The 143,044-nt window shown below is 43.0% G+C and overlaps 5 protein-coding genes, 9 non-coding genes and 2 pseudogenes across 18 annotated transcripts; 9 read left to right on the forward strand and 7 right to left on the reverse strand.

Moving 5' to 3' along the window:
• Positions 1-9,509: 9,509 nt before the first annotated feature.
• On the reverse strand, positions 9,510-9,603 carry Trnay-gua (transfer RNA tyrosine (anticodon GUA)). The gene is made up of 2 exons: positions 9,567-9,603; positions 9,510-9,545 (listed from the first exon to the last, which is right to left on the reverse strand). It is a non-coding gene; the product is annotated as a tRNA-Tyr (tRNA).
• Positions 9,604-13,187: 3,584 nt separating this feature from the next.
• Positions 13,188-13,281, reverse strand: Trnay-gua (transfer RNA tyrosine (anticodon GUA)). Its single transcript has 2 exons — positions 13,245-13,281; positions 13,188-13,223 (listed from the first exon to the last, which is right to left on the reverse strand). It is a non-coding gene; the product is annotated as a tRNA-Tyr (tRNA).
• A 3,558-nt stretch (positions 13,282-16,839) lies between these two features.
• Positions 16,840-16,933, reverse strand: Trnay-gua (transfer RNA tyrosine (anticodon GUA)). The gene is made up of 2 exons: positions 16,897-16,933; positions 16,840-16,875 (listed from the first exon to the last, which is right to left on the reverse strand). It is a non-coding gene; the product is annotated as a tRNA-Tyr (tRNA).
• Positions 16,934-20,481: 3,548 nt separating this feature from the next.
• On the reverse strand, positions 20,482-20,575 carry Trnay-gua (transfer RNA tyrosine (anticodon GUA)). The gene is made up of 2 exons: positions 20,539-20,575; positions 20,482-20,517 (listed from the first exon to the last, which is right to left on the reverse strand). It is a non-coding gene; the product is annotated as a tRNA-Tyr (tRNA).
• A 3,623-nt stretch (positions 20,576-24,198) lies between these two features.
• Trnay-gua (transfer RNA tyrosine (anticodon GUA)) lies at positions 24,199-24,292 on the reverse strand. The gene is made up of 2 exons: positions 24,256-24,292; positions 24,199-24,234 (listed from the first exon to the last, which is right to left on the reverse strand). It is a non-coding gene; the product is annotated as a tRNA-Tyr (tRNA).
• Positions 24,293-27,915: 3,623 nt separating this feature from the next.
• On the reverse strand, positions 27,916-28,009 carry Trnay-gua (transfer RNA tyrosine (anticodon GUA)). Its single transcript has 2 exons — positions 27,973-28,009; positions 27,916-27,951 (listed from the first exon to the last, which is right to left on the reverse strand). It is a non-coding gene; the product is annotated as a tRNA-Tyr (tRNA).
• A 26,495-nt stretch (positions 28,010-54,504) lies between these two features.
• Positions 54,505-54,577, forward strand: Trnat-ugu (transfer RNA threonine (anticodon UGU)). Its single transcript has one exon. It is a non-coding gene; the product is annotated as a tRNA-Thr (tRNA).
• Positions 54,578-55,594: 1,017 nt separating this feature from the next.
• On the forward strand, positions 55,595-55,690 carry Trnay-gua (transfer RNA tyrosine (anticodon GUA)). The gene is made up of 2 exons: positions 55,595-55,631; positions 55,655-55,690. It is a non-coding gene; the product is annotated as a tRNA-Tyr (tRNA).
• Positions 55,691-56,595: 905 nt separating this feature from the next.
• Positions 56,596-56,667, forward strand: Trnap-ugg (transfer RNA proline (anticodon UGG)). Its single transcript has one exon. It is a non-coding gene; the product is annotated as a tRNA-Pro (tRNA).
• Positions 56,668-57,097: 430 nt separating this feature from the next.
• LOC114080778 (ribonuclease 4) lies at positions 57,098-74,694 on the forward strand. Of its 3 annotated transcripts, none has more exons than XM_027922396.2 (2): positions 57,098-57,182; positions 73,274-74,694. In XM_027922396.2, exon 2 carries the CDS (start codon positions 73,291-73,293, stop codon positions 73,729-73,731), a length of 441 nt encoding a protein of 146 aa, XP_027778197.1. In that variant the 5' UTR covers positions 57,098-57,182; positions 73,274-73,290; the 3' UTR covers positions 73,732-74,694. The 3 variants fall into 3 exon arrangements, with proteins under 3 accessions (XP_027778197.1, XP_027778198.1, XP_027778196.1); XM_027922397.3 differs by having other exon boundaries at positions 57,148-57,231; XM_027922395.2 differs by lacking the exon at positions 57,098-57,182 and adding an exon at positions 57,365-57,452.
• Positions 57,144-71,310, forward strand: Ang (angiogenin). Of its 3 annotated transcripts, none has more exons than XM_027922394.2 (2): positions 57,144-57,182; positions 70,684-71,310. In XM_027922394.2, exon 2 carries the CDS (start codon positions 70,702-70,704, stop codon positions 71,140-71,142), a length of 441 nt encoding a protein of 146 aa, XP_027778195.2. In that variant the 5' UTR covers positions 57,144-57,182; positions 70,684-70,701; the 3' UTR covers positions 71,143-71,310. The 3 variants fall into 3 exon arrangements, with proteins under 3 accessions (XP_027778195.2, XP_027778193.2, XP_027778194.2); XM_027922392.2 differs by having other exon boundaries at positions 57,152-57,231; XM_027922393.2 differs by lacking the exon at positions 57,144-57,182 and adding an exon at positions 57,432-57,452.
• Positions 74,695-75,166: 472 nt separating the features above from the next.
• On the forward strand, positions 75,167-77,612 carry LOC114080785 (mitochondrial nicotinamide adenine dinucleotide transporter SLC25A51-like; annotated as a pseudogene).
• Positions 77,613-80,630: 3,018 nt separating this feature from the next.
• LOC139704818 (U4 spliceosomal RNA) lies at positions 80,631-80,747 on the forward strand (annotated as a pseudogene).
• Positions 80,748-95,467: 14,720 nt separating this feature from the next.
• On the forward strand, positions 95,468-95,917 carry Eddm3b (epididymal protein 3B). Its single transcript, XM_027922336.1, has one exon. The coding sequence runs from the start codon at positions 95,480-95,482 to the stop codon at positions 95,915-95,917; it is 438 nt and encodes a 145-aa protein (XP_027778137.1). The 5' UTR covers positions 95,468-95,479.
• An 11,857-nt stretch (positions 95,918-107,774) lies between these two features.
• Rnase6 (ribonuclease A family member 6) lies at positions 107,775-109,160 on the forward strand. Its single transcript, XM_027922367.3, has 2 exons — positions 107,775-108,004; positions 108,380-109,160. The coding sequence occupies exon 2, from the start codon at positions 108,385-108,387 to the stop codon at positions 108,844-108,846; it is 462 nt and encodes a 153-aa protein (XP_027778168.1). The 5' UTR covers positions 107,775-108,004; positions 108,380-108,384; the 3' UTR covers positions 108,847-109,160.
• A 12,365-nt stretch (positions 109,161-121,525) lies between these two features.
• LOC114080789 (ribonuclease pancreatic-like) lies at positions 121,526-126,990 on the reverse strand. Its single transcript, XM_027922404.2, has 4 exons — positions 126,929-126,990; positions 124,628-124,679; positions 122,976-123,108; positions 121,526-122,180 (listed from the first exon to the last, which is right to left on the reverse strand). The coding sequence occupies exon 4, from the start codon at positions 122,150-122,152 to the stop codon at positions 121,679-121,681; it is 474 nt and encodes a 157-aa protein (XP_027778205.1). The 5' UTR covers positions 122,153-122,180; positions 122,976-123,108; positions 124,628-124,679; positions 126,929-126,990; the 3' UTR covers positions 121,526-121,678.
• Between the last annotated feature and the right edge of the window lie 16,054 nt (positions 126,991-143,044).

Below are 143,044 nucleotides of genomic sequence, written 5' to 3' on the forward strand. Positions count from 1 at the left end.
TTAAGTTAAATTTGATTAGAAATTAGGTAAAAATTGGGCTGGGGTTGTGGCTCAGTGGTAGAGTGCTTGCCTAGCACACATGAGGCCCTGGGTTCAATCCTCAGCACCACATAAAAATGAGGTAACGGTATTGTGTTCTCCTACAACTAAAAAAATAAATAAATATTAAAAAAAAAGAAATTAGGTCAAAATTGTAGATAAGTAATATGGCATATTATATATATTAAAGTTCAAAGTAAGATCAGAAGAAAGAATGATTTTACAAATTGTTTGAAGAAGTTACCCTAGAATCCTTTATGTTAAAATGATTATTGTTGAGAGCCACAACCAAGTCAAGATGGCGCCTGGCATTTTGCCAGGGGGAGTGGTTGAGGGGTAGCACTGTCGAGCCATTGAGATGGTGATAATTGGGTTAAGCTGTGTATAATTATTGGGATGATGACTGATTGCTGTGGCTGGATGATGCTGGATTGGGGCAGGCTGTGTGTTCAGTTGTGTATATAGACCTCTGCTGTCCGGCAATGGGGCGGCTCCTGCTGCCTCGGGTGCCCGCTGCTCTTGAGTTCTCGCGGAGTTCCCGCTGAGTTCCTGTTGAGTTGAGTTGAGAACCCAATAAAGTAGTTTCTGTTTGAACCTACAAGTGGTTCGTGACCTCCCGGTTATTTGTGCCCAGCCAGACTGCGGCAGATTATACAGATTTTTTATGTTATGCTTTCAAATTTAATTTAACATCAATAATGTAACTGAATTGTTTTACTTCTTTAAGCCCAGGTAGGCATTTGTAAGCTATCTGTTATGCAATAATAATGCTAGCATTTCTCAGAATTTAGCAAAACCTTAAAGAAACATAATAGGTGCTGGGTGTCATGGTGCATGCCTGTAATCCCAGCAGCTCCAGAGGCCGAGGAAGGAGGATCAAGAGTTCAAAGTCAGCCTCAGCAACAGCGAGGCACTAAGCAACTCAGTGAGACCCTGTCTCTAAATAAAATATAAAAAAATAGGGCTGGGGATGTGGCTCAGTGGTCAAGTGTCTCTGAGTTCAAACCCCAGTCTCCCCTCCTCCCCCAAAAAAATAAAGAGAAAAGAAACATAATAGGTATGGGCAGGGGGACTGAGCAGAAATAATTATTGTAGGCAGATAAACCTGGCTTCAGGAACCAGTTTGAGGCTGGAAAAATAAGATGAAAGCAATTTTTAATAAAATAATATGTCTTTCAATATATAACTATTATGCAAACAAACACATTTCAACTGAGAGTGGCTCAAGAGGAAGATTCATCACCTCACTTTCATTGTTTAAATATCCTGGTCAACAGCAATGAGTTGGGTTTGGTTTCTAACCTGCTGGGAAACTTTTATTTTTTCCATCAATTATAGCCCAAGTGAAAATTGGCTGTGACAACACTGTGGTGTGTATGGTCTCCAGTGGAAAACAATTAATTTATGTAATGTTAGGATATTATCAGCTACAACCATACAACTTGGAAAACAAAATGGAAATAGCACCCTGGTACTCTGTTTGTCCAGTCTTTGAATAACCAACTCAGTGATTTACATGCTGCTAGCTAAATGAGTTCTTCATGGCTATTGCATATAATTTTGATAACCAATAGTTAAAAGCCTTTCTAGCCAGTCAGTATTCCAGGCCATGAACATATTTTATAGAAATTCATTTTTGTACTTTGCTTCCTTTTTGTTTGTAATATCTCAATTAAAACATAGTAAATAACACACAGAAATCAACCCTGCTTGGTTGTAAACAAGTTTCAATGGAAAATGTTTGTAGTTCTTTCGTGTGCTACAAATCTTAACAGTTAAGACAAGTGTAAAAGAATGTGCAAAAACAATTGCATCCCAAAGGGAAGTCTACAAAAAAAAAAGGGAAAATGATGGGAACTATAGTGGTACAATAGAAAAAAATTAAGTCTTGTGTATACCAAGGAGTAGCACCTATTTATATATAATTCTGCTTGAAATAGATACAATTTTAAACTATTATTAATTTGTAATACTTGTTTTTTATATTTATTTTTTAGTTGTAGTTGGACACAATACCTTTATTTTATTTATGTTTTATGTGGTGTTGAAGATCAAACCCAGGGCCTCCCACGTGCTAGGCGAGCACTCATACAAAGAGCCACAACCCTAGACCTGTAATACTTGTTTTTAAAAATATTTTTAGATAGATGGACACAATATCTTTGTTTATTTATTTATTTATTTTGTGGTGCTGAGGATCAAATCCAGTGCCTCACATGGTTTAGACGAGCACTCTATCACTGAGCTTCAGCCCCACCCTACATAATACTTATTTTTAACAAAACCTTGTAGCATCGAAAAAAATCATAAATAGATTTCATCCGTAAATTTAAATGTGAATAAATATATTCATAATGTTGGTGATGAACTCAGCTTAACTCCATGTTAAAATTGGGAGCCATCTCGTCACAAAGTCGGTTTTACTATAAAAATACTAAGATTTCTATTTGGCCTTACCATAATTTGATGTTTTAAAAACTTGCTTCGGATTTCTGCCTATGCTTTGAACTCACCAGTGCCCGGTTCTCCTTGACCAGATAACAAGCTTCCCTGAAATCCCGGCTGCTGGAATCTGAGTTTGCTCCCTACCTTGAGATGCTAAGCAATGTAGATCATAAACCTGCTATCTGCCCTTGTATTACACTTGTCTGAACCCTGTCAGCTGTAAGTTCCCAAGACAACCCCCTTACTGTAACTTTTTGTGCTATAAAAACTTCTCTGTAATCAGATCAGTCACTGTTCTCTGGCCCTAATTTTCCAGGTGTGAGAGTCACTGATCAGCTCTCTTGTGTACACCATGTAATCTTGCTTTAATTTGGTTTAAATGGAAGTCAGTGGTCTTTTCTTTGTGTCATGGTTCAAGTTGGTACCTTAACATTGTGCTTTGTTTTCCATTTCTTATTTCATTATGATTGTAGAGACCTGGCTTGTGGCCTTTCCTATGTCTTCTAGGAATGGAGGAAAATCTTTCAAACTTGATTCTCTAGGATAGCAACACGTTTTCATAAACATCCTTAGGTCAGTGTTTAGACAAGAAATTCACTGCTGTGATGGATCCTCCTGTAGCCTGGCTGGAATGGAGCTTGCTTTGTCATTTGTTTGGTACAGATTCTAGAACAGCCTCCTCTGCTTTATACAGCTGGAACATGATGCTAGATTCACAATCCATAGTCCCCGAGGTGACTGGGTGGGTTCCATTCCCAGGCTTTCTCCTTACTGTACAAACGGTGTCTCTCTCATACTTTTTGTTGAAATCTTGACAGGCCAGCTTAGGCTAATTAAAAAAAAAATGTGGCTCTTCAGAAGAGAAACTTCTGCAGGAAGCTGTTGCTGGTGCTCTTAAAGGAAGTCTTTATCTGGCAGTGCTTCCTGAACTTTACTCTGACTCACTCTGAATCATCTGGGGATGCTGCTAAGGTCAGATTTTGATGCTGGGGTTGGGTCTGAGATTCTGAGATTCTAGCAAGCTCCCTGCTGCTGCTGCTGCTGCTAAGGGAACAAGAACTGCAAGGATGTACACACCTGTGCAGAGGCAGGAGATTGCCTTTCAGTGTAGCCAGCGGCTGGCCAGATTATTTGTTTGGGCTGACTTCAAAAGTCATGCTAAACAGTAAAATCTGAACTCACTTTCTCCCACATTGTCCCTTGTGCTGGGAGCCACACAGTGAAAGGAGCAAGCTGTAACTTTTGGACAAAAGACACATTAGCAAAAGAAAGCTCCAGAAGGAGAACCCAAGGCCAGCCTGTTGCCATGACACCAGATTAATGACACTGGGCTGGAAGAGGGATGATCCCTGGAGGAGTTATCAAGTGACACCATCTTATTTACTCATTGAAAAGAGTGCTGCTTCCACCAGAGCTTTATTTCCTGATCAATACCCCTGTCTTGTCAAATATGCTTCCTGGCCATTTATAACTGAACCTTTGATGTACTTGTCCTGAGAAAGAGAATCACCTTCTCAGCCATCTCTACTTATCAGCAGCCCACATCCCACAGGACTCAGAGACATTTCTGTGTGGAGCTATTCTGAGTGGTTGGAAACTCCTCATCACTTGTTGTGTGTCAGGGACTTCGGGCTATGGATTACAGAGGCAGGCATCTCCCCTTGTAGCCCTTGTGTTATGCCCCTGAGGCAGGCCTCTGTTTGAGGGAAGGGAGGGGGTGCTTGTGAGCCCCTCTCTGAGTCATCTTGACCTGGTCTTCCTGTTGTTGCCTGCAGGCCTTGTGACTGGCCATTCCATGATGTGCTGAGAGATGGTCTGGGAGGGCAGAGTGGCCCTCCCTCCCCTCCATGATACCACCTCATTGATTGGAGAGGTTATTGATGAATACAGGGGATTGAATAGTGTCCTTCTAAAGTTTCCGTGTATTCCCTTCCCTGTATGCCTCTGATTAGAGTTAGCCATTCCTTTCTTTTTTTTTTAAACAGGGTTGGTGTTTTTTTATTTTATTTTTTGAACCTTTATTTTGTTTATTTATATGTGGTGTGGAGAATCGAACCCAAGCCTCACACATGCTAGGCAGGTGTTCTTCTACTAAGCCACAACCCCAGCCTTAGGCATTTCCTTTCTATGGATCTTTTGTCTCATCATTGAGGAGGCCTGGAGACTTGGCAGAGTTAGCAGAGAAGTCCCTGTCACAATGCAGTGATGCCAGCTGACACCTTCCTGCTGAAGACCCCTGGACAGAGAAGATATCTTGGTCCTGATGCTTGGCAGTGATCTATAGAAGACCCTCTGTATAGAAGGGAAGTGAACCAGGAACCCAGAACAGCTGGCTTGAGCCTTGAGCACCCCTGTTGGCTGATGCCTTCTTGGGGTTCTCAAAAACTAAAGTGATGGGAATGTGTAGGATCTAGGGTGCCAGGTCCTGCTGCTCCTAATGAAGCCCTAGTTCTTTCAATTGATTCTAATTCCTACCTGTGAGGGTATTGTCTGCACTCAATCATTTCTTCTGCCTAGTTTATCAACTGTGATGTGTTGATGAGTTCACCTGTGGGGTTCCCAGCCTCAGCCCTGGTCAGGAGGTCAAGTGTACTACCAGATGTCAGCAGGGGAGGGGCTCTCTCTGTTGGAAGAGGGCTGCTGGCTTTCCCCACTGGCCTGTGTAGAGCAGTGTGGAGCACACAAACAAAGACCACTGAGTTGCATCTTCAGCCCTACTTTATTCTTTTGACAAAGAACATGTATATAAGGATATTTGAGAATTTTTTAAATGACCAAGCACATCCCAAGATACATATTATTTGAATAGAATTTATTGTCCGTAGAAGTCTTGGAGCTTCAAATTTCATTGAAAGGAAATACTGATGAAGTCTAAATCAATCACAGTAAGACAAAAATGAAGGTAAATTTGTCACATGGAGTCATTAGGATGGTTTCAAACTAGCCCTTTTTTTCCCTGTTTGAAAATGATGTTCAGTTAATCTATACAGCCTTTTACATAGATAAACTAAAACCACATTCTAAAAGCTATACCTTTAGTCATTAGCTATTGAAATCAAACTCTGATAGTTTTTTAAAAATATATTTTTAGTTATACATGGACACAAATTATTTATTTTACTTATTTATTTTTATGTGGTGCTGAGGATTGAACCCTGTGCCTCATATGTGTGAGGCAAGCGCTCTACCACTGAGCCACAACCCCAGCCCTCAAACTCTGCTAGTTTTGATGGTTCACTTCAACAAGCCCTTACTCCACTGGGTTACCATATCCCTCTGTTAGAAAATAAATGCTGTTAAGAAGAAGAAAGAAGGGATGTGACATTTCATGCTGAGAATGACCCCTCCTGTCCATTCACCTGTCCATTTAGAGCACAAGTGACTCCAAAATGTGTCCGAGACCACCTGGATTATTTTTACCTATGATACCCAATTATCAAGAGTCCCATAAAACTGTGTCAGGCTAAACCAAATAAAATAAATAACCAAAGGTGAAAAAAAATGAGAACATTTGGAAAATTATACAAAGAAGTTAATAAAAGGGTAGAGATCACTCACTCATACTTGAATTAAATTCTATAGTCATATAATATGTTAAATAAGAAGTATTGGGTCTCTGATTACCATTATCTAGATCTTTAGGCCAGATATGAGTGCTCAATTGATCTGGCATTGTGCATTGCCAAAATTAAGCCTATGTGAAATGAAAATGTTTCTAACAAATATATCACGGGCTTTGTCTGATTCAGGGAAATTAAAAGGATATGAATAGGAAAAGAAGAACTCACTATACCTGTTTGCTAATGACATGATTCTATATTTGGAGGACCCAAAAAAAATTCCACCAGAAAATTTGTACAACTCATAAAATAATTCAGCAAAGTAAGAAAATATAAAATTAACACCCATAAATAATTGTGTTCCTATACATCAGTGATGAATCCACTAAATGAGAAATTAGGAAAGCTATTCCATTCACAATAGCCTCATAAAAATAAAATAAAATACTTGGGAATCAATCTAATAAAAGAGGTGAAGACCTCTACAATGAAAACCATATAACACTAAAGAAAAAAAAATTGAAGAAGACCTTAGAAGATGGAAAGATCACTCATTCTTGGGTAGGCAGAATTAGTATAGTCAAAATGATCATACTACCAAAAGATTTAATGCAATTCCTATTAAAATCCCAATGAATTCTTCATAGAAGTATAAAAAGCAAACATGAAATTCATTTGGAAAAATAAGGGACCCAGAATAGCCAAGAAGAGTGAAGACCTTAAACTGTACTACAAAACCATAGTAACAAAAACAGCATGGTATTGGCACCGTAACAGACTTGTAGGCCAATCGTACAGAACAGAAGACACAGAAACAAACCCACATGAGCACAGTTATTTCATACTAGACACAGTCACCAAAAATAATTGTGGAGAAAAGATAGTGTCTTCAACAAATTGTGCTGGGAAAACTGGAAATCCATATGTAGCAAAATGAAATTAAATCCCTATGTCTCACCCTGGACGAAGCTCAACTCATTTTTCTGTGGAAGGGCATCTAGGTTGGTTCCATATCTTAGCTATTGTTAAATGAGCTGCTAGGAACATTGAGCCCCATGCACTCTTGGAAGGAACCATTGTCCAGGGGTTTTCCTGTATTTAACCATACTTTTCTCAAAGCATATTTTCCACAGATAATATTCACAGGTGTGACTTAGGAGAACTTGACCATGCTGTAACAAGTTTGAAACAATTTTCTAAATGGAGGCCAACAGAACAATTGAGAATATCATTTACAATACCTTGAAAGATTGACAAAGCATTATCTAATTTCAAAAGACTATAATCCTATGGTCAAAATGTTCAAGATTAAAAGATTTTTTTTATTCCTACTACTTACTGTGTCTCAGCTTTCTGCATCATTAAAGTTCTTTGGGACATTTGAAGTCATTCTTTTGCAGTGGTGAGGGTCCATAGTCCTAGCTTCTTGAGAGGCTGAAGCAGGAAAATTGCTTGAGCCCAGGAGTTCAGGGCCAGCCTGAGCAACACAGTGAGACCTCCATCTCTAAATAAATGAATGAAATATAACATTAAACCACTTAAGCCAAGAAGGGCTGCAGGGAAATTGATTATCAAGGATGGAAACACATGGAGGTCACCATTTTATAGAATTGTTCCCTTTTTCTTGAGTTTCCATCATTCACATCTGCCTGTCTCCAGCAATAGGGGAATGTGGCAAAACGCAATGTTACAGGTCCTCTGCACGGTCCTGACACATAAGAAGCACTGAATGTAATATTTACCATTATTGTTGATTTATTTTATTATTACATTGGGTCGTTAACACATTGTTTTAGGCTTTTTGACTGGTGTGCTTTTAAAAATCCACTGAAAGATTTATACTATAAAAATACAAGAATCTCAGGGAAATCATCTCAAGCCCCTGCTCCCACAACCACAGCCCACCCCCACCCCACAAGGAAAAAAAAAATCTCTGAAACAACAGTTGAGGTATTTTCACTCCCTGGATCCAACAAATGAAAATTTTGAGAGGTGGCATGTCATCTTTCACAAATCCAGCAGGTGGCAGGATTCCCAAATGTAAATACTCTGGGGCTGAGAAACAGGGGTGATGCCCATGAGGGGAGTGCAGTGTGGAATCTGTAGACTTTCAGAAATCTAATACTTCCTTCAAGAAAAGTAAGAAATCAAAACAAATAAACAAATAATATTTTAAGGTCTGGAAAAATTCCTGGTTGTATGTCATCTGCCTGCCCTGGCCTGCTGCAAGATTGTGAAATAAGCAAAGACAATGTCAGGTATTAATTGTCACTATTCTCCTTGCCTTTTGCTCTGGTACTCTGTCTGCTTCCTCCCCGTATCTTCCCACTTCTTTGTTTCCTTCCCCTATGGAAAACTATCTTCGAGAGAATAACCGGAATATAAGTTTTTTTTGTTTTTTTTTTTTTAATTTTTTATTGTTGGCTGTTCAAAACATTACATAGTTCTTGATATATCATATTTCACAACGGAATATAAGTTTTAAGAAATGGATATCCTAGGGCTTTTATTTTATTAGCACCAACACAGTCAAGAGTTCATAACCCACTTGAATCAAAGTGTGAAATATGATATGTCAAGAACTATGTAATGTTTTGAACAACCAACAATAAAATTTTTTTTAAATAAATAAATAAAGAGTGTAAATGGGACATGTATTTTCAGATGTGCTGCCAACATTCATATTAAAAGTGAGACAATAATAGTGGTTTAAAGCAAGCCCATTGCAAGGTCTCACAGTCTCCTTTGTGTTCCTGTCTCAGGAAACTGTGACAGGAAGATTTCTTTGCTATGACAAAATAACTGAGAGATCAATCTAAAGAAGGAAAGATTTCTTTAGGCTCATGGTTTCAGAGGCTTCAGTTTATGTCACTTGTCTTCATCACTTTGGTCCTAGGTGAGGCAGAAGATCCTGGAGGAGGGGTGTGATAGAGAACAAAGCTGATTACCTTGTAGCAGCCAGGAAGCAAAGAAAGAATAAGAGGGAGGAGCAGGGTTATTAAATATCCCTCAAAAAAAAGGGCCCAATGACTGACTTTCTCCTCCTAGGCCCCACCACCGGCCAAGACTACCATCAGCCTTCAAAAAATGGGTTTTGGGAAGACATTTAATATCCATTCCATAACTATACTTTTACTCACTGATTATAGAGGTTGGAATGCTATAAGATTCTTATTATAGGGAAGTGGGTTTCCTAGTCTGATGCCATAGTCTTTGAGGGAGATGATTCCCTCTACAGGCCAGGAAGTTCTACACAGACACACACAGTGTTGGAGGGAGGAGTGCTTACAAACGGAGCAAGGCCATTAAAAGAGCAATAAGCCCTGCAGGCAGCCAGGGAAGAATGGGCCTACCCAGAAGGGGTGCATAGCATTGGCGGGAAACAGCAGCCAGCAGGTAAACCACTTAGGAGAGTTCAGGGGTGTTGGGGGCGAGCCCCTGCTTGGGCCAAAAGCATAGGGCACTTCCTTCCAGCCGGAATCGAACCAACGACCTAAGGATGTCCACAGCTGTCTGTTCAGTTTACAGTCCTCCGCTCTACCAGCTGAGCTATCGAAGGGTGCACACCAGCGGGGCTGGTCCTCTGCCCTTGTGCAGATGGGGGAGGCAAGCTGGCAGGTCCTGTCCCGGGATGGGGTCCCATTACAACTGTCCGCCTTCCATCCCAGGGAGCCCTCCCTGCCCCGCTCTGCCCTGCCCAGACAGGCTCAGTCCTTGCCTTCGGGGCCCAGGACCAACACACACAAAGGAACACACACACACACACACACACACACACACACACCACACTTACATGCGCACACACCCCTTCGGCCTGGGAGCCCCTGGTATCCAGCGGAAGCCTGGCATGCCCTGGGACCTGGTGGGGCCCTTGCCGGGCGGCGACCACCAAGACGCGCATCGCAGGGCGCGCAGGGCTCTCTCCTCTCGTGCTCTTGCCCTCTTGCCCCTATGCCAAACCTCTGCGTCCCGCCTTGGGCCGGGGTCTAGGAGGATGGCACTAAGGCGGCCTGAGAGGGCCAGGAGCCGGGCACCAGGTGGAGACTGACCCAGGGGAAGGTTGCCTTCTCCACACCCCTCCCCGCCCGCCCCGGGGAAGGTAGGGGTGTGGATACCGCACGGGTGCGGGTTGGTACTGGAGGAGAACCAGATGGCGCGCGCGGGGAGGCGGCTGCGCAACTAGCACAGCCACAGTCCCCCGCGGTAGTGTCTGCTGGACACCTGGATCCCATCCGACCCTACCAGCCTGGCCCCTGAAGCCCAGGTCTGGGTTCCAGGTCCCCGTGCCCCAGCGGACTCGCCCTGCCACCCACAGCGCCAGCCCTGCCAGCCGCTCCCTCTTTGGTGCCTTCAGACCTCCTGCACACCACACTTGTGGCATAAAGGACAGAGGGTTAGGGGAAGTGGCAGCCTCGCGTGCCCCGTCCAGGCCTTGCACAAGCACCAGAGATACTTGTGCCAGGGAGCCAGCCCGGCCCCCAGGGCACAGGAGGCCCCGGCTTCCTGCCTGTCCTCACCAAATAACTCCACCTGGTCCCGGGCGCTTCCGGGAAAGGCCAAAGGGACACAACAGAGGCGGCCCAGCTGGGCTGGGCTCCTGACCCCCGGAAGCAAGTCTTCTCCCACCCAGATGGGATCCCAATTCTGGTGTGCCCTAAATCCTGGCCCTAAATCGCCTCCCTCTCCCAGCCACTCAGCCCAGATTCCCCGGGGAGGCGCAGGCAGGCCCCTCCGCAGTGACCCAACCCGCCCAGTTGCTTGGGGCTTAGGGGGCGGAGAGGGCCCGCTCGCCCTGGCACAACCCACAAACCTTCACTCACGCACCAACCCCACACCAAACCTACTCCCACCGGGACAGGGGAAGGGCCCAGCTGCAGGGGCTTCCCAAAACCTAGTGCTGCTGCTCAGCTGCTCAGCTGGCCCGGCTGCAAGAGCAGCCTGCGGGGACCCCCTTTCCTCTACCCAAAGCAACAAATCCAGGTGCCAGGACCCAGGGGACAAAGCCCAGGGGGGATACCCAAAGGGCCATTCCTTCTAATTTGGGACCCCACTGCTGGTCTCTGTACATGGGGTCACTCAAGTTAGGGGGCTCTCTCTGGCCGCACGACTCTTTTATCCTCCCGAAGCCCTGCGGGCGTCACAGTCTCACCCTGGCACTCCTACTCTTGCTGCCACTGGCACTTGATCTCTTTCGCTGAGAGGTACCCACACAGTGTTGGAGGGAGGGGTGCCTGCAAAGGAAGCCGGGCCACTGAGGAGCCCTCCATGGGTAGAGAGGTACAACCCCTTGAGTCCTTCAGTTTTACATACCCCACCCCCGCCATTCCTGCTGGATCCCTCCCTCTGTCCCTCCCTCTCCCTCTCTCTCTCTCTCTCTCTCTCTCTCTCTCTCTCTCTCACACACACACACACACACACACACATACACACACCGAGACATACACAAACACCTGCACTCCATGAAAGCATTCAAGCGCCCAGGGGAATGCAGGTCCCAGGCTGTCCCCTTTCCCTCCCATTTCCAGGCTGCATTGAGCTGCCCTCCCATGCAGGTTCCAGTGACCGTCCAGTCTGTGACTGGATTTCTCCGCACATCAAGCTCTGGACATCTCTTCTCGGGAAAGGCTGAGATCAAGGGACACTCTGGGCTGTTGCTCTGGCAGCCTGCACCCCATCCCCTCCTGATCCTCCAAAGCCCTGCCCATTGCCTCCTGCACACTCTCTGGCTGGTCCTCAGCATCTTCTTGCTAGGTTCCATTTCCAACTGGGCGCTCAAGCCATCAAGCAGCTCACACCCCAGGGGTCTGTGTAAGGGGGGGTGCGATTCCGTGCCCTTTGCCTGCCTTGGAACCGCCAGCTCCCACTCCCTGGTGCAGGGGGCGACCCTGAGTTCCGGCCTGACTCCGCTTTTACTCTCACTCCCCCTCAGCTCCCCCCAGGCAGGACGATAGCAACAGGTAGGTGCTTTGGCCACCTTCCCGAGGTGAAGAGCAGAACCTGGCGTGTGCTGGCTCTTCCAGGAGGACCACTGAGTCCTGCTGCGGCTCCAACCGTATTCCTTTAAGTTCACGAAAGGTGAGGCTGGTGGCATGTGGGGCGGGAAGGGCACATCCCACTCTTCAGCCCCAAGGGAAAACAGAACACAGGCCACCGCCACCGCCACCAGGGCACCATGTCACCTAACCAAGCTGGGATGGACATTTCCCTCCCTTGTCCACCCACGCATTCCTCACCAATAGACAGAGAAAGAGAGGAACAGAGACAGGGGTCAGCGTGGGGGACAGAAATGAAGGCGGGGAGGTGGTGAAAGACAGACACAGAGACAGAGACAGAGGCAGAGGCAGAGATGGATTGCCTGTGGCTGGAGAGATGGAGGAGAGTGAGGGAGGAAAGGAGAGAGGTGGCAGGGCATCATGGAAAGGAAAGAAGACGAAAGAGAGAGGTAGAGGCAGACAGAAAGTGAGAAAGATGGAGAGGGGCAGACGTGGGGTGGGGGCACGTGGCGAGTGGCTCCCGGGCAGGCGGGCCCCCGGCCAGTTGTGGAGAGGGATGGAGCCTGGCGATCTCAGGGAGGGAGGATGCCAGGGTGATCGCTGAGCAACACATCCATGGCTCTGGACATTTCGCTTCTCCCAAGAGCCAAGTCCATGATGATCCAGGTGGGAAGGGCTGGGTGGCAGGGAAGCCTGCCTGTGTGTTGTCAAGAATCTCAGGCGCTGAGGCGCTGGAGGAGTGCCCTGTGGTTGAAAGTGCAGGAGCGGTGGGGGCGTGGCAGGGGCGTGGGCGGCGGCGTTAGGGGCCAGGGATAGGGGTGTGGTATGTGGGGGCAGGAGTGGTGGGTTGCTTGGGTGAGGCGACCTGAGAGCAGGAACCCCTGCGGGCGGCCAGCGAAGAATGGGCCTTCCCAGAACTGGTGCCTGGCGTTGGCGGGCAGCAGCAGGCAGGACAGCAGCAGCAGGCAGGACAGCTCCTGGGGAGCGCGGGGGAGTTGGGGGCGAAGACGCAAGGGTTGGCGGTGGAAGAGATGGGCGGTGTGGAGAGGCTCTGCCTGCTCTGGGCTCAGAAGGCAGGATGAGGCTTGCAGGGGCAGGGCCCCGTCAGGGGGGCGTGTCCGCGTGCGTGTGCGCAAAAGCGTGGGGCACTTCCTTCGAGCCGGAATCGAACCAGCGACCTAAGGATGTCCACAGCTGTCTGTTCAGTCTACAGTCCTCCGCTCTACCAGCTGAGCTATCGAAGGGTGCACACCGGCGGGGCCGGGTCCTCTGCCTTTGTGCAGATGGGGAAGGCGAGCTGGCAGGTCCTGTCCCGGGGTGGGGTCCCATTACAACTGTCCGCCTTCCATCCCAGGGAGCCCTCCCTGCCCCGCCCTGCCCTGCCCAGACAGGCTCAGTCCTTGCCTTCAGGGCCCAGGACCAACACACACGCACGAACACACACACACACACACACACACTTACATGCGCACACACCCCTGGCCTGGGAGCCCCTGGTATCCAGCGGAAGCCTGGCATGCCCCGGGACCTGGTGGGGCCCTGGGCGGGCGGCGACCACCAAGACGCGCATCGCAGGGCGCGCAGGGCTCTCTCCTCTCGTGCTCTTGCCCTCTTGCCCCTATGCCAAACCTCTGCGTCCCGCCTTGGGCCGGGGTCTAGGAGGATGGCACTAAGGCGGCCTGAGAGGGCCAGGAGCCGGGCACCAGGTGGAGACTGACCCAGGGGAAGGTTGCCTTCTCCACACCCCTCCCCGCCCGCCCCGGGGAAGGTAGGGGTGTGGATACCGCACGGGTGCGGGTTGGTACTGGAGGAGAACCAGATGGCGCGCGCGGGGAGGCGGCTGCGCAACTAGCACAGCCACAGTCCCCCGCGGTAGTGTCTGCTGGACACCTGGATCCCATCCGACCCTACCAGCCTGGCCCCTGAAGCCCAGGTCTGGGTTCCAGGTCCCCGTGCCCCAGCGGACTCGCCCTGCCACCCACAGCGCCAGCCCTGCCAGCCGCTCCCTCTTTGGTGCCTTCAGACCTCCTGCACACCACACTTGTGGCATAAAGGACAGAGGGTTAGGGGAAGTGGCAGCCTCGCGTGCCCCGTCCAGGCCTTGCACAAGCACCAGAGATACTTGTGCCAGGGAGCCAGCCCGGCCCCCAGGGCACAGGAGGCCCCGGCTTCCTGCCTGTCCTCACCAAATAACTCCACCTGGTCCCGGGCGCTTCCGGGAAAGGCCAAAGGGACACAACAGAGGCGGCCCAGCTGGGCTGGGCTCCTGACCCCCGGAAGCAAGTCTTCTCCCACCCTGATGGGATCCCAATTCTGGTGTGCCCTAAATCCTGGCCCTAAATCGCCTCCCTCTCCCAGCCACTCAGCCCAGATTCCCCGGGGAGGCGCAGGCAGGCCCCTCCGCAGTGACCCAACCCGCCCAGTTGCTTGGGGCTTAGGGGGCGGAGAGGGCCCGCTCGCCCTGGCACAACCCACAAACCTTCACTCACGCACCAACCCCACACCAAACCTACTCCCACCGGGACAGGGGAAGGGCCCAGCTGCAGGGGCTTCCCAAAACCTAGTGCTGCTGCTCAGCTGCTCAGCTGGCCCGGCTGCAAGAGCAGCCTGCGGGGACCCCCTTTCCTCTACCCAAAGCAACAAATCCAGGTGCCAGGACCCAGGGGACAAAGCCCAGGGGGGATACCCAAAGGGCCATTCCTTCTAATTTGGGACCCCACTGCTGGTCTCTGTACATGGGGTCACTCAAGTTAGGGGGCTCTCTCTGGCCGCACGACTCTTTTATCCTCCCGAAGCCCTGCGGGCGTCACAGTCTCACCCTGGCACTCCTACTCTTGCTGCCACTGGCACTTGATCTCTTTCGCTGAGAGGTACCCACACAGTGTTGGAGGGAGGGGTGCCTGCAAAGGAAGCCAGGCCACTGAGGAGCCCTCCATGGGTAGAGAGGAACAACCCCTTGAGTCCTTCAGTTTTACATACCCCACCCCCGCCATTCCTGCTGGATCCCTCCCTCTCTCCCTCCCTCTCCCCCTCTCTCTCTCTCTCTCTCTCTCTCTCTCACACACACACACACACACACACACACACACACCAAGACATACACAAACACCTGCACTCCATGAAAGCATTCAAGCGCCCAGGGGAATGCAGGTCCCAGGCTGTCCCCTTTCCCTCCCATTTCCAGGCTGCATTGAGCTGCCCTCCCATGCAGGTTCCAGTGACCGTCCAGTCTGTGACTGGATTTCTCCGCACATCAAGCTCTGGACATCTCTTCTCGGGAAAGGCTGAGATCAAGGGACACTCTGGGCTGTTGCTCTGGCAGCCTGCACCCCATCCCCTCCTGATCCTCCAAAGCCCTGCCCATTGCCTCCTGCACACTCTCTGGCTGGTCCTCAGCATCTTCTTGCTAGGTTCCATTTCCAACTGGGCGCTCAAGCCATCAAGCAGCTCACACCCCAGGGGTCTGTGTAAGGGGGGGTGCGATTCCGTGCCCTTTGCCTGCCTTGGAACCGCCAGCTCCCACTCCCTGGTGCAGGGGGCGACCCTGAGTTCCGGCCTGACTCCGCTTTTACTCTCACTCCCCCTCAGCTCCCCCCAGGCAGGACGATAGCAACAGGTAGGTGCTTTGGCCACCTTCCCGAGGTGAAGAGCAGAACCTGGCGTGTGCTGGCTCTTCCAGGAGGACCACTGAGTCCTGCTGCGGCTCCAACCGTATTCCTTTAAGTTCACGAAAGGTGAGGCTGGTGGCATGTGGGGCGGGAAGGGCACATCCCACTCTTCAGCCCCAAGGGAAAACAGAACACAGGCCACCGCCACCGCCACCAGGGCACCATGTCACCTAACCAAGCTGGGATGGACATTTCCCTCCCTTGTCCACCCACGCATTCCTCACCAATAGACAGAGAAAGAGAGGAACAGAGACAGGGGTCAGCGTGGGGGACAGAAATGAAGGCGGGGAGGTGGTGAAAGACAGACACAGAGACAGAGACAGAGGCAGAGGCAGAGATGGATTGCCTGTGGCTGGAGAGATGGAGGAGAGTGAGGGAGGAAAGGAGAGAGGTGGCAGGGCATCATGGAAAGGAAAGAAGACGAAAGAGAGAGGTAGAGGCAGACAGAAAGTGAGAAAGATGGAGAGGGGCAGACGTGGGGTGGGGGCACGTGGCGAGTGGCTCCCGGGCAGGCGGGCCCCCGGCCAGTTGTGGAGAGGGATGGAGCCTGGCGATCTCAGGGAGGGAGGATGCCAGGGTGATCGCTGAGCAACACATCCATGGCTCTGGACATTTCGCTTCTCCCAAGAGCCAAGTCCATGATGATCCAGGTGGGAAGGGCTGGGTGGCAGGGAAGCCTGCCTGTGTGTTGTCAAGAATCTCAGGCGCTGAGGCGCTGGAGGAGTGCCCTGTGGTTGAAAGTGCAGGAGCGGTGGGGGCGTGGCAGGGGCGTGGGCGGCGGCGTTAGGGGCCAGGGATAGGGGTGTGGTATGTGGGGGCAGGAGTGGTGGGTTGCTTGGGTGAGGCGACCTGAGAGCAGGAACCCCTGCGGGCGGCCAGCGAAGAATGGGCCTTCCCAGAACTGGTGCCTGGCGTTGGCGGGCAGCAGCAGGCAGGACAGCAGCAGCAGGCAGGACAGCTCCTGGGGAGCGCGGGGGAGTTGGGGGCGAAGACGCAAGGGTTGGCGGTGGAAGAGATGGGCGGTGTGGAGAGGCTCTGCCTGCTCTGGGCTCAGAAGGCAGGATGAGGCTTGCAGGGGCAGGGCCCCGTCAGGGGGGCGTGTCCGCGTGCGTGTGCGCAAAAGCGTGGGGCACTTCCTTCGAGCCGGAATCGAACCAGCGACCTAAGGATGTCCACAGCTGTCTGTTCAGTCTACAGTCCTCCGCTCTACCAGCTGAGCTATCGAAGGGTGCACACCGGCGGGGCCGGGTCCTCTGCCTTTGTGCAGATGGGGAAGGCGAGCTGGCAGGTCCTGTCCCGGGGTGGGGTCCCATTACAACTGTCCGCCTTCCATCCCAGGGAGCCCTCCCTGCCCCGCCCTGCCCTGCCCAGACAGGCTCAGTCCTTGCCTTCAGGGCCCAGGACCAACACACACGCACGAACACACACACACACACACACACTTACATGCGCACACACCCCTGGCCTGGGAGCCCCTGGTATCCAGCGGAAGCCTGGCATGCCCCGGGACCTGGTGGGGCCCTGGGCGGGCGGCGACCACCAAGACGCGCATCGCAGGGCGCGCAGGGCTCTCTCCTCTCGTGCTCTTGCCCTCTTGCCCCTATGCCAAACCTCTGCGTCCCGCCTTGGGCCGGGGTCTAGGAGGATGGCACTAAGGCGGCCTGAGAGGGCCAGGAGCCGGGCACCAGGTGGAGACTGACCCAGGGGAAGGTTGCCTTCTCCACACCCCTCCCCGCCCGCCCCGGGGAAGGTAGGGGTGTGGATACCGCACGGGTGCGGGTTGGTACTGGAGGAGAACCAGATGGCGCGCGCGGGGAGGCGGCTGCGCAACTAGCACAGCCACAGTCCCCCGCGGTAGTGTCTGCTGGACACCTGGATCCCATCCGACCCTACCAGCCTGGCCCCTGAAGCCCAGGTCTGGGTTCCAGGTCCCCGTGCCCCAGCGGACTCGCCCTGCCACCCACAGCGCCAGCCCTGCCAGCCGCTCCCTCTTTGGTGCCTTCAGACCTCCTGCACACCACACTTGTGGCATAAAGGACAGAGGGTTAGGGGAAGTGGCAGCCTCGCGTGCCCCGTCCAGGCCTTGCACAAGCACCAGAGATACTTGTGCCAGGGAGCCAGCCCGGCCCCCAGGGCACAGGAGGCCCCGGCTTCCTGCCTGTCCTCACCAAATAACTCCACCTGGTCCCGGGCGCTTCCGGGAAAGGCCAAAGGGACACAACAGAGGCGGCCCAGCTGGGCTGGGCTCCTGACCCCCGGAAGCAAGTCTTCTCCCACCCTGATGGGATCCCAATTCTGGTGTGCCCTAAATCCTGGCCCTAAATCGCCTCCCTCTCCCAGCCACTCAGCCCAGATTCCCCGGGGAGGCGCAGGCAGGCCCCTCCGCAGTGACCCAACCCGCCCAGTTGCTTGGGGCTTAGGGGGCGGAGAGGGCCCGCTCGCCCTGGCACAACCCACAAACCTTCACTCACGCACCAACCCCACACCAAACCTACTCCCACCGGGACAGGGGAAGGGCCCAGCTGCAGGGGCTTCCCAAAACCTAGTGCTGCTGCTCAGCTGCTCAGCTGGCCCTGCTGCAAGAGCAGCCTGCGGGGACCCCCTTTCCTCTACCCAAAGCAACAAATCCAGGTGCCAGGACCCAGGGGACAAAGCCCAGGGGGGATACCCAAAGGGCCATTCCTTCTAATTTGGGACCCCACTGCTGGTCTCTGTACATGGGGTCACTCAAGTTAGGGGGCTCTCTCTGGCCGCACGACTCTTTTATCCTCCCGAAGCCCTGCGGGCGTCACAGTCTCACCCTGGCACTCCTACTCTTGCTGCCACTGGCACTTGATCTCTTTCGCTGAGAGGTACCCACACAGTGTTGGAGGGAGGGGTGCCTGCAAAGGAAGCCAGGCCACTGAGGAGCCCTCCATGGGTAGAGAGGAACAACCCCTTGAGTCCTTCAGTTTTACATACCCCACCCCCGCCATTCCTGCTGGATCCCTCCCTCTCTCCCTCCCTCTCCCCCTCTCTCTCTCTCTCTCTCTCTCTCTCACACACACACACACACACACACACACACACCAAGACATACACAAACACCTGCACTCCATGAAAGCATTCAAGCGCCCAGGGGAATGCAGGTCCCAGGCTGTCCCCTTTCCCTCCCATTTCCAGGCTGCATTGAGCTGCCCTCCCATGCAGGTTCCAGTGACCGTCCAGTCTGTGACTGGATTTCTCCGCACATCAAGCTCTGGACATCTCTTCTCGGGAAAGGCTGAGATCAAGGGACACTCTGGGCTGTTGCTCTGGCAGCCTGCACCCCATCCCCTCCTGATCCTCCAAAGCCCTGCCCATTGCCTCCTGCACACTCTCTGGCTGGTCCTCAGCATCTTCTTGCTAGGTTCCATTTCCAACTGGGCGCTCAAGCCATCAAGCAGCTCACACCCCAGGGGTCTGTGTAAGGGGGGGTGCGATTCCGTGCCCTTTGCCTGCCTTGGAACCGCCAGCTCCCACTCCCTGGTGCAGGGGGCGACCCTGAGTTCCGGCCTGACTCCGCTTTTACTCTCACTCCCCCTCAGCTCCCCCCAGGCAGGACGATAGCAACAGGTAGGTGCTTTGGCCACCTTCCCGAGGTGAAGAGCAGAACCTGGCGTGTGCTGGCTCTTCCAGGAGGACCACTGAGTCCTGCTGCGGCTCCAACCGTATTCCTTTAAGTTCACGAAAGGTGAGGCTGGTGGCATGTGGGGCGGGAAGGGCACATCCCACTCTTCAGCCCCAAGGGAAAACAGAACACAGGCCACCGCCACCGCCACCAGGGCACCATGTCACCTAACCAAGCTGGGATGGACATTTCCCTCCCTTGTCCACCCACGCATTCCTCACCAATAGACAGAGAAAGAGAGGAACAGAGACAGGGGTCAGCGTGGGGGACAGAAATGAAGGCGGGGAGGTGGTGAAAGACAGACACAGAGAGACAGAGGCAGAGGCAGAGATGGATTGCCTGTGGCTGGAGAGATGGAGGAGAGTGAGGGAGGAAAGGAGAGAGGTGGCAGGGCATCATGGAAAGGAAAGAAGACGAAAGAGAGAGGTAGAGGCAGACAGAAAGTGAGAAAGATGGAGAGGGGCAGACGTGGGGTGGGGGCACGTGGCGAGTGGCTCCCGGGCAGGCGGGCCCCCGGCCAGTTGTGGAGAGGGATGGAGCCTGGCGATCTCAGGGAGGGAGGATGCCAGGGTGATCGCTGAGCAACACATCCATGGCTCTGGACATTTCGCTTCTCCCAAGAGCCAAGTCCATGATGATCCAGGTGGGAAGGGCTGGGTGGCAGGGAAGCCTGCCTGTGTGTTGTCAAGAATCTCAGGCGCTGAGGCGCTGGAGGAGTGCCCTGTGGTTGAAAGTGCAGGAGCGGTGGGGGCGTGGCAGGGGCGTGGGCGGCGGCGTTAGGGGCCAGGGATAGGGGTGTGGTATGTGGGGGCAGGAGTGGTGGGTTGCTTGGGTGAGGCGACCTGAGAGCAGGAACCCCTGCGGGCGGCCAGCGAAGAATGGGCCTTCCCAGAACTGGTGCCTGGCGTTGGCGGGCAGCAGCAGGCAGGACAGCAGCAGCAGGCAGGACAGCTCCTGGGGAGCGCGGGGGAGTTGGGGGCGAAGACGCAAGGGTTGGCGGTGGAAGAGATGGGCGGTGTGGAGAGGCTCTGCCTGCTCTGGGCTCAGAAGGCAGGATGAGGCTTGCAGGGGCAGGGCCCCGTCAGGGGGGCGTGTCCGCGTGCGTGTGCGCAAAAGCGTGGGGCACTTCCTTCGAGCCGGAATCGAACCAGCGACCTAAGGATGTCCACAGCTGTCTGTTCAGTCTACAGTCCTCCGCTCTACCAGCTGAGCTATCGAAGGGTGCACACCGGCGGGGCCGGGTCCTCTGCCTTTGTGCAGATGGGGAAGGCGAGCTGGCAGGTCCTGTCCCGGGGTGGGGTCCCATTACAACTGTCCGCCTTCCATCCCAGGGAGCCCTCCCTGCCCCGCCCTGCCCTGCCCAGACAGGCTCAGTCCTTGCCTTCAGGGCCCAGGACCAACACACACGCACGAACACACACACACACACACACACACTTACATGCGCACACACCCCTGGCCTGGGAGCCCCTGGTATCCAGCGGAAGCCTGGCATGCCCCGGGACCTGGTGGGGCCCTGGGCGGGCGGCGACCACCAAGACGCGCATCGCAGGGCGCGCAGGGCTCTCTCCTCTCGTGCTCTTGCCCTCTTGCCCTCTTGCCCCTATGCCAAACCTCTGCGTCCCGCCTTGGGCCGGGGTCTAGGAGGATGGCACTAAGGTGGCCTGAGAGGGCCAGGAGCCGGGCACCAGGTGGAGACTGACCCAGGGGAAGGTTGCCTTCTCCACACCCCTCCCCGCCCGCCCCGGGGAAGGTGGGGGTGTGGATACCGCACAGGTGCGGGTTGGTACTGGAGGAGAACCAGATGGCGCGCGCGGGGAGGCGGCTGCGCAACTAGCACAGCCACAGTCCCCCGCGGTAGTGTCTGCTGGACACCTGGATCCCATCCGACCCTACCAGCCTGGCCCCTGATGCCCCGGTCCGGGTTCCAGGTCCCCGTGCCCCAGCGGACTCGCCCTGCCACCCACAGCGCCAGCCCTGCCAGCCGCTCCCTCTTTGGTGCCTTCAGACCTCCTGCACACCACACTTGTGGCGGAAAGGACAGAGGGTTAGGGGAAGTGGCAGCCTCGCGTGCCCCGTCCAGGCCTTGCACAAGCACCAGAGATACTTGTGCCAGGGAGCCAGCCCGGCCCCCAGGGCACAGGAGGCCCCGGCTTCCTGCCTGTCCTCACCAAATAACTCCACCTGGTCCTGGGCGCTTCCGGGAAAGGCCAAAGGGACACAACAGAGGCGGCCCAGCTGGGCTGGGCTCCTGACCCCCGGAAGCAAGTCTTCTCCCACCCAGATGGGATCCCAATTCTGGTGTGCCCTAAATCGCCTCCCTCTCCCAGCCACTCAGCCCAGATTCCCCGGGGAGGCGCAGGCAGGCCCCTCTGCAGTGACCCAACCCGCCCAGTTTCTTGGGGCTTAGGGGGCGGAGAGGGCCCGCTCGCCCTGGCACAACCCACAAACCTTCACTCACGCACCAACCCCACACCAAACCTACTCCCACCGGGACAGGGGAAGGGCCCAGCTGCAGGGGCTTCCCAAAACCTAGTGCTGCTGCTCAGCTGCTCAGCTGGCCCGCCTGCAAGAGCAGCCTGCGGGGACCCCCTTTCCTCTACCCAAAGCAACAAATCCAGGTGCCAGGACCCAGGGGACAAAGCCCAGGAGGGATACCCAAAGGGCCATTCCTTCTAATTTGGGACCCCACTGCTGGTCTCTGTACATGGGGTCACTCAAGTTAGGGGGCTCTCTCTGGCCACACGACTCTTTTATCCTCCCGAAGCCCTGTGGGCGTCACAGTCTCACCCTGGCACTCCTACTGTTGCTGACACTGGCACTTGATCTCTTTCGCGTAGAGGTACCCACACAGTGTTGGAGGGAGGGGTGCCTGCAAAGGAAGCCGGGCCACTGAGGAGCCCTCCATGGGTAGAGAGGCACAACCCCTTGAGTCCTTCAGTTTTACATACCCCACCCCCGCCATTCCTGCTGGATCCCTCCCTCTCTCCCTCCCTCTCCCCCTCTCTCTCTCTCATTCTCTCTCTCTCTCTCTCTCTCTCTCTCTCTCTCTCTCTCTCTCTCTCTCTCCCTATCTCTATCTCTATCTCTACCTCTCTCTCTCACACACACACACACACATACACACACCTAGACATACACAAACACCTGCACTCCATGAAAGCATTCAAGCGCCCAGGGGAATGCAGGTCCCAGGCTGTCCCCTTTCCCTCCCATTTCCAGGCTGCATTGAGCTGCCCTCCCATGCAGGTTCCAGTGACCGTCCAGTCTGTGACTGGATTTCCCTGCACATCAAGCTCTGGACATCTCTTCTCGGGAAAGGCTGAGATCAAGGGACACTCTGGGCTGTTGCTCTGGCAGCCTGCACCCCATCCCCTCCTGATCCTCCAAAGCCCTGCCCATTGCCTCCTGCACACTCTCTGGCTGGTCCTCAGCATCTTCTTGCTAGGTTCCATTTCCAACTGGGCGCTCAAGCCATCAAGCAGCTCACACCCCAGGGGTCTGTGTAAGGGGGGGTGCGATTCCGTGCCCTTTGCCTGCCTTGGAACCGCCAGCTCCCACTCCCTGGGGCGGGGGGCGACCCTGAGTTCCGGCCTGACTCGGCTTTTACTCTCACTCCCCCTCAGCTCCCCCCAGGCAGGACGATAGCAACAGGTAGGTGCTTTGGCCACCTTCCCGAGGTGAAGAGCAGAACCTGGCGTGTGCTGGCTCTTCCAGGAGGACCACTGAGTCCTGCTGCGGCTCCAACCGTATTCCTTAAAGTTCACGAAAGGTGAGGCTGGTGGCATGTGGGCGGGAAGGGCACATCCCACTCTTCAGCCCCAAGGGAAAACAGAACACAGGCCACCGCCACCGCCACCAGGGCACCATGTCACCTAACCAAGCTGGGATGGACATTTCCCTCCCTTGTCCACCCACACATTCCTCACCAATAGACACAGAAAGAGAGGAACAGAGACAGGGGTCAGCGTGGGGGACAGAAATGAAGGCGGGGAGGTGGTGAAAGACAGACACAGAGACAGAGACAGAGGCAGAGGCAGAGATGGATTGCCTGTGGCTGGAGAGATGGAGGAGAGTGAGGGAGGAAAGGAGAGAGGTGGCAGGGCATCATGGAAAGGAAAGAAGACGAAAGAGAGAGGTAGAGGCAGACAGAAAGTGAGAAAGATGGAGAGGGGCAGACGTGGGGTGGGGGCACGTGGCGAGTGGCTCCCGGGCAGGCGCCCCCCAGCCCCGGCCAGTTGTGGAGAGGGATGGAGCCTGTCGATCTCAGGGAGGGAGGATGCCAGGGTGATCGCTGAGCAACACATCCATGGCTCTGGACATTTCGCTTCTCCCAAGAGCCAAGTCCATGATGATCCAGGTGGGAAGGGCTGGGTGGCAGGGAAGCCTGCCTGTGTGTTGTCAAGAATCTCAGGCGCTGAGGCCCTGGAGGAGTGCCCTGCGGTTGAAAGTGCAGGAGCGGTGGGGGTGTGGCAGGGGCGTGGGCGGCGGCATTAGGGGCCAGGGATAGGGGTGTGGTATGTGGGGGCACGAGTGGTGGGTTGCTTGGGTGAGGCGACCTGAGAGCAGGAACCCCTGCGGGCGGCCAGCGAAGAATGGGCCTTCCCAGAACTGGTGCCTGGCTTTGGCGGGCAGCAGCAGGCAGGACAGCAGCAGCAGGCAGGACAGCTCCTGGGGAGCGCGGGGGAGTTGGGGGCGAAGACGCAAGGGTTGGCGGTGGAAGAGATGGGCGGTGTGGAGAGGCTCTGCCTGCTCTGGGCTCAGAAGGCAGGATGAGGCTTGCAGGGGCAGGGCCCCGTCAGGGGGGCGTGTCCGCGTGCGTGTGCGCAAAAGCGTGGGGCACTTCCTTCGAGCCGGAATCGAACCAGCGACCTAAGGATGTCCACAGCTGTCTGTTCAGTCTACAGTCCTCCGCTCTACCAGCTGAGCTATCGAAGGGTGCACACCGGCGGGGCCGGTCCTCTGCCCTTGTGCAGATGGGGGAGGCGAGCTGGCAGGTCCTGTCCCGGGGTGGGGTCCCATGACAACTGTCCGCCTTCCATCCCAGGGAGCCCTCCCTGCCCCGCCCTGCCCTGCCCAGACAGGCTCAGTCCTTGCCTTCAGGGCCAGGACCAACACACAAGCACGAACACACACACACACACACACACACACAAACACACACACTTACATGCGCACACACCCCTTCGGCCTGGGAGCCCCTGGTATCCAGCGGAAGCCTGCCATGCCCCGGGACCTGGTGGGGCCCTGGCCGGGCGGCCACCACCAAGACGCGCATCGCAGGGCGCGCAGGGCTCTCTCCTCTCGTGCTCTTGCCCTCTTGCCCTCTTGCCCCTATGCCAAACCTCTGCGTCCCGCCTTGGGCCGGGGTCTAGGAGGATGGCACTAAGGTGGCCTGAGAGGGCCAGGAGCCGGGCACCAGGTGGAGACTGACCCAGGGTAAGGTTGCCTTCTCCACACCCCTCCCCGCCCGCCCCGGGGAAGGTGGGGGTGTGGATACCGCACAGGTGCGGGTTGGTACTGGAGGAGAACCAGATGGCGCGCGCGGGGAGGCGGCTGCGCAACTAGCACAGCCACAGTCCCCCGCGGTAGTGTCTGCTGGACACCTGGATCCCATCCGACCCTACCAGCCTGGCCCCTGAAGCCCCGGTCCGGGTTCCAGGTCCCCGTGCCCCAGCGGACTCGCCCTGCCACCCACAGCGCCAGCCCTGCCAGCCGCTCCCTCTTTGGTGCCTTCAGACCTCCTGCACACCACACTTGTGGCGGAAAGGACAGAGGGTTAGGGGAAGTGGCAGCCTCGCGTGCCCCGTCCAGGCCTTGCACAAGCACCAGAGATACTTGTGCCAGGGAGCCAGCCCGGCCCCCAGGGCACAGGAGGCCCCGGCTTCCTGCCTGTCCTCACCAAATAACTCCACCTGGTCCTGGGCGCTTCCGGGAAAGGCCAAAGGGACACAACAGAGGCGGCCCAGCTGGGCTGGGCTCCTGACCCCCGGAAGCAAGTCTTCTCCCACCCAGATGGGATCCCAATTCTGGTGTGCCCTAAATCGCCTCCCTCTCCCAGCCACTCAGCCCAGATTCCCCGGGGAGGCGCAGGCAGGCCCCTCTGCAGTGACCCAACCCGCCCAGTTTCTTGGGGCTTAGGGGGCGCAGAGGGCCCGCTCGCCCTGGCACAACCCACAAACCTTCACTCACGCACCAACCCCACACCAAACCTACTCCCACCGGGACAGGGGAAGGGCCCAGCTGCAGGGGCTTCCCAAAACCTAGTGCTGCTGCTCAGCTGCTCAGCTGGCCCGGCTGCAAGAGCAGCCTGCGGGGACCCCCTTTCCTCTACCCAAAGCAACAAATCCAGGTGCCAGGACCCAGGGGACAAAGCCCAGGAGGGATACCCAAAGGGCCATTCCTTCTAATTTGGGACCCCACTGCTGGTCTCTGTACATGGGGTCACTCAAGTTAGGGGGCTCTCTCTGGCCGCACGACTCTTTTATCCTCCCGAAGCCCTGTGGGCGTCACAGTCTCACCCTGGCACTCCTACTGTTGCTGACACTGGCACTTGATCTCTTTCGCGTAGAGGTACCCACACAGTGTTGGAGGGAGGGGTGCCTGCAAAGGAAGCCAGGCCACTGAGGAGCCCTCCATGGGTAGAGAGGCACAACCCCTTGAGTCCTTCAGTTTTACATACCCCACCCCCGCCATTCCTGCTGGATCCCTCCCTCTCTCCCTCCCTCTCCCCCTCTCTCTCTCTCATTCTCTCTCTCTCTCTCTCTCTCTCTCTCTCTCTCTCTCTCCCTATCTCTACCTCTCTCTCTCACACACACACGCACACACATACACACACCGAGACATACACAAACACCTGCACTCCATGAAAGCATTCAAGCGCCCAGGGGAATGCAGGTCCCAGGCTGTCCCCTTTCCCTCCCATTTCCAGGCTGCATTGAGCTGCCCTCCCATGCAGGTTCCAGTGACCGTCCAGTCTGTGACTGGATTTCTCTGCACATCAAGCTCTGGACATCTCTTCTCGGGAAAGGCTGAGATCAAGGGACACTCTGGGCTGTTGCTCTGGCAGCCTGCACCCCATCCCCTCCTGATCCTCCAAAGCCCTGCCCATTGCCTCCTGCACACTCTCTGGCTGGTCCTCAGCATCTTCTTGCTAGGTTCCATTTCCAACTGGGCGCTCAAGCCATCAAGCAGCTCACACCCCAGGGGTCTGTGTAAGGGGGGGTGCGATTCCGTGCCCTTTGCCTGCCTTGGAACCGCCAGCTCCCACTCCCTGGGGCGGGGGGCGACCCTGAGTTCCGGCCTGACTCGGCTTTTACTCTCACTCCCCCTCAGCTCCCCCCAGGCAGGACGATAGCAACAGGTAGGTGCTTTGGCCACCTTCCCGAGGTGAAGAGCAGAACCTGGCGTGTGCTGGCTCTTCCAGGAGGACCACTGAGTCCTGCTGCGGCTCCAACCGTATTCCTTAAAGTTCACGAAAGGTGAGGCTGGTGGCATGTGGGCGGGAAGGGCACATCCCACTCTTCAGCCCCAAGGGAAAACAGAACACAGGCCACCGCCACCGCCACCAGGGCACCATGTCACCTAACCAAGCTGGGATGGACATTTCCCTCCCTTGTCCACCCACACATTCCTCACCAATAGACACAGAAAGAGAGGAACAGAGACAGGGGTCAGCGTGGGGGACAGAAATGAAGGCGGGGAGGTGGTGAAAGACAGACACAGAGACAGAGACAGAGGCAGAGGCAGAGATGGATTGCCTGTGGCTGGAGAGATGGAGGAGAGTGAGGGAGGAAAGGAGAGAGGTGGCAGGGCATCATGGAAAGGAAAGAAGACGAAAGAGAGAGGTAGAGGCAGACAGAAAGTGAGAAAGATGGAGAGGGGCAGACGTGGGGTGGGGGCACGTGGCGAGTGGCTCCCGGGCAGGCGGCCCCCGCCCCCCCGCCCCGGCCAGTTGTGGAGAGGGATGGAGCCTGGCGATCTCAGGGAGGGAGGATGCCAGGGTGATCGCTGAGCAACACATCCATGGCTCTGGACATTTCGCTTCTCCCAAGAGCCAAGTCCATGATGATCCAGGTGGGAAGGGCTGGGTGGCAGGGAAGCCTGCCTGTGTGTTGTCAAGAATCTCAGGCGCTGAGGCGCTGGAGGAGTGCCCTGTGGTTGAAAGTGCAGGAGCGGTGGGGGTGTGGCAGGGGCGTGGGCGGCGGCGTTAGGGGCCAGGGATAGGGGTGTGGTATGTGGGGGCACGAGTGGTGGGTTGCTTGGGTGAGGCGACCTGAGAGCAGGAACCCCTGCGGGCGGCCAGCGAAGAATGGGCCTTCCCCAAAACTGGTGCCTGGCTTTGGCGGGCAGCAGCAGGCAGGACAGCAGCAGCAGGCAGGACAGCTCCTGGGGAGCGCGGGGGAGTTGGGGGCGAAGACGCAAGGGTTGGCGGTGGAAGAGATGGGCGGTGTGGAGAGGCTCTGCCTGCTCTGGGCTCAGAAGGCAGGATGAGGCTTGCAGGGGCAGGGCCCCGTCAGGGGGGCGTGTCCGCGTGCGTGTGCGCAAAAGCGTGGGGCACTTCCTTCGAGCCGGAATCGAACCAGCGACCTAAGGATGTCCACAGCTGTCTGTTCAGTCTACAGTCCTCCGCTCTACCAGCTGAGCTATCGAAGGGTGCACACCGGCGGGGCCGGTCCTCTGCCCTTGTGCAGATGGGGGAGGCGAGCTGGCAGGTCCTGTCCCGGGGTGGGGTCCCATGACAACTGTCCGCCTTCCATCCCAGGGAGCCCTCCCTGCCCCGCCCTGCCCTGCCCAGACAGGCTCAGTCCTTGCCTTCAGGGCCCAGGACCAACACACACGCACGAACACACACACACACACTTACATGCGCACACACCCCTTCGGCCTGGGAGCCCCTGGTATCCAGCGGAAGCCTGCCATGCCCCGGGACCTGGTGGGGCCCTGGCCGGGCGGCCACCACCAAGACGCGCATCGCAGGGCGCGCAGGGCTCTCTCCTCTCGTGCTCTTGCCCTCTTGCCCTCTTGCCCCTATGCCAAACCTCTGCGTCCCGCCTTGGGCCGGGGTCTAGGAGGATGGCACTAAGGTGGCCTGAGAGGGCCAGGAGCCGGGCACCAGGTGGAGACTGACCCAGGGGAAGGTTGCCTTCTCCTCACCCCTCCCCGCCCGCCCCGGGGAAGGTGTGGGTGTGGATACCGCACAGGTGCGGGTTGGTACTGGAGGAGAACCAGATGGCGCGCGCGGGGAGGCGGCTTCGCAACTAGCACAGCCACAGTCCCCCGCGGTAGTGTCTGCTGGACACCTGGATCCCATCCGACCCTACCAGCCTGGCCCCTGAAGCCCCGGTCCGGGTTCCAGGTCCCCGTGCCCCAGCGGACTCGCCCTGCCACCCACAGCGCCAGCCCTGCCAGCCGCTCCCTCTTTGGTGCCTTCAGACCTCCTGCACACCACACTTGTGGCGGAAAGGACAGAGGGTTAGGGGAAGTGGCAGCCTCGCGTGCCCCGTCCAGGCCTTGCACAAGCACCAGAGATACTTGTGCCAGGGAGCCAGCCCGGCCCCCAGGGCACAGGAGGCCCCGGCTTCCTGCCTGTCCTCACCAAATAACTCCACCTGGTCCTGGGCGCTTCCGGGAAAGGCCAAAGGGACACAACAGAGGCGGCCCAGCTGGGCTGGGCTCCTGACCCCCGGAAGCAAGTCTTCTCCCACCCAGATGGGATCCCAATTCTGGTGTGCCCTAAATCGCCTCCCTCTCCCAGCCACTCAGCCCAGATTCCCCGGGGAGGCGCAGGCAGGCCCCTCTGCAGTGACCCAACCCGCCCAGTTTCTTGGGGCTTAGGGGGCGGAGAGGGCCCGCTCGCCCTGGCACAACCCACAAACCTTCACTCACGCACCAACCCCACACCAAACCTACTCCCACCGGGACAGGGGAAGGGCCCAGCTGCAGGGGCTTCCCAAAACCTAGTGCTGCTGCTCAGCTGCTCAGCTGGCCTGGCTGCAAGAGCAGCCTGCGGGGACCCCCTTTCCTCTACCCAAAGCAACAAATCCAGGTGCCAGGACCCAGGGGACAAAGCCCAGGGGGGATACCCAAAGGGCCATTCCTTCTAATTTGGGACCCCACTGCTGGTCTCTGTACATGGGGTCACTCAAGTTAGGGGGCTCTCTCTGCCCGCAAGACTCTTTTATCCTCCCGAAGCCCTGTGGGCGTCACAGTCTCACCCTGGCACTCCTACTGTTGCTGCCACTGGCACTTGATCTCTTTCACTTAGAGGTACCCACATAGTGTTGGAGGGAGGGGTGCCTGCAAAGGAAGCCGGGCCACTGAGGAGCCCTCCATGGGTAGAGAGGAACAACCCCTTGAGTCCTTCAGTTTCACATACCCCACCCCCACCATTCCTGCTGGATCCCTCCCTCTCTCCCTCTCTCCCCCCCCCTCTCTCTCTCCCTATCTCTATCTCTCTCTCTACCTCTCTCTCTCTCTCTCTCTCTCTCTCACACACACACACACACACACACACACATACACACACGGAGACATACACAAACACCTGCACTCCATGAAAGCATTCAAGCGCCCAGGGGAATGCAGGTCCCAGGCTGTCCCCTTTCCCTCCCATTTCCAGGCTGCATTGAGCTGCCCTCCCATGCAGGTTCCAGTGACCGTCCAGTCTGTGACTGGATTTCTCTGCACATCAAGCTCTGGACATCTCTTCTCGGGAAAGGCTGAGATCAAGGGACACTCTGGGCTGTTGCTCTGGCAGCCTGCACCCCATCCCCTCCTGATCCTCCAAAGCCCTGCCCATTGCCTCCTGCACACTCTCTTTGTGTCCTCAGTATCTTCATATTTAAGATAAATTTAAAAGAAAAAATTTGCTATGTTTATTTGAATCATTGATGTAAAATGATTTAGACTCATTGGCAGTGGTGGGAACTCCTCCTAGTGACCATAGTTTAAATCCTGAATCTTATACCAGTTTGCTACATTATGTACCAAGGGAGGACACTGCAAGTTCTTTCCCCAAATTTTTTTGATTTGATGGATGGTGTTGAGCATCACTATTCACTTGAAAAAAGTAATTCCTTCTTTTCTAGAAAGTTAATTTTTGGAGCTTAGGGTCCTGTCCTGTAAAGGGGAGCTCAGTTCCCAACAAATAACAAGTCCTTATTGATTTGTTGAATGTATTTTATATCTTGATACCATCTCCTATTTGTGCTTTAGAGGAGGGAGTAAGAGAGGAAAAAAATCAAATACATTGCTTTTATATGTCAGGCATGCACTAAATATTCAGCTCTAATCTAGTTACTTAGAGACCTAGAAAGAGCTGTAAGAGCCTTGGAGTGACCAGTGACATTAGCCGAGTCTTGTAGTTACTCCCCTTATTGCTCCTGGATATCACAATTTTTGAGAATAAAATCAAAAGAGCCATGTGCAGGTTGGCTGTTGGGTACATCCAGCATACCTGAAGGAAAGAAAGTCCTTGAGTAATCAGTTGGATGTACACAGATTTCAGGAATGACCTGAGCTAAGATCTTACACAGGTCCTCCATAGAAACAGGTGGGAAAAGGTGCAGATGGATGGGCCTTTTAGAAGTTCTATGACTGTATCTGCTTTTCAGTGAAATAGAAAGCTGAAAGTAAGAGTGCCTGAGAAGGTGTGGGGTGTTTAATAAACAAGATAAGGATAAAATCTTAGATTTTATCATGTGCATTTATATTATATCATGTGCATGTATCTTAGAATAGGATGGTGAAGAGATTGAAAAAAATGATGATTGTACATGGGCCCAGTGGCACATGTCTGTTAATCCAAGTAACTCTGGGAGATTGAGACAGGAAGATCACAAGTTTGAGGCCAAGCCTGGGATAATTTAGTGAGACCCCTTCTCAGAATAAAAACGGGTGAGGATGTAGCTCAGTGGTACAACCCCACCCCGTTTCAATCATCAGTACCACAAAATAAACTACAATAAAAAAGATTGTTTTTTAGACACACTTGAGATAACAGTGATGAATTTAAGTAGAGATCAGTTTAACATCACTGTGTTTTTCTCTGGTCTAGTTTATCTAGGTGAGTATGAGGGCAGAATGCTATATTTAGGTAAGGATTGCAATTTTGCTAAATGGATAAGCCTAAGTATAAGAGGGTCAACCATACTCACATCTCTAGACCAAGGCTTTAGCCAGGAACTTGAAATTTTTCTTATTGCCTCTTATTAGGGCATGGGTCATCTCCTTTCTTTCATCACCCCCTTAAGTGAGTATCCTCCTGTTTAGGTGTTTTATCCTTTTCTATCTCCCCTCAGACACAATGAGAAAAAAATACAATTTGGCTGGATTCAGTCTGGGTTGCTATGGAAGCCAAATTCCATCCATTCACTCTCCAGGACCCACCCCCCAACACAGATCTGGAAGTACAGTATACACATTGCTCAAAAGACGAAAATGTCTTATAGGAATTCCGATTATGAGTAAAACATTCTTGGTCTCTTGAGGGCAAGCATGCAGAGGCAATCAAGATCCTTAATCCAAATTGGTCAGAGTTGAAATACACCCCTTTTCCTGTGAGCATTGCCTCTTTGCTGAGGCCACCTGCCTAGAATCTAGCTGCTGTACTGTCTCTTCACTCTCCTTTTTCCTTACCTCCCAGTTAGAAAAAGATAGGGAGGTAAGGGAATAAGCTGCACTGGGAGACAGTAGTGGGACTTGAATATGGGGAGGCTGAAATGGAGAAGAGCAGTGCTGCAGTCTGGCTGGCTCTCAGCAGAGCAGATTAATAGGAAGCCAAGGAGCCCATTCTAAAGTCATGACTGTTCCCAGGAGACAGTAGAGACCATAGGGTCTGTGTCTTGTGCTCTTGCCAAAGAGGAGGTTACTTCCTCACAGACTGTCTATTTATGTGAAAAAGAAATAAAACTCACACCACTTCCTGTCCCTACTCAGTCCTTACACCAGTTCTTCTGCCACATGAACAGATAGCTGCTTCTTTCCCCCCCATATTTTTATTGATGCATTATAATTATACATAGTAGTGGGGTTCATTGCTACATATTTATATATGCACATGATATAGCAATATATTTGGCCATTATCATTCCCCAGTATTTCCCCCTTCCTCCCCTCCTTTCTCCCCCTGGTCCCTTTTCTTTACTGATCTCCTTTCAATTTTCATGAGATTCCACTCCCTCTCCACATTTCTTTTGCTTTTCCCTCCCTAACTTGCACATCTGAGAGAAAACATATGATTCTTGACTTCTTGTTTGGCTTAATTTGTTTAACATAATGCTTTCAAATTCCACCTGTTTCCTGCAAATGACATAATTTCATTCTTCTTTATGGCTGAATAAAACTCCTTTGTGTACCTCATTGTGTACCATGTTTTCTTTATCCATTCTTCCACTAATGGACACCTTGGCTGGTTCCATAATTTGGCTATTGTGAATTTTGGTGTTATAAACATGAATATGCATGTATTGCTATAGTATGATGATTTTAATTCTTTAGGAGAGACACTGAGGACTGGTATAGCTAGGGCTTTGGTGGTTCCATTCCTAGTGTTTTGAGAAAACTTTATACTGATTTCTATAGTTGGTTGATCCTTGCCAGCATTTATTATTGCTTGTATTCTTGATGGTAGATATTAACTGGTGTGAGATGGAAATCTCAGTGTAGTTTTGATTTGCATCTCCCTAATTGCTAGGGATGTTGAATGTTGTTTTTATTTTTTTTTTCTTTTTGCACAAATTTGTTGACCATTTGTATTTCTTCTTTTGAGAAGTGTCTGTTTAGTTCATTTGCTGGTTAATTGATTGGGTTATTTATTTTTGTTTGTTTGATTTTTGTGGGGTTTTTTTGTGCTAATTTGTTTTTCAGTTCTTTATATGTTCTAGTCATTAATCTGTCAGAAGAGTAGCTAGCAAAGATTTCCTCCCATTCTGTAGGTTCTTTCTTCACATTTTTGTTTGCTGTGCAGAAGCATTTTTTTTTAATTGTATGCTATCCCATTTATTAATTTTTTATTTTATTTTCCCGAGCTCTTCCTATTGAGGAAATCCTTGCCTCTGCCAATATGTTGGAGAGTTGACCCCACGTTTTCTTCTAGGAGTTGCAATACACCTCTCCACCATACAGATGAACTTCTTCTTTTAAGACTTATTGGAATGTTACTAATTGGTAAAAGTAGGAATGCTGCACCTAAACCCAAACCGGGGCCCACACCTCACAGTCACTCATCTCCTTGGGAAAAGTCAATGCAGGGCCTTAAGCATGCTAGGAAAATACTCTACTGTTCCAGCCACAGTGTTATATTTCATTATTGTTACTATCAATAGCCCAACTTCTGCAGTGGTAGGATTTGAACCCACACCTCCAAAAAGATGGAAGCTTCAATCCAGTGCCTTAGGCCACTTGGCCACACTACCAGCTGGTACCCAGCTTTCTACCTATCTTTCCAATGGTAACTATGTTCCTTTACTTTTCAGCGGTTTTCTAGATTGTGTTGTAGGTGCCCTAACTTCAGGCAATCACCTTTGAGTCTGTGGAGGATAGATTTAGGGAACAGATAGTCCCTCAGCAAAAACTTCCTCTCATTGTTGACTCTGGAACGTTCCTGTTCCACTCAGGACTTCAAGGGAAAGGATGGTTTTAGTGAGTGAGTGGATGAATATGAGTAATGAGCAAGTGAAATCTATACCACACCATAGGCTATAGGCCATTTGCAATTGTAGATTGTATTTAACCACAAATTTCCTAGGAGGATAAACCAGGTTTGAAGGTAGTTAAGACCACAAAATTCTGGCTCCAGAGAAATACAACTTAGAGCATTTGCAAATGACCAAGGGTCTACTTAAAGCTCCAATCTAACCAACTCGATAGCCCTGCTCTTCAACCAGCTAAGATATCACAGAGTCATATGTATATGTAGCTGTGCTATGTATAAGTATATGTATAAGAACACTGTGTGGCTGTGTTCTTTCCTCTGGGAAGGCAAGCACTTCCCAAGCTTTTATACTCTTCCAAGTCATCTGGGGATGTCTCTGTTCTGTTCCCAGAGACAGAATAGATGCTTATGCCATTTGAATTTCATTATTTTATTTTCCTGAGCTCTTCCTATTGAGGAAGTCCTTGCCTCTGCCAGTATGTTGGAGGATGACTTTAATAGTCACCCAGGTCTGTTGAAATGTTGGCATTTCAACCTTGCAAATCGACCTTCTGAGCCAGATCTTGGGGCTCCAGAACTTGTTTTGACAAGCAGAGCAAAGAGCTCCAGTTGCTTGCTAACAAAAGCTGCCCCTCCACTGGCTGGCCCAGTGACACACCCAGAACAATTAAGCCCAGACCTTGGGAATACCTCCAGGCCTTCCTCTCCTATAAACCTGATCTAGTTCAATGACATAGTGGGCATTTTTCTGAGAAAAAACTTTGGAGAGAAGTGAACAGGGCCTGTTATCTCATTGAGGTTTCTTGTCTCAGCAGCCATCTTCTTCCCAGCAGGTAGTTTTACTATCACAGAATACTATGACCTCTTTTATACAACACTCTCATTCTATGAATAAGATTGTTGCTGTTTTTCAAAAGGGCATTTATTCTTCTTCAATTTGAACCTAGCACTTCACATCCCAAAATAATTATATCTCTGGAGTAACATTGACTACTCATTAAAATCATGTGTGTGGCATTTTAAAAATTCCAATATCAAGACCACTCCACAGACCAATTACATCAGAATCTCTATGGGTGGTATGGAAGCAGTAGTTAAGTATCCCGAGTGCAGCCAACCCAGTGTGAAGCTGAAGATCTCTGAAGAAGCCACATATTAAAGATTCTGCAGACTGATCTTGGCAGAGTAGAACAAAGTGACTTTGGAAAGCTAGAAATTTTGCAGGGTGAGAATCAGATTTATCTTAGACTATCTTAGGCCTTTTAGAAAAACAGCCATTTCCTTTTAACCTTTATATCTGACCTCACATTCTCTGGACAATTAGGTAAACCTCTCAGAATGTATTGTTAAATTTAGTGGATCTCTAGCTACTACCAATCTTAAAGCTAAGAATGCAAAAAAAAAATGCCATCTGACACTTATTGGAAAGACTTCCTCACTTTGCTGTAGCCTACTTACCTGATGCCCCCACCAATGTTTTTGTTGAATATGTGGATTTATAACTTTCTTTGGTTACAAAACTTCATGTAATTTCTTCACTTTGTAACACATCATTTAAGGTAACTTGAATCCATGTTCTTGGACCATGGGCACTCTTATTTGGCTCAGAATTAAACAATTTTCTTATTTCCTTTAAAGTAGAGTTGTTGTTTTATGTAAACATTGTAGAACCAGTGCCTGAATTTACTCTAACAAACCATTCTATTCCTTTTATGGACATGTCCCTTGTCCTTCCTGCCATGTCAAAACCCCTTTGGGCCAGTTGCTGTTCTCCAGACACTGCTCAGAAAGGCGAGTACCAGTTTCAATGCTTGAGTGGCAGCTGCCAAACTACTCTGCCTGGTGCCTACATGTGATGGTGAGTCTTCTTATATGAATATATGTCTCCTGAGTAAAATCCCTTGCTTTTTTTGTTCAAAGAGAACCCTGTTTTACAAATTAAATCCAGGGCTCTGCTTATGCGTTGCAAGTAATAAATCCCTCTCCATTCCTTTCTCTCCTGGTTGTATTTATTGGCTTTGCACTCACCACAAGGCAAACCCATTGAATTCAGTCACAGTAATTTCTCTTTTCTTTTGGTGGTGGTACTGGAGATTGAACCTTGCACACATGCACTCTACCACTGACATCCCCGGTTCCAGTAAATCTTTAGAGTAGATCTCAAGAGCGTTTTAGAAACCTGCCTTAAATAACCAGACTCCCCTATAAAAAGAAAGAAGAGTGTAGGAAAATGCTTGATTAACAGGAGATAACCAGAAAAAGACCATATACAAAAGACAGATTTAAATGATGCATTCTCTGTGGATTTAGAGTTTCTAGTTATTAATCATCATTTTCTTTTTAAGTTTAAAAAATTTTTTTAGTTGTAGATGGACACAATATCTTTTTTAATAATTATTTTTTAGTTGTAGGTGGACACAATACCTTTATTTTATTTTTATGTAGTGCTGAGGATCAAATCCAGTACCTCACACATGCTAGGCGATCGCTCTACCACTGAGCCACAACCCCAGCCCCTGGACACAATATCTTTATTTTATTTATTTTTATGTGGTGCTGAGGGTCAAACACAGTGCCTCAAGCACTCTACCATTGAACTACAACCCCAGCCCATCCCTTTCATTTTGATACAGAGGAGTCACCCTTTCAAATGAAGACTTCCTTTATAGATGGAAGTCTATTACACAAGGGTAACTTTTGGCTTCTCCTGTGTCCACGGTTTCTGAAAATAACTAGCTCAATAAATCTTTGTGGAAAAGAGGCATGTTTTGGATTGGCTAAGTCATATTTTGAGGTAGTATGTCCTCAACCACATCGTGGAAACATGTAGGAAAGGCTCTTCTCTTGTCCCTCGGAGTTCGTCTGTTTGCTTTTCAGTCCCATTCTCCGAAGACATGAGACTTTCTCAGGCTCTCATGATCCCTACCACACGTGCCAGGCAAAGTCCAGATTTGCTGCCTCAGCTCTTGGAACAAATGTGTTCACAATGACACCTGAGAATGGAGAATGGGTTTTCCTATTCACTGTCGCATAGATCCCAGGTCATTCATTTTCAAACCTAGGAAGCTGACCTGAGTTATACACAGTATTCTAAAAGTATTGGTTTTTCTGTGGTAGGGCTTATAGAAGAGATGGGACAGAAATCCTCCTCCAAGCACCAAGTGACCTCTTCCCACAACTTCTGCTGAGAGACTTGGAAGATGTTTGGAAGCCAGAAGCTTTGATGAGGTCTGGTATCAGTCTCAGAGGAGTCTGCCCCTTACACGTTAGAGATTTTGCCGCAGCCCGGCTGGCTGGGCAAAATAACAGGGGGTGACGAACAATTTGTGTAGATTGATACAGCAGGAGTAGGAGCCGTTTATTGCAGGACAGGAGCAGTATTTATACATTCCACACAGCTTATCTAATTAGCATAAACTAGATACATCAGTCAACCAATAAGGAATCTCCACACTTAATGGCTGGCTTTTGTTACTTCTCAAACCACTCCCTCTGGCATTTTGCCAGGCACCATCCAGACTTGTTTAGGAACTCTAACATTCCCCTGGCAAAATGCCAGGTGTTATTTTGACTTGTTTACAGACTCTAACAAGATTTTTCCAGGTCAGGAGAGGCAAAGTGGTCATCATAGTGGGCCCATATTTCCCCCAGTGTCAGACAGAAAAAATCAGAAGTGGGTAGAGAGCAGGGGCTTCCCCCAGGAGACATTTATACAGATCATGATCCTTGTTTGATCTGCGGGCCTTAGCTTCTAGTATCATGGCCTCGGAGAGTAAGTTGCAATTACTTGAGCCTAAGGATAAGTATCTGCTCTTTTTTTCTTCTCTGTCAATTTTGTTAGTCGTGGAACAACAAAATGAAGATGTCTCCTAGAAGAGCAAATAACACAGTACTATGTCTCAAGGGTTCGTGCACCAGGAGGTAACTAAGGTGAGTTCTAGCACCCTTTGGGCTCCAGTTATGGCAGTTTTTATACTCTGGGATTTATTTACCAACCTCAGATAACTTCACTGGTGAACTTTAGCAAATACTTCAGTAATTATGCCAGGTCTACACAACTTCTTCCAGAAAAACTGCAGAGGAGGTAATGAGAAATTGATATGACTCCATTTTTGAAAACAGCTTCTACCTCAAGGCCTGTCCAGAGGGAGGGGGCGTGACCCTTGTCCTTGGAAAAACCCACAGAGCACTCCTAGGAACATAGCCACCCTGCTGAGTTGTTTATCTGCAAATAACAGGAGAGATCTTCCGGCTCCAGGTGTCCCTGACTCAGTTAGGGGACCCATGGCAACTCCCTAGCAACCACCAATCAGCATGAGAAAGGGAAAATACCTGGGATGCCAGAAGACCCCCTCAGTAGTCTTGATGATTGATAACATGTTAGGAAACCATGTAGTTTAGCACGTACACCCCTCACGGATTAAACCAATCAGTTCAAACTAATCCCCCTCATCACACACCTCGGGAAAATCAAATAACAACTCTAAAACATGATTAGCACATTCACTGGCGGGAACAAGTTGGGTAGGGGTGATTGGTTACTACAAGAGGGGGATTCGTTTGAACTGATTGGTTTAAGCCAAAAGGGGTGTACTTGCTGAACTACATGGTTTCCCAACATGTTATCAACCACCATAAACTACTGGGAGGGTCATCTGGCATCCCAGGTATTTCCCTGTCTCATGCTGATTGGTGGCTGCTAGGGGGTTGCTATGGGTCCTCACCTAGCCTGACTGAGTCAGGGACACCTGGCGCAGCAGACCTCTCCTGTTATTGGTAGATAAACCACTTAGTAGGGTGGGAATGTGCCTAGGAGTGCAAGGACAAAGGTGATGTCCTTTCCTTAGACAGGCTTTGCTCTGAGGTAGAGGCTGGTTTTTCAATTGTACTCAGCAGTAGAGCTCTTGTCTAGCATGTGTGAGACCCTGGATTCGATCTTCAGCACCACATGAAAATAAATAAATAAAATAGAGATACTATGTCCAACTACAACTAAAAAATAAATATAAAAAAAAAAAAAAAAGAAAAGCAACTTTTCATCTAACATCATACTGGTGAAAGCCTGAATGTTTTCCTTGTAAGATTAGGGACAAAGACATTTGTTTTCCCACTTTTAGCAACTTTGTACTAGGGATTCTTGCCTATTCAATGAAGAATAAGCTAAAATGGAAAGCATCAGGCCTGGGGATGTTTCTCATTGGGAGAGCACTGGTCTAGCTTGTGCAAAGCCCAGAATTCAATCCCCAGCACTTTGGGGCAGGGCTGGGTCAGGGGAAACTGCCTGGTGGATGGAGGACAAAAGAAGCCATCCACGTTTAAATGAAGAACTAAAACTCTTTTGGAGCTAAGTCATGAGGTAGAGTTGAATTAGGGACTTTATGAATGCACCTAAAGCTAGCTAAGCCCCTTTTGCTTCTGTCCCTTCTGCCTTGGGTGAATATAGGACACACAATCTTGAAGGTAGAAACTGTGCCCTCAACAGACGTCAAAACTACTAGTGTCTTGATCTTGGACATCCAGCTTGCAGAACTATGAGAAACAAATTTCTGTTGTTTACAAATTGCTCTAAGTATTTTTGTTATAGCAGCAGGAAGGACCAAGACAATAATTAAAAATAGAGCCAGGCGCAGTGGCAAAAAAAAAAAAAATTGAAGGATACAAAATTAATATTTAAATTAATAGTACATATTATTTTCTATATTACATATATATAATTTTATATGAAACAATGAATAATCAGAAGGTGAAATTTTAAAAAACAATCCAATTTTTTTTTTGTTTTTGGGGAGGTACCAGGGATTGAACTCAGGGGCACTCGACCATTGAGCCACATCTGCAGCTTTATTTTGAATTGTATTCAAAATAAAGAATCTCAATAAGCTGCTTAGTGCCTCGCTTTTGCCGGTGCTGGCTTTGAACTTGCAATCCTCCTGCCTCAGCTCCCCACCAACCCCGAGATTCTGGGATTACAGGCATGGGCCACCGCAGCCAGCAAAAATTCCAATTTTATAGTGGAATCATTAAAACTGAAATACTTAAGAATAAAATATGTCCAAGGCATATACTCTAGAAAAAAAAAGACAAGCAAAATGAAATACCACCTAAATACATGGAGCAAGTTTTTATATTAGTGAACGCAAAGACTCAATGTTGTTAGGATATCAATTATCCCTAAAATGATTTATAAATTCAATTCAATCTCAATAAAAATCTCAACAGGGTTTCTTAAGAAGAAAATTGACAGGCCAATTCCAAAATTTATATGAAAATTCAAAGACACAGTGTGCACAAAACAACTTTATAAAGAACAATACATTGTCTTTATTTTATTTTTTTTAAAGAGAGGGAGAGAGAGAGACAGAATTTTTTAATACTTATTTTTTAGTTTTCGGCAGACACAACAGCTTTGTTTGTATGTGGTGCTAAGGATCGAACCCAGGCCGCACGCATGCCAGGCAAGCGCGCTACTGCTTGAGCCACATCCCCAGCCCCAATACATTGTCTTTAGAAAGACAATATTTTGTAGCAAAGTCAATGGGAGTCTAGAGGCAGTCAACAGTAGGGGACACAAGGACACTTTCAGCTCTGGGCAACTACCCAAATTCCTTCAGGCTAACTTAGGAGTAAAGGAGACCAAGGTTCACTTCACTTGATGCTCAGCACTCCCTACTTTTTCACAGATCACATTTTATGCTTGGAAGATTATTTCAAGGTTCCAATAATAATGTCACTCCTTAAGGTCTTACTGGCTGCTTTCCAAAGGGAAGATGAGGATGAAAAGGAGAATCTTTTAGGGGATTATGTGGGACTGAATTGGAAGCACCTTGCCTGGTAGGCAGTAATAACCACAGCACCCCTCCCCCAATCTAGTAGTAGGTGTTCATGAAGTTCATATGAAAGCTTCTTGCCAGTGGTCAAAGCAAGACGCTGGGGACATTTAACGATGATTACAGAATCAAAACTTGGCTGTGATGAGATTCAACAGCCCCCCCCCCACCCCCCCACCCCCCCCACCCCCCACCCCCCCACCCCCCCACCCCCCCCCCACCCCCCCCCCCCCCGCCACAGAGACTGGAACCTAAATCCAGGGCCTTAGTCCACCCAGCCACACGACCAACTAGCAACAGTGCCTCTGTCTACTCTTCCTAGCTACATCATTCTGTACTTTTTCCCAGCACTGTATTCCGGACCTCTGACTTGGAACCATTAATTCCAGGTATCACCGAAGGGCTAGAGGAGAAGTTCCCCAGAAGAACCTGATTTTCACTTACCTCCTTCCTCCACTGCAATTGGAACCTCATCCACCCAACACAAAGACTTAAATTACATTGCTAGAAAAAGTGGCCATACTGCAGGTTAGAGTTTCTGACATAGGGTGCTCCCTGTATGAAATGGAGTTCTCCCTCCTGTTGCTTATGTAAAGTGACCCACTTTATGTTTTTAATGTAACGGTCCCTGCGCCATTTATTTTTAGAAGGGACATGTTTCTTACTCTTCCTCTCTCCCTGCTCCTTCCTAATCTCTCCCGCTCTCTAATCTCAGCGTAAACAGGATTACTTTTCTTCCCCATCCTAGACAGAGTTATCTATCTTTGAGTACATACCCACCTGAGAAAAGAAGTAATCCAGACTTTATGGATGTACCAAAAGATCTCAGAAATGACTGTCGCACAAATTAACAAGTAAATTTCAACACCAACAGAGAACACATGGAATGTAGCCTTTGGATCACCTCTTTAAAAGCCCTCATTCCCCCTGATGGGCAGAATTACAGCCTCTGGGACAGGAGTTCCCTGTGTTTCTCCTTTGCTAGCAAAGCAATACACCTTCTTTTTCTTTTTTCTCAAAACCATGTCCTCGTTATTGGATTGGCACCAGGGACAAGGACCGAGCTTTCAGCAACACTTAAAAGTGGAAATTACAGAATGCCAAGATGCTGATGTGCCCCTTTGGTTGATGTGTGGCAATAGCAGAGACTTTAAATCAGTATTGTTGAGAGCATAGATGATACCAGTGATGAAAATAAGAATCCAGTCCCTGTTCCCCTGGTGCTAAAGATGAACACCTGAGAAATGCCAAGGCCAGAGAAAAAAGTTTTACTTAAAGGATAGAAGGGAGAGAGAGAGAGAATGAAAGAGAGGAGAGATTCCTCCATAGAGGAGGGGATCCAAAGCTGGTGCCCGAGGGAGTGGGGGTGTCCTGCCCTTTTTATCCTTTCTTCTCATGCCCCCTTCTCCTCTTATATTGCCTAAGTGAATTTTTAAAAAGTAGGAAAGGAATGAAACTTCCAGGGGTGCTTCTCCATATCTGCAGAAAGGCAGCCACCCAAGAGGTATTTTCTTAACCATTCCTCATTGGGAAGAACAATTCCCTGGATGTATGTAACCTTGGCAACAGGTGGGAAGGAGGGGGAAGTGTCCTGAAAGTATTAGCCTCCATCTTCCCGATTTGACTGGAATATCTATCTATACTAGCTGCCTGTCCTTTGTTCTTCCTTCACTGTTGTCTAGGCTTGCAGTGATTGTTCCAGCAAAATGCAGGGGATGGGATTAGAGAATGTTTTGGCAAATTTTGTACCTTCCAAGGGGAGAAAATGGGGTTCTCTGGTAACACTCAATCACATCTTTTAAAAAATTGGTTTATGGTGGGAGGAATCATATCCACAAAGAGCTGTGAACCAGGAAATTGTATGTGTTCATGTTCTGTTTTTTTTGTTGTTGTTGTTGTTGTTGTTTGTTTGTTTATTTGTTTTTTCTCTCTTGCAAACATATTGTCTACGTTGGAGAAAAAGCACCCAGATCTGGCATACTTCCTTAAACTATGGTCACTACCTATAAATCACTTGTGTTTTCCAAGAGAAGGTAAAACTATTCTCACTGCATGGCAGGGAGGTGGTGGGAAGATATTCTCAGGACATATATAGGGGATTTTCCCATTAGTCTCCCATAAACTTCTATGGTCTTTGTTATGGGTTGAATTGTGTCTCTCCAAGAAAGATAATGTTGAAGTGCCAACCCCCAGTACTTCAAAATGCATCTTTAATGCTGAGGACCTTATTTGGAAATAATATTTCACAGGGATAATCAAATTAAAATGAGGTGAATTTGAATGTGAAGTGTTTTCTAAAATTCTGACTATGCTAAGAACTTGATTTTCTAACCAATAAAGATGAGAGTTGACCCACAATCCTAGTAGCCCTAAGAAAAAACACTGGATTTGTAAACTCTGATCGAACAACAAATGTCCTTCTCAGAGTTTCTGCATTTACTTTTCTTCTATATTAGGGGGTTTTTGCTTGTTGGTTTGTTTTTGGGACCAAAGATTGAACCCAGAGGTGTTTAACCACTGAGCCAAATCTCTGGCCCTTTTTGTATTTTATTTAGAGACAGGGTCTCACTGAGTTGCTTAGGACCTCGCTAAATTGCTGAGGCTAACTTTGAACTCATAGTCCTGCCTCAGTCTCCTGAGCCACTGGGATTACAGGTGTGAGCCACCTTGCCCAACTAAATTGGGTATTAAGTGATGGTAACTCAAGAGACTAGGGACTGGGAATGCTCCAGGGAAAGAAAACTCAATGTATAGAGGGAGCTGAAGATGAAATGAAGAACATAGAAATTGTGGTTACCCTTTCAAGTTTGTGCTTAAATTCCCCACTCTCTTCCTTTTCGGGATCCAATCCTAAAGCGCTGTTTGAGTATCACTGCCTAAAAGGTCTGCAAAACTAATGTGAAGGGAAAACCCTGGACAAAGTCGTAAAAGCCAGGCAAGGCATCAGTCTTTCGTGGCATGTTTCTCACTAGATTGTAACTCCTCTCTGGCGGTTCCAGGAGAATGCCGCGTGTGTGGATCGGATCTTCCAGGGGGCATACAGAACATTGGCGACAGTTTCAAAAAATAAATTTTGTTCCTGCTTGAGTGGCTTGTGATTTTGTGCCCAGCCAGACTGCGGCAATTCAGAGCTTTATAATGGCTTTAAGGAGTAGTTATTATGAGCTGAGATTTACCTTGGAGGAGGTGATGGATCATAAGGAGGATCTTAAGGAAAGTATAAAAATATTCAGGGCAAGAATTTTTATGATATTCTTAGAAAGGAATATGTGGGGACAAGAATGAAAATCGTGGTGTTCTGCAAACTGTCTTACACTAAATGTAAGGAAATTTGGAAGATATGCTGATGATGGCAACGGTAGTAGCAATAACAACAACAACAAAAAAACATTTTCTGAGTCCTTAGTAAATTGGGTCTTAATAAATTCCAGGCATTGTGTTGGACAAGTTACATATGTGGGTTTTTTAAAAATATTTATTTTTTAGTTGTAGTTGGACACAATACCTTTATTTATTTATTTTTATGTGGTGCTGAGGATTGAACCCAGGGCCCCACACATGCTAGGTGAGCACTCTGCTGCTGAGCCACAACCCCAACCCCTACATATGTTTATTTTAATTTTCACAATAAGCCTATGAAATAAGTAGAAAAGCCTGGATTCAAACCCTGAAACTTATAAGTCAGAATTCCTATCTTCCTTTCATTGAAAAGTAGTCTAAACTACAAAGTGCATTAATAACACCTAAAAAAACTTCTTTTATTGTTTCCATTTGATTAAATGGCTTTCTATTACCTTCAAAAGTAAGTCTAAAGTCCATAGTTTAGCTCACAACCAACTTCTCTATGATTATCAAATTTATTAAATGTGACATCCTGGTCACTGTTCATGGAACTGTGAGGAAATACTTGATACAATAAAGTATAATCCAAAGTCTTCTCCCAGAAATGATGGAATTGAGGGATAAAATACAAATAGTTATGGCTCTACACTAAGGGCAACCCAAATGCCCATCAATAGTATAATATTTTAAGTACATTTTGGTAAAATATTCATATAATAAATATAGTTCAGCAAAGATGTGAATGAATGTTAAAAACATAAAATTAGAAGAAAGGAGAAAAAAACAAAATAATAGTATGCTTCTACTTATATACATTTAAAAACAGATAAAGCAATATACTTAGAAGTGAAGATATAGGTGGTAAAACTTAAAAGAAGTAAGGAAATAATTAGTGTAGGCCTTCAGCCTTCAACTGGGGCCTTGATCCCCTCTTGTTCTAAGGCTTCCAGCTTCTGAGATTGAGTAGCTTCTGCTTTCCCCAGCTCTCCAGCCCGCAGATAGCCATTGTGGGACTATTCAGCCTCTGATTACCTGTTATGTTTGAAATCTATAAATGTCCCCTGAAAAGTCATGTTTTGAAAGCATGATCCCCAGTGCAGGAAGGCTTAGTGGGGCTTTTAGGCCATGATGAAGGCTATAATATCACCAGTAGATCAGTGTCCATTTGATGAATTAATAATTTGAATAGACCACTGGGTGGTAACCGCAGACAGGTGAGGCATGGCTGGAGGAAGTAGGTCACTGGGAGCATGCCTTTGGGGATTATATTTTGCCCCTGGCCACACACACATATTCTCTCTCATTGTCCTCTCGCTTCCTCCCTCCCCCACCCCTCTCTTTCCCAGCTGCCACAAGTTGAGAAATTTTTCTCCTCCATCCTCTTCCTCCGTGATATTCTGTCTCATCTCAGGCCTAGAGCAATGGAGTTAGCCAATTATGGACTGAACCTCTAGAACCATGAGCCCCAAATTAACGTTTTTTCCTTTAAGCTACTCTTGCCAGTTATTGATCAAAGCAATGAAAAGCTGACTAACACATTGTGTAAACTAATCTAATAAGTCTAATAAATCCCCTTTTATATATGTATTCTTTTGGTTCTATTTCTCTAACAAATACAGGAATACTCAAACCATATCCAAACCAAAGCATCACCCCATACTATATATCTTTACCACATATGGTAAGATGTCAGAAAATACATATATGATTTTTTAAGCATTCAAGTCTTACTTACTTCTGAATTGTGGCTCCCCATCTATCTTAATATCAATTTTATTCAAAACTTTGCAAAGATATAAACAAAGTACTGAGTTAATAGGAAGAGAGAAAGCACTCAAGTCTGGATTCACTTATTTTGTTCTTAGATTCATGTACGTTTGCCTAGTATCAACCATGTCTTCAGCTTACTTATGACAGTTATGTGATTTATATTTCTATTTCTCCAAAATATTTAAATTCTTGACAGGAGGAACAAAAAAATTGTGGCTATGTGGAGTGCAAAGGAAATTATTGCCCATGGGGATATGGAATACTATGGAATTCTTCAGTTTTTTTCTTGGAATTTATGAGTCATCTCTAACCTCCCTCTACCTCTGATATTGTATGAGTATGAATTACAGAAAGAAGTCTGCATTCAGGTGCTAGTTCTGTGTGTGTGTGTGTGTGTGTGTGTGTGTGTTTCCCAATGGATGTACATTCTCTCCCCCCACACACACGCATACACACTTTACAGAAAAATAGGAAAATTAATTGGCTATATATTGAGGGTACCTATCTTGAAGTCAATGTTCTTTAACAAAACATCTTCTAGAAATAGTTTAACATATATATTCCGTCTTATTAGGCCAGGATTTTTTGAGAAATGCTGCATTTCCTTTCTCAAGACAATGCGTGATAAAAAAGCCTCCAAAAGATGTACTTTGCACAGAGAAGCCCCACCCTATGATGAGTGATTGATTTATTTCCTCTTCCAGGTAGCTTTTTATTGGCCAAAATTCAGGGCTGTCTTGGGTATGATTATCATTCCAACTCTATTGGCTCTTGAACCACAAAAGTTGAGTGACTTCTGAGGGGAGGTAAAGGGAGGATCTAAGCTTCTTGGATCTCAGCTTCTATAGGGCTCCATTTGTTCAAGTTCTGGCTGTGATTGTTTCCCATCCTTAGAGGTTAAATTTACATATCCAAGGGAAAGAGATATTAGATTTTAATATTGAGTGTGGAAAAAAACAAGTTTGAATAATATTGGAAGAAGAACAAATAAAAAGTGGAGAAACAAATACCAAAAGACTTTTCAGATAAATTTCATGGTGTTAAGAGTAAATGGGGCTGGGGATGTGGCTCAAGCGGTAGCGTGCTGGCCTGGCATGCGTGCAGCCTGGGTTCGACCCTCAGCACCACATAAAAACAAAGATGTTGTGTCCGCCAATAACTAAAAAATAAATATTAAAAAATTCTCTCTCTCTCTCTCAAAAAAAAAAAAGAGTGTGGAAATGCACATCATTTATTATTACTATCATTATATTTGTGGTGCTGGGGATAAAACTGAGGACTTTACACGTTAGGCAAGTGCTATATCACTGAGCTATACCCCCAGTCCCAAAATTCACGTCCTTTAAACAACTAAGATCTAACTAGTGCTTAGCCCTTTGATAATTTCGTAAGGTAATGATAGATTCCCCATACTGCAACTCCAATTCAAATCCCAGATGAGCTTTCCTTTTTCAAAAACAGCCTTATCAAACAGTAATTAGCAAACAATAAGGTGAACAAATTTAAAGGGTACAATTTCATAAGCTTTGATGAGAAACCATCACCAAAATCAAGATAATCATTTGTAAAGTCTCTTTTTATTCTTGTGTATTTTCTCCTTTCCATTCTTCCCTGTCATTCCTAGGCATTTCCTAGAATTGGCACACTTATTTTGGTACTCATCCATGTTTTGCACATTTTACACTTTCATCAGATATGCATGACTTTTGGTATGGTAACTCTTAAGTTTTAGCTAAAGTAATATCACATTGTGGTTATGATTTTTATTTCCCTAGTGATTAACAATGTTGAGCATCTTCTCATGTATTGATTTTCTATTCTTATACTTTTTGTGTGTGAAATATCTGTTTAAATATTTTACCCACTTTTTGTTTTCTTACAGTTTTGCAAAATATATAGACACACACACACACACACATACACATTATATACACATATATATGGTGGGCACATACACATACCATATATACTAGCATATATATTATATAATATTTATATATGATGGGTATAAATCCTTTTTCATATGTGTGATTTATAAATATTTTCTTTAAGTCTGCTTTCTTTTTTCATTCTTTTCAATATGTCTAGAAGAGTGAAAGATTTTAGTTTTAATGGGATCTAATTTATCCGGGTTTTTTCCTATGAATTATACTCTTTTTTTTTTTTTGGTACCAGGGATTGAACCCAGGGGTGATTAACCACTGAGCCACATCCCCAGCTCCTTTTTTATGTTTTATTTAGAGACAAGCTCTTGCTGAGTTGCTAAGTGCCTCACTAATCTAATGAGGCTGGCTATGAACTTGAAATCCTCCTGCCTCAGCCTCCTTAGTTATTGGGATTACAGGTGTGTGCCACTGTGCACGGCTGTGAATTAAGCTTTTGATATTACTTCTGTTAGCTTTCTATCGGTGACAATACCTGGGAAAAATCAACTTAAAGGAGGAAAAGTTTATTTTGGCTCATGGTTTCAAAGTTTTCAATGCATGATCACGTGTCCTTATTGCCTTTTGGTCTGAGGTAGGTCAGTATGTCATAGAGGAAGCATGTTGAAGAGAAAATATCTCATTTCATCAGAGAAGCAAAGGGAGAGAGAAGAAGGGACTGGGGCCCCCAAAACCCTTCACAGGGACACTCCAATGACCTACTTCCTCCAACTAGGCCCTAAGTTCCAAAAATGTCTACCACCTCTCAATAACATCAACTGGGGACGAAGCCTTTAACACATGATTTTTGGGGCAACATTTAAGACCCAAACTACAATAATATCTAAACAATCTTTACTTCATTCCAGTTCACAAATATTTTTTTCTGATCTTTTTTAGAAGTTTTATAGTTTTGGATCAGTGATCATATATGATGTCAGAGATGAATCCAAGTTCATTGTTTTGCATGTGGATATCCAATTGTTCAAGATTCATTTGTTGAAAATATTATTCTTTTTTTTTTTTTTTGCTACAAAATAAGGACTCAGCTTTAAAGGAAAATAAAAAAATTATTTATACTGAGCCAAAGTAAGTGACCATGGCCCAGGAAGTTGGATTCAAGTTACCTCAAATGACACGAAAGGGGTTACATGAACTTTTACAGGCACAGAACAAGGAAAGTCATAAATCAATACATTCTCTAAATACACTGATGGGGGTGGGTTACATAAATAAAACTGGGGAAATCTGACCTTTGGACTAAGACAGTATTTCCCTGTGTTCTTAGCAAGAGACTGGTAAAGTCAGTGATCAGTTCTTCTACCTAATAGTCATGAGTATGTAAGGTCAGACAAAAGAGAGAAAGTAATGTCCTGTTTTCCAAAGGACTTGGAGTAGCTTTTCTCTCCAGCCTCCCAGTCCCTTTCATGCATGCAGGCAGGCCCATTTTATCTCCTTTTGGGAGAAAGACGTTGTCCTCTGGAACATGCTTGAAGAGTTCTATTGTAATATAGCTTCTTAGGGAAATGTTTATTTTCACATTTTACTAAATTGTTTTTGCACCTTTGTTAGAAATTGGTCATTATGGTTAGGATATGAGTTATCACCCCAAAAGCTCATATATTAATGCAGAAATGTTCAGAAGTAAAATGACTAGTTTGTGAGAGCTGTAACCTAATCAGTACACAGATTGAATGGGTACTGGATGGTAATTGTAGGCAGGTAGGATGTGACGAAGGTCACCGGCATGCCCTTGGGGATTTTACATTGTACCTGGCTCCTTTCTCTCTCTGCTCCACAGCAGCCATAAGCTAAATAGTTTCCTTTCCCCATACCCTTCCACCATGAATTTTTGCCTCATCTCAGGCCCAGAGCAATGTAGTCAGCCAACCATGGACTAAGTCTCATCAGCAAAAGGAGGGAATAAAAAAATCCCTTCAATTCAAATGGGTTGGGTGTGTAACAGAGTTTCCTTCCCTTCTTTGTCTTCTCATTAAGTTATTTCTTTGTATCTTTTGTAGCATTTTCATAAAGATGGACATGGGAGTAGATAAGATACTACAGTTCAGAAGTAGTTCTGGAATATTGTAAAAGTAAGATTGAAATATGCTTTATCTTTATCTTTCACATGGGATGAAGTATGGCAAGGAAGACAGGACAATTTGAAGATTTCATAATTGACAGAATATATGCACATAAAGCATGATGTTGAATCGATAATGTCAGTCTGGCTGTTTACTTTTAGGTGCCATGGGCCACCTCTATTTCATGTGTCCTGTTTAATATCTTTAGAGTGGGAGTAAAGAGAGGATAGCAAAGATAAAAAGGTGTTATGGACCTAGAGAAAGGAGGAAGTGCATCTGGGTGAGCAGTCAAGGCATTATAAATAAGAACACTGAAATGGCCTTTCTAGGATAAGTAATTTTGATAGGCATGGAGAGACAGGAAATCATTCTGGTTTAATAAATAATAAGCAAGTGATCATAATTGAAAAGATGTGAATTAGATTTGGGAAACTATAAGAAGATCAATTTGATTAGAACAAAGATCTCTACAGGGCAACCTGTTGCCAATATATCACTGTAATTTGATAAATGTTGAACTGAATATTAGAAAATAAAGGTAGTAAATAATGTAGATTGTCAACTAGCACTGAGAGTAAATCTAGTCTTAGTCTTTAAATTGAGAATAGTTTTATTTCAGGAAGTGTCACAGAATCTAGGAATATAGGATACAGCCAGGTCCCTGAATTGGAACTAGGGGTTTGGAGGGTATCCAGGCTTCCTTCTAGCTATCACCAGTCCTCCTTTTTATGCTTTGGCCTATCTCTCTTAAGTAATATAGATATGCTTTGTCTGCCTCTCAGTCATATAGTAGAATATGAATGATGTAATAGCTCCTACAATTTCAATCTCATTTCTAGTAATGGTAGGATAATTAATTTAAACTGTTCCCTTAAACAAAAATGATTTTAAAATACTGGATATGATTTACCAAATCTCTGTAAAAGCATCAAAGTGTTGATATGGTAGTTAAGTGACTAATAGGCCAAGATTTATGGGAAAGACAAAATCTAGAGAGTTAAGAGAAGTATTTGGACATTGAGTTTTGCTAATTGCTACAAAGTTGGGCTTCATTTTGGTAGCCTGTTTGGGTGGGAGAAACATGAGGATCAGATTCCTAATATTAAGTTGGGACTCTAAAGAGCTATTCATAAGGTAAAGAGGAATAAGAAGTAAACCTATATTTATTTTCCCATTTATTGAAATCATTGTGGAGCTCAGCAGAAATCAGTTGAGTTTAGCAAGGGAAAACAGAAAGAGTAAGGTCATTTCCTAAGAAGCTCCGACAAAGGTCAGCATTCTCTCTGATATGCAGCTTGTATTAACATATGGTGGCCCCCCTCACCAATGCCTAACCAAGAACTTTGTTTAGGTTGATAGCATTTTAGGTGCCTGTGAGAAACAAAAGGAATGTTTGATTTGTTTCATTTTAAAGGAAGACAGCTGGACTTCATGGAGGAGGCCTGTAATTCCAGCAGTTTTGAAACCTGAAGCAGGAGGATTGCAAATTTAAAGTCAGCCTCAGCAATTTGGCAAGACACTCTGGGTTCAATCCTCAGTATAAAAAAAAAAAAATCACTGCATGTAATTTTGCGAAGACATTGAGCAGTATACATTGAAAGATGACCAATCACACAAGGAAAAAAAAGAACATGAGTGAGAATCAACAAAAACAATAGCATAAAATTAAATTAGGATGATCAGTCTTATAGATATCAAAACACTCCAATGATTTTTTTAAAACAAGCTGAAAAATATTCATAAGGAACAGAAAACACAAAATTTGGTCCAGCAATTTTGAAGAAGAATCAACTAGAACTTCTAGAATTGGAAATTACAATTTAAACCAAAATAAGTGATATGATAGGCATACTTTTTTTTTTTTTTTTGTATTAGGGATTGAACCCTGAGCCACATCCCCAACTCTTTTTTTATAGTTTATTTAGATACAGGATCTCACTGAGTTACTTAGGGCCTCATTATGTTGCTGAGGCTGGCTTTGAACTTCCTGTCTTCCTGCTTCAGCCTCCTGAGCCACTGGGATTACAGGAATGTTCCACTCTGCCTGGTGTGGCAGGCATATTTAACAGTTGATTAAACATAACTGTAAGGAGAGTTAATGAGCAGTATTATAGGTTAAAAATGTGTTATCCAGAATGCAGTATAGAGAGACAAAAGTATATGGAGAGAGGTTAAAAGAAATGGAAGACAGAAGCGAAGCTCTAATATAGATTTAACTTCAATTTCGAGAGAAGAATATAGAACACAATATATGAAAAAGAAAATGGTTAAAATATGTCTCCACACCCCAAAATCATATGAAGTCCTTAATTGCCAGTATCTCATAATGTAGCTGAATTCGGAAATAAGAATTAAAAAGAGTTGAGGCCTCTAATAGGCTTTAAATCATCTTTAAAGAGATAATTAAGTTAAAATGAGGCCATTAGAGTAGGCCTTAATTCAATCTGATTGTATCCTTATAAGAAGAAATAAAATACACCAACATCTTGATCTTTGATTTCTGACCTCCAGAATCATGAGGAAAATAAATTTCAGCTGTTTCGGCCACCCAGTCTATGGTATTTTGTTATGGTAGTTCTATCAAACTAATACAACAGCTGAGAATTTTCTGTAAGTAAAGAAAAACAACAGTCTACGGATTTAAGAAAATTCAGACCCCTAAAACTTAAATCTATTCCATATTTGGAAAATTGTAGGTTTTCCCTGTGGGATTATTAACCTTTGTTTTCTACTTCTAAACTGAAATCTTCCCTGGCTTTATCTGACTGGTTGAACCTCGATAACATGCTCACTTCCAGCAGCAAACTGGGAAAGCAAGTTTTCTCCCAAACACTTACTTATAATATGTGAAATTACCAAGTGTAAAGAGAATGTTTAAACCATGTTGGACAACACTAATATGACAAATACCTACAACAGGGCTGCTCAGAAGGCTCATGTTCAGACCTCTGCTGTTTTCTCCTTTTATTTTCTTCCTTTAAGAACTCATTGCTTGGGTTTGGGGCTCAGTGGTAGTGTGCCTTCCTCCAAGGTGTGATTGAACCCAAGGTGGGTTCAATCCTCAACACCACATAAAAAATAAATAAATAAATAAAGATATTGTGTCCATCTACAACAACAACAACAAAAAATTAAATTAATTTAAAAAAAAGAACTCATAGCTCTTGGAGGCCCTAACTCAATGGATGACTTATATGATTTGATCTAACCTTGACTATTAAATTCTAGACTCAAGAGTATTCTGTTGTACAATTCCCACAAATTGCTCCATCCTCACCTCAAATTCAGTCTACCTAAATCCTAGCACTTCTTCTTCCCTTCTGTCCTCTCCACATACCCTGAAGGAGTAGGCTTTCTTTTCTCCCTGCAAAGATCATCTTGCTTCTCCAAGGTAAAACTGAAAGTCCTCTCTCTTTCCTCTTTGTTGTAATTTGTATTTAAGTTCAGCAGAATCTTCCTTCCCTGTATCTCTCATTCTTTCCTTCCTTTCCATCTCATAACTATTAGCCTTTGGCCTCTTTAGGTTTGATCCTTTGGTGTTGACTCTGGTTCCTCCTCCCTTCAATTTATTCTACAATCCATGCTTGGAGAGTTTCCATCTTCTATTCTTGAAAAGGGTCTAACTTCATTCTATTAAACTGTCTTCTCCCCTACTCTCACTTCAAGGGGTGGGGGTGGGGGGTGTGCATCTGCTCCAGAGAGTGGTCTATCATAGACCCTTAAAATACCTCAGTCTTTGTCTCCGACTGTGCTCCTAATTTTTTTCTATAGTGGATTGCCGGGCCCCTAACTTGTGTAAATCTCAGCCTCTCCTCAGAATGCAGCCAGCAGCTAAACATCCCTCAGGAAGGATGGCTCACTTTGCAAGTTTGTGCACCTTGGAAAACAGCCACCACCCCTATACATCTGACAGAGCTACTTTTCATTGCTGTGTTTCTTGAAAACTATAGTTTTTCTATTCCACAAAATTATGACAGTGGCTGCAGGATAAAAGTAATCTCTGCATCTCTAGTTCCTAGTGTAGAACCTAGCACAGTATTGGAATTCAGTGTTTGTTGCCTTAAAGGATGAATTAAATAGCGAGTTAGTGACTGCTTGCTCTGGCGCTGACTTGGAGCTGTGAGACAGTTTCATACTTTTAAGGCACTTGGAAGAGAGACTGTTGCAGGTTCCTGTAAATCCCGAGCCCAGGAAAAAAACCTAAGTGTGCAAGTTGCAGTTTCAGGAGAGACCGTGGCAGATTTCTCTTTGCCGGGTTTCCCTTCTTAATTTTTACAATCTGAAGGTGTGTGTGTGTGTCTTTTATTGTGTCAGTTTGTGTCGGGTAGGGCACATATCTCCAGTCTTTAAGATAGTGGTGGTTTCTGTCACTGGCTTCCGTACTGCACCATTTCCAGTAATCCCACAATCCGCAGGCTGAATTCCAGTACCGTTAACTGGGAAACAGAGTGAAAAGAAATACAGGTTTTGCGTTCTGTTCTCACGTGGTCTAGTGGAAGCTCAGCGACATGTTCCTTTTCTGAGAAACAAGGAACGGCTGCCCTCGCGAGGCCCTATAGCTCAGGGGTTAGAGCACTGGTCTTGTAAACCAGGGGTCGCGAGTTCAAATCTCGCTGGGGCCTCATGGGTTTGTTCCTTTTTTTTTTTCGTTAATTAATTTCCCTTCCACATTTACGAAGAAAATGGGCTAATTCCAACTTGCTGGTGCTCCCGAATGAACACCGAGAGGAAATCTCTTCCTTTTAGGTTCATGTATGAATGCGCATGTCCTGCTCTGTGACTGGAGTGTGGCGGAGTCCATTACAAGCCGCGGGACGCGCGGTCAGCCTCCGCGGACACTCCAGCATTGTGGACCCTTCGACTGGTACCCCGCGCCTGCAGCTCTGGAGCAAGGAAGAAGGGGGGCCCAGGGAGAACAAACCGAGCCCTCAAACACTGGGCAGATTTCGAGTCGAGAACAAGATCTTTCCCTGAAGGGAGAAAACCGGCGACAGCCGTTTAGGTCAGTCATCCAGAAGGCGTGCGCCATCCGGCCAGGGTTCATGATCACTGGATCTTGGACCCTTCGCTGTCTCATCGGGGAGAACTAAGTGCCCGTAAATTTGGGTGCGAGACTTAGGTCTCTAAACTTGATAATGACAAAAATAAATTGTGGCTTCCTATTTGAAAAACTTAACATATTTTCTTCAGACGCGAATCATCACAGAAACACTAGATTTACTCTTCTGTATTCTTTTCCGCACGCTGTCCCACCCCCAAGCGTAAGGACGTGGCGGCTGCAGGGAGAGACGCCCGCCAGAGCCGACGCGCCGCACCCTGCAAGCGCCGGAAATGAGGCACTGGGAAGGCGGGTTCCGGAGCTGGCGGTTGGGCGGGCTGGGAATGTCTAGGTCCTCAGATCTTCGATGACGGAATGTCGGTCCTATTTGCCACACACAAAGGCACATGTCCTGGAGGACAGCAAGCCCCTTTAGTGAAGCAGGAGAATTCAGCTCCAAAAGAGCTGTCCCTATAACCACAGACGCATGACTTTCTCGCAAACAGTGCTTTAGCGGTGGCCATGCTCTAAAATCGTCTTGCGCCTGCTTCGGGTTGTTTATGCCCTGAACAGGGAATTCTTGAGAGGCGTTTTTGTGCTGCCTTCGATAGCTCAGCTGGTAGAGCGGAGGACTGTAGCGGAGGACTGTCCCGGTGTAGTCATCCTTAGGTCGCTGGTTCGATTCCGGCTCGAAGGAAAAGCGCTGTTTTTGGATTCACACTACTAAATTAAGAAGTCCTTTGTACCCGTATTCTGATCAACCGTTGAGGAGACCTAATTGAGTCCCTATCCTCCAATTCTGAGGAATGTGCGAGTCTCTCCTCCTTGCCGGCCTACTTTTGACTTCTGTGCATCCTGGGTTGCCTGAAGTCCCAAAGTGAAAGACCACTGGATGGTACAGAAGAACATTGTTGATATGCATGTTTGTGTATGTAACCCCGCGTCCTGCAGAAATCTGATTTGCAGAAGAACCCTCCTGTGACTTTCAGCCCGTGTGATTGTCCTACTCTACACACACATACGTCCTTTGGGGAAAAGGCAGTTTTAAGATACTTAAGTATTATTTATTTATATAGTTCTACCAAAACATTTTCATCTGAGGCAGGACAGGAAAGAGAAATAGAATCTGACATGAGTTGGGATGAAAGTGGGAGCATGAATTCCAGAAAGATGAAACAACTGAAGCAAAGGTGCGCCTGTCCTGGGCTCAGGACTCTACTGTCCTGCGACCCAGGTCCGCTCCAGTCCTGGAACTCCAACCTGGTTCGCTTCAGGCTCGAGCTTGAAGTTAGACCCTCCCGGACCTGGCTCAGTGGAACTGAGCGTGTGGCCTGAATTCTGAAAAGCTGCCTCTCCGATCTCCCTGATCTCCTGTGTCCGGAGGTTTACAGGACGTGGGAGGGAAGGAGAATAAACGGGGACGGGTCCAGTGTCAAACGTGGAAGTTGGTAAAGATGGGAGAAAGAACTAAGCAAGATGGAAAGAAAATGTTACCAAAAAAAAGAAAGAAAACTAAAACTCAGAACGCAAGAACACCCTGGCGGCCAATTGCTGGCACAGAAGTGTAGTTCAGAAGGAGGATGAGGAAACCAGCAGTGTCGTGGCTCGTTGGTCTAGGGGTATGATTCTCGCTTTGGGTGCGAGAGGTCCCGGGTTCAAATCCCGGACGAGCCCAGCTGAGGTTTTTCTCTTTTTACACCTTTGACAACCGCTGGAAAAAGCTAAATTCAGTATAAACTAATCACACTTGAGTTACCCTGTTAAAGAGGACATCCCTGAATGAACGTGGCAAATACGGCTAGTGACTGGTGACTGAACAAAATTCCCTGGGTTCCCTGGGATGCCTCCAGGGCGACCTCGTTCTTGGGAGGAAGTTCTGCTCTGGTCTGATCTTCCCTGAGGCTGTGTCCTCCCTGCTGCTGCCCATCAGGTTCTACCTAGCGGAGGGGCGGGGTCCCCCCCGGCTTGCATTCTGTCCGGTGGGGATTGGCTAGTTGCCCAGGGGCGGAGGTTGTGGCGTCTGAAGGCGGATACAGGCGGGAGGCGCCTCCTCTGCGAAATCCCGCCGGGTCCCAAGCCACGTCGAAACTAGAACGCGGACCCTCTTCTCTGCACCCTATCCGGACCGGTGCGCACACGCAGGCGCGCGCTCACACCGCAGATCTCCACCGAGGTTTAAAAGCACATCCGTACGTTTTCTACCAGCTCTCCATCATCTTACTAGGGAGGAAGAAGCGGGTGAGAAACAAAATCTTCTTTCCACTGTTCTGACGTTTCTGCCACCTAGTTCCGTGGCCGAGGTTGGGTTCGCACTCCTGCTCCTCTTCCCGCTTCTTGGTAGCTTTGCCAGGAGCGATTTGGCCGTGGGAATCCCTTCTTGGCAGAGGCGGTGTGGGACTCATCAGAGAGGCGCTGGAGGACCGGACTGAGGAATTGAGGAGAGGGGAAGGAAACTAAAGGTTATTTATTATTATTATTATTATTATTATTATTATTATTATTATTATTATTATTATTTTGCAGGAGTAAGCAATATTTTGTTCCCTCCCCGATTTTTACTTTACTCAGCTAGGCAGAGATGCCAGCGCGAATGCCCCAATGTCCTGAATCCAGGCTCAGAAGGGACCACAGAATTTGCAAACTGAGGAGAGGCCTGGGGGGAAGTCTACGGTTGATCAAAACGAGCAAAACTTTGCCAGGTGCCCAGGGTGATCATCAGATTTGTGAAGCAGGCCTTGTCCAATTTTTGCCCACATACTAACTTTTGGAGACGGGTGTTTCCATTTTCTGTTTTCTGTCTCCCACCCTTACCACACCCTTAGCCAGAGTTATGAAATTCTTGGAAACCTTTGCCAACAGCCTCTTCTCTAAGCTTTCTTACTGGTTTCTAGTTCTCCTTCTCTGAGACAACACATCAAATGGGAACATAACATTGGTAACTCAGAACATCTTTCTTTTAGAAAGGGCAGTAAAAAACCATTTCAGTAACATTCCCAGAGCTGGGAAATTTCGAAGGAGCCAAGCCAACTTTTCAGAAGCAGTCTCCAGTATTCAAAAATCTGCTTAACCACACAGCTAGGTCGTTAATGCTGAAGGGTAATTTTGTCACAGCGACTTTAATTCCAGCAATTCTTTTGCAGATAAAATGGGGAATAAATATTTTTGGAACATATGGAAATATTCAATATAGGCTTCCTTTAAAAGACTCATTCAGTATCAGCTTTAAAATTAACTTTGATTAGCTGGGCCTGGTGGGCAAACATGTAATCCCAGGGACTCAAGAGGATGAAGCACAAGGATCACAAGTTCAAAGACAGCCTCAGCAACTTAAAAAATAAAAAAAAATTAAAAATACAGGCTGGGGATGTAAACCCTCATGGGTTCAATCCCTGGTACCAAAACAAAACAAAAACTTTGATTTTGATTTTTCAGAAATTACTCAGGGCTGGGGTTGTGGCTCAGCAGTAGAGAGCTCGCCTAGCACGTGCAAGGCCCTGGGTTCGATCCTCAGCACCACATAAAAATATAAAGTAAAATAACGATATTGTATCTAACTACAACTAAAAAATAAAAATATATTTAAAAAAAAAAGAAATTACTCAAATGGCATCTAAAAGTTATGTGGTACATTGGAGAGCTTCTATTCCCAGGAGCACCATAAGTTCTTGGGCAACTAATATCTCCATCTGATTCTCAGTTTCATCATCAGTAAAATGCATCTTACTAGGGAGGAAGAAACCAATAAGAAATAAAATCCTCTTTAGTTCCTCAGGGTCCCTCCCTCTCTTATTCCCCCACTGTGTGGGGTAGTGATGCATAGTAATATAACTCTTAGATAAAAGAAGGTACTTAATAAAATGGAGATGAATTAGGGGGGAAATTATTCAAGGAAAAGAGGAATGGCCTTGGCTCTAGTTAGTTAGAAAGCAAATGGCAGGTTCATAAGCAGATAAGAGTAAGAGGTTTCTTGAGTTATCATTGGAAGTATTTGCCTATGACTCAAATTAAAGTAGGTGGATTAATAAGAGGACCAATGCACATGGGTGCAACCTGTTTTAGTTTAATCTGTATTTGAGCCAAGAAAAGTCTCTGTAAACAGCTGTTCAGAAGAATGCCTGGGAAAGAGGGAATAGGCAAGCACAAAGCCCAAAGTTTGTTGAAAAGTGAATGTTTAATTTTTGTCTTTTGAGATATAGATATGTCCCAGGACTTTGTTCCCATTCACCTTCAGTCAACAGTGTCCCTGTTTCCTGGAGCTATGACCCTTCTTTTCATGTGTTTCCTCCTTTAACTATTACCTCTGTTACTGAATAAGTGTTGTGTTTATTGCTATAAATGTTACTGTTATAACAGAATTTAGAGTACATGTAAGTCATTCCTTCCATCATCTAATTTTGTAATTACTCCTAAAGGACAGAATCACACATGTATACTCTGTATAAAGGAGGAAAGTACATAAACACTAGAATCTTTGGAAGGAAAATTTCATGCTTCTTGTGTCTACATGTGAGGACACAACTGGCTGGGGAGAGAGACATAGGAAAAAAAATCCAGAAAAAGGGAATAACTTAAGTTCAAGTTGTCAGAACATTTTTTCATTTTTAAATTTACTTATTTTATATATTTATTATATATAAATTTCATGTATATTTATGTGGTTCTGGGATGTGAACCCAGGGACACTTTACCACTGAGCTACATCCCCAAGTAGTTAAGTTGCTGAGTGTCTTGCTAAATTGCCCAGGCAAAACTGTGATCTTCCTTCCTTAGCCTCCTGAGATACTAGGATTACAGGCATATACCACCATACTCCACAGAACTTTTTTTTATGAGTATTTTTTTTTAAATCAGCAATGCTTTGCATGTATTAAAATTACTGACAAAGATATAATGTTTGTTAATCATAGACTATAATTTCTTGTATTTTGAAACATACATGAGTAAGTACTAGATGTATTTTAATGAAATAGCAAAACTTTCTTTTTTGTACCAGGGTACTTTACCACTGAACCAGTCCTCATCCCTTTTTATTTTTATTTTTTTTTTAATTTTGAGACAGGGTTTTGCTAAGTTACCTAGGGCCTTGCTAAGTTTCTGACACTGGCTTTGAACTTGCCATCCTCCTGCCTTGGGCTCCAGAGTCACTGGGATTACAGGTATGCACCACCATGCCTGGCTGATGTGTTTGTTTTTAAAAAAACAAACAACCGTATTTTCTCTTTCAACATAACCTCCTTCTGCCTAGTTGAAAAGTAAAGAAATGGCTTTTTTTTTTTTTTTAATTTTTTATTGTTGGCTGTTCAAAACATTACATAGTTCTTGATATATCATATTTCACAATTTGATTCAAGTGGGTTATGAGCTCCCATTTTTACCCCATATACAGATTGCAGAATCACGTCAGTTACACATCCATTGATTTACATATTGCCATACTAGTGTCTGTTGTATTCTGCTGTCTTTCCTATCCTCTACTATCCCCCCTCCCCTCCCCTCCCCTCCCCTCCCCTCTTCTCTCTCTGCCCCCTTTACTGACATTCGTTTGTCCCCCTTGTATTATTTTTCCCCTTCCCCTCACTTCCTCTTGTATGTACTTTTGTATACCTCTGAGGGTCTCCTTCCATTTCCATGCATTTTCCCTTCTCTCTCCCTTTCCCTCCCACCTCTCATCCCTGTTTAATGTTAATCTTCTTCTCATGCTCTTCGACCCTACTCTGTTCTTAGCTACTCTCCTTATATCAAAGAAGACATTTGACATTTGTTTTTTAGGGATTGGCTAGCTTCACTTAGCATAATCTGCTCTAATGCCATCCATTTCCCTGTAAATTCTATGATTTTGTCATTTTTTAATGCAGAGTAATACTCCATTGTGTATAAATGCCACATTTTTTTTATCCATTCATCCATTGAAGGGCATCTAGGTTGGTTCCACAGTAAATTCCTCAATAGGACACCCATAGCACAAAAGTTAATAACTAGAATCAACAAATGGGACTTACTCAAACTAAAAAGTTTTTTCTCAGCAAAAGATACAATAAGAGAGGTAAATAGAGAGCCTACATCCTGGGAACAAATCTTTACTCCTCACACTTCAGATAGAGCCCTAATATCCAGAGTATACAAAGAGCTCAAAAAATTAGACAATAAGAGAACAAACAACCCAATCAACAAATGGGCCAAGGACCTGAACAGACACTTCTCAGAGGAGGACATACAGTCAATCAACAAGTACATGAAAAAATGCTCACCATCTCTAGCAGTCAGAGAAATGCAAATCAAAACCACCCTAAGATACCATCTCACTCCAGTTAGATTGGCAGCCATTATGAAGTCAAACAACAACAAGTGCTGGCGAGGATGTGGGGAAAAGGGTACACTTGTACATTGCTGGTGGGACTGCAAATTGGTGCAGCCAATTTGGAAAGCAGTATGGAGATTTCTTGGAAAGCTGGGAATGGAGCCACCATTTGACCCAGCTATTCCCCTTTTCGGTCTATTCCCTAAAGACCTAAAAAGAGCATGCTACAGGGACACTGCTACATCGATGTTCATAGCAGCACAATTCACAAGAAATGGCTTTTTGCATTATCAACTATGTGAGCAGGTTGTGAATCCTCCAGGGTTGTCAGGCAGAGAAGGGACCTGACTGTATTCAGAGGCCTGAGGCTACTCCTTCCCACTACCCCATGACTAAAAGTAGAGGCAGCTCTGTTCTGGTGAGATGGTGCTTGAATTGGTATTTCAAGGCCAGAGGTATGTATGGGTGTGTGTGTGTGTGTGTGTGTGTGTGTGTGTGTGTGTGTGCAAATTGTGGGTTAGGGTAGAGCACCTTATCTTAGTTCTTGGGCTATTTATCAGAGAAGGGACATATCAATCAAGTCGTTTCCAGCTGTGGGAGTTGGCTGCTGCTTCTACTGATGACTGCTGAAGCAATGGGGTGTTGCAATCAGTCTGGCATCTCTCCTCTCTAACAAACAAGTGGTCCATAACTTTTTAGAACTTAGCTCTCCAGTGTCCTTTTAAATGGTAATGTGTGATTAATTTAAAATAGGTACCATTTGTAAATGGTGTTTGCCCACAAAAGGAACCGAGCATTTGGGCACTCTGTTGGATGCCAGTTGAAGCCCCATCTTGTGGGCTCCTATGTCCTGTTATTTCTCTTTGCTCCTGAAATGCTTTAAACTTTGGCACTTGGCAGAACAAACTTTGGCTTTTGGTGCTTGATGGTACGTCAGAGGCATGCCAGCCCCTCCCTTTCCAAGGATTCCAGGACCTCTGAGGCATCAGGTCGTATGGGCAAGCAGTATGTGGCAGTTTGCTTTAGTCCTCTTCTCATTACCCCCAACCTCTTTTCCTTTTAGCTCAGGGTTTGACTGGGGATGCAGGGACAAGGACAATAGTGAAGCTCAGGCAGGTCTGTGCTCCAACAAAACTGAAAAACTGGTACTTTTCCATACAAGGGGTGCTTTGCCACTGAACTACATCCCCCAGGCCTTTTTATGTTTTATTTTGAGACTGAGCCTTGCCACCCACTTTTCTTCTGCCTTAAATCATCAAGCTCCCCCAGTTACCAGAAACTGTTCTTAACAAAGGATCTGAAGCGCATTCCTGACGTTGTGTAAATTACTGTCAGATATGTAAAGACTTTACCCTCCTAGGGATTTTTCTCATTGGAGCCAGGACCAATACCTCAGAAATGAAGGGAACTTAGTGGATTTTAGGAATGAGCAATAAGCTAGAAGCAGAGCCTTCCTGAGACCCTTGAAAGCCTTCCTTCTCTGTCTGGAAATCAGGACTACCTAAGTTAGTGACTGCTACCATGCCACTCTCATTTGTAAGCCTTCAAGAGAAAGGAGTGATGGTTAGCAGACTATTTTCCTGGTTACCCTATCCTGAAGTAAAACCAGGTTGGTCCCATCCAATTATAAGTACTCCAAATCAGTGCACTTTTTTTTTCTGAAGTTCACAGCCTGCAAATTCGCTTTTAACCTATACAGTAAGGCTGAGTTTTTACCTGTCCTGTTTCAGCTCCCTCCGAGAGGTCTATTCCTGCCATACAAAGTGACCCATGCTTCTGAGAGTGACTAAAAGTGACAATACACAGTGTCCTCTTCCTTTCTGGTAGAGCAAATGGAATGAATGCTCCAGTTCTTGTGTCCAGACTTGCTTCAAAAGTGTCCCAACATGATTCCCATGTGGGGGAAGGTAGTTTGCCCTTGCTCCTGTCCCCTACTTCACTCCTGTAGTGAATCCCCAAAAGAGAAGAAGTACAGCTTTAGTTATCTATATATGATTATCTACATAGAAAGATGGAACAAAATGTATAAATTGACAATCAATTGAAGTGAATATTAGGTTTTCCCCTAGATGCAAGATTACAAGGTAAGCATACAACAATCACAGTGAATTTCTTCCTTTTTTTTTTTTTTTTTTGAGAGTGGGGATTGAATCAAGGGGTGCTTTGCCACTGAACTACATCCCCAGCCCTTTTTATGTTTTATTTTGAGAATGAGCCTTGTTAAGTTGCTTATGGTCCTGCTAAATTGCTGAGGCTGGCCTCAAACTTGTGATCTTCCTGCCTGAGCTTCCTGAATCACTGGGATTGTGGACTTAATTACACTGCTTTGCTATTGACTCTCTGAGTTTTAGAGAGATTTCATGAAATAGCTAGGTGTGGTTCAATTCCCAGTACCAAAGAGAGAAAGATAGATTTTATGAAACAAAACTTATTTTTATTTAAGTTGTATGTGTGTGGTATGGAGATTGTACCCAGGGCCTCACATATGCTAGGTGAGCACTCTACTACTAAACAACAACTCTCCTCACTCCTTTATTTAAATTTCTATTGCAGGGTCTTCTCCCTAGGACTCAGAAAACTGAGTCAGAAGGGAATGTAAATGACACACAGTGTATTCCCCACACTGCTGTATGGCCTATGTATCTTTCTTCTACCCCTCATCATGTTCTTCTGTTAGGATGAATCCTTTCTGGAGGTATTACAGGTCCTTACACAAACAGACTTCCTTCAGGCTGACTCACCTGCTTTTCAGACAGACTAGCACATATCTGAGGTTAACTCAGTGCTGTCATCTTGGGACCTCTGCCAAATGCTTGCCTGGTTGCAGGTATGTACTGGATGTCATGACTCCACAAAGAAAGAAGTGGGCAGCTCCTCAGGGGATTGGATGGGGATTGAGAAGAACTAGCTGGGACTCAGAGGAGGTATTGCTGAGCGGAGTCTGGAAAAACAAGTAGATTTTCTCTCTTCAGTTTAAGGGCTTGAAGTCTGACTCCACCATTCATCTGCTGTTTGATCTTGGAGTTTCTAATAAGCAAAAGAGACTTATGTAGTACCTACCTCACACAGCCCAGAGGGTTAAATGTAGTCATGTATATGAGAGCTTCACAAAATAAAGGATAACACTGATTATTATAATTACTATAATGATTTCAAGTGCAGTTGCTTTACTGGCAGCCAGCCTGTCTTGAGTTGTCATTTTCTCAAACATGGGCAGATTGAACACTTGGTGTGGGGATGACAACAGAGTGTTGAGGATTTAAAACAGGATGACAGTGTTCTAGATGCAGCACAAATTTAGGTGAGTACTGGGAGTTTGGAAATTTTGGGCATCCCACTTTTGCTTAATATTTGAAACTATAGGATGTAGAAAGTGATACTGGTGACTGAGGCCCATGTTCCTATATAAGCAGTGATGCTACTTTGTGAGTGTCTGAAAGAGCAAAGTTGTATCAGTGGTGGAGATAATCAATTTTGCAACTGTTTGTCAAGGAACAGAAGATGGAGTGCTCAGAGTTAGTATCTTGTGCACAGGTAAAGATAAAAGGAAGGTGAAGCCTTTACCATTTATGTATGATATATCAAAGTGCATCAATGTATTCTGCTGTCATATATAACTAATTAGAACAAATTACAAAAAAAAAAATTAAAAAAGGAAGGAGAAGCCTAAGAAATACAGCAAGGTTATTTCTGGGGGTAGTATCTGGGAGGCTGAGGTAGGAGGCAGGGTATTAATAGCTGTCACATAACCTTCACTAAAAGTGTTTTTCTGGTTCCATGAAATTTCTGGTATAACCTTCTTAGCATCCTTTCATGAAACCAAATTCTATAGATACACAGAAAGTACAGTAGAAAAGCAACCACAGGAAGACCATAACTTACTCTATAGACTTCTTCCAAGGCAGTTCTTGGAGTTGGCTTATCAGGTCAAATATAATGTCTTAAAGATCCAGATAACTGTGTGTGAACAATGAAACCTCAGTTCTGTTGTGGGCAAGAATAAGAACCATGGACATCAGAAAGAGGCAGCTTTGGGATGAAAGGCCATGTTTATCAAACTTTTCCCCCAGGACAGTTTTCCAGTCCATTCAGGTGGGTTAATATTTGACCCAGTCATGCCCAGGGAAAAGGTGAATGACTCTCCTCGTTTGTCTAAGAGCAGGGTCCTTGGTTTGCTTGTCTCTGCCAGGATTTGGGACCTTAGGTCAGTTCTCCCACCCCTTCATGTGAACACTATATAATCAGAACCAGGAGGGACCTCTACGTTCACACAGCTGGAACTCATCTCCAGGAAGAACAGCCAGATCCATCTCTAGTTGGAGGGAAACTGCCAGATTTTTGTAAGATTCTTCCTCCTGGGTAATCTATTGTTAAATTTCTTTATATCTATATACTATTTCTAGTCATTCATCCATTTCAATGAAATGCTTTATCCCTTTTTAAGATCTCTGGGACCAAGTTGATGAGATAAAAAGAAAAAAAAAAGACTCTCAGACTCTCAAATTTAAAATGTTAACAGTTTTCTTTTGGGATAACCTGTATGTGTATAATAGGAAATTAGTGGGATTGGGAGCAAGTGGAGGTTTAAGGCCATTCCTAAATTGTAATAAAATCCCCAGATATCTGGAAAGCCATTTGCTAAAGGGCATCTGAAATACTTCTGCTCCTGCCCCCATTATAAGCATTATATGTGGTTTAGGGAGAGATACAGAAAGTATGCTTTCAGCACTGTTTCCTTCTAACATCCCGACAGATTTCTTTACTTAGAAAAGTTTTGGAAGCTCTTTAAAAACAAAGTGGAACACTTTGTTTGGGATCAAAAGAAGGTACACTGGCCAGTTGAAGGGAAGAAACAAGAGAGATAATTGGAGGAATATGCATTTAGTGTTATTGTTTCCCTCAGGAAGATATTGCCCTAGAATGTATAAAAGGGCCAGACTACATTTATGAAAATGATAACCATAATTACTCTGTCATAAACTGTCATGTTAACTCGCTAGTACCTAAAGGTTGGTACATCCCTTGGATACAAAACATTACCTTTGAGAAAAGGATGGGGATATTAATTGTTATGAAGACTTAGGGATTAGTTTGAGATAAAAGATAAAGGAGTCTGAAGAACACTGGGACATATTCCACTGATAAAAAGTCAACTGACAGTTCCATGTTTGGGTATAGATGTGTATCTGAGTAAAGCTCTGTATGTATAATACACCAAAATACATTCAGATCCTTGGCCTAGGTGGATTCATTTCTACCTCACAAATAATCTGGCTCTTACTTGTTTTCTCCCAATTCCATTTTGCCTGGTCTTGGGAAATTTGGGGTTGAATATGTAAATGAGGAGGTTGAATATGTGAGGAGGCAGATTGTAAATATCACTGGTTGTGGTGCGTGCTGATTGGGATTTGGTTTCTATGTGTTTTAGGGAGTCAAGATTACAATAAAACTGAACAGTCCGAATTACAAAATGAGTTTACGAATTCTGCATATTGGAAACAACGTTACCCCTCCCCCTTGCCATATTAAGACCTGAGGGCTTTCAAACTCCAAAGAGTAACCTGTGTTTTAGGAGGTAAAGCCCTCCTATAGTATCAGTCTAATGCCTTAACTAAAGACGATATGTGGACTTGACTTACACACCTAGCTTTAAGAGATGATGCATCTCAGTAAGACAGGATTACAGATCACCCTATTACCAGTTTCTGATACCCTTATGGTCAGATTATCATTTTCTTCTTCCTCTTCCTCCTCCTCTGCTAGCTGGTGCCTTATGCCACCAACCAAACTTACATAAATCTGTCTCTACAATTCCATTGCCATTGGACTTATGCTACTGATACAGATAAAGACTCTGTTATACCTAGAACCATGGACTTTCTGACTTTAGAGTTAGCAACTCTTGTTTTATAAGTGAAAAAAACCTATGCCTGAAGAGGAAAATGAAATCAGTCATTTAGACAATATTGACTCTCTATTTGAGGCAAGCACAGGATTCAAGGTAAATAATGTGGGCCCTGCCCTCCTGTAGATTATACACCAGTAGGAAACACTGACAAGTAAATAGTCTAATGTTTGTTCAAGATCACATGAGTAATAGCATGCTTGGAAAGAGCACCCATAAAACCTGACAACAGGTAAATCTATTTTGTGATACCCTTATGGTCAGATTATCATTTTCTTCTTCCTCTTCCTCCTCCTCCTCCTCCTCCTCCTCCTCCTTCTCCTCCCCCTCCTCCTTCTTCTTAATCTCCTCCTCCTCCTTCTTCTTCATTCTTTTTCTATGTACATGACAATAGAATGTATTTTGGTATATTATACATCATGAAGTATAACATTCTAATTAGGATTCTATTCTTGTGGTTGTACATGATGCAGAGTTACCTTGGTCCTGTGTTCAAATACAAGGAAATTTATGTCTAATTCATTCTACCATACTTCGTATTCCCTTCCCTTCGTTCCCCTTTGTCTCATCCAAAGGACTTTTATTCTTCCCCTCCCCACGACCCTTGTTGTGGGTTAGCATCCACATATTAGAGAGAACATTCTGTCTTTGGGACACTGGCTTATTTCACTTAGCATAATATTCTACAGTTCCATCCATTTACCAGCAAATAATTTCATTCTTCTGAATGGGTAAAGGTCTTCTTGGTCTTAATATCTAGAGCATAGAAAGTTTGGACAGAAACTCAGCAGGGTTGCCAGCTCAGACTCCCTTCTGTGAACATTAATATACCCATAACCTGTATATTGGCACCTCTAAGGACCAACTGTCCTTCTACTTGAGGGAAGATATTACTAACATCCCTAGCCACCACTACCACCTAATGGCTCTTTTGAGTACTATCTGCCCTTGTTCTGCTTCCTAATTTTTGAACTCAGGGATTCTGGTACCAGAGGGATGTTGACTATGTGACTTCTATGTTCCTCTCCAATCTTGAGAACTTGAGATTTTATAGTTGCCTGTGACGTTTGAAGTTAATATTTGTTCAATATACAGCAATATATTTAATTGATTACAAATCAGTGAAAGGGATAAGATTGAAAAAAAAAAAAAACAGAAAGAGAAAACACACCCAGGAGACTGAAAAGCACAGTATAAATGTGAAGAACTTGTCACACAGGTAGCAAGGTACCCCAGCCATGTGTGAATACTTGTTATTATTTTAGGGATGGCTGTCACTTTTGCAATCATTGCCACATTCTTGGTAAATTCCAGAACACACTTTTACTTGATTCTCTTACAAATTGTAGTCTCTTGCTTAATGGAAACTTTTTAAACTGCAATTTATTTCCGTACTGTGAAATGATTAAAAGATTCCTTGGTGTCTAACTTGGCATTCTTCAACAATGTCTACAGTTACCATGAAACAGACAAGGAGGATCAATGCTTCTTAGAAAGACAGCTTGCTTTCAATCATAAATTAAATGAGTTATTGGTAGACAAATTACTTAAAAATAAAAGTTCTAAAACTCAGTTAAAATTTTACAGTGAAAAGCCATTTTTATTTATTTATCCAAAACTAATAATAAAAATAGCAGCATTTATAGATATTTGATATGAGATGGTATAGATCTGTGGTGTTTTTTTAAAGGCTCAGAATGGTTTGGGTTTTGTGGGTGTTTTTTTTGTTTGTTTGTTTTTGGTACCAGAGATTAAACCCAGGGGTATGTGCTTAACCACTGAGCTGCATACACAGTTCTTTTTTCTTTTATTTTGAGACAGGGTCTCACTAAGTTGCTTAGGGCCTTGCTAAGTTTCTGAGGCTGATTTTGAACTTACAATCCTCCTGCCTCAGTCTCCAGAGCTACTGGGATTACAGGCATGCACCACCACACTTTCTTCCAAGAACTAAGGTTACTGTCAGAAACTACTTGCTGCACGCTGGGCATAATGACACACACCTCTGGTCCTAGCTACTTAGGAGGCTGATGTGGGAGGATCACTTGAGCCCAAAAATTTGGGACCAATCTGGGCAACAGAGCAAGACCCCACCTCAAAAAGCAAAACAAAATAACAACATCAGAAAAATACCTTTTACAAATGCCAAATACCTTTTAATTCTCAAAATTTCAAATTTTGTAAGAAATAAAATCTCAGAAGTTTGTAAGTGTCTGTTTTCTATTTTGTTATAATCCACATTTAATTCTATTTTCAATGATCTGTCATTGAATTAAAGTCATGCTCCAAGAGGGAGTTTATCCTATAGCTGTGTTTGAGTCACACACATACCCCCACACACACCCACATATACAATGGTGTGTGAATTCTACAGTTCAAGGCTGATAGCTCTTGACAGATGGTGGCAGGGATCTTCTTCTCTTTTTCTTTTCAGAATGATGTTGAGAAAACATTATAGCCAATTGCAAGTCCTTTGACTTTATGAAAAGATCTTAGGAATTTTTGTTTAGTTTTTTTACCACATGGCAACATCATTTGCCAACTGTGGGACAATTTATGTATATATGCAGAGAGAACTAGAAAATATTCTCTAGAATAATTCAAATTCCCCCAGTGTGAGAAGCCCCTCAGAATAAACTTGAATTGCCTTTTCTGCTCTGTGGGAATTAACCTCAGACTCACTTCCAAGCATAGCATGGCTTCTTCCATACTCCTCCCTATTCTTTCTTTAGAGTATAAAACAATTCTGCCTTAGGCCATGAACCACAGACTTCTTAGAGAAGTGGAACTGCCTCTTTTCACCTCTAGGTGACACCACTCTCCACTGCTCTCCTCATAGAGAGATGATTGATTAAAATATATGTCCAAGAACCCATCTAAAGCAGTACTCAGGTGACCTTTTTCTGGGCTCAGGATCCCTTAAAAGTCATCCTTCATAGCTCTCGAGTATTGTGGTCTCATCTCAGCAAATTGGAGCTGTCACATTCCTATTTAGGTTGGCATTTGGTGTGTCTTTTCTTTTCTTTCTCTGTTTTAGGCAAGGTCTTATATCTTACCCAGGCTGGCCTGGAGCTCCTGGGCTCAAGTGATCTTCATCTTAATGGTCTTTAATGTCCCAAGGTCTTACACAGTGCCCAGACCCAGTAGAGACTTATGTAATGTTTGGTATTAAATGAATGAATTAAGAGTGTGAGTGGATTTTTGTTAACACTATGACTGATAGAAAGGCAAACACTCAGTGATCCTAATAGATAAGGAAGAATGGCTGGGGTTGGAAGTTGTATTAGGAAAACTATTAAATAGACTTTCCAAAGAAATGGATTAACCCTAGGTAGTAAATTTAGTGAGGAAGACTAAAGAAAATCTGTAATTAGGTGACTGAGGATGCCTGAGACATGATGCCCTGTCAGAGAGAAAAGTACCTGTCCTTTTTAGCCTAATTTGGAATGAAGATATGTGCCCCTACCACTCCTCCTTTTGCCGTTGGCAGGAACCTCTGTTGGAAGCGATGGTGCTGGGCCTAGGCCCTTTATTGTTGGTCTTCATGCTGGGTCTGGTTGTGACCCCACCGACCCTGGCTCAGGATAACTCCAGGTACAAACACTTCCTGACCCAGCACTATGATGCCAAACCAAAGGGACGGAATGACAGATACTGTGAAAGCATGATGGAGAGACGAGAGCTGACCTCACCTTGCAAAGACACCAACACCTTTATTCATGGCAACAAGGGCAACATCAAGGCCATCTGTGGAAATAGAAATGGAAACCCTCACGGAGAAAACTTAAGAATAAGCAAGTCTCCTTTCCAAGTCACCACTTGCAAGCATGCAGGAGGGTCCCCTCGGCCTCCATGCCGGTACCGGGCTACAGCAGGGTTCAGACACATTGTTATTGCCTGTGAAAATGGCTTACCTGTCCACTTTGATGAGTCCTTTTTCCGTCTATGACCAGCAGGCCACTGCTGGCCACTGGCCCTGAGCTGGTTTTGCTTTCCTTTCCTGAGCTTCCCCTCTGTACTTCAGAACAGTGACAGCAGTATTCACTTCCAGGCGCCCAGAAAATAAGCCATCTGCATCTTTTGTGTTTTACAACCTACGTTTAATAAATAAAATGTCTCTGAAACCAGTAAGAATCACTCAACTGCTTCCAAAGAGGATAGAATGGAGTAGAAACATCTTTTTCTTTATCACCAGTTCCCCATCAGTCAATGGGGAGGTATACTTTACCTTTGTGGGAGGGTAAAGTTGATAAGCTCATCTATAGAGAGAGTTGGGAAAACTCTAGGGCTTACAGTTATAAGAAGAATTTTCAAGAGATGAAAATTGTTTTTTTTTCTTTTAAGTAATGAGCCAACATTACTTTCACAATTATGAGTCCTTGGGAAGAAAGTTTAAAACCAACTACCAATACACCAATTATTAATTATGCTTTCTATCTCTCTCTTTCCTTTTCCTCTCTCTTTCTTCTCTCTCTCTCTCTCTCTCTCTCTCTCTCTCTCTCTTCTCTCTCTCTCTCTCTCTCTCTCTCTCTCTCTCTCTCTCTCACACACACACACACACACACACGCACAAATGGCTCTTTTCCAGGAAATCACATGGTTATGGGAAGAGGCTCTGTTCTGCTGAAGTTAGAACCCAAGTACCAAGTGAACCTTCAGAAGCTTGTTTCCATTGGTCTGGGAAGTAGAGTATATCAAGCGTCAGCTCTTCCTGCCACTCTTCTTCCCAGAACCACTTTACTTCCTCTCTTTCCAACACAATTATCTTGAATCTTCAGCTGTAATCAAAGGAATAGGATATAGAGGTTTGTGTCATTCTGTACAAAGGCAAAAGGTGACTATGAAATAGGAGGTGACATTTAAAAGAACAATAGTTATGTTTGGGTAGTGGTCACTATCACCAAATCAAAGGATGGAGTAGTGGTGGAATGAAGTAGTCCCTCATAAGCCATCGCAGTCACTCACATGGTGGGCTCTGCCCTCAAGAAGCAGGATCTTGAAAAGAAAGAACAGTAGTAAGGCTGAGGATATAGCTCAGTGGTAGAGCACTCATCTAAGCCTATTTGTGCAAATCCCAGGGTTCCATCCCCAGCACTGCCAAAAAAAAGGGACAGGAATCCGTATATGTCAAACAAGGAGTTCAGCTGGGGCCAGACCTTGAACTACACAGGTAGAGATGCATCTGTTTGACTCTCAAAAAACTATCTTTGCTGCTTCAGATTGCTCACTTCCTTTCAAATCAGAGCTGATTCCTCCCCAACATCCCCATTGCCACCAGTAGAATCAACTCAGACCAGCATCACAGTTCAAGTCAATTCTAGGAGCGACTGCCAGATGGCAGTATTGGTCTAGTCAGAGTTGTCAAGTGGTTTACACCTCCATCCCTGAAACCTCAAGGGAGAGAAGCAATTCTGAGCATGTCTTTAATATCCTAATTTAAAACACACACACACACACACACACGTATACATACATGTATGAAATCACATGTATGTATGTATATACACATATGATTTCCAAAGGACCTGATTTTATTCCACTTGGAGAATAGTCATATGAGAGCAAAGGCTAGTCTGAAGTTTTACTCTATTCTCTTTTCTCTACCTCCCTCAATTCCTAGATGTAAGCTATTCAAATTGGTGCATAAACTTTCTTTGACCTGAGTTTGTCTAAACTGTTGGAGCTTCCAGTAAATCAAACATTCCCCATACCAAGTAATTATATCACAAGACAGACAATTCCAGTTCTGTGTAGATTTGCATTTCCTCTTTTTGTACCTGGACCACACAGGCTTGGACAGCCACCCAGCAAGTCCTGTTCTGATTCACTGTACTGGCTACGCCAGCTTCTTTCTGGAAAAGAGAGTTTTGCATTTAGAGAAGTGCCATGTTGGAAAATTGTTCACTCGTGGGAAAATGAGGGTGGGAAAAGTTGGGAGCAGAAAAGAGTGGGGAGATGGTACATAAAAGAAGGGGAAAGACGAGACTGTGGCGTCAAGGAAATGTCAACGTGTCATTCTCAACCCCTCTCTCCAGAACCCAGTTCTCACTGTCCCTTCTCCTGCCTCTTGCTTTCTCTAGGCACCACTAAGGCGGTGATGGCTCTGCAGAGGACCCATTCATTGCTTCTGCTCTTGCTCACCCTGCTAGGGCTACAGCTGGTGCAGCCTTCCTATGGCCAGGATCGCATGTACCAGCGGTTTCTGCGGCAACACGTGGACCCTCAGGAGACAGGTGGCAATGATAACTACTGCAACTTGATGATGCAAAGACGGAAGATGACTTTACATCGGTGCAAGAGCTTCAACACCTTCATCCATGAAGACATCTGGAGTATTCGCAGCATCTGTAGCACTGAAAATATCCAGTGCAAGAACGGCAAGATGAACTGTCATGAGGGTGTAGTGAAGGTCACAGACTGCAAGGAGACAGGAAGTTCCAGGACCTCCAACTGCAAATATCGGGCTAAGGCAAGCATTAGGCGGGTGGTAGTTGCTTGTGAAGGTGACCCAGAGGTGCCTGTGCACTTTGACAGATAAATGCCATCCTTGGGTGCTATATAGCCAGTGATTGGCCTCTGATTTACTCCAAGAATAGCAATGAGTAATGCATTTAAATTGTTTTGGACTCTGTCTCCTCTGCTCATTACTTACACTTTCCCTCTATGTAACCCATTTTATTAAGTATCCAAGAGAAATGGAGACAAACTATGGCGAGTCCAGGCTTTTCTATTATAAGCTTCTTTATAAAAGACAAGTCAACTTAGCCGTTTCAGATCCTATACTCTGGAATTGAGTCATTATGTGTATTTATATCACATTTCAAGCATTTTAAAGTACTTTCTTCTCAGTTATCTCATTTTCATACCCCTTGTACCTCTTTGATGCTGACAATGCTGTTAAGGGAATTTACTGAAGACCATTAAGTTAGTGGAAAATCTGAGACAAAATTTCAGTTGAATTGGCTCATTCGGGGCTTTTTCTGTTCATTACAAGGAGTGTTTTGAAAGTGTCTGCTTTTTATTATTCCCAAAAGTCAGCTGTTTGGGGAGTCATTAAATGTTTAGAAATAACATACTGGTAAAATTAGAGCTGTGTGTGATTTGACATTGTTATGTTTGTGTCTGATTATATCAAGGAATGGTATTAGAAAATTTATCTTTTTCTTCCCAAACTTTTGATTCATCCTAAGATGTTACGGTATTAAAAATGTACTAGATCATTAAGATTAACTTACTTTTAAAGTCAGGCATAGTGGAACAGGCCTGTAATCCTACCTACCTAGGAGCCTGAGGCTGGAAGATCACAAGTTGAAGGCCAGCCTGGATAACTTAGTGAGACCCCCATCTCAAAATAAAAACTAAAAAGGGCTGGGGATGTAGCTCAGTGGTAGAGCATCCCCGGGTTCAATTCTCAGAACTGAAAAAAAAAAAAAAGACTTCCTGTTTAAAAGATTTTTCATGTTTCCCTTGTAATTGTAATAAAAGACTTAATCTGCAAGTATCTAAAGGGATTTTTTAAATTTTTACTTATTATTTTTATTTATTAATTTTTCTCCTATACTCTAAGTTCTGGTCTTCCATATATATACCTGAATATCCTCATATATTCTGGCCAGAATGCACAACAGATCCATGACCACAGCACAGAAACCTTTATTTTGTTTATTTCAGAAGAAGTGATTAATCTCAAAAACAAGTCTCACACCCATTCCCTCACCCTTTGGAGATTCAGAAATAAATTGGAGAGCAGAGATATATGAAGATGCTACCTGCAAGGAGGGAAGTGTGTGGGGAGGGGAGAATAAATTGAAAATATTTAAATAACAGAAGATACAGAAAGAAATTTTATTTGAACTCCCCTTATCTGATTAATGCATAGCTTCCTGAAAATACAGCCAGCATTAACTTCTCTCCATGGGTATCTCCAGGCATGGAGGTATTCCAAGACAATTGTACAAATAAACCTTACCTGAACCTTTCATTTATACTCTCTAAAAGTCCATTTGCTTTCCCAGAGAGCACTTCCTCTCTCTAAAAGCACGTCAGTGCCCCAGTGTTTGAAACCTGTGGAGGGGCTTGGTGGTGTGGCAACAGTACTTGCAGGGACAACAGAAGCCATTTCACTCCATTGCAGAGTTCAGACATTGCTTCAAGATCACAAGCATCATGACAAATTCACAAACACTTATCAGGCTTTCCAGTCACTGAAATGCCATGGAATTGGAGAGTATTATTGAAGTTTGGTGCCTATTCATTTCCATAATGGATTCAGCAAAGTCCTTTTCTTTGGACTTCAAAGTTCCATTAAGGAGCATCTCCCTACTACAGTGATTCATGATGCTCTTTTAGTCAATGACCTTATCTGTGGAGGTCTGTTGGGTGCCATGGTGGGATTCTTGGTTTGGGGATATTTTTTCCCCTCAATTAATGTTGTAAAAATTCTTATACAATCTCAGATTGGTGAAAAATTTCAACCTTTCCTCAAGGTTTTAAAAACAAATCAGAGTAGAATAGGACAGGAGACAGACAAATCTTTTCAGAGGTGTTCACCTGAATGACCATGGGTCCCTTATCTCTTGGCGCATAATCAATGCCACTTACGAGTTCTTGTTGAAGGTTATATGAAAAAAGTCATTGGTGAAGTTCCATTTATCAACTAAACAGACCTAGAAATGCAGTTTGGTCTTGTTCCTAATTGACTCAAATTCAAGTTGGTGTCATTAAGTCCATGTCTCAGGAATTTTGGGCAAAGCTACTTTCTTTAAGCTTCAGCAACAAGAACAAAACAATAAAAGGTTTCAGTAGGAAACTTAAAAAGAAGAAGAAGGGGTAGAGGGTAAGGAGGAGGGGAAGGAGGAGAAGAAGGAAGAAGAAAAAAATAATCTAACAACCCTTCATCCTAGCCCTCCCACAAGTTATGAACAGAACCAGTTTCCTTTCCTCCTATTGATCTATCTACTGTTGATTCATAGGTCCTTGACCATAGAATGTTGGTAGATGGAGGGCAAGGTTTTCCTCTAACAGTTTGTCCATATATGAGTAAGGACAGCCAGGCACAGTGGCACACATCTATAATCCCAGTAACTTAGGAAGTTGAAGCAGGAGAATTGCTAAGTTTAAGACCAGCCTCAACATCTTAGTAAGACCCCGTTTCAAAAATTAAAAAGGATTAGGGATGTAGGTCAGTGGTAAAGCACCCCTGGGGTTAATCCCCAGTCCAAAAAAAAAGAGTGAGGACAGAGAATTCTGCCCTTGGCACCAACCATGTTGTCATGGGAGTTGGTAACTGTGGAGCAAAATGAAATATATTTTGTGTTTGTCCTGATTTCTGTCACAGAACTCATGAAATCTACTTTGTCTGATAGTATATTATAAGACCCCCCCTTTGGGAAAGGTCCTGTTACATGTCCAGGAGGAAGGAAGGGAAACTGGGAGCAAACTGAGTAGACAGGACTTGCTGGGTTTCCCCATCCAGTCTATTAGCATTAAATATGTGATGGGGTCTCCATAAAAGCTCAAAAGGACAAGGTTTGGGAACTCCCAGATTGCTGGACCTGTACAGGTTCCTGGAGGCCTGGGGAGGGCATGGAAGGAAGCTCTGTGCCTCTTTCCCTATACCCTACCTTATGAAGCTTTTAATATGTATCCTTTGTAATGTCCTTCATAGCAAACCTCATTTAAAAAACCTTTTGGAATTTCTGAATTAGGAATATTTTGTTATTAATAATGAGCCCCTTCTCATCATCTGAGTTTTTGCTAATGATGTGACTTAGATTAAGTTCCCTAGATAGCCTCTAGATGGGGCTGGTGACCAGAAAGAACAAGTGATTATGGAGTAGAACTTTCAGCTTCAACTATTGACCTCCAATAATGGTTGGCAGGCAAGGAAAACAATCTCCATAAAAACTCACAGACAATGCAATTTGAACAGCTCCCAAGTGGCTAGGTACTGGGAGGGAGGCACATCCTAAGAAGGCATGGAACTTCTAGATCTCCATCCCTTGCTCTATTCATCTCTTCCACCTGGCTAATGGAAGTTAATAATACAAAATGGAGTAATTTATGTCAAAGTTCTAACCCAAAGGAGTTGGGAATACCCATAAAGCTCTCTTGAGTGCATTTCTAAATTACCTTGATACTTTGTAACCAGCTTATCTCAGGAATTTCCTCTAGCCATAGTATTTCAGATAAGCCAAGACTGATGCCTAGCAATGGCTATTTCTGCCAAAACAATAATGCCAACTTCAGCAATGAATTCCTGAGACCAATTACCTAAGTTTTGAAGCTGTTTACCTGATTTCTTTGTCTTTAAAAACTCCCCCTTTGTTCCAATTACTTGTGTGTGCCTAGGATTTTCTTAGTCTGTATACCCCAAGTTGAAAATCTTTACTAATAGTAAATAAAATATTTTGTTCCAGAGGTCCTATGTTTCTTCTTTCTTCCTTCCTTCCTTTCTTTTCTTTTCTTTCTTTCTTTTTTTTTTAGGTTAGCATAAACTGATGTCAGAGAAGTCAAATCCAAAGGAAAATCACCCTGGAAAAAGAGGTGACCCACGGAAATCAAGTGTAGTACCCATCAAGGAACCTCTCCAACGATAAGGATGCAAAGACTCAGTGTACTGTTTGCTGATCCAAGAGAAAGAATTTGGACTCAACAGAGTGGGTTTGGACATTTTATTACTTGGGTACTCCTCGGTGGTGGCAGGCCAGGACAGTATAGGGGCCACACCATGCCTACAAGCAGTCGGAATATATACAGGACAGATAGTGTTCCTACTTTATAGATGGATTCCTTTACTTCATAACCAAGTTCATTCTGCTTTAATTCAGCTAATTTCATTCAGCTAAAGATCAGACATTCGAGAATTGGCCGGATTCTTTCCCCCTTACCCTCTATAACATTTTTTAAAATGGTTCTTAACTCACTGCCAGGGACAAAAGACTTCCTAGGTACTAACCTGCGTTAAACCCACAACACTCCACACCTTCAGTGGCTCAAAGACCCTTTAATGACTCTAACATTCTTATGCCTTCCCATATCTTCCACAAAGTCATCAGAACAGGCTCCAGAGGCACCTTGCATTTATATTCCACAACAGCAGTACAAAGAGCAAGAACCTATCAGCAAGCATGGAAAATATTGCATCATGTTAAAGGAAGGGACATTAACCATCTAAAGAATGGATCAATCAAAAGGACATCCATAGCACTAATTTTTTAGACACTTGGGTTGAGACATGAAGGTGTCTTTACTCCAGTTCCATTTCAGTCAAGTCCATTCTGTCTCATCTGTAGGTTGGACTACTCAGGGGGAATGCATGTGCTGTGGTCACAGTGAGTCCTGAGCAGATTCAAGAATCAGTCTGATTGGCATGATGTGTAACTTCTGTTGCCCAGTCCAGGAAGAGGTTACTTGTTGCTAACCTATGGAGATTGAAAAATGTTTAATAGGCACCAATAATGAAAAACTCAACTCTACAAAGCAATATATAGGCCACTGTACAATCTTGTTAGTAGAGTATCCTGTACAGCAGACTTGCCCAAGCACATAAACCAGACTAATCTATCTGTTTGCACTTCACAGGTATAGAAAGAATAAAACACCTTAGGAATATATGACTGCCATAAACTGTTACAAAGCGTTCCTGTCAAAATTTCGATGAAATTCCTCACAGAAATAAAAAAAATAAAATAAAACCCATCTGGAATCCCAAGAGATCCTGAATAACCAAAACAATCCTGAGCAAAAAGAACAAAGCTGAAGGCATTAACATCCCGGACTTCACAATATGAAGGAAAGCTATCATAACCAAAACAGCAAAGGTACTAGCAAAAGGTATATAAACAATACAGAGATGAATGGAACTAAACCCAGAAATGAGTCCATGTATTAACAGCAAACTGTTTTTTTGGTAAAGGTAACAAGAACATACATTAAAGAAAGATAATCTCTTCAGCAAATGGTGCTTAGAAAACTAGATCACCCCCACAAGAATGAGGTCCTAATTAAAATAAGATATATTCCATGCTTGTATGTTTATATCATAATGGATTCTACTGTTATGTATAACCAAAAAGAACCAATAAAAAAAAAAAAGAAAACTGGATCACCATACACAGAAAACTGAAAGGAAACCCGTATCTCTTACCTTACACAAAAATTAACTCAAAATGAATTATATATAAACAAATTGTTAGGCAACCATCTTGGCTTATCTGGTCTTAATTAAAAAGACCCAAAATTATAAAGCTCATAGAATAAAACATAGAAGAAACACTTTGGGACATTGGTATAGGCAAAGATTTATTTGGATAAGGTCCCCAAAACACAGGCAACAGAAGCGAAAATAAGCAAAACAGACTATTAATCAATTAAAAAGCTTCTGAAGAAAAAACAATCAACAGTGAAGATAAAAAGTTCAAAATGAAAGGAAATATTTGTAAAATATCACTCTGGAGAGAGAGAATATATATATATATGAATGATTAATATATATATGAATGATTAATATATATATATGAATGATTAATATCCAGAATAACATATAAGGAATTCAAATAACTCAACAGCCAAAAATAAAACAAAATAATTTGATTAAAAATGGCAAATGGTGGCTGGGGCTGGGGCTCAGCAGTAGTGCACATGCCTGGCATGTGTGAGGGATGAGTTCAATTTTCAGCACTGTGTAAACTAAATAAAATATAAAGGTCTATCAAAAACTAAATATATATATATATTTAAACAGAAATTTAAAATGGCAAATGAGCTGGGTTCAGTGCCACACGCCTGTAATTTAATTCCAGCAACTCAGGAGGCTGAGGCAGGAGGATCATGAGTTCAAAGCCAGCCTTAGCAACTTAACTAGGCCCTAAGCAACTCAGCAAGACCCTGTGTCTAAAAAAAAGTATATATATATATATATATATATATATATATATAGAGAGAGAGAGAGAGAGAGAGAGAGAGAGAGAGAGAGAGAGAGTGAGTTGGGGGATGTGACTCAATGGTTAAGCACCCCTGAGTTCAATCTTTGGTACCAAAAATAAAGGCAAATTATCTGAATAGACATATCTCAAAAGAAGACACACAAAGTGCCAAAGAGTATATGAAATTTTTTTTTCAATATCACTAGTCATTAGGGAAATAGAAATCAAACTGGCTATCACTAATCACCACACCTGTAATTCCAGCTCCTCAGGAAGCTGAAGCAAGAGGATTGTACACAGAAGATCAGCCTGGGCAACTTAGAGAGACTCTGTCTCGAAAAAAAACCTTGGGGGCTGAGGTTATGGGGTCAATGGTAGAGCGTTTGCCTAGCTAGCATGTGTGAGGCACTGGGTTCAATTCTCAGCACCACAAAAAATAAATAAATAAATAAAGATATTGTGTTCATCTATAGCTAAAAATATTTTAAAAATAAAAGACTTAAAGGGCTGGAACTTTGCACAGTGGCAGTATCATATAAATGATGTTTATCTGAGGCACAACTACTGCTAATTGAAAACTTTTCCCAATATCTCACCATAATGATTTGCTATATAGTCTCTAAGGAGACTGAATAAAATCAGTTAATAAATAAATAAATAAATAAACAATGAAGGGCTGGGGATGTAGCTTAGTGGTAGAGCACTTACCCAACATGCTCTAGGTCCTGGGTTCAGTCTATAGTACAATATATATATATATATATATATATATATATATATATATTTTTTTTTTTTTTTTTCACATCTTCTTTTTATATCTCACTTTAGTAAGGATGCTATCATTGAAGCCAAGCACATTGATGCTCTCCTATAATCCCATGACTCAAGAGGCTGAGGCAGAAGGATTTCAAGCTTGAGACCAGCCTCAGCAACTTAGTGAGACCCTGTCTCAAAATAAAAAATAAAAAGGCCTAGGGATGGGGCTCAGTGGTAAAGCACCCGTGGAGTCAATCCCATGTACCAAAAATAAATAAATATTTTTTAAAAACTAAGAAAGAAAAAGAAAAGACAAAAAAAAGTCTGGTGAGAATGTGGAGAAAGAGAAACCTTTTTTCATATATTGTTGGTGGGAATGTAAATTTGTACAACCATATGGAAAATGGTATGAAGTTTCTTAAAAAACTAAAAATAAGACTATCATATGATCCAACAATCCTACTACTCATTATATATTCAGTGAAAAGGAAGTTTGTATATCACTGAAACATCAGCACACCCATGTTTATTGCAGCACTATAGCAATATTCATAATAGCCAAGATGTGGAATAAATCTAGGTATCCATCAATGAATGATTTGACTGGGGTATTCACTGATGATTGATTTAATATAGAAAATGTTGTGTGTGTGTGTATGTGTGTGTGTGTGTGTGTGTATATATATATATATATATAGAGAGAGAGAGAGAGAGAGAGAGAGAGGCAGGAGTTCATTTTTTTCTTATGAATAAATAATATTTCATTGTGCAGATATATATACATACATACACATATATGCACAGTAGAATATTATTTATTCATAAGAAAAAAATGAAATCCTGTCTTTTGCAGCAACATGGACAACCTGAAGGACATTTTGCTAAGTGAAATAAGCCAGGCACAGAAAGAAAAATACCATATGATCTCACTCATAAATGGAACCAAAAAAAAAAGCTAATTTCTTAGAAGTTAAATACAGAATAATAGTTTCAAAAGGCTATAAATGAGTAGAGATTAGAGAAGTGTTCATTAAGTTATTCAAAAATTCAGCTACATAGGAGAATTATGGGACTTTTTGGTTTGTTTTATTTTCTGCTTTCCTCGTGCTGTATAACACAATAGGTTGAGTATAATTAACAAAAATTTACTGTATATTTCAAAATACCTAGAATGTAGGATTATGAATGTTTCCAACACAAAGAAATGATAAATGTTTGAGGTGTTCAATATACTAATTACCCAGATTTGAACATTGCGCAGTGTACATAGGTGTCAAAATATCACACAGCACCCATGAGTATATATAATTACTATATGTCAATAAAAACATAACCATAAAAGTAGAAAATAAAACAAAACAAAAAGTCCACATAATTTGCTTCACTACAGACAACAGTCTCAAAACTGAGGCAATGAAAATATTAAGAGGATAAAAAACTTTAGCAACTAAGAGACCTTGTGCTCCTGAGCCTTCTCCTCCTCCTCTGAAAGCCCCTCTTCCTCCTCCTCTTTAGTTTTCTCCTGCAGAGCTCCCTTTCTTTCCAGACTCCTCAGCCTCCACCACTCCCTAAATTTATTCCATTAAAACCTGTCCCTTTAATATAAAGCCCACTGATGAACCCAGATAAACTCTAAGCTTCCAAGTTTCTTGGACTAAGGCTTATCTTAGAATCATTCCCAGGAATTCCAAATGTCACTGAAGACCTCATCAATTTGCTCAGAATTTAACACAGAAATTCAGGCCTATCAGTCAGGTTTTTCTGGTCTATAACATTTGGTTCACATGACATCAGAAAGGCCAGGCCCAACAATGGATGGATGAAGCTCTCTAGACTCCTTCTGAGGTAGATAATGTCCCAACATTGAGATCAGATGTGAAAGTTGTCCAAAAATCTCCTCAAAGCTATCCTTGAGCATTTCCTAAGGTTTTAGACTGGAATAAAATTTAGGCTTGTACTGGGGAACCTAAAGAATCTGTTTACAATTACTACAACTGACTTTAATTCATTTTTAAGGAAAACTCTGACCTTCCTGTGACTGTCGACTCTACTTGAGTACACTTCCCTTCTGTGTTTGTGAGTGGCCAACTTCAAAGCTCTCCCACCTTTGTAAAAGAACCCACATGGAATAGGAAACTATGCCCACTCCAGATCTTGCAAATTTGGCTAATCAGTTAGCTTCTATTTTAGAGGATTCCAATAAAAAGAAAATTGCTAAAAGTCTCTCAGATACAAGTCCCCAAACAAAATTCTAGATGAAGTCCTCCTGGCTTATACTATTATTGCAGAAATCCTGGAAAAGAGATTGCTACAAGGCAAAACAACAGCAACAAAAAAAGACCTCCTTTCATAACCATCCAGTGACAGGTCTCTGAGGAAGACAAGGACTTTTCTCAGTCTTTGCCCTTAATACCTTGGGGATGGGGAGAAGTCTCTTCATATTGGGAATGAAGTTCTGATTATCCTTATAGATACTAGGACAACCCTCTGAGCATTTAACCTCACTGGCTTTAAAAACCCCTTCACTGGAGCAATAAGACAATCCAAATTGTGCATTCTCTAACAATCCCCAAAATGTTTTCATGTCTTTATCTCTTTACATCTTGGTCTTCTCCCTTTTCCTTAATAGCTGTGTTCCAGTTCGCATTCTTGACACACATTTTGAAAAAAAAAACATGCAGGAATTTATTTTTCCTCTGAAAAGGGTAGATAATTTTAGAATTTGGCAAACCAGATAAACTAAGACCAATTCCAGGTCTTCTGAGTTCTCCTACTTCTCTCATTTGCTAAGCCACTCTTTGTTTCTATGGTAAACAAAAACTAACCTGCTCTTTTTTGTTAGAACATATATTAATGAATGATATTGTCAGTAGGTCAAATAGGCTCCTTAGTGTACTCACTATTAAGATTCAGATCAACCCATTGAAAACTTGACCTAGAATTAACCAGTACTCTTTAAACAAAGAAGCTCTTTTGGACATTAAACTATTATAAAAGAATAAAAGACAAAATCTCATTATTATCCTATGTACCAGTTCTTGTAATATTGTTATACCTCACTACACAGTTGCCCCAAACCCACATACCTTGCTGACCTTGATCATGAACAGCAGCAAACCAGTATGTAAGCCATCTAATACCTTTTAGCCTTCTCTTGGGCCAGCCAGCAATATATTGGGAAAGTAAAGGCCTGAGGTTTCAGTGAAAGTCCCTCACTTCTCAAATCCTAAAGGATGACTATTTTTCCCTCAGTGATGTACCTTACAGCCACCTGTGTATGACTCTTCTTGTGCACCTCCCTCACAATCAGTGTGCAAGAAAGATAGTCTACACTTGTTAAAACTCTAAGATGCTACAGGTCATAGGATTCATAAGAAATATTGCAACTGGTAAAAATTCAAGTAAAATATTTAAGTCACCTAATTTCAGGAAGTAGATTACAAATTAGATTCAGAACTGATACAAGGCATCTTACAATTTCTTAACTTCAAGTTCACTGTCACTCCATGGTTTCTTGGATTTGCCAGTTATGGCTGCAACAGTATCCCAAACTTCTGGCCCAACCCTTATATGCTTTACTTAAAACCACTAAACCCGATCTCTTTGTTTGGAGAGACCTTGAAGACATGGCTTGGCTAACTATCAACTCTCCTTCTTCTTTTTTTTAATATTTATTTTTAAATTATAGGTGGATACAATATCTTTATTTTATATTTATATAGTGCTGAGGATGGAACCCAGTGCCTCAACATGCTAGGTGAGCACTTTACCTCTGATCCACAGCCCCAGCCCCTCAACTGTCTTTCTTCTGTTTTGTGTATGAAAAGGAAAGAAATGCCCTGCAATTTTTCCCCTCAGTGGCAGGAATACAACCAAGACTTTACACATGCTAGGCATGTCAATCATTACTGATCCATGGGGTACAAGAATCAGAAACTGAGGTCAGATGCCCATGGTTCCTCCCCTTGTCTGTGGGCTGTCCCTGCTATAGCACTATTGGTCAAATCCACCAAAGAAATCATCTCTGGAGCTCTGATGGCCATTTTTGTTCCTATTGCTGTGGAATCTCTTTGAAAGTGTCTTCATACTTAACATCTTACTTTAGTTTTCTCAACTAACATGAAATCCTATTAACCACTCCATTTGACTCTTCAAAGTTTTTACAGGACACTTCCTTGAACAATGCTGAGATGTCCTGGTTCACGGATGCCTCATACTTAAAAGGCAATACTGGTAAATATTATGCAGGTCATTAATATTAGTCCCTTTGAAATTAAGGAAGCAACCCCTTAACTTTCAATTTTTTTGCCCAGCAGATGGAAATGTTTGCCCTAGTTGAGCATGCTCTCTTGCTAAAGGAAAAGCTGCTAACACTTATGTAGACACTAGGTATGCACTAGAAATGGTCATGATTTAGGAATATTATGGAAGCTGACAAGTTGCCTCACTTCTAGCGGAGACAAAATATAAGAATGGGCCATATGGAAAAATTCGTTAGATTTAATAGTGACCTGGTGTGTAGGCCAATATTAAGATTTCAGGCCATTCTCAATTAGGCTCTGTGAAAACTAGGGGATTACTACTCCTATATCTCACTGGTCAAATTTCTTGTCATATCCCAGATAGAAAAATTTCTGAATCATGATCTTAGAACAATTACTGAAGAATCACAATTTTGGCACCAGAAGCCAAAAAAATAAAAATAAGGAGATGGTGGCTACTTGTTTGTATGTTCTCCTTTTAAGCTGAAATATTAATTATATTTTTAAAATATTCCATCCAGGTGCAGTAGTGTACACTTGTAATCCCAGTGACTTGGAAGGCTGAGGTAGGAGGATCACAAATTCAAGACCAGCCTTGGCAACATAGTGAAACCCTGTCTCACAATAAAAAGTGCTGAGGATGTAGCTCAGTGGTAGAGCACCCCCGGGTTCAATCCCTAGTACCACAAAATAAGATTAAAAATATTCCCTACCTAGTAAACCTCCATTGTAAATTAAGAACACACTTCACTGGATAAATTACAACATGGCTATGTGCTCTCTGTCCCATCTTACAATATTTTCTTTGTGTTATCATCCCCAATTAACTGTACTGGTTGAATGATACTCCTAAAAATCAATCCACAAAATTTTATGAAAACTTTGCAATTTTCCTGGCCAGAAATCCTATGTAAGTTATTATACATAAACCCTATGTATAACAATTTTGAATTTACAAGCTACTTTCCCCTCTTTGGATTGCATAAACTCTCAACCTTTGAAATAGTCATGGGCTGCCCCAGGCATTTGGCTCTTGCTGTTCTTTTGACCATCATTTTAAAAAAGGTACATACTTTTGTGTTATAAATATATGATTAACACCAGGGATAAAAAATTATATAAAGGTATAATCAAAACTATGAATAAACATTATATTCTGGTAGCATATACAAATTATACTCTGGTAAATAAAGACTTGAAACATTAGAGCTTTTGTGTATTGGAAGACATTTCCAGGTCTGCCTCCAACCTTGTTGGACAGGCCACTAGCAGCCCCTTTTAACCAACATTTATGCTGCCAAGCTCCAAGGAGCTGATTTCTGGATACACATATCTCATTTACAGAAGGCACCAACCTCTTGTTGTACTTGGAGTCCTCTCCGAGACTTAACACTAATAATTTTTAGGAAATGAAGCCGATGTCATCTGATATGGACAGCTCTCCAAAGGTGACCAGACCAGACCTGTTTAAAGTCTTTATCTCTCTGTATTTATTTATTTATTTATTTAATCATTTGGTGTTGAAGATCAAACTCAGGGCCTTATGCATGCTAGGCAAGCACTCTATCACTGAGCTACAACCAAATCCCCTTACCCCCACTCCATAGTCTTTACTCTCTTCTTCTTTTTCATGGAGGGACAATACCCTTATCTGTATTTCCCAATCTCTTGCCAAAAGCAGAAATTTTATTGACTATTGGGTCTATTATCAAAACCCCCAATGCTTCTCTTTTGGTTTACAACAATGCACAAGTCCCATAAGGAACTATGCATCATACTCCCTGATATAAAGATATAAAGATTTTTCCACTTTCTTGTTGGTGCATAATAGTTGTACCCACAGATGGAATTTATACTTATTTGTACATGCATACAATATAACAATGTAATTTGGCCAATATCACTCCCCACCTCCCACCCCTTGGACCCTTTCCTCTACTGATCTCCCTTTGATTTTCATGAGATTTGCCCCCAACTTTCTCTTCAGTTTTTCCTCTCTAGCTTCTGCAAAGAAGAGAGAGAACATTCAACTCTTAACCTTCTTGGTTTGACTTATTTCACTTAACATGATGGTCTCTAGTTCCATACGTTTTCCTGCAAATGCCATAACTTTATTTCTCCTTATGACTGAATAAAACTCTATTGTGTATACATACATCATTTTCTTTATCCAGTCATCCATTGATGGACCTAGGCTGGTTTCAAAGTTTGGCCAATGTGAATTATGCTGCTATAAACATGGGTATGCAAATATCACTGTAGTATGATGCCTTTAATTCTTCAGGATAAATATTGAGATGTGGTATACCTGGATCATATGGTAATTCCTTGCCTAGTCTTTTGAGGAGCCTCCATGCTGGTTTCCATAGTGATTGTACTAATTTACAGTCCCACCAACAGTGTAAAAGTGTGCATTTTTTCCTCCACTATTTATTTTTGTTGTATCCTTGATGGCTGCCATTCTGACTGCTGAGATAAAATCTCAGTGTAGTTTTGACTGGTGAGGCACTGGGTTTGATCCTCAGTACCACATAAAAATAAATAAAGATATTGTGTCCATCTACAACTAAAAAAAATATTAAAAAGAAAAAAAGAAATGTATCTATTACTTGTCTTTGCAGATTCCACTGCAAAACCTACTGCCACTCAGAAGCATTCACTATATTCTGTTGCTGGAATGTTCTGAAATAACAGAATTGCTCTTAATCATTTACTAGCTGAACAAAGAAGTGTCTGCATCATCAGTAACACTACATGTTGTACCTGGATAAATCCCTCTGGAGAATCTGAGACCCAATTAAAGGAAGAGAACAGGCCACTTAGCTACAGAAGGTCTCACCAAATTCTCCATGGTTATTTGATTGGTTGTCTTCAGGCCTAGGCTCATGGCTCAAAACCATTTTGTAAACTGGAAATATAATATTGCTGTTATTTTTACTATGAGTTCTACTTCTTAAATTTTGTACCTGTTGCTTGTTGAATTTCTACAGAATGCTAACCCAGTAATGCAGGCACAGTGCTTTGAGATGATCGCCAATGCTCATGAAATAGAAAAGCTGAATTTAACAATAAACTCCATGCACTCTTAGCTCAATAGCTTCTCATTGTGGCCCTCCTTGTTGCTCAGATGTGGTTGAAAGGATTGTCTTGTTTCTGACACAGATTCACAATTCATAAGTATTTTCTAACAAGGAATCAGACCAAGAAGAACAGGTCCTTCCCAGTGGTGAGGGGCAATGAAGCCCGATTGAAGGGTTGATCAGTGATGCCTCCAGAGAAAGATCTTTGTCAAAACAGAAAAAGGGGAGGGCTGGGGATATAGCTCAGTTGATAGAGTACCTGCCTTGCATGCATAAGGCCCTGAGTTCAATCCCCAGAACCAAAAAAAAAAAAAGGGAGGGGGAGAGGTGAAAGTGGGGTTAAAATAGGGTCATATATCAAACCCTCAACCAAAATGGAGACCGAGAGGGCCAAAATGGAGCTCTTATGCATGAATTCCCAAAAGGCCTGGCTTTTTGCTTGTAACTTGTAAACTGATAAACAAGTCAAATTATTTGCAAATTATTTTAGCAAATATGGAACCTGATGAAGGAGTGGGTAGAATGCTGATTTATAGCTGGTGGGTCAAAAATACTAGAGACTGGGACTCGACATGTACATCTGAAATAGGAACTGTTTTTTGGGATTGAGATGTTAACTTGTGGGATCTGAGGCTAACTTCAGGTACATCCAAAATTAAATTTAACTGTAAGACAACCAGCCTGCATTTGGAGACTTACAGAATTGTGTGGTTGAAAAAACCCATACACGTGGTATCAGAAATGTTGTGAGAGAGTGGAGAGAAACAGAGTGTGTTTTCCTTAAGTGATTGTTTCACTTGGGGTGGAATTTATCTCCTATTTCTGTCTTTATACCTCTGCCTCTGTTCTACTGGTTTTGGACTGGAACCTCTAGGATCATTAGCTAAATAAATCCATTCTCATTTTATAAGTTAATTGCCTCCAGGTTTTGTTGTAGTAATATGATGCTGACTAATACTAAGAGTGTACCTGATCTATTCAATAAGCTTCATCTTCCCTCATTCTTACCATAATGCACATGGCATAACTGATGCTTTCACACTCAGAATTTCCTTATTATGATCAATAAGCAGGTGGTATTTTGATTGTACACGAACATTCTTGGCACTCTCTCAATATCCAACTTAAAGAGGAAGTCTCTAGTGATGTCCTTTCCTCAACTTCCTCCCAGTTGACCTGGGGAGGGGGGACAATAGAGCTAAACTTTGGAGTTAAACAAGTGTGAGGGCACAATGTATTTCTGCCAGAATGTGGCTGACCTAGGACTTCATATATTTACCCAAACCCTAATAGCAACAACTGCAGCATTACCTTTTTTAAGCTTTTTATTTATTTACTTACTTACTTATTTTGGCAATGTTTATATCCTACTTCTCTTTATTTAAAATAGTTAAGGGAGAACTGGTGATGTAGCTCAATGGTAGAGTACAGGCTTAGCATGAGCAAGGCCCTAGGTTTGATATACCACCACCACCACACACACACACACACGCACACACACACACACACAAATGTTAATAAGGTATAGTTGTATTATAACTTTTTTTTTTCAGTCCTGGGGGTATAATCCAGGGCCTCACACATTTTAAAGCAAGTATTCTACCACTGAACTGTATCCTCAGCCTGCATCATAACCTTATTAATAATAAAATAATACCACATTTATCAAAACTGTAAAAGTAATCAAAAGGGGGTTAGCTAGGGTAAAAGTAGGTTTCGAAAACAACACAGTAGTTTAAGTACAAAGAATTTTATTTCTTTATCACTTGAGAATTCTTGGTAAATGATGAAAGTTATTTAAGGATCAAGATTCCTTTCATTTCTTAATAAGACTCCTATAGCACAAGAAATAAAATCAAGAATCAACAAGTGGGACGGATTCAAACTGAAAAGCTTCTTCTCAGCAAAAGAAACAATCAAAGAGGTGAATAGAGAGCCTACAGAATGGTAGCAAATTTTTACTATGCACAACAGAGAGAGCACAAATCTCTAGAATATATAAAGAACTCAGAAAACTTAACATCAAAAAACCAAACAACCCAATCAGTAATTGGGCCAAGGACATGAACAAACACTTTTCAGAAGATGATATACAATCGATCAACAAATATATGAAAAAATGTTCAACATCTTTAGCAATTAGAGAAATGCAAATCAAAACTACTCTAAGATTTCATCTCACTCCAGTTAGAATGGCAGCTATTAAGAACACCAACAACAATAAGTGTTGGCGAGGATGTAGGGAAAAAGGCACGCTTATACATTGCTGGTGGGACTGCAAATTAGTGAAGCCAATATGGAAAAAAGTATGGAGATTCTTTGAAAAACTTGGAATGGAACCACCATTTGACTCAGCTATTCCACTCCTTGGTCTACACCTAAAGGACTTAAATAGCATACTACAGGAACACTGCCACATCGATGATTATTGCAGCACAATTCACAATAGCTAAATTGTGGAACCAACCCAGATGCCCTTCAGTTGATGAATGGATAAAGAAACTGTGGTATATATATACAAAATGGAATATTATTCAGCATTAAAATAGAATAAAATGGTGGAATAAGATAGATATCATTACCCTAAGTACATGTATGAAGACATGAATGGTGTGATTCTGTGAGCAAACAGAGACATGAAAAATTGTGCCCTGTATGTGTACTAGGAAGTGAAATGCATTCTGCTATCATGTATAACAAATCAGAGTAAATAAATAAATTTTTAAAAATTGGATGTATATATGAATAGCTGGTAATCAAATATGATGTGAATTTGGTACTTTGCAAAGGGCTTTTATATTAAACGTATGGTGATAGCAGAGCATCACTATTTTTGAATCCTTTGAGATAAAACTATAATACTTTTATAATAAATAGTTACTGATGGAAAAAAAATTCTTTCATTGGGTTACTCTACCATCCCTTGGGAAAGGGGGTTAAATTGTTTTTGTTTTGTTTTGTTTTTGTGGCATGCAGGCGTTTGGCATTGTGGTGAAGCCAAAGAACAATTAAGAGCAAACATAATAATTGAAAACAAAAGAACAAATTTCATCAAGTATAATCCTTTGTATTATAAAGGGAATTAAGTATCAAATATTTAAAGTTTGTGACCTAGTAATACATAATAATACATGTATTTATTAATGTTTTTAGTAATAAGGTGTAAATATGAACATAATTATGACTATAATTTTGAACTTCTAATCAATGTAAATGATTTTGAGATATTTGTAGCAATGTAAACAGATATAAAAATCTATGATTTCTATTTTTTCCCCTACATTCATAAATGAAGGAATTGCTAAATCCAGTTGTGGCTTAATGAAAGCAAAAACATTTTTTTTCCCCAACACATCAGTTCCTGGACCCTGGGAATTCCATCTTTGGAGCCCTTGTGAGACAGTCAGACCTCTCCTACAAAGTTCAGAGACCTCAATGGCCAGCTTGATAGTTATTAAAAGCATGGTATGTGCTTTCCCCTGCACTCTGTTTTAACTCATGGCTTTTTAGCTATAAAGAGCATAATGTGTGCCTTTCCTGTACCCTCATTCACTAACTCTGTCACTACCCTCAGAAACAGATATATGATTAAAACCAGGATACTTCCCCAACAAACAAAAAGGATAAAACTTTTGAGGAGTCACCAACACAGAAAATTGCCAGGGCCCTTAACTTGTTTCTGCCCTAATTTGTGTTCACTCCCATTTCTCATCTGTGTTCTCTTAACAGCTACAGCAGCTCATCCTTATCCCAGGGCAGAACTATTTATACCAGATGCAGCAAGATAATTAAAAAGTAACATTTTACACCAAGACGACCAGCTGACTACCCCTCCCTCAAGATTGAAAAGTTTGCCCAAAGAAAAACACCTTTTAAAATGCATCTAAAGCCAATTAATAGTCCTAAACTCTGGTGCACCTCCTCCCCCTTTCACATGAATAAAACTAGCTCCTTTGTCCTAAGAGCCAGCTTGACTCTGTCACTGCTGGGTCTCCCTTCTGCTGGAACAAGAAGTCCCAGTAGACTTGTTCTCATCCCCCAGGGCCTTTATCTGATTCTCTGATAGACTGCACAGGAACCCACCGAGCTGGCAACCCTTGGCAGCATGTGCAGCCCACATGAAGCCTCCTTGAGACATTCTTGTCATCTGCATCAGGAAACTTAAGTCTCTATTATGGTTCTGAAAACAGGTATAACAAAAAAGAATTGAATAGTGGTCAACAAAGGAAATATCAAAGAACTAATAGAAAAAAGAGTTAAAGAAAATGTTTAAAGAAAGAAAATGATTAATAAATAACTGAAAATTTATATTCAAAGGATAATATCACTCTAATAACTCAAATCAGAAGTCACCAACTAAGAAGCTCCTGCTACAAAGGTAATATAAAGGCATACTGCTCCCCACAATTTAGTTCTGGTTGCTTCCTATATAATTTGCTTTATATCCAAGAGGCCTTAGGACTTTGGGCTTAGGGTATTGCAGAATTCCTGATGTGTGCCTGGAGTTCAAAGTAATTTTTTTCTATATTTAAAGTAAAATATCACTTATTTGAACATACTGGATTAACTAGTTGACACTAGAAATGTCTAGGATAGAATAATCCAACATGTAATAATATTATCAACAATAGATGCTAGCATAACAATTTATTATTCAAGAACTACTTTCACACGCATTCTTCTTACAAGTCTCAAAATTGCTTGCTGATATTCTATAATATCCCATAAAATATGATTCTTTGAAAGACTGTGGATCTTTTTCTTGTTTTTTCAAATATTGGTCCCCCATCTTTCTACATTTATTGAAGCACTACTTGAATTTTAATCTTCAGTAGGTAACACAAACTTGTTAGAAAGGGCTGTAGATAAGCCAGGCATGGTGGTATATACTTGTAATCCAGCCACTCAGAAGGCTGAGGCAAGAGGATTACAAGTTCAAGGCAAGCCTGGGCAACATAATGAGATCCCTTCTCAAAATAAAACATAAAAAGGGCTGGGGATATAGTTCAGTGGTAGAGCATCCCTGGGTTCAATCCTCAGGAAAGAAAGAAGAAGGAGGCAGGGAAAGAAAGACATATGTGCATGTGATTGTGACCTTATTTGTCCTTGGAATCATCTCTAAGGTATCCAAACTCAGATGCTCAGAATTCCCCCTTGGTCACCTAAAGAACTAGGGTATAAAGGATAAAAGAATGTGCTTTGAGCCAACCTCCCAGCCAGTCTACTGGCACATGATTCCCTATTATTCCAAGAATGCTTAATATGAGTTAGAGTCTGAAGGTAAATTCTGGATGTAAGCTGAACATTCTGATATTCTAATAATAATGTGGCTCAGTGAGAAATTCCATGATGGTAGCTTAGCTATAAGCCATCCTTGAAGATGTTGATAGAAAGCATATTTCAGTGTCTCCGTCTATCCATAAACTGCACCTTGGACTAAATACTCTTTCTCCTTTCAGCAAAGTTCCCACAGTTTGTACCTCCAGAGGTGGTTTTTTCCCCTGGAGTTCCCATAGAACATAGCCCAGCAAATTAAAGCCCAAAAGTTAGTCAGGCAATGAGTTTAGAAGTCAGATCTCTAGTTGTCTTCTGAAAACTATAGATAACCCTCTCTAGGGTCACTCTTCGGTGCCCTGCAATTCCTTTGTACCCAGGAGTCATTCTTTGATGTTTGCAGCCTTTGCTCGAGGCTATTCTCAGAGTGAACTCAAGTGTTCTACATGAGAAGGTGTAGGATCAGGTTCACACAAAAAGATATCCTTGACCCTGCCCTCCATTCCACCAGCAGCACAAATCATCAGGAGTGCTGTGCCTCCCACTGTCATTCCTTTGTCCACTACTGAATACTCCTTGGGCACTAAGAGAAGAAAGACGCAGACTCTGCTCTTCCCTTCCCTATACTGATACCAAGCGCAAACAGTGACAGGATCGCAGAATCTGAATAAGGTGAGTTAGAAAACTATGCATAGGAAGCTTGGGTGAAAGGCCCAGAAACACTGGAAGGAGCTTGATCGACTTTTTAGATAGAAATTACAGAAAAAGGAGGCTTCAATTCAACTCCCACTAATGTAGTCTTTCCCCCACCTGCTCCTCCAAACCCTGATCTTCCAAAGCATATACACATCCTAGTAGACTCTCTCAGGTCTGTCTTGAAGGAAATATTATTGGGTCCATTGAAGGACACTGGTATTCAGAGTTGCAAATCAGGATAGAGATTCAATAGGGCCAAGTACATTCTTCATGCAAATGAGGGCAGAGTCCTAGTTTAAGGAGGAGAGTTTTCAAATAACTCCCTCTTCTAGGTCAGAGTTACTCCTGTGAAGGCAGTTTTAGTCTTAGTACTTACTTGATTAGAGCAATATTTCAAAACTCGAGTTCCTTTACCACAACATTCTCAACAAGCAGCTCTGTCAAATTGAGATCATTTGTAACGAGGGTTGGGGAAATGGCCCCTGAGAAGGGATGTGTAAACCCAGGCTTTGGGTGGCTGTTTTAAGGAAGTTAAGGTTAGAGAAGCATCATCATGCAAAGTCAGCATAATTGCAGCCTGGGCTATGATTTCAGGGAACCAAAGCCTTTCACCTAGAAAATATCTCCCAAGAAGTTGTTTATCTTCTACATGCCCATAAAAGGTGACAACCATTTCTACTTTACAGACATAGGTTTAAAATGCCACATTCTTTAGGACACATGATTTCCTGCAAGTCAATTGGGGGAAAGGAGCTTACTAGAGATAGCTATAGTCCTTTGGGTTCCATGGGTCTTATAGAGGGGAGGGCAATAGAAAGAATTCTTAAACGTTGTCTACTTTTTCCAAATTTTGTTCTTGGTACACTCAGTCTGCAACACATTTTTATTTTCTATAAATATTATTATCTAAAAGAGTTGTCATCTAAGTTGGGCACAGTGGTACATGCTTATAATTCCAGCAACTCGGGAGGCTAAAAGCAGGAGAATCACTAAGTTCAAGGCCAACCTGGACAACTTAGCAAGGCCCTAAGCAACTTAGTGAGACTTTTCTTAAAAAATACAAAGGGGATGATGTAGTTCAGTGGTAAAGCATCTCTGGGTTCAATTCCCAGAACCCCTCTGCCCAAAAAAAGAGTTATCATCTTCTAGTATAGGAATCAAATAGTGAAATTAGGCCCAAGTGCCCTCATTGGCAGGAACAGGAATTTTGAAGTGCAGCGCAACCCTCCAGGCATGCCTTAATATTTTCCTCTCTCTTCCCTGTGCATACACAGGTGGTCCTGGTCACTGAGATGGCGTCCTCTCTAAAGGTCTGGGTCACTCTCTTGGCCCTGCTGTGTCTCCAATGCAGTTTACTTTTGCACAGTGAGAACATTTCCAGGAGGAAATTTATGGAAGAACATCACCTAAGTCCAAGCCAAGATTTTGCTTCCTACAAATGTAACAATCTCATGAAAAAAGGAAATCTGAGCCACAAGCTCTCTCACATGTTCATTTATATCTCATGGTACAAAATTGAGCATATATGCATTAGTAGCAAATGGAATGACCGTTATAGAAATACATACATATGGGCCCAGCGTCCCATCAAAACACTCACTTGTCACTGGGAGAAATTAAATAACTACAGAGAGACCAGGAGCTATAGCCATATTCAATTCCATTGTAGCATGGATGGGTATGTTGACAATATAGAAGATGTGAAGCTCATAAAGCCTCTCTTCAACTAGACAGTCTGTCTGGGACCTCAGGTTGGGGAGAACATTTCGTGATTTTCAGGTGATGGCCCTGCATACATCAACGGCCACTGCCACTCCCCAGTTTGCATTTTCATGTCAATGTTTTCCAACCGGAGTTATGGATCATAGTCTCATGATAGTACAATTTTGATTTTGTTGTTCTCTGCCTGTAATAATAGTCTGTCCTCATTTACTACCTAAGTTACTCCTAAGTGTTCTTTCAAGGTTCAGCTCATGTGACATCTCTTCTCGACTAATCCAGGACTTTTCCTGACATTGACATCTTTAAACCTACCAAGCTGAATGACCTTTCCTTCTATAAATAAAGTATGTTATTCCAATGTGTATGATGAGCTTATTTATGCATGCAGTTTGTATTATATCACTAGTATGAGCAGTGTGGCTGCACTTACTACGGTGTATGAGTAGATGTGATTGTATTGTACATAGGTCTGTGTGTGCCTAAATGTATGGAATATGTTTATGTATCTGGGTATATAAATGTGTTTGTATGTGCTAAGCTGAAGGCAAGCCATGACCTAAGCATTGTTGTGGTAGCATCCTTAGATCCACCCAAATGAGTGGCACAGGCAGAGCTGACTGATAGTCACATGGCTCCTGGCTCACAGTAGGTACTCCAAGGAAAATTAACTTTTTCTTTCCTCATTCTTTGGATAAAACATGAGACTTTAGTCATCTGCTCTCCCTGACTAGAAGAGGGGGATTTCTAATATGCAAAGCATAGTAGGCTGTGAACACAACAGAAGCTATGAACCTCAGATCAAAAAGTACCCCTCCTCCATCAACCAGACTGAGATACCTCCACTGGACTTATTTATTAAGAACATTCCTAAGAAGGCCAATTCATTTTAGATGGGTTAAGGCATTTCATTTCCTCATAACATTCCACATTAAGTAGAAGATAATAGCATAAGTGAGTTTGCCTGATAATAAACATTTTCATTCAGCGGGGAAATAAATTAAGTGGAAGTTTGAAGACTTCAAAATGTCAAGTTTTTCAATTGAGAATGAGATTTTAGACTTAAATGTTGTTATAAGGAAATAAATAGGAGAAGAAAGTGTTGGGGGTGCAAGCAGGTAGAGTGTATAAGAATTCTATTTGTAAATTAGGGAGAGAGATACAAGGTAAGAAGAATGTTCTCTTCATATAGGAGGGGTATGGGCAGGATAAATACTAAGCATTCAAATACCTTAAGTTCTCTAGTCTCTTGCAATGTTACATGATTCTGATTCTGAAACAATCAGAGAAAAGACCAAGGTATCAATCTTTTTAATGAGGTGACTGCATACCTTCCTATAACTCTGGTGTCAGTCAGCGACCAGTATATCTAGATGGGTCATAATGTTCGTAGGGCAATTCCTGAGCCTTGAAATTTTTCAGTGAAATCTGGGGATGAGCTGATACCTGGTGAATGATAATCTATATTAACAAAAATCACAAGAGATTAGTTTTAAACCAGAGTCCTTCAAGATCAATTTACCTATGGGGAATATTAGTTTATTTGGTTTTATTTTCCCACATGGTAAATACTCTTCTTAATATATTATAGAAGAGGAAAAAAATATTTTCCTTCTAGGTTCTTGCTGGAGGTCCATATAACAGAAATAATATTAACAACAGAAAAACAATTGAAAGTTTATTAATATGTGCATCTCCTATACACATGGAGGTGGGATCAGGGATGAATAACTCAGAGGGGGCTAAAGTTCCCTTGTCTGAATTGGAAGTTCCTCCTGAATGCAATTATCATGAACTCCTTCTCTGCAATCTCATTAAACAAAAAATATTTATCTTTGGAAAATAAGACTGAAGATCTGAAATCTCATCCAGAAAGACTTTGTTGCAAGCAATCATCTATTCTTCTGAAGCCTGTTACCTGAGAGACTTCATGCACAGAGCAAACTCTCCTATTTGCCATGCATTTATTTCCTTTAATTCTCTTTGTAAACTATCATCATCCCCCCTACCACCCAGAATCCCAAGCCTTTATTCCCTCCTGTGGACAGAAATGCTTTTTACACTTCAAACATCTGGAACTTCTTTGAGTCTCATGATGAAACAGAACCCCTCTGAAGTTATTTTAGCTCCTGAACTTCTTTTTTTTTTTTTTTTAACTTTTTTGAGAATGGAGGCTGAGGGGCAGCCCCCTGACCCTAGTGGATGCCTGGGAAACAGAGAATGTGACTTGTTTCTTAGTTGAGCTAAATCCACATTTCCTAACTTTAGTCCCACTGTGCCTCCTTTATTCTTATTTTTTTATATTGGTTCTTTTCAGTTATACATGACAGTAGATTCCATTTTGATATAATTATACAAGCATAGAATATTCTTTTGCTAATTAGGGCCCCATTCTTGTGGATATACATGAAAGTGAAGTTCACTGTTGTATATTCATATATGTACACAGGAAAGTTATGTCAGATTCATTCCACTGACTTTCCTTTTCTTACCCTCTACCTTCCCTTCATTCCCCTTTGTCTAATCCACTGAACTTCTATTCTTCCACTCCTCCCGCTTCCCTTATTGTGGATTAGCTTCTACATATCAGAGAAAACATTTGACCTTTGGTTTTTGGGGGATTGGCTTATTTCACTTAGTTTCCAGATCCAAGTGTCATATGGCAAGTGTCATGAAGTCATTCTTCTTTATGGTTGAGTAATACACCATTGTGTTTACTTACCACATTTTCTTTATCCATTTATTTGTTGAAGGACACCTAGGATGTCTCCATAGCTTAGCTATTGTGAAATTTACTGCTATAAACATTTATGTGGCTGCATCACTGTAGTGTACTGATATTAACCCCTTTGGATATCTACCAAGGAATAGGAAAACTGGGTCAAATGGTGGTCTCATTCCTAGTTTTTTGAGGAATCTCCATACTGCTCTCCAGAGTGGTTGCACCAATTTGCAGTCCCACCAACAATGTATGACTGTGCCCTTTTCCCCACATCCTCACCAACATTTATTGTATTTTTTTTTTGTATTCTTGATAATTGCTATTCTGACTGGAGTGAGATGAAATCTCAGTGTAGTTTTAATTAGCATTTCTCTAAATGCTAGAGATGTTGAATATTTTTTCATATATTTGTTGACCATTGGTATTTCTTCTTTTGAGAAGTGTCTGTTTAGTTTCTTTGCTTATTTATTAATTGGGCTGTTTGTTTGTTTTGGGTATTAAGTTTTTTCAGTTCTTTGTATATCCAGGAAATTAATGCCCTATCTGAGGTGCAGGTGGCAAAGATTTTGTCCCATTCTGTAGGCTCTCCCTTCACACTCTTGATTGTTTCTTTTGCTATGAAGAAGCTTTTTAGTTTGATGCCATACCATTTACTGATTTTTAAAATTTTACTTCTTGTGCTTTAGGAGTCTTTTTGAAGAAGTCAGTTCCTAAACTGACATGACGGAGTGTTAGGCCTACATTTTCTTCTAGTAGGCGCAGCATCTCTGGTTTAATTCCTAGGTCCTTGATCCACTTTGAGTACAGTTTTGTGCAGGATGAGAGATAAGGGTCTAATTTTATTCTACTGCATATAGATTTCCAGTTTTCCCAGCACCATTTGTTGAGGAGGCTATTTTTCCTCCAATGTATGTTTTTGGCATCTTTGTCTAGTATGAGATAATTGTACTTATGTGGATTTGTCTCTGTGACTTCTATTCTGTTCCATTGGTCTTCATGCCTGTTTTGGTGCCAATACAATGCTGATTTTGTTACTATAGCTCTGTAGTATAATTTAAGTTCTGTATTGTGATGCCTCCTGCTTCACTTTTCTCACTACGGATTGCTTTGGTATTCTGGGCCTCTTATTTTTTCCTAATGAATTTCATGACTGTTTTTTCTATTTCTATGAAGAATGTCATTGGAATTTTAATGGAAATTGCACTGAGTCTATATAGTGCTTTTAGTAGTAATTTTGGCAATATTAATTCTGTCTATCCAAGAACATGGGAGATCTTTTAATCTAAGTTCAATTTATTTCTTTAGTGTTCTGTAGTTTTCATTGTAGAGGTCAATTGCCTCTTTTGTTAGATTGATTCCCAAGTTTTTTTTGTGTGTGGAGTTTTTTTTGTTTTGTTTTGTTTTTTGTTTTTTTGAGGCTATTATGAATGAGATGATTGTCCTAATTTCTTTTCAGCTGATTCATCATCGGAGTATAAGAACACAATTGATTGATGTGTGTTAATTTTGTATCCTGCTATTTTGCTGAATTCATTTATGAGTTCTAGAAGTTTTATGGTGGAGTTTTTGGGGGTCTTCTAAATATAGGATCATGTTATTGGCAAACAGAGATAGTTTGAGGTGCTGGGGATATATCTCAGGTGGTAGAGTACTTGCCTTGCATGCATAAGGCCCTGGGGTTCAATCCTTAGCACCACAAAAAACAACAGAGATAGTTTAAGCTCTTCTTTTCCTGTTCACATCCCTTTAATTTCTTTCTTTTGCCTAATGGCTCTGGCTGGAGTTTCAAGGATTATGCTGAATAGAAAGTGAAAAGGTGAAAGTGGGCATTTGTGTCTTAACCCTGTTTTCAGAAGGAAAGCTTTCAGTTTTTCTCTGTTTAGAATGATGTTGGCTTTGTGTTTGTCATATATAGCTTTCACAATGTTCTTTGTTTTTTGGGGGAGGCCGGGGGTGGGGTGGTAACCGGAATTGAACTCAGGGGCATTCAACCACTGAGCCACATCCCCAGCCCTATTTTTGTATTTTTATTTTAGAGACAGGGTCTCACTGAGTTGCTTAGTGCTTTGCATTGCTGAGGCTGGCTTTGAACTCACTATCCTCTTGCCTTTAGCCTCCCGAGCCGCTGGGGTTACAGGTGTGTACCACCACCCCTGGCTCACAGTGTTCTTTCTATTCCTATTGTTTTCTAGTATTTTAAACACAGATGGATGCTGTATTTTGTCAAATACTTTTTCTGCAACTATTGAGATAAATATATGGTTCTTGTCTTTAAGTCTATTTATGTGATGAATTACATTTATTGATTTCCATATGTGGAAGCATCCTTGCATCCCTGAGATGAATCCTCTCTTATAACTTTCTGTACCCCTCAACCCCTGAAATTGGAGATTTGAGAAAGAAGTTGTTATCCTCCATTATCCACAAAGTAAAACTCATTTCCCCTGCTAATCTGCCTTCTGAGCTTTAGTGGAATACTGAGAGCAGTAAAGTCCTTCCTGTTATCACTGTTTTGTGTGGTTCCCATGCACCTCATACAAATAAACTTCTCCCTTATCATGAATCTGTTATCAGTTTATTTCAGCAGATTCAATTGTGGAAACCCAGAGGGCAGAGGGGAAATCCCCTTAATGTCTACTGTTGCAGAGGAGACCAGCCAGCACAGCAGAGCCCCAGGCAGCAGCAGTCACAGAGACCCCCAACCTGGATTCTTGTGTTCTTGCTCAAGAGCATGTCAAGCAAGACATGAGACTTAGTAAAAGAAGAGCAATGTTTGTTAGAAGGGAAGGGAGAAGGAAGAAAGGAAAGAGGGACATCCTTGAGGGCGAGAATAGGTTCTCTCAGAGAGAAGAGTGACAAGAGCCCTCACCACGTCAGGGCTTTCTAAGGCGATGAGGCTCCCTGTGGGTTTCAGTTGCCCTTCCTAGTCCTTTCCCTGCTCCCAGCTCATAGCTGACTCACTTCCTAACACCTACTATTTCCTTTTCACCTAAGACAAAGAAAGAAGGTTGTGGAGAGGCAAGATATGTAAGAAAAGAATGGTAAATGGTAAATGAGGGAAAGGCCTGCTATGCTGCTTTCATTGAAAGCCTTTCCATTGAGAAGAGCTTGTTGTGGTCCACAGACATCCTTCTCTTTCTGGTACAGAGAGGAAGACACCAGTAGAAGTGGAGATTTTCTTTGTTAAGTGTAAATTTCCCTTACAAAAGGGTAATTTATTTATGCTTTGAGAGATTCTCCTGTGTTTGTTGTTTTTGAAAAAGAAATCAGTTCAGCTGGGGTTGGTGGCACACACGACTATAATCCCAGAATGGCAAGCTCCTGGGCAATTTACAGAGGCCCTAAGCAGTTTAGGAAGACCTGTCTCAAAATAAAAAATAAAAATGGGTGAGGATGTAGTTCACTGGTGGAGTGTTTGCAGGAGGCCCTGGGTTCAATCTCTAGGACTAAAAAATAAAAAAGAAGGTGGGAGGAGGCGCGGGGAGGACAGGAGGAAGAAGAAGAAAGAAACTCTATAAACATTTTTGGTTTGTGGTAGTGGGGATTCAACCCAGGACCTCATGCCTGCTAGATGAGTGCTCTACTACTGAGTTATATCTCCAGCCCCTCTGTAAATGTTTTGATTAAAGGATTAGCAGATAGATGGTGATTCAAACAGTGTAGAAGGAGAATGGAGTCAAGAATAATTAGTATATTGCCACCCCTGGCTTGAGATAACATGGCAAGTCACTGAGGGGGTTGAAGCTGCAGTTTCTCCTTGGCAGGTGGCAGCCCTTGGGCTGTGGCAATGCTGGCAGGTAGTGGCCTCTGCTTCATTAGCAAAGTTCCTGGACTGGGGAAGGGAAGGCATTGTGAATAAACAAGGCAAATGCAGGTTGTTGAAGCTACAGCAGCCACAGATGGTCTTTCCCCAGGCCTCTGCACACTTGGGAAGTGACTGCCTGAACATCAGCTGGGCTGTGGATGGAACCGCATGCTTGGAGAGGAAGAGGAGGGGGAGCTCCCTAAGCTGGGGACATGGTCCTCCAGGGGCTTGGCAATCTGGCCCTCACTGGGTGTGCCCAAGGGTGACACTTGACCCCAGCAGTGTGTCCTCAAGAAGACTGTAGGCATGTGAGGTTCACACAGTGTCCAGGGACCTTCCTTTAGCATTCAGCCCACTCACAGCTGAGTGCTCACGGCCATACAGCCCAATGGCACTTGTGTAATAAATATGGAACATGTCAACTTAAAAAAAAAAAGAATAATTAGTATAATAGCTTGGTACTATTACTTTGGATTTCATAGCATCTACCCTCTTTTGGATGACTGCATATTTATTTCCCTTAGGAAACTATTCTTCCTCTTTTGTGTGTAATATTTCTAGAACTATCCATCAAGATTTCCAGTTTCCTCTACTGAACCAAAGCAAAGGTCATAAGATTCAAGCAAGCTAACTGGATTCCCTCTTGTAGGATACCGGAATATACACCCCAAAAATATGACCCTGAAACTAGTTTCGTACCCGCAGTAAATGAACATGCCTGCTTCTCTTCATCTTTATCAACATTTGATGTTGTCCAGTTTTTTTTAATTTTAGCCATACTAATACGTGTGTGGTAATATCTCATTGTTGTTTCAATTTTCAGTTCTCTAATGATATATTGAAGAAATTAGCATCCACCAGATGGAATAAAAACTAGTTTAAACTGAAAACATCTGGACAGCAGATACACAAAGAAAGATTATCCAAACTTAATCTTCCTATAAATTCAGCTGCCATTAATTCTCCTAGGAATTTTCCAAATTTATTTATTTAGGTACTGGAGTTTGGATCCAGGGGTACTCTATCACTGAGCCACATTCCCAGACCTTCCTACTTTTTATTTTGAGACAGTCTTACTAAATAGCTGAGGCTGACCTTAAACTTACATTCCTTCTCCCTTAGCCTCCCAAGTTGCTGGGAATACAGGCATGCACCATCATACAGGAATTTTCCTGTTTTAAAGAAGATTGACCCTTTGTGTTCAGAAGAGCACATCTTATATAAACCTCCTTAAAAGGAAATCAGATTCACATTGTCACCCAAATGCCCTAAAGTCTGTCCTTTTCATTTTGTTCTTTTTGTTTGCCCATTTTTAAAATTGTTATTAAATTTCCTATTGTTAGGGTTTAATAATTCTTTATACACATTGTGTAACATTCATTTATCAGATATATTTTATGAAAATATTCTCTACCTTTTTCTGACTTGTCTTCCCACTATTTTAACAGTGTCTGTTACAGAGCAAATTTTTTTTTTATTTTAGTGAAGTCCAGCTTGTCCATTGTTTCTTTCACAGATTTTTTACATCTAAAAAAAAAATCATCACCAAACTGTAGATTTTCTCATATGTTATCTTCTAGGTAATACATTTAGGTTTATGGACTATTTTGTGTTCATTTTTGTGAAAGATTTTAAATGTAGACCTATAAGATGTATAAGATCTAGAGCTATAAGATTTTTTTTTCTTTCTTTTATTTTTGCATGTGGATGTCTAGTTGTCCCACTATCATTAGTTGAACTGTCAAAGATCAGTTCACTGTGTGATCCATTTCTGGCCACTCTGTTCTAGTCTATGGCCCTATTTGTTTATTCTTTCACTAATACCATACTGCCTGCTATAATCTGGATCTTGAATATCCCCCAAAGGTCCATGTGTTGAAGACCTGGTCCCTCACCTGTGACACTGTTGGAAGATGGTAGAAACCTTAGGAGGTGAGAATAGTGGAAGGAAGTTATGTCAGTAGGAGCATGCCCTTGAAGGAGATATTGGGGTCCAGGTTCTCCTCTTTCTTTCTCTTTGCTTCCTAACCACCATGGGGTGCGGTTCACTCCAACACATACACTCCACCATAATATACTGCCTTGCCACTGGGTCAAAGCAAGAGAACCAACCGACTATGAACTAGAACCTCTGCATCTGTGGGCCTAAATAAAACTGGCCTCTTTCTAAGTTGATTATTTCAGGGTTTGGTCTTGTTTTGCTTTGCTTTTACAGTAACAGACAGCTGACTAATTACTAATTACTCTAGGTGTATAGTATTTTGAAGTTGGGTGCTGTTAATCTTCTTTTTGCTTCTTTTCCAGCATTGTGTTGACATTCTGGATCTTTGCCTTTTCAGATAAACTCCAGAATAACTTTGGTATTATCCACAAGATAACTTTCTGAGATATTGACTGGGATTATGCTTAATGTATGGATTGAGTTGAGAGGAAGTGACATCATGAGAATTTTTTTTTTTTCCTTGTAAGTACCAGGGATTGAACTCAGGGGCACTCGACCATTGAGCCACATCCCAGCCCTATTTTGTATTTTATTTAGAGACAGAGTCTCAGTTGCTTAGTGCCTCGTTTTTGCTGAGGCTGGCTTTGAACTCATGATCTTCCTGCCTCAACCTCCCAAGCTGCTGCAATTACAGGCATGCACCACCAACCCCAGCCATCATAAGAATATTGACTCTTCCCATCCATGAATATGGGATGTCTACATGTTTATTTATTTCTTTTGATGTCTTTCATCAGATTTTTATCTCATATCAATCTTTTTATTTTGTTACACTTAAAACTAAGTATACCTAAGTATATCCCTTTTCTTTTTGCAATGTAAATGGTATGTGTTTTCAATTTCAAATTGTTCATTGCCGGTGCTTAATAAAACAATTAACTTTTATATATTAACCTTGTGTCCTGCAATCTTGTAACCTTGTGTCTTCACTGTAGGTAAACCATAAACAGATAAATATTTTTCTACAGGAAAAGCATTGGACAAGAGTGTTGTACTACTATAACTACCCTCAAAGATGACTAATCTAGAGGCAATGTGTACAGTGGATTAGAAGGAAACAAGTCTCGAAGCTGGGAGTCCATGTAGGAAGATTTTTATTTGATTTGATCCTAGGGATCGAACCCAGTGCTGGGTTACTTTGAGGTGGCTAAGGAACAAAGCACCAGGCAACCCACCCATCAGAACCACCAATCAGGTGCTGACAGAACCACCTGTCAATCAGGAGGGTCTCCTGACCAATCCTGGATCTCAGCAAGCTCCCCCGACCAACCCCAGCAGGACAAGGGACTCTAAAAACCTCCCTTTCCCGTCCCAAGCCCTTTGTTTCCTCCCTTCCTGTCTCAAGCCCTTTCCTCCCTTCCTGCCTTAAGCTCAATGAAAATTCCAGTCCAGCTGGGCCCATGGGTGATTCCCTGGACTGCTCTATTGGCCTGGAGGGTGTCGCCTGGGAGAGAATCTCAATAAAGCCTCGTTCAGCAGCTTTTAATCTGCCTCCTTTGGTCACCAGTGCCTGACCTTACACCCGGGAGCACTATTTTAGTCAGCTGTTTCACTTCTGTGACTGGAAAGCCTGACAAGAACAATTAAAGGTGGAAAAATTTATTTTGAGACACATGGTTTCAGAAGTCTCAGGGCATAAATGGCCAACTCCATAGCTCTGGGCATGAGATGAGTAGAACAGCATGGCAGAGTGTGTGGCTGAGGAAAGCTGCTGGAAACACGGCACCAGGAAACAGAGACAAAGCTCAGCTCACTAAATATATACCCCAAAGGCGCGCGTCAACGACCCACCCTACCTGCCTACAATCACCACTCAGTTAATCCCTATCAGAGGAGTAATGCACTGATTAGGTTAAGACTCTCATAACCTAATCCGCTGCAAATGAACTACTGCTGAGTATTAGGTCCTGCAATTATGCATGAAGTCTCTGAGTCCTAAAATCGACAATTTGTTTACTAGGGGAAGCTGGGAGCCTGCAAAGCTGCGGACCGCTTTGTTCTTGCACAGCACATCTTTTATAGGGTAGTGTGAGGTTAAATCTTAACTATGGCATAACATTATTGAAAACAACTAACTTTTTTTAGTGCTAAGGAAACATTTTTCCCAGTGATAAAACAGGATATGTTCACATAAAATGCCAGGAAACAGACCTCAAGTACATAGCAGGTAGAACAGTTAGTGTCTTATTTTTCTCCTTAATCAGAAGGGTCATCGCGTCCCACAAGAATTAGCCAATCGTGAGGAGTTATTGCTGTCCTGCTACGAGGCTTCAGCTAATAAAAAGAAACTCCATGTTCAGATTCTTCAGGGTGCACTCTCCATGACTTCAGGAGATCAGACCCCAACACCAATCGTTTCACCTCTAAATGTTCTTGCATTATTTTACACATGACCTAAACTAAACCATAACAGGCACTTTACTAGTGAGCTACATTTCCTGGTTTGAAATTTTTTATTTTGAGGCAGAGTCTCTCTAAGTTACCCAGGCTGGCCTCGAACTTGGAATCCTCCTGCCTCCGGCTCCTGAGTTGCTGGGATTACAGGCATGTGCCACTACAGTCAGTCCATGTGGGAAGTTTATACAAGCCTTTCATGAGATAATGAGCTTCAGAATAAGGGTATTATATAGCACCAGTGGAAAGAAAAGAACAGATTTAAAGGCAAATATCCTCAATTTGTCCTTTTTCATGCTTATGGGTATTTTTTTTCCTTTTCACAGTCTTCTCCCTTGCTACTCTCTTTGCCTAACTTCTAATTATTCCTCAAAATTCAATTCATATGCCTTTCCTTCTACTCTCTCCCCACATCCCCTGTAATGTCCCCCAACATACTGTAAATGTTATTTATACTTATCAACTTGTACTATACTTGACTATTCACCTGTCTCTTTTTTTTAAAAAAATTATCTTTTAGTTGTAGATGGACAGCATGCCTTTATTTCACTTATTTATTTTTAGATGGTACTGAGTATCAAACCCAGTGCCTCACTTACGCGAGACGAGCGCGCTACCACTTGAGCCACATCCCCAGCCTTCACCTGTCTCTTTTATTGGATCATGAACCCCTGATTCTGAGAGGCCTGACATCTGGCCCAGTAAACATATGCATAAACAAATAATTTATTCACATCTGTTGTTGGAATTCACAATGTTACCAAGTATGTGGCAGCTATTATATCAGATTTCCATGGTATATTTTCTCTTAAAAGACTGAAAGCAAAGAGCTTCAAAAAACTGAAACCTCCAATCAAGAAGGAAGTACTAAACCCATATCAGAAAGGAATCAGTTCCTCAAACTTAGTTTTGAATCATCTTGTTTTTAAAAGTGGGCTTGCTTCCTCTATAAACAGTAATAAGACACTATTTTAAAGACAGATTTGGAAGTCTCTAGTCTCATCTTCACTGAGCAGGAGTTTTAGGTTTCTCTTTCCTGTGGGTCAGACCATTTCTTCTTCTGCCTCACATATGCAGCTCTGGCAGGCTTGAGAGAAGAGAAGCAGACAAGACCCTGTGAGCCTGAGATTAACCACTGCCTCTGTTCTCAGCAGGAACTTCAGCTCCAACACCTGGTAAGAGGAGGAAACTCAGGGCTGAGGTGAACAGGGCTGTGAACATAGCTGGGAGGAAGTAGCTATAGATGAAGGGTAAACATCTCAGAAGGGCAGATGTAAAAAATCAGATGTCTGACATGCGAATTGTTGAATGCATAAATGCAAGTCATAGAGAAGAGTGAGAAAAGCCAATCTAAGAAAGGGCTGCTCACCTCTCTGGGCTTCAGAGTCTTCATAGAATTGTGAGACCCTATGCGAAAGATTTTTTTTTTTTTTAAAGCTATGTAATCTTAAAAGGCAAAACAAAAATCTAAATAAGAATGATTAATAGTTATTGATAACTATGCTCTTATTGCTTCTTCTATTACCATGATCTTCACTCTTCTTACACAGGAAAGATGATACTAAATCTGGGATGCTTTCCTCTCCTCCTAATGCTGCTGGGACTATGGAGCACAGTGTGCCCACTTTGTGCTTTGCCTGAGAGGCTCACCAAGGCTCATTGGTTTGAAATCCAGCACATACAGCCAGGTCCTCTCCAATGCAACAGGGCAATGGGTGGTGTCAACAATTATACTCAGCACTGTAAGCCTGAAAACACCTTCCTGCATGACTCTTTTCAGAATGTAGCTGTTGCCTGCAATATGCCCCACATCATCTGCAAGAATGGCCAGAACAATTGCCACCAGAGTGCAAAGCCTGTTAACATGACCAAATGCAAACTCACTGCAGGGAAGTATCCTCACTGTCGTTACAGGGATACTGCCCAATACAGATTCTTCGTTGTTGCCTGTGACCCCCCTCAGAAGAGTGACCCTCCCTATCAGTTGGTTCCTGTACACTTGGATAAGCTCATCTAAGGTTTTGCTCACTTTCCTCTCATTGGACACAGATTCTCTTAAAGTTTCTTCTGCTTTTTCTATTCTTTTGTTGATTTTCTTGTATTCATGGAAGAGAAGGAAAGTGTTGGAAGAATTTGAGTATCTAGGATACCAGACTAGAGTTGGGACAAAAAGAAATAGGATTTTTTTCTGCTTTGGAGTTCTGTCTGTTTTGAGAGAAGGCAAATAGGGAAGAGGGCAAAGAAGCATCCAGGCCTACAGATTTTTAACCTTGGGACTTTTGCCAAACTTTATAAAACTACATTCACAGCAATAAAACCACTCTTGCTGCATTCTGATGAGTGTGAAGGTGTTTTTATACCCTTTCAAATCACTGCCTGCCAGGATTCAAAGAAGAACTATTTTGGTCTTAGGTCCCAGGCCACCTATGAAGCCTCCTGGGGGCCTCTACCACTTCCCTTGCCCCTGTGTCTTTGGGACTTGAGAGCAAAAAATCCTCCATCCCTTCAAACTGCTCATGATTTCATATATTCCTTTGAAATCATTGTCTATGCTTATTAGGAGGTGGTACTGATCCCTCAGAGAGAGGTGATGATTTGCACATAGATTTTAACATTGGTGACTGAGGGTTTCTTTGATATTTTCTATTTGTTTTTACATTTAATTGGACAATATTTTAAATATAAGGTATCAGTAGTATCTTTTGGACTAGGCAAAAAGGAAGCATAGATCAAGATAAAAAGGCACTGGAATATAAAAACCCTTCTAGGCTTACCTAAATACCAAAATATCACGGAAAATTGGGTTTGAGAATTGAATCTGAATTTGGAAACTGAAGGATTGGTTTTAGAAATTTGTTCAGATTAAGAATTAAGGTCTTAGGTCATATACACAAAGGGACCTTCAGTTCCTTAACAACCTCCAAAGTAAGGTACCGGACTAGGGAGCCAAGTATGTTAGAAATGCTTTGTAGAGTGATCAGTGTTTTAGTAGCAGCCAAGACCATGCAGATTGGAAAAAATCACCTACTTAAGTAGTTAAAAGTGTAAGAATTATTTTTGGTATAGAATGATTCTTTCCAACCACACAGTTACTTTAATAGATGTGTTAAGTGAGCTCACTTTCCTTTAGGCCATGTGTATAATTGTGGTTTAGGAACAAAGAACGGAATAAGATGTTTCAGGTTTCAGGAACCTGGATTTCTTGGATGATGGATGTACAAGGAGGGCCCCCCATTGTGAAGAGATTATCAGGCCAGGGCAACACAGCACCAAAGAAGCTGGGTACCCAGTAGGGAAACCCACGGAGGGACCCAAGTCCTCTAACACAGTGGATTTTAGTAGTATTCAGCTTTAAACTGTCTTGACTATATATATTTTATAGTCTCCCAGTAAAGTCTATGAGGGAGTGGAGGGAAGGTTCTGTGCTCATGTTAACCAGTATAGGAAAAGAAGAATCATTTATAAGAAAAGATATTCAGATGATATGTGTTGGTCTGAGCAGTAATCAGAATGGATTTATGTCCCATATCAGCATTACCTGGAACTTTCTAGAGATTCTTGAAGAAAATAAACCTACTAAAAAATTGAACTTCCCAGTATCAAACACCTAATTGCTCACACTATTATTTGTTTTTGTTTTTTTGTACTGGAGATTGAACCCAGCAGAGCTTTACCATTGAGTCACATTCCCAGCCCTTTTTACATTTTATTTTGAGACAGGGTCTCACTGAATTGCTTATAACCTAAGTTAAGGTTGGCTTTGAACCTGTGATCCTCCTGCCTCAGCCTCCCATGCTGCTGGGATTATAGGCATGTGCCACCACATCCAGTGCTCACACTATTGTTTATACATTAAAAACACTTCATGGCTTGGATACGCATGTGCTGCTCAAGTTTTGGGGCTTTCAGAAATGTTAGGGAACATGAAATGTTAGTTAAAATTAGTGAAATAAATTTTGAGGTCTACATTGCATTTTTTTTTCAGTGACAATAAAAATACTGCAAATATGTTCCAACAATAGATTAAAAATAAAACACAAGGGGCTGGGGTTGTGGCTCAGCGGTAGAGCGCTCGCCTAGCGCATGCGAGGCCTTGGATTCAATCCTCAGCACCACATAAAAATAAATAGAATGAAGGTATTGTATCCAACTACAACTAAAAAATAAATATTTTTAAAAAATAAAACACAAGTACCATCTCTTAGAGATTTACAGCCAACAATATCTAATCTTTCCCAGCCTCCCATCCCCACCAACAACCGTTGTCACTTTGGGTCTCTTATCAAGGAGGGGGCAAAAACAAAACTAACTTTTGAACAATCTATTATGCCCAAACTCTGAGAAGGTGTTAGTTCTAAAATACGAAATAAACTAAGATGGAACTCTTTAGATTTGCTTATTTCCTACATAGATTTATATATTGTAGAAGAGTAAAGATGATTGGCTACACAGAATTTCATTTAGCTGTGTCCCTAGATTCACTTAAATCACCAGTCCTTTGAGATGATCTCAAAGTAGGCAAAGCCCAAAAATGATTTCAGCAAATGTTCCAGCACTTCTTAACTCTGGCTTCACTTTATATTCACCTGGGAGATTTTAGAAAAATAACATTATGGATTGAATATGAGATGTCCTGCCAAAGCTCCTGTATTAATGAAGCAATGTTTAGAGGCAAAGCAATTAGACAGTAAGAACTGTAACCTAATCAGTCCATCCTAGTTTGAATGGACTGACAGGGTGGAAACTGTAGGCAGGTGGGGTGTGGCTAGAGGAGGTTGGTCACTCAGGGTATAACCTGGGAGGGATATTCTTCACGTGACTCCTTTCTCTCTCTCTCTCTCTCTCTCTCTCTCTCTCTCTCTCTCTCTCTCTCTCTCTCCCTCTCTCTCTTTCTCTCTCTCTCTCTCTCCTGATTCCACCATAAGCTTTCCTCTGCTGAGCTCTTTCCCTGTGATGTGCTGCCTTATCTTGGTCCCAGAGCAATGGAATTGGCCACCTATGGACTGCGACCTCTGATGCTGTGAGCCCCAAATAAACTTTTCCTCCTTTAAGTTGTTCTCATTGGGTACTTTGGTCACAGCAATGAAAAAGCTGACAAAAACAAATAGCAATACATGAATCCTATAAAATCAATTGGATGAACATTTAATGGACAATTCAATGAATTTCTGGGGATGGGACCTGGTCACTACTAGATTTTCCCTCCCTCCCTCCCTCCCTCCCTCCCTCCCTCCCTCTCTCCCTTCCTTCCTTCCTTCCTTCCTTTCTTTCTTTCTTTTTCTTTTTAAAAATTCCCTTGTAGTTGTAATAAGCAGCCAGAATTGGGAACCACTTTAGACCCAGCATAGGCAAACAAAAGTCTACGGACATCTAGCCACTAACCTATTTTGCACCGTCTGGAGCAGAATGGTCTTTTCATATTTTTATAAGGAGGAGAAGGAGGGGTAAGGGAGTAAAAGGCCCTATTTGTCTTACAAAAGTAAAATATTGACTTTCTGGCCACTTACAGAAAAGGTTTACAGACTCTTGGTCTACTAGGCTGTTCCATGGATCTTGCACTCCGGCTGTGGCTAAGGCAGGTGGCTAGAAGAGATCTAGCATCTAAAATTTTGAACAAAGACTTCTGGAAAGCAGAGGTATGAAGACTGGAAAATATTTGACCTTCAGCTGTCTCTCATTAATGTTCCTTTTTGTACATTTTCTCAGTTTTTTTTTTTTACAGCATATCATTTCCTCTTTTCTGTTTCACATGGAAATAGACGGTCATCCTTCTCCATTTCACTTGCTAATTATCTTTTACATATATATGTGAAAAAATTCTGATTGGCCACCTAAATCAAATCATAATGACCACTCAGACAGAGTCCCACTGCACAAAATAGCTTCCAGGAAGTTTTCTTGTGGACCCTGCTGAAGAGAGGGCTAGAGAGAATTGCCCTTTCAACTTGGCAAGTGGGCTCTTTACCCTGGTCCACTCTTCAGAAACCCTTGCTACTTGGAATATCTTTCTCAACATTTGCTGTTTCCCTGCAATAGCCACAGTTGATGCACCCGGTAATGAGAATCAATAAGGGCTGAGTTTCATTTCCCCAAATGTGAAGATTGAACACCAGAGAAATGCCTAGGCAAGTGTAAAAAATAAGTTATTTTTTTTGCACCCCTTACAGTCAGCCTGGGCTGGCAGTGCTTGCCCTAAAATCCTGGTGGGCTCCCATCCTGCTTCTCCCCTTCAGGTTTTCTCCTCCCCCTGCCCCAGCTCATGAGGCACTCAACTCCTTCATATTTTCCTGGGGAGAGGCCTGGTTTCCTGGAGGGTTAGCCATGGTTATAGAAATCACAATTCCCAGAAAAAAGGACTAAGGACTAAGCACACAATTCAGTGCATTTCCCTACACAAGCTGTAGAAACAGAGTTTGAACATCAGATCAGATAACATTGTATCTCAAAGAATAGAGGAGGCTTTATATTGAATTAGACATTGTGGGGCGGTAAAAGAGAGTTGATACTCTTCCATTTTTCCTTCCCGTGTTAGACGAATATTTCAATTAGTTTTGTCTGAATTTTAAAATCTAAAACTAATTCTATTTTCTTGATATTGTGATTGGTGTTTCTTTAAGTCATCTTCTTAATCTGTAAAATTCTTTTAAAAGATGCCATCCTAGGGCTGGGGTTGAGGCTCAGAGGTAGAGCGCATGCCTAGCACGCATGAGGCACTGGGTTTGATCCTCAGCACCACATAAAAATATTGTGTCCACCTATAACTAAAAATTATTTGAAAAAAAGATACCATCCTATCTAGATAGTGCTAATAAACACAAAGTACTGTTTGTCCATATTGGAAATGTTGCCAAGAAACCGCAGGTATGGGAAGGCAGCAGGGCTCAAGAACCTCATAGGTAAGAGGCAGCAGCTCAGAGGAACAGGAATTCTTCTAGAGCTCTTGACACTTCTCAGTGGGTTTTATGAAGTCTTTTACCTTTCTCCGTCTCCTGGGCTCATTATATTTTTTAAAATGTGATTATTTTTCAAAAATTAATATTGAGAAATACAAAGCCATAGATAGCATTCTAAATAATAATATTAAAATTTTCATTTAAAAAAATGAGTAAATTTGCTCTTCATTTTCTTACATGAAATCATATGTTAGGAGTGCATCCAGTCCTATTTTTATAATTTTACTTCATGTTCAACACTTTCATAAACAAAATAAAGTGTTTCAGTGTGCACTTTAAAAGTAAATTTTTGTACTGGGGATGTAGTTCAGTGGTACATCATTTGCCTTGGATATGTTAGGCCCAGGGTTAAATTCCCAGCACACAAATACATTTGTACAAGTAGTATCATATGGTAGACATCATTCCTTAACTTGCTTTTTTCACTCATTTTTTAAGGTTCATCAATATTAAAATATTTTTTGTTTCTTTACCATCATTTATTTATTAATTGGAGAATTTCCAAATTCTCACTCAACCAAAGTCAACTGAAACAACCAATGTGGCAGTGAAAACTTTTGCACATTTTTCTATATGCACATGTGGAAATTTTTCACTAAGGTATATATCTAGAGGTGGAATTTCCAAGCCATACACATTTTCAGTTTCACCAAACACTGCGATGTTTTCTTCACACTAAGCATAGAACATTGTACTTTCCATGTCCACACCAACATATTCCATTCTCTCTCTCTCTCTCTCTCTCTCTCTCTCTCTCTCTCTCTTTGTGTGTGTGTGTTGTGTGTGTGGTGCTGGGGATCGAACCCAGGGCCTCGTGCACTCTACCAACTGAGCTATATCCCCAGCACCATTCTCTTATTTTTATGGTGTGATGTTGCCATTCTATCAAAAGATAGGTCTATGCTTCCTTCCTCTGAGTGTGGTTTAGCCTTAGAAACTCACTTTAATTAACAGAATGCATTGAAAGTGACACTGCAAGACTTCTATGGCTAAGTCGTGGAAGGTGATAGGGCTGCAGCTCTCTCCCTCTCAATCTTGGGACATGTACTCTTGGACCAATCCTCCCATTGTGAGGAAACCTATGCCCCCTGGCAAGGTCTTGCATAGATATTCTAGTCAACAGGTCCTGCACCAGTCTCAGCCAGCATCAGCCACTTAGCATGTGGATGAAAGAACCTTGGAGTATTTCAGGCTCCCAGACTTTGACTCATCTAGCCACAGCCTCAGTCACTGGAGCAAAGACAAGCTATCCTCACTGTATCATATCTGAGTGTCAAAAAATTAACTGCATGGTTAGAGCTTTAGTTTCTACCATAATGCTTGGCACTAGTAGCTTTTCAAGAAATATTTGAGTGTAGCAATAATAAATGTCTGCTCTTTGCTGAGTGTAAGGGTCCGGTGAACGTCGGAGGAAGAGACCACCAAGAGACCGCGGCTCATGCAACAGCAAAAGGGGTTTATTGAGGATCCAATCCAGCGCACTGGGGCTCCATGCTCACTCAAGAAGGGAGAGCAGCCCAGAGCCCAGAGCAGGGGTTGAGCAATGCTTAAGTACACTTTTTGGGGAGGGCGGGACTTTACATACATCACAGTCTCCTTTAACAAATCATCATACACTGCGGGAAAATCAAACAACAATTCTTAGACATGATTAGTTCATTCATTGGCGGGAACAGGTTGGGGGGGAGTGATAGGTGAGTTCTAAGGGGGGAGGTACATTCAAACTGATTGGTTTAGGCCCTGCGATGCCTACGTGCAAGGCCGCACAGGGTCCTAGGTTATTTATCTACTGGACAGTCCCGGGAATTGTTTTAACAGCTACAGGAATTTCAGGTTTTGGGGTGTAGCATAGGAACTTAACAATACCTGGTCCTTTACTTTTTAACTCAGGCCTTGCAGCTTAGAAACTTTACAATGCCCGGTCTTTTACACTTTAACTTTTACACTTTAACTTCAATTTCTTTTACCCTTACACTGAGCTCTATTCAAAGTGGTTATATGACCTGTTTTATTTAATTTATACACAAATTTTTATGAGTGTTATTATCTTCATTTTATAAATATTAAATAGCTTCCAAGCAATGAAGTGAAAGTACTATGGATTGGACCCAGGGGTATTTTACCACTGAGCTACATCCTAGCCCTTTTTATTTTTTATTGAGACAAGTTCTTGCTAAGTTTCCAACTTATGATCCTCCTGCCTCAACCTCCTGAGTTTCTGGGGTTGGAGGAAGGCATCACCACACCTGGCTCCAAGTTCATTTTGTAGTGGTTCCCAGCTGTTCTCTGTTGCATCTCTGATGGGTCACCAAAAATTGATATACAGATATTTAATGCTATGATTTTACAACTTCAAAGGGAAATGGAGTGCAGTGTATGTCCGTGTCTTGATGACATTGCATAAGGGTAAAAATAAACAATGAACAGTGTCAGTATACAAAGGTTAATGATTTTCTTTATATAACACAGCTCTCTCCTATCTCCCGTCTCCCATAAGGATTTGCCCGGGTCCCTGTCCCCACACCCCTCTGACTCAACAGTTGTTTCATCTTCTGCCTCAAGAGTGGATTCAAACTGTTCTTCCTCAGCTGCATCAAGGTGCTTGGTTCTGAGGAAGCTAAGACCACAGTGGAGGTGGTCCTGGCCTCGTTCTCATAGGTCTCTCCAGAGATAGAGAGCTGCCTCTGTGGGAAGAGTGGGCAGGGGAAGGAAGATTAAAGGGCTGGAAGTCTAGTAGGGAGGGGTGTTTATTTGCTCCAACACCATTTGTTGAAAAGACTACCTTGTTGGTGCCTGTAATCCCAGTGATTTGGGAGGCTGAGGCAGGAGGATCACAAGTTTGAGGGTAGCCTTGGCAATTTAGCAAGATCCTATCTCAAAATAAAAAATAAAAAAGACTTGAGGTGTAGCTTAAAGATAAAGCACCCCTGCATTCAATTCCCAATATCAAAAAGGAAGATGAAAAAAGGAAGGAAAAGAGGAGAAATGTTTACAGCCATTCTCTCCATAATCACACAGAGTAGAAAGAGATGCAATGTCTTTTAATTGGTAAATGATAATCAAGTTGTGCAGCATCCTGGAATATAAAGAAAAACAAACTATTCATACATTCAACATCTTGGATGGATTTCGAAGGAATTATGAAAAGGTTTATACTGTGCAATTCTATCTGCCTGACATTTCAAAAAGAAAAAAATACAGTGAAGGAAAACACATCAGTGGTTACTAGGCAACAGAAGCAGAAGGAGAGAATGACTACAAAGAGACAGCAAAGGAGATTTTTGAGGTGAGGGGATTGTTCTGCTTCTGATTGTGGAAGTGGTTAAAAATCACATACTTGTATACCAAACACTTAGTTTTACTATAAGATAATTTTTTTAAATGAAAAAAAGGAAGAGAGAGAACTTGGAGAAGGCATAAAAGCACACATTCTCAGAATCAACAGACCTGGTTTTGGTTTTCTTTCTTCCATTATTGGTTTTACTTTTTTTTTTTTTTTGGTACTGGGCATGGAACCCAGGGATACTTTACTACTAAGCTACATTCTCAGCCTTTTTAATTTTTTAATTTATTTTTTATTTTGAGAAAAGCTCTCAATAAGTTTCTGGCTGTCCTCAAACTTGTGATTCTCCTGCCTCAGCGTCCCAAGTCCCTGGGGTCACAGGTATGCGCCACCATACCTAGGAATTGCTTTACCTTTCTTTTCTTTTCTTTTTCTTTTTTTTTTTTTTTTTGCTTTACCTTTCTTTAAGATGAAGATGTTTTAGTCAGATCACAAAAGGTCATTCCCAGAAGGATGTTCCTTGATTCCACAAGTCTACAGACACGATCTCAGGCATATCCAGTAGTGTGCACACACAAATTCCCATGCAGATTGTGTTCCTATATTATACAACCCCAGGTCTACCCTAAAATAGTCATTTGGTGGTGTCTGTGGGAGAGGAAGGGAAGGCGAAGATGAAAGGCTGCCATGCTGATCTGAAGCAAGGCCCAGCCCTGCACCTTCTTTAGACATGTCCTCAATAAAGCCAAGGGAATTCCTGACCCCACACCTGCACTTTCTCATTGCTGCTCTGATCTCACCTCCACATCTGCCTCTCCCTGAGAGCTCTGAGCCAAACCAAACTCCCTATGGGTTCTGCGGGACTGGGAAGGACTAAGGGCCCTGGGGAGGTTAGTTGCCATAACTGACTCAGAGGCTGTCTAAAGTGGACTGAGGAAAATCTGCTCTGACAGGGTATTTGAAATCTGCTAGGATGATCAAGTCCTCTAAAGTGGCTTTGTGGTGAGAAGAGCACTCTGAACTAAACCAGATCTCGATGAGGTGACTTTATTAGAAATGAGTGATCATATATAACTACATGCCACTAATAATAAGTATAAGGGGACTTTGAGATTATCAAGCCTCAACCCCTGGATTAGGAGCTATAGACTAGGGAGCTACATGGCCTTGGCTCAGAAGCACAGGGAGATGATAGTGGAGGTAGAATTAAGCCAGGGACCCTGGCCCAATTATCCACAACATGCAGATTCAGAAGGTGGAAAGAAAAGGAAACAGACCCTGGGTAGAGGCCCTTCCCTAACTTGTAGCAAGGAGAAACTAGAGAATAATAGCATATGGGTGCTATGAGCTTTAAAATATAACCCCTATGCTTACTGGTATAACAAACTCTATCCATTCAAATTAACTACTCATTTACTGTTGATTATGAAGGCAATCATGGCCTAATCAGCATGGGGATCTAATACTGCTCTAAAAAATAAAGTGTGTTTTATTTATAACAAGGGAATGGGAAGGAAGCTAAACCCAAAGGGGAAAGGCCCTACACTTCCTGAAAGCCACAAAGAAATCCCAAATATACCAAAACATATTGAATGATTTGCAGAGGAATTATGCCACTTGTCCCCTAGGAAGTGGTTTGATATATTTGGAAGTGTGCCCCTGGCTAGTCTTAGTCTTAGGGAGGCATACCTTCATTATGTACTTTCTATTTAGGACCCCAATTATGAGTCATGCATTATGCATGTGACAAGAGCTTTGTCATCTTCATGATCAATTCTCAAAAGCAATACTGAAGTCACCTTTCCACCATGGATACTTCAATTCAGAGCCTCCTAAACATCCCCACTTGCTCCATGAGATCTGAATCAGCCTAAAGAAGCAAATGTGGGGACTGGGAGCAGCCTCTCCTTTCTCAGGGAGAAATCTCAAGGTGCAGATACTGATGGAGGTGGCATGTGGAAAGAAAGCACCAGAGGCAATGATCATTTACTCTTCTGAGTGAAGGACTCATTTCATGTATAGAGGATGGATCTGTTTTGATGTGGGGGAGTGTGGATCTGGGGAGCTACTGGTTGCTAGAATTAAAGGAAGAATTTACCATAGGAATAAGCACGAGTCTTAAGAGGGATGATCAGCCAATCAGAAGAGGCAGAAAATTCTATAATTTTGTCAATATTCTTAAAGTTGCCAGGAGTAAGGAGGAGCTGTGTTTACCTCTTGTCTTGGTCTAATTCGTGCTGCTATAACACAACACCTGAGACTGAGGAACTTAAAATGAACAGAAATTTATTTGGCTCACAGTTCTGGAGATGGGAAGTCCGAGACTGAAGGGCCCCAGCTGGTGAAGACCTTCTTGCCATATCACCCCACAGCAGAAGGTAGAGAGCAAAACAGCACCAGAGAGCAAGAGAGGGTTGAACTCCTTTCCATAATGAATGCACTCCATGATATGACATTAATCTATTCATCAGGGCAGAACCCTCATGACCTATTTACCTCTTTCAACACTGTTGTACTGGGAATTCAGTTTTCAACATATGTTACTTTGGGGGGCACATTCAAATAGCTCCTGTTCACTGAAAATATAGTGACAAAAATATAGTTACAAAAGTTCATTTGGTTTGGAGAAACAGTTACACTGTGCTCAGAATACTCCCTGGACATGGCTCTTCTGCCTTCAAGCAGATACCATCTTAACATGTTAGTTCCTCAACTTTAAAATCAGTCTACATTGGTGAATCTCCTGGGACTCTTCTATTCACAGAGGGGCAATTGTCTCCCACTCAACAGTGATGCCAGATTTTTTCCTAGACAGCTAAGCTGTTTCTCTCTGTGGCTGTGCCTGGTCCTCCGCATGATAAGGTGCAGCCTCTCCTCCCTGTGTCCTCCTGTTCAGGAATTTTCCCTCCTCATGGGGTTTCCTGGCTGCACATTCTGCACCTGGACCACCATCTTCACCTATCATTTCATTCCCCAGATGGGAAGCCCAGCTTTCCTCTAGCCGGGAAGGTATGGGGAGACTGGAAGCCAGTTAGTGAAGGTGGAGGTATGTATGCAGCAAAAACCCAAGTGTTCTTAAAAGCTCCACAGAAGTATTCTCTTAGGACTAAAGGGAAGGAAAACTGGAGCTGGAAACAAGGGCGAGATGAGCTTAGGAAAAAAGTTGATTAAAGGAAACATATTTAGAAACTTGAAATTTCCTCTTTCCTCCCCAATTCTCATTCATAACATTGAGATTCTCCACTACCTCACTACCACTGCCCCTTTATACCTGCAGGTCTTCTTCCTCCTTCAGAGACCTCAAGGCTAAGAGTTCACTCTATACAAGAAAAATCACAATCACTTCCAACATCTACAAGTATAGCATATAATGGCAATGACACAACTGGTCCCACCAGTGGCAAGTGGGGCCTTTAGTTCTATGACCCTGTCTAAAACCAGATGCAACATTAAATAAAGAATTAAATGTAATGATTAAGAGAAGACAGAAGCTTACTCTAGTCCTTTGAATGGCTCTAAGGGACCATTATTAAGAACTGTGAGGGCCAAGAATACTGGAAATATGTAGAAGAGCCACCACTCCATAGCATTTAGCAAAGTTAATGTCTGTTTCTTCCTGAGTTAGACTCCAGCAGCAGAAAGAATAATTCCAGGGAGGCCAGGAACCGGGGTTCCAGTCCCAGCTGGGCCACTACTAGTGGGTCATGAACAAATCCCTTAAAAGGTGAAGGTCACATTATGTCAGGGATAGTTAGTGTGCAGTACATCCATGACAACTTCTCTGGTGCCTCCAGTAGAGACTGTGGTTCAACTACGGTCCTGTTTAGAATATTTTTCTACAACATTCTAGGCAGGTACCTCCACCAGGGTTGGTTCACAGGCTGAAATACTTGTTATCCTTTAACTCCATGACCTCCAAAGACCCTTCCACTTCTACCATTTAAGGTTCTGACTTTTCAGGTAAGAGAGAGCCATTTTTCTGTCTCAGTAATATCTCTCTCAACAAAAAGACAAATGAAAACTTTTGAGATGATAATTTTATAAACTCCTCCTCGCCACCCTGAGGCTAAGCAGAGTCTTCCTGCCATCACACTGTCCTTCCTTCTATGCCATAGAATTACAGTGTTTGAGCTTGACCCTCTGTCTGTTCACCCAGCATGAGAGTGTCCCGGCCTGTAGCTCCTTTTTACTTAAAACACTTAGCAGTTTTGGACTTGGCATCAAGGAATCTACAAGGAAAGGAATTTTCTCTGGCCACTGAAATCCAAGAGTCAGAAGGGAAGGTATTTAATTACTTCATTTGCTTCTCACCAATGACTAGTCAGATTTAGTTCTTAGCTCTAGCTGAAAAGTAACCACAGAAACAGTACCTGGATAAGACACTTCAGAAATCAGGTGATTTGCAACTATGTTTTATTGGAAGAAATGGTAAGGAATTAACATGGGGCCACAAACCACTCCTGTCCCCCAAAGTTGTGCAGGAATAAGACTCATCTGTGTGTTGGATGGAAGCCCTAATTGGAGTTATTTCTTTTAGAGCAAGGAAGGAAAAAGGGAGAGGCAAGCGTCCCAAGGATAGGTAATGGGGAGGATGGCATCCCTCTGCTCTGGACTTAAGCGGACCCCTCTACAGAAGCATCGAAGTGGACAGGAACATACGGGTTTCCCTCACAGGCCACGATGATTTGCCTTTCTTTCTGGCTGGTCTTGTATGAACAGTCGGGGTACTTGGAGCCCCGGGTCAGGCGGCAGTCTGTGATGTGCATGTTGGATCTGCTCTGGAAGCAGTTGGTCTGCCCGTTCTTGCATGTGACATTTTCCTGGGTGCAGACAGCTTGAACATCTTCCAGAGACTCATGCACAAAGGTGTTCACAGGCTTGCAATGGCCCTTTGTCATGTTCCGGCGCCTCATCATTTCATTGCAGTAGGTGGGGCTGGGGCTGAAGGAACCACCTCTTGAGTCCATGTGCTGCCGCTGGAACTTCTTGGCCGCGGATTCCTTGCCCAGGGTGGGAGGGATCCACCCCAGTACCAGCAGCACCAAGACTAACATTGGGAACAGGATGAGGGACTTCTCCAGAGCCATGGTGGCCTCACTGCCTGAGAGATCCTAACTGGGGAAAGGAGAAAGAAGATGACAACCTCAGAAAGGGACCTCCAGCTCCCCACTGCTGCTCCCTTGGTGTCCAGTCTCCCTTTCAGGTCAGACAGTAAGACATCCCTTTTCTTGAGAGATTTTCCACACAGTAAGTCAGTCTCTCTCTCTCTCTCTCTCTCTCTCTCTCTCTCTCTCTCACACACACACACACACACACTTTCCAAGTGTGTTTTACTCCCACTCACTAGAGAGGGGCCATCTTCCCCTCTAGGTGGTGATCTATGATACCACCCCAAATTTTGCCAGTACTGTTTGAATTCCAGAGTTTCTTTCATCTAGAATACATTTGAAAACTAAAATACATTTGTACCCAGAGCTCAAGCAGCTCTTCAGAAAATCATTTTTGATTCAGAAAATCATTTTTGAATAAACTGTGAGTCAAATTATATTCCTGCATTATCACATGACATCCAGGACCATGACTGACAGAGCCTTGTTGTCTTATAACACAAGGGAAACTCAGTCCTGTGCCTGACACTGGCCTCATAAAGGGATTTCATTGTATTCCAAAGAGAGATGCTTACCTCCCGCAACTTGGGGGTCCCTTCTTTCCCAGCCCCATGTGTTCTTTGCACCTGCCTGCTCCCACAGCCCCTCCCCAAGCTCCACCTGGTTCCTCTGCCCCAGCTAATATTTGCCTGGCTCAAGTTGTTTGATTTCTAGTGTCAGCACAAGCATCACCCATCTTGGCTCCCATCTCTCTGACCCTCAAGCAGAAGCATCTCCTGAGACCACCTCTTAGGCCACCTACCTGATCTCCAAGTTGGGTTCCCTGACAGAGTGGAAGGCCAGTTTCTGCAATCACTCAAACCCTGCGTGGTCAACCTTATATAGATTGCAAAAGGGTTTGGCTTCCAAGAAAAGTGGGAGGAGCATCTTGGGCTCTATTCAGATAAAAACAAGGACATTGTGAGGAAAGAGGCTAAGGAACCACGCAGACCAACCCCTTTCCAGGGTTGCTGTGGAGTGAATCTTCACCATAGGACTCTTTCTATTATGTGAACTTCACAAGGAGCAACAGACAGCCACTATAGTGCTGGAACTCAAACTTTGCACACCCCAACAAAGTTCTTGTGACTTCCTTGCCTGACATTTTATCAAATAGCCCTTTTGTTAATAATCTGTTGATGCAGGGCTGAGGGTATAGCTCAGTGGTAAAGCACTTGCCTAGCATGTATGAGGCCCTAGGTTCAATCCCCAGCAGTTGGAGATAACAAAGGGCACATAAGGTGATCGTGGAAAGGGAAGCCCTCTCTCTCCAGAGTCCTGAAGCTACTTGGACAGAATTCCACATCTCCCAACAGTAACTCTCCTGAGTAGGAAAGGGAGACAGAGTCAGCTATCTGCTCTCAGCTACACAGATTCTATATGCAAGAAAGAAAGGGGGAGAGTTCCTAAACAGAGAGAAATCCTCTATATAAGCTCACCCAGTTCTAGAAACTACCCACCACTCTCCACCCCGCTCTGGGGCACTGATGGTAGTTGGCAGTCTGTAACCACAAGGACCACTGATCCTGTAGGTGAGAATTGAGTCAAATTAGAATTTGTTCATTCATTCCTTAAACAGTGGGCTCAGAGATAAACAAGGCATAGGTCTTGCCAAAGGGTGCCATATGGTATGATTAGTCAGATGGACCCTGATATGGAGCAACGAGGAGCCTGGTGCATGTAGAAGCCAATACTCTAACCCTGTTTTTTGCAAAAAGAAAAAACTTTACTGTGCAATCATTGTGCCTCTTCACAATCACATATTTCGTCCATGTGTTTCTTTCTAGGGGCGTTAATTGTGTTCTAGGGAGGATTTTGAGCTTGTGACATCCAAAGGTCACTGATCAGATGAGCTGGTTTCTGCTGCATATGTCCATTCTTAAAAAGCTGGTTCCTGAACAACAATTTAAGCACTTCATCATTCAAGGAATTTATGTTCCGTGTATTCAGGCCTTAACTGATTTTTAATTGCACCAAGACACTGGGCATAGTTGCACTAAAGTGGCCATTCTTTAGGCACCTTCCCATTGCCAAAATAATTTTAGGGAGTTGGCCCAGCAAGACCTCAGAACCACAGATATAAATAGGCCCCCTGCAACTCCTATAAATGTCTTTAACAGCCTCCTTCCTAGGTGTCCCTAAACTACAAAAAGCCATTTAATCTATCTCTGCATGACAATCTAACCAGCCCTCAAAGTTTTAATTCAACTTCAGGAGGAACCATCAAAAACCACTATCAACCTAAAAGGCAAGTTGTGAGAACAAAGAGTTTATTTGAGCCCAAATGAGGATGGCCATCAGGAAGAAAACAAGAATTCTAGTTGCTCAGAATAAGTGCCCCAAAAATGGCATCAAAAGGGATCCGGCATTTTATGAATTTTTTTTTTTTAAGGATGTGAAGGAGGTTTCAGATACCTTGTTGTTAAGAGGCTGGGGTGTAGCATGTGTGAGGGTTCAATCCCCAGCCCTGGAAAAAGAAAAAAAAGAAAAAGAAAAGCCTGTTAATTTCTCCATCTCACATTACTATTTACAGTTTCCATGGCCTGAATCTGCCACTCTCCTGCCCCTACCAGAAAAAGGGGAACCTCATGATTGTCTTACCTCAGTTAGGGAACATCCTGTATCTTAATCAGATTTGTTAGTGACTCTGATGAGAACCCTGACCTAATATTATTTGTTGATGGACTGGACTTCAAAATTGAAACTTAAGTTTATTACAGGGAGAAGAAAATATCTTCTTCCTCTACCCTCCCATATTCTAGGACTGGTACCCTGTAAGTTATACTAACAAAAGACAGATTTAACAGGAGAATAGGCATACAAATTTTATTTATTAATATTTTTATACAATCATGAAAAGCCTCTTAAGAAACCCAAAGAAGCAGTTAACCTGGGAGATTATATACACGTTAACAAAGAAAACTGGGTGGAAGTGAGAAGACACAGAAAAAAGGGCTTTGAGCTGGTGAGGATGGGGTATGGGAAGGTGACTAGGAAATGTATGGTAGATGGTTGTTTAGTAAGGTCTGTTATGCAAACTCAAGCTGGTTGCCTTTTTCATTTCTCCATTGCTATAATAACAAAGATGGCATGGTATTGGCACCAAAACAGACACCTAGACCAATGGTACAGAATAGAATACACAGAGACAAACCCACATAAATACAATTACTTTATACTAGACAAAGACACCAAAAGATAGCCTCTTCAACAAATGGTATTGGGAAAATTGGAAATCCATATATAACAATATGAAATCAAATCTCTATCTCTCACCCTGAACAAAACTCAACTTAAAATGGACCAAAGACTTAGGCACTATAATAGAGAACCTAAGCCTAATAGAATAAAAAGTAGGCCCAAATCTTTACCGTTCTGGCTTAGGAACTGACTTCCTTAACAACACAACTAAACCACAAGAAATAAAATCAAGAATCATTAATGAGATAGATTCAAACTAAAAAGCTTCTTCTCAGCAAAGAAAACAATCAGTAATGTGAAGAGAGTCAACAGAATGAGAGAAAATGTTACCACATGCACCTCTGATAAAGCATTAATCCCTAGGATATATAAAGAGCTCAAAAAACTTAACACCAAGAAAACAATCAATAAATGGGCTAAGAAAATGAACAGACATTTCACTGAAGAAAACATTCAGTTGATCAATAAATACATGAAAAAATGTTCAACATCTCTAGCAATTAGAGAAGTGCAAATCAAAACTACTCCAAGATTTTATCTCAGTCCAGTCAGAATGGCAATTATCAAAAATACAAACAATAATAAAGGTTGGCAAGGATGTGGGGGACAAGTTGCACTCATATATTGCAGGTAAGAATGCAAATTGTTGCAACCGTTGTGAAAAGCAGTATGGAAATTCCTCAGAAAACTTGGAATGGAACCACCATTTGACCCAGCTATTCCACTCCTTGATTTATACCCAAAGGTCTTAAAATCAGCATACAGTGACACAGCCACATCGATGTTAATTGCAGCTCATTTTATAATAGCCAAACGATGGAATCAACCTAGATGCCCTTCAACAGATGAATAAATAAAGAAAAGGTGGTATATATACACAGTGGAATATTACTCAGCCTTAAAAAAGAGTGAAATCATGGCATTTTCAGGTAAATGGATGGAGCTGAAGAATATCATGCTAAGAAAAATAAGTCATGTTAAGTAAATGTTTTCTCTGATATGCAGATGCTAATTCACTATAAGAGGGTGGGCGCTAGGGAAGAATAGATGTACTTTAGGTCAGAGAGAAAAGAATGAAGGGAGGGGAGGAGATATGGAGGTAGGAAGGATAATAGAATGAATTGGACATTATTACCCTATGTGCATATATGATTACAAGACTGGTGTGATTCTACATTGTGTACAACTAGAAGAGTGAGAAGTTGTACTCCATTTATGTATGATGTGTCAAAATGCATTCTACTGTCATGTATAACTAATTAGAACAAATTTAAAATATATATACATAAAATAAGACCTCTATATTAAGAAAATTTTAAAAATTCCAAATTAAATTTGCTTTTTATGGTAGTTATAAGGATGATATTATTTTAATCTTTTTCATATTTATATAGAAAGAAAAATATCTTTAATATTTTACTTGATACCCTCCATATGCTAGTAATAATTAATGTTGATATGTATACATTGCTATATTTGGCATATAATTTCACAGAAGCAATAAGGAATACTTACAAGATTTAGGTACTTAAACATAGTTGTCTCTTCGATAAAAAATACTGTTTGTGGCACTGCTGTAATCATCCCTTTTTCCATATATATGGTTTTCAAGGCAGAATGTAAGGCAACTTTGAGACATATCTGAAAGGACTAACAAGTGAAAGAGGAATTGAAAAGTGGTTCAGCCATTCGTGTTAAAAGTGCCTGGTTCAAACTGTCAGTTGTTCACTAGGTGTGGGACTTTATGCAATGTAAAGATACTCAGGTGGGGTTTTGTTTTGTTTTATTTTGTTTTTTTTTTTTTTTTGGGGGGGGGGCTGGGGATTGAACCCAGGGCCTTGTGCATGTGAGACAAGCTCTCGATCAACTGAGCTATATCCTAACTATCAACAAAGAGAAGGCCAAATTTGAGCCTGTAATCAATCACATAGGATACACGGCTTCTCATTAGCCTGCCTACAGCTTCCCTATGCTAGCAGCCTCCAGTCAGAGAACATCTAGAACCTTCCCTTTTTATACTATACAGCTCTCCCACCTCCCTGCCTGCCTTTGAGTATCTGTCAAATGCAAGTGATGATGGATGATGAACAGTACTTCTTCCTCCACCTCTGACTCTTCTTGCTCTGCAGAAAGCTCAGCCATGGCCTGCAGCATCCTCTTTCCTGGCTCTTCTGCACTTGGGCTACCCCCAGGCTAATGCTGATCAGCAACAAGGAGCAAATGTGGGCAACAGGCTACAGGAGTGGGAGGTGAGTCTGGAATGTGACTCTTCCTCTTTCCTCCCTGATTTTCAGTCATGTGTGAAAAGGTACTTCTGAGTCTGAGGGCATTTGGAGACATGTGCAGAGCAAAGAAGCCACTTCAGCAGAGCTGTGCTTTAAGTCTCTCCTTCCTGAGTTTCTTCCTCTCCTCATCCCTTCCACACATCTGTGCCCAAGCTCACACTCTTTCCAGCCCACTAGTGTGTGTGCTCGTGCTCTCTCTTCTTCCTCCTCTTCTCCCTCTGCTTCTTCTTCCTCCTCCTCCTCATACTCCTCTTCCTCTTCTTCTTCTTCAGAATCCAGAACCACCTAGAACCCAGTCAAATTGAATATATATTATAAGACCCATTTCCAAATGTAGAACAAAATGTTTCATTTCTGGTTATCTCACCCAGGGAGGAGGGACTGTTTTTTAATGGAAGAGAGGGAAGTGTTTCCTGTCTCCCTGAAATCTCTCTAAGGAGACTGTGGATGAGTCTGAGTGTGACAGGAAGGGGTGAGGGGGGACACCCAGTTGCAGGCAGGTAAGAAACAAGGAGGTGGAGTCCCGTGGTTTCCAGAAGGTGACCAACTACAAAGAGCAAGAAGTACAAGGCTGTGCAGGTTATTATTCCTCTTGATTATTCCTGTAAGACTTCCCACAGCAAGAAGGAAAAGAAAAAGGCTTGACAACACAGTCCCCAATTGAGATCAGTCAGGCACAGGCTCTACTTTCCCAAAGGGTGGCCCTGACCAGCCTGTGAGCCCAGCAGGTGAAGTCAACAACCGAGCTCCAGAACACACAGAGGGGACGGCACCCACCCTGGCATCGCCACACCAGGCTTCTGACACTATCAGTTTTCCTCAGTTCCAAGAACAGGACTCATTCTCTGTGTGTCCTTTGCCACCTCTGTACCTGCCCAAGGTCTTCTTAAATGGAAAGCAAATAATGCCATGGGCTCCAAGGAAAGGTAGAGACTTGGTTGTCTCTGGTTCCTGATTATAGAAGGACCTAGACCTAGATATCTTACAGCCTGGTAGTTCAGCAGTCTCTTAATTTCTTCCATTTTAGGAGAACCATCCCTGTTTGTCCCCTCCCGTTTCTCTCCAATACAGGCATGGGTGCCTTTCATCCCTTACCGATGGGGCAGCTCACTTGCCCTCGCTCCCTGACAGCTTATCACTCAGGTATAAATATTGACCAGGACTCCTATGTGAATGAAAACAGCTGTCAAGAGAAGGTAGGACAGCTGAGGGACCTGGGAGCCTGGACCACCTTGCCTTTCTCTCCAGACCTAATTAAATCCAGGATTCTGTGTAAGACTAAGTGTTGAGAATTCTGGGCAACAGCAGCAACCCATAAAATTATAACACAAACCAGACTGTGGTAAGAGGTACAATAGAGGTGAGGGCAGAGTTATTAGGAAGCAATATGTGGAAAGGGGTGGGGTTGGGGGAAATCAGGAAGATTTGAGAGCAAGGATATCACCTGGAGGAGGACTTCCATGCATACATTTTTATGGGAAGGGCAATTCAAACAGAAGACTAAAAAGATAAGCAGAGACACTGGGTAGACAACTGTGTGCTTGGAAAATAGTAAGTTTCTCCATGTAACTGGGATGAGGCAGTGTAGATACACACAAATACAGAGAGAGAGAGAGAGAGAGAGAGAGAGAGAGAGAGAGAGAGAGAGAATTGAGGCCAAAGGAGAAGTGTCTTGAATGTCATGCAAAAGAATTTGAACTTCAACATATAAAAGATATAGACATTTGTCTCTGAACCTGAGCAATGGAAGGCAACTTCCTCCACTCATCTCACTCTACACACAAGGCAACTAAGGGCCAGAGAAGCTCAAGGTCAGATAGTGCCTTGTTCACAGAAGCAGAAACCAGGGACCTCAACTTCCATGGGTGCAGTGCTTTTGCCACCTGCCTGGTACTCCATGGGTGGGGAACTACTTGTGGAAGGTGCACCCAAAGGCTGCATTCCTCATGGTGAAACCAACCTGTTCTAGTTCTGGATATCTCTTGAGAGTTCTCCCACTGGGGAATGAGTACCTTGGTCCTCAGACCATACACCACAGCATCCACCACACCTTGTCCTGTCACTTCCTTGGCATATACTTCTGAATGTGTTCAGAGAACATGGAATTTCAACAATGATTTGGATCAATTGTCCTCTACCTAGGTTATCAATATTTTAATTTTAATAGATCAGGAGACCATTGTTCCTCAGCTAAACAGCAGTATGTAATACACACTATAAATCTCTGCCTAATCCTTTATCTGTGATTTTGCAACATCTTATCCATACTCAATTATACCACTTTCCACTTGCAATCAGAATTCTTTCTTCTTAGTCTCCTCCATTATACTATGTGCTTTTGAGAACAGAGACTGTGTCTTATGCACATTTATGTCTCCTGATTTCATGCTAGGTCCACAGTAAATCTCCAGTAAATGCATGTTTAAAGAATTAATGCTATTTCATAGAAGGCTAGGGAGTCATGGGAGAGACTGGCTAGAAGCAGAGTTAATACCATATGAGAGTCATCCATCCTGGTGCAGAATCAAAAGGTGACTGCAAGAAATGAACTGTGTTTTAAGGAGGAGGAAGGTGTCATGATATTCACAATGTGATCTGAAAAAGAACAAATGAAAAGCCCAGTTCTCCAATAAAGAGGTAATAAAAGAGGTAGTGGTTACTACTGTTGAAGGGATGTAGATTATCAGATGCAGAGAAGTGGTGAAGTAGATACAGATTAGGTAACATAAAAGGTCAGGGGAAAAGTGAGGATTTCCCCCAGTTCTGCCACTTAAATTCTCTGAAGTTTTTCAAAAAACCCCTTTGGAAACTTTTTTTTTTTTAATTCTACCACCAGAGATTTCTGAGGTAGTAGTGTGGAGTAGATCTGCTAATCATTATTTTTAAATCTCTCCTGGTAATTCAAATTGTTGAAATTGAAAAAACAATCTCTTCACTAATGTATATTAACTCTCAATATCCTCATATGCAAAATGAAAGAGGAAATAAAGGAATTTATAAAATGAGGATGTTAGTTTGATCATCTCTAAATTCTCTTAAAATTCCTTTGTTCTTAATTCTTTTAACATAAGTGAGAAGAAAGCAAATTCCCAGATCCATAGAGCTGGCTGAGAGCTGGCTTGGGGAGATGATCTGACTTAGGTTACATCTCCCGAGTCCTCCCGCTACTGAAGGAACAGTGAGCTTATTTCTAGAGTGTGGCCTATCACAGCAGAGCAGGATTCTAAAATTCTTCCCAGAACCACACAAGACCCTGTGAGACTAGAAATAAAACCCATAATGCTTGGAGGAAGAAAAAAAAATGAAAACAGGTTTTAGAAACACAGAGATGTTTCATAATGATTGATTCACGGCCTGGTGAGAATAGACAAATATAAATGTTGACAAATGTATTTGTATTGCTTCAAGGCTCTTAATAGATATGATTTATTGAAAATAAACTTTTCTCTTCAATTGACATATAACTGAAAACACTGCTACTGATTGTGATAATTGAATCTTGTACCAAACTATGTACTTCACACATAGGTCAAATATAGCTGTAGAAACAGAGTGGGTGGTGCTGGGGATGTAGCTCAATGGCAGAACCTTTAAAAGAAACCAAGTGGGTAACATACTTTTTTCAAATTAAATTGAAGTTTACCTGTAAGTGCAACAGTATGGATTAGAAATCAAGATAAATTATGAATCAGACAATTAAACATGACAATAGCTGTAGTTCAGACCAATCTAGATTTTCTTTGTCTTTCTCCTTTGGGACAATAGTTTATTATGGTTTCTGAAATTGTATTCTGGTTAGGGCTGTGTTGTGTTCATGATGTTCTATGTGAGCTACATTCTCTGAGACCCTACCTTTGATAAGCATACTACAGGTAGTCCTTGATTAACTGATTTTATTTACCAGTTCTTTAAAGAGATTAGGGAGTCCCAGAAGCTCAGCATCCTCAGAAAAGACAAACGCATCTTAAAGTACTACATTTGGTTCTGATTTGTCTAAAAATCTGCCCTCTCAAAATGTATAGTAGAAAGAAGGGTTGTTTGTTCTCTCTCTCTCTCTCTCTCTCTCTCTCTCTCTCTCTCTCTCTCTCAGTACTTGGAATTGAACCCAGGGGTGTTCTGCTGCTGAGCCATACCCCCAGGCCCTTCCAATTTTATTTTGAGACAGGGTCTTGCTATGTTGCCCAGGATTGCTTGAACCTGCAGTCCTCCTGCCTCAGTCTCCGGAGTAGCTGTGATTACAGGCATCACCACACCTGGCCTACTTAACATTGATCTGTCTAGACATATCCTCTTGAAGATAGAAGCAAGAAAATGATACCAGCAATGATTATTATTATACGATATTGTTTTGGAAAGCCTGGTCAAATTAATAATATGTAAAAGGAAATGATGATTAGAGAATTTGAAAAGGAAGAAAATATTATAGTGTTGCTTATAAGTGATAAAGTAGGGAAAAGAAGAAAACATGGATCAATTCAAAACTTCTAGAATATGGATCAATTCAAAATTTCTGGAATCACAGCAAGTGTTTAAAAATGGGTTGGTAGAAGTGTGTGTATTATTGTCTTCTTAAAATAGTTCTATATTTGAAGAAGCTGTACATCACCTAGGGATAAAAGAATGAACCACACATACACACATAAAATAAATGTGACCTATGTTATAAAAATAACATTTTATTTTGAAATTGTTGATTTTTGCAAGCAGACAAGGTACACACAGCCAACAAAAATGCCTGCTGATCATATAGCACAGCCTAATTTTTCTTCATCCCTCATAAATTCATACTCAGAACAGACCACTGTAACAAAAGACAGATTAAAAAGAGAAAATGAAAATAAATGTATTAACATGTACATTACATAGTATATGGGAAATACCCAGAGAATAAGTATTTCTCAGAGGTAGCTTTGAATTCCAGGTTACTTAGCATCTTAAACAAAGAACAATATATTTTTAAAGAAGTGACATGTCAAAGGAAAAAAACTTGAGTCTCTAGCCAAATTGTAGAAAAACAAATAAATGACAGCTAAAAATGATTTAGTAACACTTACTAATGTAGTTTCTTATGGTACCATCTCCAGGTCACATAAGATGTTTTCTGTGTTAATCTGTGTCCTCTCTGGTAGAGAGGAGTGGAGAAATACCTTGTGTCTTTCTAAGTTCATGTCCCGATTTTATTCAAATAGAAGGAGAGTTTTCCTATATTTGCTGCTTCTTAACATTTTCAGCAAAAATGATCCTTACACCAAAGAAATATATTTTGGGGTGGCATATTCTAGTCTCCCACAGGAGGCATTTCTCTGATATTCCAATCAAAGATGTTCCACTTGAACTTAATCATGAAGAAGCATAAAACCCTAAATTGAAGGATAATTTACCAAAAAATAAATGACCTGTAATATTCAAAAGTATCAAGAAATGAAAGTCAAGAAAAGACTAAGAAAGGCGGAGGCTACAGTTCAATGTTAAGATACTGAGCAAGCACATGGCCCCGGGCTTCATCACTAGCACTGCAAAAGCAAAAAAAAAAAAAAAAAAATCATAACAAACAAACAAAAACTAAGCAATCACTCCAGATTAAAGGAAAATGAGGAGATGTGCAACTAAAAGCAACATGTGATTCTAAACTGGAATCTTCTGCTATGTAAGACACAATGGCAAAACTTGAATGGGACCTAAGGAGTAGTAACACATCAATGGTCATTTCCTCCTTTTTTTGTGTGTGTGTGTGTCCAGGATTGAACCCAGGGGCTCTTAACCACTGAGCCATATCCCCAGTCCTTTTTAAAAATAGTTATTTAGAGACAGAGTCTCGCTGAATTACTTAGGGCCTCACTAGTTGTTGAGTCTGGCTTTGAACTTGTAATCCTTCTGCCTCAGCCTCCGGAACCGCTGGAATTACAGGTGTGCATTACTTCACCTGGCTTGTTTTCTGATTTTTGATGGCAGTTTCCTGATGTTTGGTTATGCTCAAGTAGGAGAATACTCTTGTTTGTATGAAATATATGGTAGTGCATTGAGGTAGGGAGAGGATAACAAGTCTGCAATTTGGTTTACATCTCAACTGCTTCAAGAAAAAGAAAACACTTGAGGAAAACTCTACTCACAATATTTAAGTAAACTTGAAATGTTATTTCAAAATGAAAAGGAAATCATATTTTTAAAGTATCTTAGGGGGAAATACAGGTGACAAACTTCTAAATCTGAAGACCAGTTGTAAATCTTCAAATGCAAGCTTGTTGCAGAATATCCAAAACCAGAGACATGAGACTGAGCACAATAAAGTCTGAGACAAAAGGACATGAATGTTCTTGAGTGATCCCCTAAGATACTTGTAAAGATAGGCTGGAAAGATACCTGGGTGCTCTGGCCTCTCAAAGGACCAGACAAAGTAAAAACAAAAGAGAAGTAGATGGAGCCAGAAATAATACACAGATCCCAGGAAACACTCAGGTGAGTTTATTGAGACTATGATGGACTATTTGGACTTTAAATGGAAGAGATAATAAAGACCAGCACAGACTCATGGAAATCATGTTAGACAATCCTGCATCCTTCCTTGACAAGGCAGAATTAGAAAATGTGGGGATATTTTGTTTTGCTTCAGCAAAGAATTTGATAAAATCTCTCAATATAGTGGCTACCCTCCTAACGGATTAAACCAGGTCTTGTGATGCTGTGGTATGCCATAGAGCTGTCTCCACAGACCTGCCTTATTCCAAATGGAGAGAGATGTGAAACCACCACGGTAGATGACATAATATATAGAAATAGCAAATAACATGGATGATGGAGATCCAAAAACGTCTTACCTCACTGAAGCAATAAATTACATCCATCAAGAAAAGAAGATAAAATCACATAAGTATATATTTTTTTGTCCTTGGAACAGAAAAACCAGTTGCACATGTATAGGACTGGTGCTGGGTGGTAATAAGGAGCTTATTGGCAGAAATTTTACTCACTCAATGTTGAGAGCTTACCCATGTGGGGCTACATTAAGCACTGGGAATTCAAGAGAAATGAGAGAGTTCCTTCCTTCAACGCCTTTGCCGTCTAGTGAGGGATAAGAACAAGTAAACAGGAAATTATGTTACACGGCAAAGACCACTAGTACCACTCAACTCTGGTGGGATTAGGAAACTTTTCCTAGAGTGAGTCACAACCCAGTGGGCACCCAAAATGAGTTGGTGTTAAGTGATGTTGAGGGAAAGAGCTTTCCAAGCAAATGGAATAGCAAGGCAATGATGTGTGGAATAGCTGGGGAGCCCTTGGGACAGCAGTAGAGGATATAAGAGCTGGAAAAGGGGGTGGTGAAGGACTGGTCAGGGAGAGGATCTTGAATTTTACCCAATGTTATGGGCCAATGACCAAACAGACTCCCCATTTTATCTTGAGACTCCACATCATGTAAGAAATGCTTCTCCCATGGGAAAGCCCTCCCTCTGTACCCATCACAATTGTTTAGCATAGCATATTTGGCAATACAAAATGGCAATTCTTTTACGATGTAAAATTGTTCTCTCTTTGGTTCCCATTTTTCTTGGACAATGTGCCCTGTCAGAGAATGATTGTTTAGATGTTAGTAATCATTCTTTAACTTGTACTCGACTAGGGTTGTTTTTGACCCACTTCCCTTTCTGCTTCTGATTTTTAGATCCCATGACATTTGTTTATGGTCTTGAGTCATCTCAACAGTCACTTATGATTAATATGGTTTTGGACTATAAAAGGTGTAGACTTGCAGCCTGCTCTTTGGCCCGTGGCCCACCAGCTGGTGGATCCAGATCTCTGGCTGGTGAATAAAGTTTCCCTCTCTGGCTTTAAGATGGACTCGGTGCTTTATTTCAGTCTTGCCATAACACTTTGAGGATTGAAGACTTTTAAACAGAATGTCAGGCAGTGCAATAGAGAATAGATTAAAGTGGGGCCAGCCTGGGAGCAAGGAGATTATCAAAGAGCAGTAAATAACCTAGCAGAAATAATGATGACCTGAAATAAACAAGGGGAATGAAAATCAGTAGACAGTAGAAGATCTGAGAGAGCGAAAATCTACAGAACATGGTGATTGATTTCTTTAGGACAGGGACAGAAGGGAGAAGTAGAACAGAGAATTGCATCATCCTATGTAGCAATTAATTTTTCATTTGACACTTTCAATAACACTAACAGATGGACGCAATTATTATGTCTACAGAGGAGCAAATTCAGAGAAGTTAAGTCACTTGTCAGAGTTCAGGATAGAAAGCAATGTATTTGATATTCAACACATATAAACTAAAATGCAATGGACTGGTCACTCATTTTTAATACAACTATTAGGCATAAACATGCAATTATACTTTTTAAAATATTAATTCCAGTTTAAAGATATGTAACTATCCTATTTTCTGAACTTCAAGTCTTTGTGCATAGATATTCATATAATAGGGGTATAAAGCAACATACAACATCTTCCTTTGTTACTGCTATAATTCTGCCAGCCAAGGAGGGGCAGAAGTCTTTGACAATGAAGACTACCAGGATTATGGCTAACTTGACTTATTTACAAAGATTTTTAACAGGAGAGTATCCAACATAATGAGAAAGATAGACTGCAAAATTTTATGATTGCCTTCAGAATGAAATAACAATTATGTCTCAATAAAAATGTTGTAAGCCAGGAAAAAGTGGGGCTACTATATAGCTAAAGTACTGAAAGAAAATCTCTGTCAACTTAGAATTACTAAAAATGGCACTTAAACATGAAGGCCAACTGTACATATATGTAATGATTATAAATATGTAATGATAAATATGCAATGATTCCCACCATTATGCACAACTATAATGCACCAAAAATATTTTTAAAAATTTAGAACAGTTAAAATTCTTTTTTTAAAAAGGCCAGGGCTTGAAAATGTAGCTTTGTGGTAGAACCCTTGCCTAGCACATGTCTGTGTTTGCTCTCTGGCATTCCCAAAGGAAGGTGGTCAAATAAAACATTTTCAGACAAAATAAAATAAACTCTAGTAGAGTTTTATAACTAGCAGCCCCTCACTAAAGGAAACTTCAAAGGATAAACTTCAGGATGAAGAGAAAAGTCACCAGATGAAAACTGTAAATTCAGGAAGGAATGAAAAACAAAAAGCAAAATAAATATATAAGCAAATATTTAAAATTTTTTGCTTTATAAAACATTAATGTCTTATGAAATTAAAATTATAAAATATAACTATATAACATTGTTAACATAATTTGAGTCTTATATATTAATCAAGTGTTCAAGAGATGGCTAAATGTATTGATTACTTTTAGATTTTAGTAAGCAATTTGAAATTTCTAGAATAAACAATTAAAAGAATATGTTCACAGTGTATGAATTCCACGCTAGAAGAGATAATAAGTGAAACATGGATCATTTAAGATAGGCTAGGTTGTGCTACAACAACAAACGCTCAAAATTTCAGTGGCTAAAAGTTTGATTCTCATTTCTTGCTACATGTTCATGCTGGTCAAACAAAGGGTTCTGCCACTGGAGTCACTTGGGAACAAAGCTGACTCAGGCTGCGTATTTACACACAGTTTCACAGTCACAGAGGCAAAGAAAAGAACAGAGCAATCCAGACACTGCCTCTTTACCCTCTGCCAGAAGGGACATATGCCACTTCTACTCACTTCACTGACCAGAAAAAGTCATGTGGTCACATCTAAGTATAAGGGACAGAGACTGGGATCCTTCTAGGTGTTTGGAACAAGAAAACTGAACATTTTAACTAGTTTTCATAACTTTTATAGGGTCTATACAAGTATACAACTAATCCCAAAGAAAGGAAAACAGGAAAGGAAAAGGAAATACCAAATAAATAAATCAGACAAATAAAAAAGACAAACTGAGATGGTAAATATACACTGAGAAAGATGGTGATGAATTACAATAAATGTAAATGGTGCAGTCAAAAGACAAGATTGATGAATTTGGGGGAAATCTAACTCTTGTTTACAAAAAAAACTTCAAAAACATAAGAATTCATGAAAACTTTATTAGAAAAGGTATACAGTGATATATGGTAAAATCATGGCATGTCCATGTTTTATAATCCTATAGAGCATAAAAATGAACAAAATATGCCTATTTGTAAAAATATGAATGGATTTAATAATGTTGAGTTTAATCACAAAAAATACACAGAAATTTTATATAAAATTCAAGAACAGACCAAATTAAAGAGATACATACCTAGATAGTACAACTATAAAAAGAAAAGAAATTGTTCCTTGGGGAAAAAAATGGGTTTTTTTTCCTCAAGGAAAAGAGGCTGTGGTCAAGGAAAAGCACATGGTTGGGGGCTCTAGAAATACTAGAATTGGTCTATCTCTGAATGGCAGAAGTTAGAAAGGTGCTTGCCTCTTAACATTATTTTTTTACATTATTTAAATTTTATGTGCATGCATGGTTTTGGCATTCTGCTATGTATGTGTATGTGTGACAGAGAGAGATGAGTTTTAAAAGTGTTTAAGTAAAGTTTTATTAGAAGACTAGATGTGAAAATTTGTCACCTGATTATTTGCTAGAATAGTTTCAGAACATAGTTACTTCAGTGAGTTGAAGAGAAAGTAAGAAATTAAAAAGTCAACCAAGGCAAATTTGCAATGAGGGGAAGGAGCTCACGAGTTCAGTAGCCTGGTGTGGGAGGGTCAGGGAGAAGTGTGTGCAGACCCTGAGGGAAGTCAGTACAGGAGAAGACACTGAAAAGGCAAAGCAAAAATGGAGCATGGCCCCCGCACTTGGACAGAAATGGGATCCAGCTCATAGGCAAAAAAACAGGACACTGACCTACCTGTGAGAATAGTGCAAAGGAAAGGAGGTGGAACCCAGTGGAAAGCGATGCGGTTGAGAAACAGGGAAGTTGCCCAAAACATGAGCAGAAGAGGACAGTCCTTTTCAGCTATAGGACCTACTTGTACAAGTGAGACCTGAGTCCCTTCTTTGTCTCAAATCCGTTCTGAAAAAGGCTATGATAATGTCAACCTCACCTCTGTTATCTGGGTCTTTAGGAAAGATATCTGGTATGGAAGGATCCATTATCAAGAAGGCTCATTTCTTATGCATTAAATATAGCTATTCTATTTGCTTTCATTACATATGCTAAAATGTGATATTCATTTCGAGGAATTTTTCTCAATGTATATCCCAATTCAATGTATATTGCAACTGTAGTTTCCCTACAAATAAAATGTGCCATCTATCTCCATATGTACTTGAGTACACAAGCAGGGCCAGTAGAAAGAGAAGATCAGATGTATGAGTAGCAGCTTTAAAGTAATTTTGCTGCATTCAGGGGAAATTATCTCAACTCTCTGTACCTCAGTTCTTTCATCTGTGAAATAGGTTAGATAACTGGCAAAGCAAATAACAAAGAATAATTTAAATTATCCACCCAATAGATAGATGGATGGGTAGAAAGATAGACAGACAGCTAGGTGTCAGGTGGATTTAAACAGGCATACAGTTCACCTTTTTAATTATTCCTCGTATTTTCCTGGATGGGTGCAGATTTACACACAAAAGTCCTGATCAACTATTTTAAAGATCAGTAATATTTGAACCTGCATCTACAAATTAGAGATCAAATATCTTACTCAAGGAATTATTATGAGATTTAAATAAAGAAATCTACAAATTAGAGATCAAATATCTTACTCAAGGAATTATTGTGAGATTTAAATAAAGAAATCCATGAAAAGCACCTGGAACAGTGGTTTGTAGCCATGAAACTGTGTCCCAGTTTGCCCAGGACCATCCCTACTTATGCTGCTCTGCTAGCGTATTTGTTCTCCCCATTCAGAGGACGTGGTAACAATCATATATTATCATTGACATTATAATGATGTCTATGGACATCATTATATTATTATTACTACCAGTGTTGATACTACTTCTTAAAGAGTCACAATTAAAAGTTAACTTTCCACTCTGAATAGGTAAGAGTAACAAATGATTGAAGTTTTTGACTGAGCACGAAGGATACACTGGCTGGTCTCTAATTCTGTCTTCATAGAGCAGCACAAATGGAGCGGACATGTAGGGAACACCAGGCAGGCAGACCCCATCTGGAGGCACTGGCGAAGGTTAAGGGTGGTGAAGACACAGATTTACATGGGGGAATGTGCAGCAGGCAGGGGGTAGTTCAAAGTGGTGCTTCTGATACCAGCTTGCGAGGCCTTACACAAGTGCTCATATCTCCAAGGGAGATATGTAGTAGCCCCAGCAGTGCTGAATCCTGAGGGAAAATTGAACAAAAGATTGTAGAAAGGAGGTAAAGGGTGTAGAAGACTGGAGGATGAGGGTCTAAACAGTGAGGCTTTTCTGTCACCTGAAGGCTGTCTTTGGAGAGGACTCCCTGTGTGGGACATTGAGGTGGCCAGTTAAGAGGAAGGGAGCCGACAGAGAGACAGCAGCACCCTGTGCCCTCTTCTTCTCTCTCACTCTCAAGAACCTTTAGTCCCCATCAGGCTCTGAGGGAGCCTTGCTGGGCAGCTGCAAATCTCCCTGTGTGCCCTGGCCTCAGAAAACAGAGCTTTGCAAATGCCGTTTCGGAGCTGGAAACTAATCAGCCAGCTCAGATGACTAGAACTGCAGCTCCAATTCGCCTGAATAATAAAACCATTGTTGCCTGGAGTTCTTAGCAAACAGTCTGGTATTTGTTTAACATTTCTGAACTGCTGGTTTCTCAAATTCCAAAAGAAATGCTCTCTTCCAGAGAAAAGTATTTAAAATGGGATAGGGAGTGGAGAGTAAAGGGAATATTGTCACTGAGGGGAGGTCTATGTTGTGAGTTGAACTTTGACTACTTGCCAATTCCTGAGAACACACTTCTTTATCATCTGTCCTTCATGCCCAATGGTCAAGCTAAGGGAAGAGAAGGGAGAGATCTCTCCACAGTGGCCTGCACACGGATGTTTACAGCAGCTTTATTTATAACCATCAAAGTTTGAAAGAAACCAAAAGAGCCTTTAGAAATTAACTAAAACACATCCAGCCAACAGAATATTAGCACTAAAAGGAAATGTGCTACCAAGCCAAGAAGACACATAAAAGAGCCTTAAAAACATGTTGCTAGGTTAAAAAAGCCAATCTGAAAGGGCCAGCTACTATATAATTCCAACTATAGGACATTCTGGAAAAGCCAAAACTAAGGAGACAGTAAATAGATGACATGGTTGTCAGTGGTTGGTGGAGAGGAAGAGAGCAGTGAAACTACTCTAAATGATATATAGAGTGGATTTAAAGGATACACTGGCTGGTTTCTAATTCTCTCTTCATAGAGCAGCACAAATGGAGTGGACATGTAGAGAACACCAGGCAGGCAGACCCCATCTGGAGGCATTCTCTAAATGATATATAATGGTGGTTTGCATGTTTTCATACATTTGCCAAAACCTATAGAATTGTACAACACCAAAAGTGAGCCCTGATGTAAAGCATGGATTTTGAGTGATAATGATGTGCCAATGTATGTTCATCAATCATAACAAGCGTAACAGGCCCATGGGAGATTTTAATGGGCAAGGCTGAACATGGGGACAAGGTATATATAGGAACTCTCTGGGCTTTATGCTGAGTTTTGCTGTGAATCCAAAACTACTATTAAAAAAAACAAGCATATTTAAAAGAGATGGGGAGATGTCTCCCCTTTTTTGATTTCTTGAAAAATGTCAAGGAACAAAATACACTGAAAAGCTGTGAAAATGTAACAAGGTGGCTGAAGAGACATAGCAGCCAAACATAATACCTGACACTTGACCTGAACCTGTACTGGAGGGGGAAATATATTATCAAGAATATTTGGGGATCAATTGACAAATTTGACCAAAACCAATAAATTTGAAAAAAGTATCACATCTGTGGTAAACGTATGGTTCCTGCCAAATTTGTCTGTTCACCATTGTCTGAATTTTTCTTTTGAATTACTTTTTCCAATCCTGATGCCTAGGGTACCTTTTCCTATCTAAAATCTGTCTACCTCCAAGCCTCACCTAAACACCTCGGATTCCCCAGGACCACTCAGAAAGCTTGTCCAAGCACTTCTGCCCTGAGGGCTGTAGTCTCTCTTAGAACTCACAAAACTTGTTTCCAGACTGCTAACTGTATGCTCCATAGCATTGCATTCTATGTTGTTTCCATATATAAATATGTACAACCTCAACCTAAATGGAAAGCAAATTAATAAGGGGAATGTTGTTTTAGGCTTCCTTTTACTTCATATACCTTGTTTATGATATTCACTTTAACTCATTTATTTGACATTTACTATGTACTCAATATAGAAAAATAATAGGATATGGTCCCTGCCTCCAAGAGACTTATAGTTCTATGTGGACAGCCAAATTATAAGTACAAAATTTTTAATATGCAAGGTATATAAAGTAAGCAATAGGAATTTTTCCAAAATAGATTTCATGAGGTAGTTCCCATGTAGAGAAGGAAATGTCAGCAAGGTCTTAATATGGTACACATCTGAAGGACAAAGCATAGAGGACACAGAGAGTCTCTGCAGATCCTCCATCTGTGCCTGCAAGTCTTTGCATAAGATCCATGCCTCATGCCATCTGATCTCTACCATTGCAATATGCATGAAAGAGGGGTAGTGATGGGTGACCTCAGGAGATTAGAGAATCGCTGTAGATAGAGGGAGCTATAGTGGGGCAGAGGTTGTGTCAGGGTTTGCCAAGGACAGACAACAGAGAAGTAAGCCTTGATATAAATCAGGGACCAGTGAACCACCTGTGAGATTGATAGAATTCAATTAAGCCAGCCTAGGAACAAACCGTCATGTGCTTAAGGATCTTCATCCATTGACCACACACAGGAGAGTAGATAGTGTGCTGTCTGTGGGGTCCGACTAATGTTCTTGATAAACCATGGGAGGAATTCAGACTCAGTTCAGACCCTTTCCATCTTGCCAACCACCCCCATCCCAAACAAAGCACAGAGGTCTTTATCAGGAGAAGAGAAGGAGTAAGTTTTCATGTTTCCCCTGAGGAAAGAACTAGACAAGTTTTCTTCATGGTATTTTTATGGCTCTTTACTCTGTGAAGGTAAAGGGTACCATCTCTCCGTTGGCATTTGAAAGCTTCTACCTGGGAATGCTCTTGTGAATTGCTGGCATCATAAATTCTGTTCAGAACTGTGTGTTCTTCCTAATGTTCAGGTTCGCTACCTAGTGTGCTTCAAGATTACATTAACACTGAAGAGGAAATATGAGAAGGAACAGAATTCCAGCTCCCAAAAGGAAACCAAAAAATGTTTCAAGAGCATTTACCCAAGTTTATTAGTAGTTATTTAGGGAGAAAGCAATTC

The sequence above is a fragment of the Marmota flaviventris genome, chromosome 2 (genome assembly GCF_047511675.1).
Source record: "Marmota flaviventris isolate mMarFla1 chromosome 2, mMarFla1.hap1, whole genome shotgun sequence".
Lineage (NCBI taxonomy): Eukaryota > Metazoa > Chordata > Mammalia > Rodentia > Sciuridae > Marmota > Marmota flaviventris.

Coding starts and splice junctions, on each gene's coding strand:
- Eddm3b (XM_027922336.1), top strand. CDS start 95,480: ATGGCGTCCTCTCTAAAGGTCTGGGTCACTCTCTTGGCCCTGCTGTGT.
- Rnase6 (XM_027922367.3), top strand. CDS start 108,385: ATGATACTAAATCTGGGATGCTTTCCTCTCCTCCTAATGCTGCTGGGA.
- LOC114080778 (XM_027922396.2), top strand. CDS start 73,291: ATGGCTCTGCAGAGGACCCATTCATTGCTTCTGCTCTTGCTCACCCTG.
- Ang (XM_027922394.2), top strand. CDS start 70,702: ATGGTGCTGGGCCTAGGCCCTTTATTGTTGGTCTTCATGCTGGGTCTG.
- LOC114080789 (XM_027922404.2), bottom strand. CDS start 122,152: ATGGCTCTGGAGAAGTCCCTCATCCTGTTCCCAATGTTAGTCTTGGTG.